Source organism: Carcharodon carcharias, chromosome 14 (assembly GCF_017639515.1).
Source record: "Carcharodon carcharias isolate sCarCar2 chromosome 14, sCarCar2.pri, whole genome shotgun sequence".
Lineage (NCBI taxonomy): Eukaryota > Metazoa > Chordata > Chondrichthyes > Lamniformes > Lamnidae > Carcharodon > Carcharodon carcharias.
This window is the reverse complement of record NC_054480.1, coordinates 53,272,737-53,416,915: the sequence shown is the minus strand read 5'-3', so window position 1 is coordinate 53,416,915 and position 144,179 is coordinate 53,272,737. Positions and strand designations below refer to the sequence as shown.

Sequence of the window (144,179 nt, the reverse complement as noted above, 5' to 3'; positions counted from 1 at the left end):
CGGTTTATCATTGTTGTTGCCTGTAAGACATGTAATGTGCTAGTTGTTAAAATGTTTATGATGTTAAAAATTTACTGTATTTCAAACACTGTTGCAAAGAAATATTTACTACTGTAAAGCTTTCTATTTTCCAAGAGGGGTTGAGGGTGGTGGGGGAAGTATGCTGACCTTTGACCTAGAAGCAGTACAGTAAGTAAAATTTGTAATCTCTTTAAAATGTTTGTTGAATTTGAAATTGTTTTTAAGAATGTTTGAAAAGTGTTTGCCTCAATGGTAAAGGGCTCAATTGCAAATTTCTTGGATAACAAGAAATATTCGTCCAGGTTATATTCTAACCCTTAAGCTGGAAGCAGTACCAACAGGAAGGACGTTAACAGGTAGAAGTCATGTGGCCAGCCACAAAGGAGAGCTACAAGCAGGAGAGCTGGAGACTGAAGGCAATCAGCACACAGATACAGGCACAAAGAGAAAGCAGACATAGACAGAAAGAAGAACATGGAGTTTGTCTGAGGAAAAGCCAGCAAAATTTGAAAAAAAGGTCAGTTTTCTGTTTGGCAGGAAGAAAAATAGAGTTCCAGAAGCTCTTGGGAAAGTGATGTATTAGTGACCTAAAAGGAACTGTATCCTAAAACATGGTGCAAATAGCTCAGGCATGCAAAAGAGTTTTTATCAGAGGGCCAGATCATTAACTGAACTCTGGAAAGCCATCAAGACTCACGTGACCTGTGTGTGAGAGAGCTGGCATGTCAGTGCTAACTGTATCTGAAGATTGAAGATAGAAGATTCATTCCCACAAATGACCAGATTTATCTAATTTTATAATTCATTATGATGGGGTTTAAAGTCACAACTTCTAGATTGTTATTTCAATAGCAGAACCACTAGACTTCTGTAACACTTGTTCAAATAATGACATAGGATATTTTATATCCAGCTAACCAGACAGGTGAGTTTTCAATTTAACATCACCTCCAAAATACACCACCTTCAACAATGCTACACTCCTTTGGTTTTGCACTGAAGTGACAGTTTAGATTATGTACTCAAACTAAAGCAGATGCGTAAGCAGAAGGTCCTGAAGTAGGTCTTGACTTGTTACTGAGATGCAACAGTTCTACTGCTGATCAAAACTAACACATGTACATCAATCACAGGGACTTAACGTGACATATCTTTATGATCACACTTTAACATTGTCTGACATGCATTTGAAAGGTATCTATTTTCAACATAATTGTCAAAATAATATTTATGAATATTTACATTCCATACATGAGAACTACCAATAGAATTTTACAAACTCATGCCTGTCTTTAAGAATTCATCACTGTAATAAACTCTTCCCTATCTGCTACCTAAGTTTAAGGTGCGCCTACGAAGAAAAATCACCGATAAGCTGCAATACTGTGATATAATTTTATATGTTTATTTGCAGGATATTCATAATGTAAGAGTGATGAGCATGTCATGGAGTTTGAGCCCTTAGATAAACCAAACTGGTTTCAGTTTATTCTGTTAATTCTATAGTTCAACAAGGACAAGGTCATTCAAGGAACTTAAATGCCCATTATTGTCTTACGTTATAACCATGGGAACATTGAACTTTTACCATTGTTTGAACCCCATGACATTTATTTGGGTTTCCCAATAACTTTTTTTTTGCAAAGATTGAAGTTCTACTGTAGTAGTGTCTAGGAAAACATACAACTGCAATCATATAATGGCATTTTTTAAAACATAGAAATATTATTTTGCCACATTTCTAAAGTATAATACTCTCATCACCTTTGTTGAAGTCTTCTTTCCTTATTCATCATTTCAGGTGGAAAGCAGATTGCTGTTCTCAGCTTTTGATATGGCTCCTCTTAATCCAGTCAATAGCCGGTGAGTGAGAGTAACCTAACAATTTCACTGTCCTAAGGCCTCTCTTTGTTGGCAAGTGCCAAGTCCTCACTTCATTTTTCCAGGATAACGTACCTGGGAATGGGAATTTTCTCAGTAGGAACTTCAAACTATCGACCAACGGGCTACCCGGTCTGATGTACTGATTCAGAAGACTAAACCACTGTCTGTGTGCCAGTTTGGGGGATAAATGTAATTAACACCTAAATTGCTAGCACATACGTTTCTACTAAAGTAAAATTAATGTAGGCTGAGAGGCACAAACATCTTGCCAGAAGATTGCAATCTGTACCAACATCCTAATGTAGTGGGAATTTTCCTGTGTTCGCTATTTTGAGCAAGTGACATAAGTGTTGAAAAAGATTCAAAGGAAATCTTCCACCATACTCTTAGTTGTTCCTCCCCCCTAACTGAACATACCAAGTCTTGTTGGGTTTTGTTCTATAGTTGCTAAACACCCTCCAGTACTTTGTACAAATTATGAGGGGCCTGGACAGAATAGATAAAGAGAAACTATTTCCATTGGTGGATGGATCAAGAACCAGAGGACACAGTTTTAAAGTGATTGGCAAAAGAATCAGTGACAATATGAGGAAAAAAGTTGTTATGCAGTGAGTAGTTGGGATCTGGAATGTGCTGCCTGAGAGTGTGGTAAAGGCAGATTCAATAAAGACTTTTAAGAGAGAATTGGATCATTAGCTGAAGAGGAAAAAGTTAAAGGACTATGTGGAAAAGGCAGGAGAATAGCAGTAAAGTAAAGCCTGCCCAGTGTCATGGAATTGTTTTGTAATAACATTTTGCATGTTTGTAGTGCCATGTGTACATAGCAACAACCTGCTGAATCCTTTAACAACCTAATGGTCCCAAAATTCCTTTGGTCATGATCCCAATGGATATGGAGAAATTGTGTCCAACTATATCCTGCAATGCTGACCCTGTCAGTGAGTAGAGTCAGTGAATGACATCTCATTCATATGGGTTAGGCAGGAACATGCACCTCTTCGGGCACATGTTCAGTGCATATCTGCCTATGCCTGCCAGAAACTTTAATGTCTACCTATGTGAATGCAAACACCACCTCCAACCCATATGCCCCCCATCCAAGGCCCCTGCCCAAACCAAGCCTAGTAATGATCCTATCAGCTGCTTAAGCATAGGGGTCAATTGTGGTTTTCTTACTTTAAAACTCATTAGGAGTCCATGTCACCTGCCTGGCGTGGGCACTTAATATTTCCTTGTGGAGCTCAGTGTACCTCTACTGTCTTGGAGTACTAGCCACCACTGTTACATTGGATTCCATTGGACCACTAAAGGAGGGAACAGAGAAAAAGTACTGAGCAAACTATTGGTATTAAAGGGTGACAAGTCCCCAGGACCTGGTGACCTACATCCCAGGGTCTTAAAGGAAGCGGCAGTGGAGATAGTAGATGCATTGGCTTTAATATTCCAAAATTCCCTGGATTCTGGAAAGGTTCCAGTGGATTGGAAAAATGCTAATATAATGCCCTAATTCAAAAAGGGGAGGAGGCAGAAAGTAGGAATCTATAGACCAGTTAGTTTAACGTCTGTCGTTGGGAAATTGTTGGAATCCATTATTAAGGAAGTAGTAATGGGGCATTTGGAAAGTCAAAATGCAGTCCATCAGAGTCAGCATGGTTTTATGAAGAGTAAATCATATTTGACTAATTTCTTTGAAGATGTGACAAGCAAAGTGGATAATGGGGATCCTGTAGATGTAGTGTATCTGGACGTCCAGAAAGCCTTTGATAAGGTGCCGCACAAAAGATTAATAAGCAAGATAAGATCACACGGAGTTAGGGGTGATATATTAGCTTGGATAGAGGATTGGCTAACCAACAGAAAGCAGAGAGTCAGGATAAATGGGTCTTTTTCTGGATGGCAAGCTGTAATTAGTGGGGTGCCACAGGGGTCAGTCCTTGGGCCCCAACTATTTCCAATCTATATTAATGACTTGGATTCAGGGATAGAAGGTACTATAGCTAACTTTGCGGATGACACCAAAATAGGTGGGAAAGTAAGTTGCAATGAAGAAATAAAAAATTTACAAATGGATATGGTGAATGGGCCAAAATTTGGCAGATATAGTTTAACATGGATAAGTGTGAGGTTATCCATTTTGATCGGAAGAATAAAAAGGCGACTTATTATTTAAATGGAGAAAAACTTCAGAATGCTTTAGTGCAGACGGATCTGGGTGTCCTCGTGCATAAATCGCTGAAAGCTAGTATGCAGGTACAGCAGGTAATAAGGAAGGCAAATGGAATTTTGGCATTTATTGCTAAAGGAATAGAGTATAAAAATAGGGAAGTGTTGTTGCAACTGTACAAGACATTGCTGAGACCACATCTGGAGTACTGTGCACAGTTTCGGTCCCCTTACTTGAGGAAGGCTGTAGTTGCATTGGAGGCGGTTCAGAGGAGTTTCACTGGATTGATTCCAGAGATGCGGGGCTTGACTTATGAGGAGACATTAGGCCTATACTCGCTAGAGTTTAGAAGGATAACAGGAGGTCTAATTGAGGTATATAAGGTGCTAAGGAGGGTAGACAAAGTAGACGTGGAGCGGATGTTTTCCCTTGTGGGGCCTTCTAGAACAAGAGGCCATAGTTTTAGGCTAAGGGGTGGTAGATTTAAATCAGAGATGAGGAGGAATTACTTTTCTCAAAGAGTCATGAATCTGTGGAATTCACTACCTCAGAGTGCAGTGGATGCCAGGACGCTGAATAAATATAAGGGAGAGATAGACAGATTTTTAATTAGTAACGGGTTGAAAGGTTATGGGGAGAGGGCGGGAAACTGGAGTTGAGGCCGAAATGAGATCAGCCATGATCGCATTGAATGGCGGGGCAGGCTCGAGGGGCTGAATTGCCTACTCCTGCTCTTAGTTCTTTTGTTCTTATGAACAGATGTCAGGTTGTTAGTACAAGTGAGAACCAGGCTGAATATAGAAAGTTCAGAGGGGAAGTAAAAAAGTAAATAACGGAGGCAAAGAAAGAATATAAGAGACTAGCAGCTTACATGAAAAGGAATCCAAAAGTCTTCCATATGAATAGTAAATTAGTAGTAACAGGATGGGGGTGGGGTCAACTAGGGACCAAAAAGGGGGTCTACACCTGGAAGCAGGAAGCATGTCTGAGGTACTAAATGAGTAATTTGCATTAGTCTTTCCCAAGGAAGAAGATACTGCCAAAATAATAATGAAAGGGGAACTAATTGAGACGCTGGATAGGCTAAAAATTGAGAAAAAGGAGGTTTCGGAAAGGCTGGTTGTACTTGCAGTTGATAAGTCACCAGGACCAGATGGGATACTGAGGAAAGAAAGGGTGGTAAGTAAAGGAGGTGGTGGGGTAGTGGTAATGTCACTGGATGAGTAATCCAGAGGTCTGGTCTAATGGTCTGGGGACATAGGTTCAAATCCACCATGTTAGAATTTAAATTCAATAATTAAAATCTGAAATTGAAAGCTAATTGCAGCAATTATGACCATGAAGCTGTTATTGATTGTCATTAAAAACCCATCTGGTTCACAAATGTCCTTTAGACAAGGATATCCACCATCCTAACCTGGTCTGGCCTCCATGTGGTACTAGGTCCACAGCAATGTGGTTGATTCTTAACTGCCCTCTGAAATCACCCATTATGCCAATCAGTTCAAGGGTAATTAGGGATGGGCAACAAATCCTGGCCTTGCCAGTGACACCCATGTCCCATGAAAGAATAAGAAAATTACAATGGAGGTACTACCAATAACTTTCCAATTTTTCTTATACACAGGCATGGTGCAAGAGGACTGGGAAATTGCAAATGTCTCACCCTTGTTCAAAAAATGATGTTGGATAAGCCCAGCAACTACAAGCCAGTTAGTTTAACCTTGGTGGTGGGAAAGCTTTCAGCAATGATAATCCAGAACAAAATTACCAGTCATTTGGACAAGTGTAGATTAATTAGGGGGAGCCAGCATGGGTTTATTAAAGGCAAATTGTGTTTAACCGACTTGACTGATTTCTTTTGTGAGGTAACAGAAAGGTTTGATGAGGGTAATGTGGTGTACATGGCCTTTCAAAAGCTGTTTGATGCAATGCCAGATAATAAGCTTGTCAGCAAAGTTGAAGCCCACGGAATACAGGGACAGTGTAGCAAGGATATGAATTTAGCTGAGTGACAGGAAACAGGGAATTACGGTGAATAGTTGGGTTTCAGACTTAGGAAGGTATTCAGTGGGGTTCCTCAGAGGTTGGTACTAGGGCCATTCCTTTTTTTGATATAATTAATCACTTGGACTTGAATGTACAGGGCACCATTTCAAAATTGTGTGGAAGATAGTGACGGACTTGAAGTGTACTTAGTCAGGTTGGTGGAATGGATGAACAAGTGACAAATAAATATTAATACAGAGAATTGTGAAGGGATGCCAATCATTTTAAGAATGGAAAAAGGCACTAGGTCAATTGCTCTTGCAGAGAGCTGGTACAAACATGATGGGCCAAATGGCCTCCTTCTGGGCTGTAATTATTCTATGAATTTATGATTCATGTGTGATCCTACCTGGTGAGTGTCAGTGGACTATTTAATGGTGGTGGACCTCATTGCCAAGCTACATCCAATTGCCAAATCTCATAGAGACATATTGTTCAACAAGGGTCACTGCTTTTCCCTCCCTTGTCTAATTATAGTGCCTGCTGCCCTGGAATATGCCCTTTAATACAGGTGGCAGACCAAACAGGGAACATTCTGGCCTGTGTGGTTTAATTCATGACTGGACAATACATTTACCTGCTGAACAGTCAGGGCAGTACAGATAACTTTGGATGATGTGGAAATTATTCAGCATACTTAAGGTAGCTTGGCTTGGCAAAAACTAACTTCAGATTTTTTTTGCAATACCATCCTTTAGATTAATGCAATATTTCCATAATATAATGCAACTCACTCCTTGTAATTCTGTCATCCTTTTCTCCCCCAAAGTTCAATTTCTTTTAGTAAGTCTCCAATCATTGGTAACCTTACATTAGTTTGTTGTTTTTTTTCTAATTTTTGGATTTGAAAAGAGAATTTTGCTTTATATTATTTGTTCAGCCTCTTTACTGTATTTAGGAGTCTCCATTTTGAGACTTTAAAGGCTTTCACATCGCACATGAAATACAATGGTACAGAAATTGCACAGTTCATGTAATGGCCAGAGTTTTACCACCCCACCCGCCCAGCGGGATATTACAGTCCCGCCAAACTGAATGGAGATTTAAATTGCTCGCTGCATCCACTAGAGGGAGACACGCTGTGGCGGGGCAGTTAAATCCTGGCCAATGTGTTGCTCAAATATTTATCCATGGAAAATCCCATCATGTTGAAGTCTTTGGTAAGCTTGAATTTAAATTTGGTGAGCTTAAATTGGGGGGGGAATTTGTAACTGCAAATTGTCTGTGATCATCATAAAGGAACAAGGTTCAGCCATTCTGCCCTCTAAGGCTGTTCCACCATTCAGTTAACAGCATGAGGAAAGATTCTTTTTACACAGATTTGCGAATGCACAGCTTGAGAGGGGATGGAGGCAGATTCAATTGTGGCTTTCAAAATAGAATTGGATGAGCACATGAAGTGGATAAAATTGCAGGGCTACAGGGAAAGTGTGTGGGAGTGAGACTAGTTAAATTTCTCTTGCACAGAGCTGGCATGGGCTCAATAGGTTGAATGGCCTTCTTCTGTGCTGTAACCAGTCTACGATTCTATGAACTCCTGGCCTGAGGAATTGCACCTTTCATTTTATTCATTCATGGAATATGGGCTTTGCTGGCTGGGCCAGCGTCTATTGCCCATCCTTAATTGCCCTTGAAAAGATGGTGGTGAGCTGCCTTCTTGAACCACTGCATGTGGTGTAGGTACACCCACAGTGCTGTTAGGAAGGGAGTTCCAGGACTTTGACCCAGTGACAGTGAAGGAACGGCGATATATTTCCAAGTCAGGATGGTGAGTGACTTGGAGGGGAATTTCCAGCTGGTGATGTTCTCTGACTCCACCCCCTAGCCGTCATTGATCTAGTAGAAGGCAGATGGCAGATCCGTATGAAGTCAAAAAGGAAAATCCTGAATCTGCACTGTTTTCCCGCCAACTTATGGTAGGAAAAGTACAGAACCTTTGAGGAAAATCAGGAACATATCTTTTGCAAGTGAATTGTTACAGTTTTAGCATTAGAATTATTTTGAACAGTTGTTAAAAGCAGATTAATAAAAAAAGAAAATATATTCATTTAATGCATCTTGGTATTGTTTAATAGCAAATTGAAAGGCTTTTACAAATCAAAAAATAAAAATCTCTTCAGCTATATAGAGTTGACCAATACATTGCAAAGACCCTGAGTTTTTAACTGTTAGGTTTTCTGTAAGTAAAACAAACTCCATTGAAGAGTGCATTGTTACTTTTGACTCATATTGACTTCAATAACTGTCGGTTTTTGATACTAGAAAGGTTGAAGCATAGGCCTTGACTTGTTGCATGAATGTGTGGAGTAATTCAGAGAAATAATATTCTAAATTGTACCATTTTCTTTGGTAAGATTTTTTGCTTTAAATATCTTGCTTCTTTTGGTGCATCAGAGAAAATGGGGTCAAGATTCATCCTGGGAAAGATTGCATGGAGTGTCCATTCCACACCCATCTCACATTCCATTCTATAGAGTTTAATTTAAAGGTCCCAGGAGGCAGGCAAAAGCAAAGGAAAGCCGTGTAAAGTGGCAGGAAGATGCGATGGTGGAGACTGTCGCCTTCCTAACTCTCCTTGATTAAGTTCAGAGTGGGAAGTGTCAAGGATGGCCTTCCCAGCCGGAAGCCAATTGAACCCTTTATGTGGCCACCGAAGGCCCAGTTAAGGGCCTCATCCCACTGCACCAGGCAGGATTCATGCCATGTGGAAAAATCGCCAGGGAAACCCTGGTGGTTATGCCTGTGGTCTAATGGGGGAATCCCTCTTTCTTGGGCATCCTGACCCCACCAGGGGGACCTGCCATTGGATGGAGGGACTCTTGGGAAGCCAACCCCTCGCCCTTGATAACGACCCCCCCCATACCTCCTTGCCAGGGTATCCTAACTGCCCTGGCAATCTCACCCCACTCACCTTGGTCCAGAGCCTCCAGCAACAATCCTTCTAGTAGGCCCCACTGCAGTACCAGTAGTGACCACTGCTTCCGATGGCACTGCCAGTAATGGAGGGTGGCACTCTTGGGAGCAGGACATCCACCCCACACAAGGAAGCCTGACAGGAAATTGTCCCTGGTGGAGCCGCGAACCCCAATGGCATCCAACGGAGAATTTACTCCAAATGGGGCTCCCAAAATAGCTGCTGCGGGGTTGCTACCAGCCCTCCAGCCATTGCATGGACCCACTGCCATGACCATTAAATTCCGCCTATTGATTGCAATGCAACTGAATATTGGGCAGAGTGGATAACAGGCAGCCAATGTGAAACGTTCAATTTTTCACCACCAAGGCGAGTTTCTACATTTTACTGTGAATCTCTCCCTATTAATCTGGAAAAATTCCCAGGAGCTCTTGTGTGTTCAGAATCCCAACTTCCCCTGACAACTTTCTACATAGTGTGTAGATGTCTGCCTCCAGGTGACAATAGAAAGAAGTCCAAGCAGCGTTAGCAAGTCCTAGCCTATTTCTGGCTCCTGAAGTTCCATATTGGAGAACGCTGGAACAGCCAAGCATTTTCAGAGCATCAGAATTCCTTCTGGTTATTTGTAACATATTTTGGGAAAGTGGCATTAAAACAAATCATATCTTATATCCTAACCTTAAACATATATTAAGCATCAAATGTTACATATTATAGTTTTTATAGTTTTTCATTCACTAGCAAGGGCCATTGCTCAGTGAATAGGTCTGACAGAATAAGTTGCCACATTACTCAATTTCTTATCAGACCAGCCTTAGGGTTGAAAAAGCTGTAATCCTTTGCGGGTCAGTGAATGTGTTGTAATCTTTCCTTTCCCACAACATTCTTTTGGCCTTGCGGTGCCTTTTTGACTGATTGTAAAATGCTGAGGTTAACAAAGGTGTAGGCTGGGCTGTGCTCTCGAAGAATTACAGTGCTCCTGAAAAGAAAAAGTATATGATCTGATGCAACAACTACGCCTGTAACAGATAAATAAATCAACATAATACTAGTTTTCTAAATTGAAATATTTAGTGCCTTGTAGCTATGCTCATTTGTTAGACTGTGACACAATGGCTGGATTTTATGTGCCCTGCCGGCATATTTCCGGCTGGGGGTGGGGGGTGGTGATGGGCAGGCACTGAAATTTGTAACTTGCCTGCCATATTCAAATAGATAATCAAGGGTCAATTAGGCTTGTTACCAAGCCAATTGACCCTGATGATATGCTACCCATGCCATAAAACATTCATCATGGGCAGCTGGGTGGCAGCCCAATCTTTTAAATGTATCCTTCAAAGGGCAGGAAGGGTTTCAATCTTTGAGGGCTGTCTTTCGTCGATTGGGGGGCAGCCCCCTCTAAGATCAAACCTCCCCTGTCTTGCTAAAACCCCCGCAGCCTTAAATCCAACCCTCCCTCAACTCCCAACCCCTGCCTCACCTGCCGAAACCCTCCCTGCCCAATATCCCGGGTTTCCCGGTTCTGTGGATCCCTGGACTTTCTTACACCTCTTCTTGCAGTCCCAGCAGCGACCACTAACGTGCCTTTAGCACTGCCGGGACTGATGCAGCTGCCGGCCAATCAGGTTGACCGGCAGCTCCAGAGTGCGGGACAGCTTCCCCAGTGAAGGGTGGAAGTCCCACAGTGCTCTTGTTAAGCCAGTCCACAGCACATCATGGCTGCGGGGTGGGCCAGTTTGGAGCAGGTCAGCTCCATGCCACCTTTACTTCAGGGACCTGAGGGGGCAGCAGGGGGCAAGCTGTCCGTGCCCCCCTCTGTAAAATCCCCTCCCCACAATGTTGTTTTTACAGTCCATTTACCCTTTGCTCCATTCCTCTTGTCACACAATCCCTAAACCAAAAGGCTGAGTGTGAAATCTGCTCTATCAAATCTGCTCTGTGACAACTGCTTCCAATTTTAGATAATAAACAAGTTTACACAACCTTTGGAATCCACCGCTGCTTTTTCTATAAGTACACAGTATTACTTACAGAAGTTATTCAACAATAGGCTTTTATAGCTTTTAATCAAAAGTATTAAAGTGTTATAGGGAGAGCTGCCAGCACACTGGACATTGTTCCTGGGGATGCCAGCATTTCAGTTTCCCTTTGCCATTCCTCACACTGTGGATGTCAATTTCAATTTTTGCCAGCTGGGCAGTGACCTGGCACAGCAGGTCACCTGCCCTTTGTAGAACACAGAAACGTAGGTCAGGATTTTCCCAGCCACCGGGTGGATGGCTCCCAGATGCAGTTCCCAGTGGCAGGACCTGACATAGATCCACCTAACGGAGGTGGGGAGTCAACTTAAAAAAATGAAAGGCCCTGGCTAGGATTTTCCATGCCCACTGGCGTCAGGCGTGTTCGGTGGCGTGAGCAGACAATATGGCGCGATTGGTTTCATGCCGGCTTGAAACCAGTTTGCGATTCCTGCCAGTGGGCATTGGGAACCTCATTGGAATACATCTGCATATCATTATTAGGCCAGCCTGCCGGAATCATTTCCCCGCGCCCCCACCCCTCCACCACTGGATCATCCACCTACATTGGTGGGAAAACAGGCCAATGTGTTTCAAACAGCATATAAGTGACGTACACCTGGCGAGCTGCACTTGGCTGGGGATTTCAAGGTTTGTTTGCCTACCTTGCTTTAGGCAGCACTCGCAGTCATCAGCACCAGGCTTCACAGACAGCACCACATCACTTTTAGGGGGGCTCACAGCAGGTTTCTATCTACTAGATCAGCCATATGTGGGTGGCTTTTCAATGGCTGCGGGGCTTGGGCTTGCTTAGGGAAGGGGGAGAAGTGGCCTCAGGCAAGGGAAGAGGCTGCAGGATGAGGGCCTTACTGGGGAAGGAGGGTAACCCAGGGTGTGTGTGGGGGCACATATTGGTCTGTGCAAGTGGCCTCAAGATGGTGAGGGCTGGGAAGGCAATCTCCAGAGGAGATGAGGCCAGATAGACATGTGAGGGTGTGTGTGTAGGAATGGGTGGCGATGTCCCTTGAATTGGCAGTGAGTGAGATGCCAGAAAATGTGTGATGGGCTTGAGTGTGTGAGTTTAGAGTGATGAGATGGTTGCCTTACCCTGGCGGCGCAGATGAGATCATTCACCTTCTACCTGCATTTGATGGCCAACCTTTTCTGTGCAGCATTGGCACTGATCACCACTGCCATCGCCTACCAAGCCGGAATGGTAATGCTGCTGCCCTCCTGCAACCAGAGCGGGGATACAGGACATCACAACAGGCCTCCACGGTGTCCAAAAGGCGCTCAAGGGCTGCAATTCTGCCTTTTGGGGCTATGTCTTCTTTGCTGCAGTCCTGGGCTGGAAGCACTGAGCACAGCCGTACTTTAAATGTGTTACCTGGCGTGATGAAGTGGCAAGGTGACAGCATGGCAGGTGAATCGGAGCCCACCCGCCATGAAAACGGTGTGTCTCTCAGGAATGCATAATTAATGCAGCAGGTTTGGGACGATACAGCATGAAAAGCCGCCATTGTGGCCGTTGTTTTTCTCACCCACTACCATACTTAGTGCAAATCTGGGATGATTCCTCCCCTATAAGAGAGATTTTCCCGGTCCGCCAGCATTTTACCAGCAGTGGAGTGGCAACCCCCTCCGGGTTGTGGTGCCTTCAGCTTCGTGGATATGGCCTTCCTGCAGCCATCTGGGGAAGGCCATTGGAACTGGAGGCTCCATCCTACAAACTGGGGGCTGCAGGCAGGGAAGGCTGCACACACAATCCCAATGGGCCACCCAGAGGAGCCAGTCTGGCTGAGCTCTCTGATGTTAAATTTTTCACTTACCTCTCTGAGGGCATCTCCATGTTGAGGCGTTCTTTTGATCCAGCCCCGCCTTGGCTGTGCCCACCTGTCTCAGAAGAGCTGCCAAGGCTCCAGAGCTGCCACCCCTCTGACTGGGCCAGCAGCATCTACATCCCACCCACTGTCCTTACATAGATGACAAGCTCAAAGGCAGCCAATGAGGAGGTCGCTTACTGGTGAGCCAGTGTCACTGCCTGCAAATGTGGGCTTGGGACACCCAATTAGTCCGGAGATTGGGGTCCCAAAGCCCATGGTAAACTTCTGCTCATAGGAATGGGAGTAAACCATTCAACAACACAGACCTGTTCCTCTATTCAATGGGATCATGGGTGATTACAAATGAGACAAGGATCTGGCAGGTTCAACAACAACTTGTATTCACATAGCAACTCGGATGAAGAAAAAGTCTCCTGAGGTGCTTCACAGGAGCATTGTTACATAAAATTTGACTCCAAGTCACATAAGAGGATATTATGACAGGTGACAAAAAGCTTGATCAAAGGGGTAGGTATTAAGGGGAAACTTAAAGGCAGGAAGGACGATAAGTTAGCAGTTTGCTTTGCCACAGATGATGAAATTAAAAATTAGCTCCAGTGATCTTGTGTTATCATTTGACAGGACAAGGCAGAGAAGGAAAGAAAAATATTAAGAATAAACTAATCAGGACCATTTTTATATAATCCGGCTTCCAGTTTAGATGCAGTGTCAGGCATTGGTACACACTACACAAGGATAGGAAGAGGGGGAAACAAAAGGAACAAGGTAACTTATACATTAGACAACAATTTTAACAAATGATTTAAAAACGATTGTGATTGTACCTTAACGTATTTGGAATGCAACTGGGATTTCACGATTAGGCACCAATGTTCCAGAATGCAATGTTTCCACAGGATCTTCGTCGGTAGCTACTATTTTGTACCTTGGAACCAACTGCAGTAAAATAGAAGCTCCCAAGTTAAAAATAGCTGTGACTCTGATTAATTGTTGCAATTGTACATAGTAGGCACAGCAATGATGATACCCAGCACACATGACTCACCCAGCAGAGGGCCAACTGCAACTGTAGCTCAGCCAGCCGCCGGCCTATACACATCCTTTTCCCAACACCAAATGGCACATGTGCAAAGGGATTGATTGTATGCTTATCCTGTAGCCACCGCTCAGGTTTGAACTGCATTCCCTCATTAAAATATTCTTCATTACACCCCAATGCATGACTGTTTATCATTAAAATAGTCTGGAGAAAAGAAACAAACAGTTTCTCCTTATGTTTGGCATAAAAGTGTAAACATCCTGAAAATACATTTTTTAAACTCTGACTCAGATTCACACTTCCATGACATAAACAATGAAATGATCTTACATTTTTATACACAGCTAGCTGCTCTCCAGTAGTATTGTTCATGGACAAATAAAATGAAAGCTTATGGTCTTATTCCCGACACGTGATTGTCCCTCTGTTTATCTTACACTATCTAATTCTTTCAGCTTATGTCTATCTGCTTTAAATATGATTTCAATCTTAAAATACAATAAATAAAGACATGGCTTCAGTTTGATGAGTTAACAGCAGCTATTACCCAGCCACATAAATCATGATTGGCATAGGTAATCTCTCAAAAAGGCACTTAAACCAAATTGTTGTCAAGTGGTAACGTGATTCACTTGGCACCACTAGACTCAAATAGTTGTGGCAAATTTACTTGAAAATATAATCTAGGGTGATATTTCAGTGTATCAATGAAGTAAGGGCTATTCAGCCTGAGATGCCTATTGGTTGGATGAGATAATAAAACCAAGATTCCTTTAGATTGTTCTGGTTCAGGTGATTGTTAAAGATCCCATATTGCCGTTCATAGAAGAGCAAGGAAATCTTCTGGTGTCCTGGCCAATATAGGCACCTTAACCAGCACACCAAAAACAGATTAATTGGTAATTAATTGTACTGTTGCTTGTGAAACACTAGTATGTCCAAAATAGCTGCTATGTTATGCCTAGAAAACAGGCATTGGACTTCTGTTGTGGTCACTTTGACAAATGGACCACAGGAGTCTCAGGTACAGGTCACGATTATTTATTCGAGCAATTGTAAGGGGTGAACCATCTCAATGCAGCTTGAGATAGCACTCTGCTAAATTACAAGTGTTCCACATATTTATACATTATTGGTCACATACAAGAACAGTTTCCAGATTCCGATCTTGTCAACATATAGGTTTACATTAAACAGACATCTCTGGTAACAGGTACATGCATCGTTTGTCCCTATTTTTCACCCAAGCAGACACCTTCCTTCCTATCTAAGCTGGGACCATCTGTCCTTCCCCTATCAGTTGAAGAGCGCACTTAATCTATGTTATTGTCATCCTCTGACTCCAGTCTAACTCCCAGGACCTTGCTGGTGATTGCAAACCTTGAGAGTGTACAAAGTTTGAGAGTGTATAAAGTTCATCTGGTTTAACTGTTTAATTGTTGATTTACTGATTTGCGCTGGCCTGCCTATAGATTCTAATTTAAGTAATTCATTCCCTTATAATGAATTCTCCCTTACCATAAATTCTCATTTACTTTCTTCCCCCAAACATAATTCATTGCCTGTGTGTTTTTGAGATGTGATTTACTATAATATGAAAACTCCTTAAAGCTATGGGATGATCAACAATTTAAGATGTCAGTGAGGTAACCACAAAATGAAGCTATTTCATACTTTTGGTTTGTATCTGGAATATTGCTTGATACTTACTCCTTTAGGTAGCAAATAGTCACCAAGAACAGTTTCTTCATCCAGGGTGCGACTTGTGAAGGGCACGGAAGGAGTAATCCTAAAAATGTATTTGACATTAGTCATAATTTTATTGAGGCATTTAGTTACAGTTGTATATTTAACAAGATTACAATATTCTCTATAAAAACCCTTGTTATTTGTAAACGCATGCATTAGATTAATTGGAATCAAGAATAAGGTTGCATCGAATAGAAAGACATATGCAGTAGCTCAGTATGAAATGGATGTTACATACTTTTTTGTTCTATGGAAAAATAAATCTAAATGATTACAGTAGAAAAAGCAATAATATAGGAAAAGAGTATTTCAGTTCTGGCTTGGTAGAACAATGCTCTACAGAACAAAATCTTTTTAAAATTCATTTACAGGATGTGGGCTTCACTGGGTAGGCCAGTTTTTATTGCCCATCCCTAATTGCCCTTGGGAAGGTGGTTCTTGAACCACTGCTGTCTCTGTGGTATAGGTACACCCACAATGCAGTTAGGGAGGAAGTTCCAGGACTTTGACCCAGCGATAGTGAAGGAGCGGCGATATATTTCCAAGTCAAGATGGTGAATGACTTAGAGGGGAACTTCCAGGTGGTGGTGTTCCTATGTAACTGCTGCCCTTGTCCTTCTAGATGGTAACAGTCATGGTTTGGGAGGTGCTGTCTAAGGAGCCTTCGTGAGTTCCTGCAGTGCATCTTGTTGATGGTACACACTGCTGCAACTGTGCTTCGGTGGTGGGTGGACGGGGTGCCAATCAAGTGGACTGCTTTGTCCTGGATGGTGTCAAGCTTCTTGACTGTTGTGGGAGCTGCACTCACCCAGACAAGCAGGGAGTATTCCATCACACTCCTGACTTGCACCTTGTAGATGGTGGACAGGCTTTGGGGAGTCAGGAGGTGAGTTACTTGCTGCAGGATTCCTAGCCTTTGACCTGCTTTTGTAGCCACAGTATTTATATGGCTAGTCCAGTTCAGTTTTTGATTAGTGGTAACCCCAGGATGTTGATATAAGAAAAGTGCTGAGTGCTTGCTCAGTCAAGGAAAACCACTGTGGTGCATATATCCTTCTAGTTGTGAACAGCTGTCTACTTTTGACTGGGATTAGGTTTATGATACAAATAAAACAAAAAAAATGTGTTTGGAAATTTCAGCATGAAATACAGAACTATTAAATACAAAAATGTAGAAAAGGAATAGTAATGTGGTCAAACAAGCCTCATAGATTCCTTCAGGCAAGCCTTCAGGTAGGGCATTTTCTTAATATCTCCTGCAGTTGGGGCCTGGTTTTTAGGCAGCACATGCTGTATTTCTTGATTAAGCTTGTCTTGTGCCTTGGGATTGCGTGACAGATTAAAGATGACCCAAAGCAAACTGTTGGCAGTCTGTAATATAAAATAGCATAAAGTGTTAATGGAGGTTTTGCAGAACTTTCATTTGATGGCCTTCACTTAATTAGCAGTTACTATTAACTGCATTTATAAAAAGTTGCTTCTCTATCTAAAATGCATAACTCAATTAATGTAATATATGTATGACGATATGTGTAAGGCACTTTGTAATTTACTCCTTCACAAAATGTAATGGTTAAAAAATGGATTGATGAAAAGTTTTGGGAAAATTCTGAAAATCTATACAATGTGAAGGAGACTTGTTCAAAACTTATCACTAAAGCTTTAACAATTTGATTGTGAGATCAAATCAAAAAGGATCAGATAATAGCTCTACTATCAGTTCTGTCACATCAAGTCATGAATAGTGGTAGACAATCAAATAACTAATAGGAGAAAAAGTCCCACAAACATCCAATCCCATAGGAGAACCCAGCATGTGAGTGCAAAAACATAGCTGAAGCATCTCAATTTTCAGGGTGAATACAGTACAAGAGGAGATTTTAAACAGAACACCACTCACTTCTGTCAAAGGCCTACCCAATGCAATTTTTGAGTGGGCCTCAACTTAGGTGGCCAGCAGTCCTAGCCATAACAGGCTGGAACCTCATTAAAATCAGAGACCTAAAATGTTTTTATACTGGTCTTTCTGTGGAGTGTACTCTGTACCTCAGCCCAGTGGAAGTGAGCTATCAGAGACCTAACAAGTCACTGTAAAAGGGACTGTTAGAAGTTGCTCTGAAAACGTGCAAATTAGGTTTTTGAAGGGCTTCCTATGGGAAATTAATGCTCCTCCTCAGAAATCAAGCTGTCCACTGCTGGTCCCTCCATGAACCCTGCCCCTCCCCAGAGATTGCCCAATGCTCATTTAGCATTGCCAGCTCAGTGATTTTATTTTAATGAGACCTTAATGAAAATAGAACTGTCCTGCTAGTGACATTGGGCAGGTGATGTAATGGACCCACCCACTGTCAGCCCAATCTCCACTTAACACAATTATCCCATCACCTTTGTCAATACAGTCTTGTCTTAGCATCAAACAACCATACTAGGTCATGTGTTCAAATCTCGGAGAAGAACATGAAATCATAACATTCTGACTCCAGTGTGAGAATGCTATCACTGAATCAAGTTGATGTTTAGTAACTAAGTTTTTAACCAAGTGCCTTCTCTAAATTTAGCTCCAAGCTGCATCTTTCAGACATTCTGAACAACAGCAAATAGACTTCAGTCAGAATATTACCGTTTCTACTCCTCCAATCTGAAGCTCAGTGATAGCAGCATACAGCTCTTTTCTCGATAGTTCACTGCCATTGTAGATTTCTGAGAGGAAGTCATTGGCCGGACAGGCTGAGTGTCTATGCAATCTTCCATCAATGTGGCATTTTGCTGAAACAATGTACACAAGGAAAACTTAGATTATAAATATATAATCAAGAAACCAGAAATTAAATCACAAATTCAGATCACTGTACCAATCTTCAGACATTAAAGTTGTCTCCAGTTATTTTCAGTTACTAGGAATAAATATTTATTGAGAATCACTTTCTCTCTCTTCAGGTACCATACCCTAAGAGGGTGTTGATAATCATGGACTTTGATGCCAATCTTGTTCTAGAGGCGCAGCTCAACTTTGTCGGTGGTACATTCATCCAGTTTGTAAGGCTCTTTAAAAAGGTTGTTCTTTGTGTACCTCAATCTCTTTTACCATTGATCATTCACATCAGCACCAGGCTTTCTAAATCATAGGCTCTTATTACATGCCCAAGCATTTACAACTGTCTCTTCCTGATCTTGGTCAACAGAGTTCTTTTGGTCTCAGGTTTTGCCAGCACCTTGAGGTTATCGAATTCTTTATAGAATTATCCTCAGGAGAACCTAAACTCTTCTTTTTGTTTCAGATAGTTCCTTGGTAAGGTCAACTTTTAAAATGGGCATATTCAAAGACATTTATCGTTTGACTATTACTCCATGGAGATAAAAGAAATTGGATGATGCTGTAGTTTAATTATTTTTGAGATATAACAAAGTCTCGCGGGGGTTACATTCAAAGGAAACCTCGCAAATGGCAAAATCGCGAACGACAAACATACTTTGTAATGGGAGTCAATTAGGTTCCAGCCATCTTAAATTTCTTACATGTGTAAAGGATCAAAGGCAATAAAAGCTATATTTTTTTTGTAAATTTAAAGAGCAGTTTGTTGGAGAAGTTGCTTAATAAAATAAGAAAAATGTAAAACTTGTCACACCTACAGTACTTGAGAGTGGAAGTGGACTGCGGATCAGAAATTAAATCAGAGCAACAAGAAACACCCATGTGCAAACAACGGCACACGTGCAGTTTTTCACTTTCTGCTGCGGGAAATACATCATGCACACCTTCCGGTTTTTAACTTTATTTTGGCCGTTTCCTATTTTTTAATTTTAAAACTGTAGCTAAGTGAACATTTGGGCCTGCAATGGGTGAACTGGTGTACAAAGACTTTTACGTGGGTAAGCGAATTCATGAAAGAGGTTATCACCAGCAGGCAGGATTTTACTGTATATTAAATGAATAACTAATGTAATTACATATGTTGTCATTGGTTAATGGTCTTGGAAAAGCAAACTGATGATTTTATTAAATGTGTTATTATTTATAAGCTGGGTTACAAGAATTTAAACTTTTCAGTAATCTTGGATTCAGACACTTTGTGTGAGTGACGTAATATTCCGGCCTGTATTAATTCTGGCCTTGTTTATTGCTTTTTTACCTTCCTGACCTTGGTAACTTTTTAAAATCTACTAGAGCTGAAAAACAAGACCTACTTTGAACCCTTACACTCAAATAATTTTGTTTGATTAACAATTATCTTAACAAGTTATAAATGCCTTGAAAAAATCAGTTGTCCGATCTCGCTGTGGTATAGTCCAAAACTAAGGGCCATAAATATAAGATAGTTACCAATAAATCCAATAAGGAATTCAGAAGAAACGTTTTTAGAAGTGTGGTTAGAAGGATGAACCTGATAAATTGTTTAATAGTTGTGGCAAATAGAATAGATGCATTTAAGGGGAAGCTAGGTAGCTAAAGGAGGGGATAAAGGAACCAAAGGATATATTGATAGGGTTGGATGAAGTAAGTTACAAGAAGGCTCATGTGGAACATAAGCATCACAGACTTGTTGGGTCAAATGGCCTGATTCTGTGCTGTACCTTCTACGTAATTATGTGTTGCTATGGTGACTGGATCCTGTCTCCATATGTTGACTTCTTGATTTCAGTTGCCCCATAAGGACAAAGGTTCCCTGTGAACAAAGGTTAACACCATCCCACAGATGGATGATGCTGTGGTTTAATTATTTTCAACATTCCACTGTTGTGCTATTCAATGCCTATTGACTGTGCTATAATTAGGAGGCACCAAACAGAATGTGCTTTCTCCATCTAAATTGTTCCTTTTAGAGCTGACTTGGGCAGATCAACCTTCACATTGTAAGTGGAAACTTGCAAATACAGAAGTTGCCACCTGCATTATAAAGTGGCCGGAATTGTTGCCATTAGCGGCGGAAGTAGCAGTGAACTGTTTGGTCCATTCATAGCTAGATAGAATAGGATCAAGAAAAATAAATGGTAATAAGGAAGAATAGGATCAAGAAAAACAAATGGTAATAAGGAAAAAAGAATGGTGTAAAGAAGCTGAGACAGGAATAGAAGGCAATGAAAGGTAGGGGTAATGAGTAAAAGCTTGGGTGACCTTTTGGGGAGACGAGGAGGGAGAATACCAGTGTTAACTATGGAGACTGGGGGAAGCAATTGTTAGCATTAATGGGGAAGAGTGCTAGATTGAACTGTGGGGTTTTCAAAGAGAACAGCCGTACCTGTTTGAATTAGGAGAGGGGAAGAAGAGTGTGGTGTTAAATTTGAGAGGGAAAGAGGGAGGTGGGGTCCAATGTAACCTTGCAAGTTTGGAAGAGGAGTGAGTACCTATGTGAAAGAATTTTTAAAATTCAGGGATCATGGGCTTGGACCCTCTCCCCAAAAAATGCATCATCAATACTGTGCCTTCAACATTTTGATTTCCCCATCAGGCTTTCATATGTTAATGGCCCAGATCCTCTGTTCCCAGAGGGTTGTACCCCATAGGTACCCCGGAAAATGCACTGGGGGACTCTCCGGAAGTTCCCATGCAAGGGTTGCACATAAATTGCCCAGGAAGTTTCAAGTTCTCTTGGGCAATTACCCTGCATCTCGAACCATCCAAAACTCTGACTTAAAGTCGGAAATTTTGGCTGGTTCCGACTTACTTGCCAGAATATTTACCCAGGAAAAGTTAGAAGGATTAAAACCAGTTCTAACTCCTGGGAAACTTTAATACTGATCACCAGGCCCCCTACTGTACCCCCTGGCTACACCCCCCAGCCTGCCAACTACTACCCGACTACACACCCCCACCCCCCCACTTACCCCCCGACTACCCAACTACCCCCCACTCTCCTGACCACCCCCCAGACACATGCTGGCCGCCCAACTACCTCCCCCCATCTTTTGATCCTCTGCCACTCGACCCCCCAAATTCCCTCCCCAAACTTCAACTACCCTCCACTCCCCTGAATACACACCTCGACCCCCGACTACCCTCCCAACTATACTCCCCCATCCCCCAACTACTCCCTACCCCATGACCCCCCCCAACTAGCCCCCCACCCCTCAACCATACCCCAAACCCCTGACTATATCCTGATCTCCCAACTAACCCCCCCCCCAACCACTTTACTCTCCCACCCCTCCTGATTACTGGAGCCCCCCATCCCCTGACCACCTGATACACCCCAACTGACCACCACCTAGAAGTTCCCTTCCAAGTCACTTACCATCCTGACTTGGAAATATAATGCTTTTCCTTCACTGTTGCTGGGTCAAAATCCTGGAACTGCCTCTTTAACAGCACTGTGGGTGTACCTACAGCACATGGATTGCAGTGGTTCAAGAAGGCAGCTCCAGGGCAACCAGGGATGGGCAATAAATGCTGGCCTAGCCTACGATGCCCACATGCCATAGATAAATATTTTAAAAGGGGTTATGGCTTCATTGTCCCTGATGCTTCTGCACTATACTGAAGGACTTCAGGGGAGGTGATGCCTCCATTTCTCAGCAGGCCTGGGTCAGACGCCAGGGCAAGAAATATGGAACTTCAGTCCATGGTAATAAGAACAGAGTGGCACAGTGATTGCCACTCCACGGAAGATTCAGCCCAATGTTTTATTCCTCCAATATAAGTAAAGGAATATTGCATATTCTAGTGCTTTGGGTTCAAAGACCATGCAACTACTAGTTTTTGCATGCAATAGACATATAATTAGAGCCCTTCTTTAGGGATTAGCTTTTTGAAACTGCTGTTTAGATTTTGTTAGTTTTCTGGTTTGACTTGAATGTTATTGGCCCTTAGAGGATTGGCTGTTTCAGAAATTGAACTTAAAAATAAAATGAGTTTGTCATATCATTTTTACAGAATTTAAGTTAAAAAAATATAGGCAAGTAACATGATCACTATTGGTTATTCACTTAGAAAGCTAAACAAATGCTCTCTGACAGGTTAACAACTGTTACTTTGCCCAAAAGTCATGCTAAAAGAGCTTTATCTTTGCTAATCTACTTCAGCTATTTTCACTACTGAAATGGGAAAGTGGGTGTGTCAGTCAATAGTGCCTTGAATGAATAAACTATGTGTGCAACAGAAGCTGAATATCCCTGTCAGTTCAGTGACCTCAGCCAATGTCTCATGTTAACCTTAGACAGTTATAAACACTTGGCTCTAGTACTGACTCCAGGTCATTCAGTTTACTAGTGTAAATCTGATGACCGATCCTAATGCATGCCATTCCAGTGAAATGGCATCAGGTTCAGCATTCAATCACATAATCAAAAAAGTGACTTTAAATCTCCCTTTTTTTAGAATGAATATAATTAATACCTATTTCTCAAAATACAGCGAGATAAAATAGTTCTTAAATTAGACATTAATTGCTACCTTGATTGTTTAACAACATACCAATTCAAATGATATTGATTTTCAAAAGGCCTTTGTAACAGAGATAATGGAATAGAAAATTAAAAGGAATACAGTCACGCAGACAGAGAAATGGTGAGGAGGGACAGAAATTAAATTGTGAATATAAAATAAAGTTTCTTGTACTGGAAAATATGACAAGCGGTGTTCCACAGACCTGTATTGGGACCACGCTTGTTTAGTACATATACGTAAATATTCCAAACTTCAGAAATGGGGAAACAAAATTGAAATTTACTGGATACATCAAATTTAGGATATAGTAAATTGTGACAATGACTATGAAAGACTGTTGTTGGAGACAGGAAGGTCATCAAGAATGCAGAGGGGTGATAGGTGAATTTCAATGTAGAACAATTAAGTAGAACATTTCAAAAGTAAAAATAGGGAAAATTTAAAATAGTTAAAATTTAAATGACGTAGAGGAGTAGGGTGGTCTTGCTTTGCAGATGCATAGGTTATTAAAATGAGCAGCAGAGATGGATAAGGTTATTGAAGAAAAAGCAATTGGAATCCTTGGTTTTATGTCCAGAGGCACAGGGCATAGGGCACATGTGGACAAAAATGCTAGTACAGACTCAATTGACAACATGGCCCAGTTCTGTGTTATAACAGTCGCTGGTTTTCTAGTTTAAGTTCTATGTTCTTTAGGAACTAGTACAGTAAATTACAGACTATTGTTCAAATTTTGAAAACTGGGTTATATCCAACCCTGTTTGATTAAATAGAGGTCTTTTCCTAGTTGGTGATAAAATTGTACATATGAAATTACTTTGGATAATCTAAATGCAAAATCAAATAGTTCTCAGCAACTCCATTTTTCTGAGTATTTCCATTTCTGGCATTAACCACCTTAACGGACTTTCAGAGTAAGATTGTTAAATAATGTCACTTGTACAGAATTTGGGGTAGTTTTGGGCTGCCAATTATATTCACCAAGAACTGGACTGAAAAGCTATAAATGTCCTTTTCATTTAGGACCTTACAATTGGCAAAGGCATTTACATAGAACTGGTGAACAACTGCTACAAAATAGTAATTGTATAGGGTAATGCACCTCCAAAACAATGGAATTTGTTAATTGCATAACCTATTGGACCATGGCATGCAGGTTTGTAGCTTATGTTAGGTGGAGTTTCAAACAGTCCAATGAGAATGGAACAATGGATAAATAAAAAGTGAGCATAGAACTGTTGTTCTCAAATAACAATTACTTTGACAACGTCTTCAGCTATTAACTCTGCAACAGATTTAAAATATCAGTCCTTCATATTATACCAAATGCTAAACCACCAGTTCACAGAAAAGTACTGCTTGGTAATTGGTTTGTTAAATGAGAATCAGTGAGGAAACAAGGACTACTTTCTGTTTGAAATATTTTTTGAAAGTATACGAAATATGAACCCTTTCCTCCCATGCTTAGCGAAATCACCAACAATATATAAGGGTTGACAGTGCTTCAAACTTCCCAAAGTTGTCTGCAAGATGATGCCAATGAGAGAGCAGAGTCATTTTCATCCAATCAATCTGTATTCACAGAAATTCCAGAGTCGTCTTCAGATTACTAACATTTCAAATTCAAAGAACCTGAAGAGTCAAGAGCTCCCCTGAGATTATACTGAAGTTGAAATTTCAGGCATTCATAGCTGTTCAAGTATTTCACAAATGAATAATTACATGTACTCCATAATCTGTAGGACTAAAACAATAATTTTCTAGAACCTGCCTGTGAATATTATTTCTGTAATAGTTGGAATTACGCATACACCCTTTAATTAGGCATGTACCTGTTTTGAAAATATTGTCCCAAGCTTCTGTGTGGTCTTTCCATGTCTTTGTATTAAAGCTTTTATGGAGCGCAACTGGAGTCACCATCATCTTACCAAATGTACTCATCATCTGAGATATACAGGAGGTAAAAAGAATGTCTGGTCATTTGCAAATTATGTACAGGGAAATAAATGCATTCTGAAAAAATGAAATTAGCTTCTTTTCGTTGTGTTGTATTCAATCCTTTCTGTTTTAAGCAATTATCCCTGCTTATTTGGGTCAGAAATCTGCAAAATATGTTTCTTCCAGTAAGAAAGATGCAAGTAAACAGTTTTGTTGCATTTTTTTTCTGTCAGATGTAACAGGCTAACAGAGATTTGATCTATTAGTCTACAATCATTTTAGATCCCATTTATTTTAGGGCTGTACATTAATTCCTTCATTACGTCTTATAATTCAGAGTAACACAGAGAACACTAGAGATACACAAATTTGCATCTAAAAAGAGAAAAAAAAAGTAATTATTTTGCATGTCGGCCTTTTGCTAAAACTTTGAGCCTGTGTTTCATTTAGATTTTCATCATTTTTATCATTGTAATTGATAGCCAGCTTTTACCCAAAAATAATAATTATACAGGGTCCTGCAGAAAATTCCACCTGTTATTTTGCTGAGATATTAATCCAGTAATGTGTATACGTATTTTATTGCACTGTTTAATTTGTGATATTTTTACAGAAACAAACATTTTTGGTACCCTTTAGGACTAATTGATGATCTATACTAAACTCATTCATTGCTGTGTACTTACAATTTTAACTGCCTGTATGAAGTTCAAAGATTCTTCAACTACATCTTGTTCCAGCAGGCCAAATCTTTTGTCATATAACACCAAGCAAATTGCTATAATTAGAAAGTTACTGATAAGTGCATAATGCAATTGCCAAACACATTGCCTATATATAACATATTAAATTGTATCTAAATGTTTTAATAAAGAGCTAGAATAATTATTTGCAAAGGAATATTTAATTCAAATATATATTGTTTATAACCTATGACAGAACAATTTAGGATGCGGTATCTGAAAAATGGAGGAAAATTTTTTTATGCTATATGGGTACTTGGTTTTTTTAAAATGGCTTTTCTCAGATCTTTGGGGTGGAGCAGAGGTCAAAATGTTCCCCAGAGAACTTGGCAACCAGAGGGAGGGAAATTTGGAAAGCTAGTCAACAGTGATCTTCCTCTTGCACTTCCTCTTGCATCTTCTGTATTTTGTTAGCTTGTTACAGAGTGCTATAGGCAAAGCTTGGGAGATCCTCTCTTCTGGGGAATGGAGAAGGAAATGGACAACTTAAAGCTTGGGGGAAGGAATTATTAACAAATGGAGGGAGGACAACTATTTCAAATACTTCTTAGTACCACATTGTTATAAATATTTTCAAGCTTTCACAAATGTATTTTGTGTCCTTAGGAAACTCTTCCTTACCATTTGGCTCTTATTGGATGATGTTATTCGTTATTTGATCTTATTGGATGATGGGTCAGAATTGAAAAGTGGAGCTCATCCAACTCACCCTAACTCCTAGTAAAAACTTAGCCTTTAACTAAGCAAACTTTCTCACCCATATTTGAGAAAGCATTCTGTGTCAACAATAGTCACATCAACATTAATGATAAAGTCACGTGGCGTGTGCACTTCAATGGAAACCTTACTGGTGTTTTAATTTGCTGTAACAGGAATGCAATTTATTTGAAGACATCTTTCCAGAAGAAAAGAATTGGAATACTTAAATAATCTTGACCAAATTAGCTTACTCCAATTTTTAAACTGGATTTTATTCTAAACCTGGTGAGCAAATGGGAATTTGTAACTCTATTCACTTATCTTCAATAACCGAGGAGTGTTTGGCGTAACATTTTCACAAGAGCTTACTTTCAAAGGACCATTTGTTCAGTTCCTGGTAGAAATCATTAATCTTTCCTGCCTCGTCACGGACCATCTCCATTCTGCCGATGAAATCTGCTAAAACCTGAGAAATGTTGAGAAAAACGAAGTAAACTCGTGTCCAAAGCGGGGGTTCCTGGATTGTACCGTCTCCAATGGGGAGTCCCAGGAGCTCCTGTCTGGCAATCTGGTCATTGCATTTCTGGATTTTCCGCTGCTTGTCCAACCACGGCTAACATATCTTTCGCTAGGCACGAATAGATCATAATAATAACCGCTCTGTTTACCTGTGGGGAGCCAATACCGCCTTGTGCAAGCTCGGAAAAGGAGAACCCCTGCACCCTATCCCCGCCCCCCAAATGTATAAATGTAAGGAGTCTCCCAGCGAACAATTTTTGAAACCCACTGTCTAAGAAGCTACTTTGCTAAAACTCAGCAGGTCTGGCAGCATCGGCGAAGAGGACAGTTGACGTTTCGAGTCCTCATGACCCTCAACAGAACTGTTTTGTTGAAGGGTCATGAGGACTCGAAACGTCAACTGTACTCTTCTCCGCCGATGCTGCAAGACCTGCTGAGTTTTCCCAGATATATTTTTTGTTTTGGATTTCCAGCATCCGCAGTTTATTTTGTTTTTAAGCTACTTTGCTAAGCGGATTCACTTCACCCGTCGCGCACATCTGTTTCTGTTATTTTTCTGGTGTTGGTTGAAAGCTGATTTCTTCGCAATATTTAATCATCCTTCCTCCGATCATCAAACTGCAGTACCGGTATTCGTTGGCAAAGTCCAGGGGCATTTCTTTAGACGTGTTTGCGAAGGTTACCATGGTGCTTGCCAACGTAGGGCGAGTACAGATCAGGTATTGATTCAACTATACAGAAGCAACCACTCTTCAGCAAACAGCGAACTCAGGAATGTCACTGATTACAGCGATTACACCGATACCTCTTTACATTGGCTGCAAGGCTGGGCTTTGACATGCGCTTCATGGCATGTTAAGTTCTCCCGTGCCAATATTTTAAACGGTGCTGTAAAAAATATCAACAATAAAATTGTGATTTATTTTCAAAATCACTGCGTTTCTGCACAGTCTTGCAGAGCCCTGTGAGATGGACAGTTCTCTGATTCCTATTTCACACGGATTTGCATCGAAGCTCGGAGGCTTGCTCGCTCACTAATCTAAGCGCCGCAACAGGGAAGATTATGTGTTTCCGATGTCCCTATTATACGTAAAGGCTTATGTAAAACCGTATGAGGCGCGGTGGAGTAGAATGTCTTTACCCCGTTGATTTTTCCATCCAGTTTTACCACTTCTGTTGGCTTCATCAGCTTTTTTTGAAATATGCTCCTCACCCTTTGCCAGTCTTTTCCTTCCCTAAAATCAAGAAACACACACAACTTTATGTAGTTGATCGCTCCGCCCGCCACTGGGAGTAAAGGATTTATATGCACGCTGTCTTAAACCTAGCAGATATTTCCCTCGTTTTTTTTTTCTGAAAACCTTAACTTTGATCGAACTTCCTAATAGCAGCGAACTATTTTTTAAGCATTCGTTCATGGAATGTGGTCATAGCTGGCTAGGCCAGCATTTATCGTCCATTCCTAATTAAGAGTCCACCACATTGCTGTCGGTCTGGAGTCACATGTGGGTCAGACCAGGTAATGCATGTTTGCAAAAGTACAGCTTCTTGTGATCACCGTCTGATGTTCAACGTTTGCGAATGCAGCAATAATATTTAAAACAATTCCAAAGTTCTGCCATTTGTAATTCTCAATGAAATACACTCTTATGAAATAAATTGGATCATCATTTGTATTTATATATTTTGACGGATAATTGTTAATGGCGTGGTTGATGCGGGTTTTGCCTCTTGTACTCACAGTATGAGCAGTCCATACGCTTCGTCTCTATAGTCTCGGTAAGCCTTCCACGGTTTGATCTCCAGACGCTGCGGGTAATTGCTTTCTTTGCGGTAAAGCGCTTCGAGGAGACACGGAGCACCGATGTGTATGGATTCAAATGGCCCCAATTTCATCTTAAAAATCTTCCCAAATTTCTTGTGAAATTCGACCTATGAAAAAAAAACGCACGCTTAATGACACTAATGGGAGGAAAACCACCTGCTGTGCGGATTGCAATGTGACCCTGTCATTCCTATAGGTATATTTTTACAAGGAAAAAATAGCTTAGATCAGGTGAACTCGGACTTCTCTATTATTATCTGAAACCGCTAACAACAAATTCTTATTACAAATCCATGGGTGAACCTATAATTGATTGGTCCATCCCTCAATTTACCAGTGTTTTGTGTTGTTTTTGGAGCCCTCCTCTCCTGATAACCTCCAGCAGGCTCCCCAGCACTGGCCAGTTGGTGGGGCCGGGGATGGAGCTATGCTCACACGGTGCTAAGGCGCTGCCAGTAGTAGAAATCCGAATGCTGTGTTGCAGCTTGCTCCCTTGTCTCAAAACCTGCAGAAGCAAACGGACGTTTTTGCTTTGAAATCGCATTTTTTTTTGAACCTCAAATGTAAAGAGCAGCAACAAATTAGCTCGGTTCTATTTGGAAAGCGACTTTCTTCCCGAATATATATAGATCCAGCGGCTTGTGTGGCTGCCAGCCTCTGACCAATCAGAAACGGCACCTGGTTGGTGTGGCTGACAAGCCCACGATTCATTTTATTTTTATTCTTCGCAAACAGGTGGAGAGCCCGGGCAGATTCTGGGAATCGACTGAAGCACGTCACAAGCCACTGCAAGCACCCGAACAGCAGCACTGTAAACTGCAGCCTCAGTAGATTCTGGGCAGGGCATTGCGAATCGCTTCGTTTGAACAAGGATGAGTTGATGTAGTCATCTCATTTAGGAATAACATACTTATAAACAAAAACTAGGCTGAAAGAATAGACTATGCAAATGACTGCATTTCCTTTTTTTAAAAAAAAGTAATCAAACCAATTTGAACGCTGTTGGGAGTAACAGAATCTCACATCCGATCACTGATTTTTTTTAGCAATGTTAAAATGCGCATGGTTTTTTTTCCCAATACTTCGCTCCTGTATTCCGTAACATATGCATTCTTATAGGGAATCTGGAAAATTCCCCTCCATTTCTTTCTATACCCCATTCGTTATCGGGCTGTCCCTTCCCAATTTCTCTCGCCGTGTCTTCACAAATCATTTGTACAAATGTCAGCAAAATGGAAATATTAAAGACCGATCTACGATCAGAAAACTGCGAGAGCTGTTCTAGTTAATCTAGTTAAACACAGAACCATGTGTTTATTTTTCAATCTGAGTTCCAGCTATGTTTTTTTTTAATATATCAAAATAAGATAATGTCACTTTAGCATAGTTCAATACTCTCAGATTTGAGGCAGACAAACTCCACAGCAGGAATTGACCACATATACTAGACTGGCATTTCAGTAGAGGGCTGACGAACTGCTGCTCTGTTGAAGGTGCCGCCTTTTGGAAGACAAACAAAAGCCCCAGCTGGATACACGAGATCCCACGGCACAGTTCCAAGAAGAATGGCGATTAGAGTAGTGAAGTCACGCCGGAGTTGAAGTTACCTTTCCTTCAAGCAGCACCTCCAGAACAGATGAACTGGTCACTGATCTCCCTGTTGTTTGTGGGATGCTTACTGCGATTACGAGTAGTTGAGTTCTGGATGTGAGAGGTGCTTTGTAATTTGATTACCTTGTTTCTCTCTTTTCCTCTCCCTTGCTATTGTTTCCTTTGCTGTTTCTCACAACTCATCTTTTTCTCTCCATATTTGCTTCTAATGCTACGATCACTTTATCATAGCAACGAAATCGTGAGCTTCCTTCTCCAATCTCCCCAAAAGCCATATTGTAGACCTGTCCAGTCAGCTGGGGCTGTGAATCTATTTTTTAATATGTCCGTGTTTGGGGGGATGGGGGTTGCGGGGTGAAGACAGTAAAGGTAACCTAAGGTCTACTTCTACCCATTAGAATCAGATAACTGAGGACCTCATTTTAATCTCACCGGACCTTTATTACTTGAGGTACTCTAAGCGTGAGCGCCATTTATCACATTGACACGTCTTTCATCTTCTGATCATACTCTAGGGACTTCTCATACCTGTCTCATACTTTATTCTGTTTCGCAAAATAGTTTTTTATGCCTTGGTTTGGCAGGATTGCCCTTAGCATGGAACTATAAGAATAATTATGTTTGAATAGATAGAAATAAAATGCAGCACATTTATAAATGGGTGTAAATAAATCCATTTATTGAGAAGCCTTGTCTATAGCATGTAGCACACATTGATTTTTTATGTGACAGATTAAATGTAGTCTCCCCTCCGAGTCAGAAGGTTGCAGGTTCAAATTCCAGTTTTGGAATTGAGCACAAAAATCAAGACTGGTATTCCAGTGCAGGACTGAAGAAGTGCTGCACTGTTGAAGGTGCCATCTTTCAGATGAGACATTAAACTGAGGCCTCCCTCTGCCCTTTTAGGTGGACATAAAAAATCTCATAGCGCAACTTTAAAGAAGAATAGGAGTCATCCGTGGTATCTTGGCCGATACTTATTCCTCAATGAACACTTCCTTGCAAGGTCATTGGATTGTGATCAGAATCAGGAAACTGCTGATTTTTTTCCTCTCTAGTTCTGGTATATTGAGACCATCTATAGTCTTCCTACAACTCAGTTAACTGAACAGAAACTGGGACAAATCTGGGACCTGCCTTAGAATGTATAGGTCTGTATCGCAGTGGATGATATATATGGTCATGTAGCATCCAGAGAACTCTTTTGAGATAAAAGTAATGAGGAAATAAGATTTCAGGATAAATATAACCATATTGAGGGCTAAATTGGGGTGTGTAAGTGCTCATTTTTAAGTACTATGTGGCCATCTGGTGCTTGTTAACAAAGTCCAAGGTGCATTGTGCATACTTCCAAAGGAACTTCACAGGATGCCATTTTGGTAAAGCGTTTGCAAAAATGCACCTAATGACCACCAGCAGCGTGTAAAACAGGCAGATTATGACACAAATCAATGTGCAAGGCTGATTTCACACCAGTGCTGCCATGTGCAAACTGTACACATCAGTCAATGCCCTGTCTTAACATTGCACAACTGGGCAGAATATTTAATGGAATGAAAGACACCCCCACCAACTTTATTTAAAAAGAGTATGAACTACTTACAGGTTAGTGGCTGCTGTATTTCTTCTTGCTGCTGACCCAATTGCAAGTGTTTATGGGAAGCTTTGCTATGCTTGTCAGCGGTGCTATTTTCAGATGAGATGGGTAGTTAAAAGATCCAATGGCACTATTTTGATGAAGAGCAGGGGAGTTATCCCCATATCCTGGCCAATATTTGTCCCTTAATTAACATCACTAAAAACAGATTACCTGGTCATTACCACATTACTGTTTGTGGGAACTTGCAGTGTGCAATTTGGCTGCCATGTTTCCTGTATTACAACAGTGACTACACTTCAAAAATACTTTATTGACTGTAAGTGCTTTCTGATGTTTGATGGTCATGAAAACCACTATATAAATGCAGATCTTTCTTTCTTTCTTCACTTGGCTAAAGTTTGAATACCCTGCAGGGAGCAATCAGACTGGTGCTGAAACACTTTTTTGGTCATTTAAAACCTTGCGCTGAAACAAGTTGTTTCCAGACAAGGGTGGCCTGATAGGGCATTCCCTGGGAATTGATCATGACTGGGAAAATGAAGAGAGGTCACACAGAGCAGGACAAACTGCTAGGAGATGCAGGAAGAGGAGGAGGGTAGATCTCTCAACAGGAGCTCAGAACCACTGAGTCTTTCAGGAACAATTTCTTTATTTCAATGTTAGCAAATGGATTCAATTTATTTGCCTCACAAAAGAGGTTGTGATTGAAATCTGTCAAGCCACAACAGCAACTTCAAAGCAGGGAAAGAACAACATTGCCTGTGATTGTCAAGATGACCATGGCTCTTTTGTGCACCTGGCTCCTTCCAGGCTGTTGCTACAGAAATAAGCAACATTTCGCAGTAGTACACATAAGGGAGCTCACTAAAACTCTCTGTACACAGAGAAACAATTTCATTGCATTCACTCTTGCCAGAGACAAGCAGGCGGAATGAACACAAGGGTTTACATGGATTGTAGATTTCCCTAGAATGCAGGATGTCATCAACTACACGCACATTATTTTGCAAGCACCTCAAGTAAGCTTGGTCTTTTTCATGAACTAAAAGGGATTTCACTCCTTTGATGTATAGCTGTTTATGATCATAGGCAGCTCCTTTTGCAGATGCATGCCTGTTATCCTGGCTGCAGCTGTGATTCCTTCATTCTGTGGAAATCATCTATGCTGGCTGTATTTGACTCAGAATATCAAGTCAAATGTTGGCCTCTGGTGACAAGAGTTATCCACTCATGACATGGCTCATGACTCTGTTCTCCTTGTTCTGGAACCCATGAACATGCATGCATCAGGCTTACAATGAGAATCATGTTGTCACATGGAATATCATAGAATATAACGTCAGTGTCTCAAGCAATGCCTTTGTTCCCTGGACCACTCTGGAAGATCCCTGCAGGACACAGTTTAATGGGTATCAATATTTGAAATAGTATGCTGTACAACCTCATCATTATGAGAGAAAAATCCTTGCTACCAACTATCTGTTGAGGAGCAGGAGCACAAGGAAGAGGAGGAGTAGGAAGGGGAAGAAGTGGAAGTACCATAGGAAGTAAAGGAACAGGAAGAGGAGAAGAGACTATAGTGAATGCAGTTCCTTTCTGTCCATGTTCTACATGATAAGGTCATTCATGAGCAATGCTGTTAACTCAACCACACATCCCCATTTACCAACAGTTCCACATTTCTTACTATTCCTCTATCAATGAACATCACATCATCCTTCTTGCAGCAATACAAAAATAAACACCATCAGAAACTGCACTTTGCAATCCAATTTTGTAAATTCAGTCATTACATAATGCATATAAAATTAAACTTACCACCCTTGTGCATTCCTTTAGTGCCTCTCTATTGTGGGCCTCTACCTATCTTAGTTCTCCTACAAGATGCTTACCCAATGAGTGCACCATGGCTGGTGGAAGGCTGCTGACCTTTAATGAGGGCACTGCAAACGGCTTTAAAGGATGAGCTCGAACAGCTCTCTGACTAGAAGGCTGGACTCAGATGACATTATCTTAGTCTGGGCTACAGCAATCTGGCTGGCTAACTGACAGGCAACAACAAGGGCATTGACAGAGTGGAAAGGATGGGAGCAGAAATGCTGTCATCCTAAGAGAGGACAGCAGGTTTGTGTTCCATGGAGCCATAACCAGTCTCCTGAGATGGTGGCTAAGCAATCCTACTGACCAATTGGAGAAGAGATTGATTGACCACTGTGACATCCTGGATTCCCCTTTGAACAATCCTGAGCCAGAATTGCAAAGATCTGAGCTTCTAGTGCAGCATTCAGACCCTCGATGGAAACTTTTTGTGCTGCAATGGAGGCTGTGACATTGACCATCAGATGGACATCATAATGGGTCCCACAGCCGTGCTGATGAAGATGACCACCAATTTTATTTGGAAAGAATGGGCACCAAGCTGTGCACCAAACTAATTAAGAATTTGATGGACTCCTCCATGCTCCTTGACATTGTAGTCAGTCTTTCCAGCAGGCTTTCCAGTGCATCAAGTATTTGTTTAAATACACCCATCAGTCTCTTTCTATAAACTGGCCAATCAAAGCTATCATTTGAGTCCTCTGAAGCAGAACAAGTGTATGACCTTGCCCTCTGGTGAGCTGGCCCCTGTGCTATCATTTCCCCCAGGTGTGGCACCAATACACTTGTGCTGGTGTCTCACCACATGCAGATTCCTCTTCTCTCTTAGCCTGTAAAATAAATGCAGTGCCAGTCTCTGAGCTGGTGGCTGTGAAGGTAAAATCAAGTGACAGTGTCCCTTCATCTTCACTATCTTCTCCCTCTTTCTCCTCTGACTGGTAAGGTTCCAATTCATCAGTACCTGAAATGAAAAGGAAAAAGGCTAGGGTTGTGGTAAGAGGAAAGTAGAAAGTAAGAATGTGTGCTTACACAATTTGTAGCTTGTGAATCTCAAGGTATTGAGGGATCAGAGAAAAGTGGAAGAAAGGAGGATGATTTGTTATGTGGATAGCCTCAATGTTGGTCCCTCAAGCTCTGCCAATAGCCACAGACTTATTAATGTCTTTTCCCATGATGGCCAGCACTGTCTCCTCCATGGGAGTTAAAACATGTCCTCCTTCAGTTCTTTCCTGCTGTCTCCTGTTACATATCACTGTCTTCTGGATTTCAGTGAATGTCCTGAAATATGGTTGAATGATGTAGCTGTCATGGTTGAACAACTGCCAGTGTGTGTGAGTTGTGTGTTGTGGGTGAGATGTTTGTAATAGTGCTAAGCGTGTGAGGTGAGGTATTGAATGGTGTGGAATTAAAGGATTGAATATTGATCATTAGAGATTGTGGGTAGATGGCTGAATGGAGTATGGTGAATTGGATTAAGGTAGTAGCTCCAATGGTAGGATATGTCATTTGAAGATTGAACTCCATCAACTTGACAACTCATGTCAGATTGCTAAGCTTCATCCTGCACCGTTTCCATGTTCTTGAAGCTACACTCTTGATATTAAATTCTACCATTACTTTTCCACACTGCCATCTGACCTTATGTCTGGAGCTCCTATTTACCTGCAGAAACAGCATTTCTCTCTTCTCCATGTCTTGCAGCAAGACCTCCAGTGCATTGTCAGAACCCCTGAGTGGCACAGTCTTTCACATTTTCCAGCATTCTTCAAAGTATCATAGTACCAATTCAAAACAAAAACAAAAATACCTGGAAAAACTCAGCAGGTCTGGCAGCATCTGCAGAGAGGAACACAGTTAATGTTTCGAGTCCATATGACTCTCCAACAGAACTAAGTAAAAATAGAAGAGAGGTGAAATATAAGCTGGTTTAAGGGGTGGGGGGGCGGTGGGGGGACACTGGATCAGGTAGAGTTGGATAGAGGGCCAGTGATAGGTGGAGATAACCAAAAGATGTCCCACCTGTCCCACCCCCCCCCACCTTAAACCAGCTTATATTTCACCTCTCTTCTATTTTTACTTAGTTCTGTTGAAGAGTCATATGGACTTGAAACGTTAACTGTGTTCCTCTCCGCAGATGCTGCCAGACCTGCTGAGTTTTTCCAGGTATTTTTGTTTTTGTTTTGGATTTCCAGCATCCGCAGTTTTTTGCTTTTATCATAGTACCGATTCACTTGTCTAAAAACTCTCACCCCTTCTTGCAGCCACACTGCGCCTCCCATTTAAGAGGTGCAGGCTGTGTTTAAGTAGCACTAACCACTCACAAAACCAGGCCATCTGCTGATGCATGCAGCCAATGAACAGTGTACATGGTACTGGCTGCACAAAGCAATCAATTTAGACAGCAGGTAATATGAATTTAACATGCAGCACACTGAATGAGCTTGGGTTAATTATGTTTTGTGATTCTCGTAATCATTTTTGGAGATTATCCAATTTAAATCCCATTACATTTTAGTTGCACTTACTCATAAAAATGTCTAGAAAACATGTTGATTTGTAAAGTCATTAATTCAATGGTATGTTGGTTACTAAATGACAACAAAAATCCATATGACACTTGTGTGCTTTGACCCTTTACCTGTGGCAAGACAAAATGGATTAACAGGTTTAGGAGACGTTCAGTCAGGTCAAAACAGAGTCACTGAGTTCTTTCCAGTAAATTCTATTATCAGGAAATGTCTTTGCCAAGAGAGGTTTGTGAAACTAGTGCCAGCGTCATTACCAAAGACATAATGAACCAGATTGCCCTCCGCAGCCTAGACTTGTTCTATTTACTCACCAAATGCAATCAAAAGAATCTGATCTTTAGATTTCATCTACTACCTGCCAGTGAGTTATAAATTCCTGACCCTAGTGTATTCACACACATTAAAAAGTGCTCCTGGTGAACTGAATTTCTACTTTCTTTCCCTCTTTAGTGCTGTGTCAGAAATATGATAAATAATTCAAAGACTTTGGGCTGAACTTTCAATGGCCTGTTGAGTGAGTTTGGATGCAGGTGGGACTGGAAAATCAAACACATGGATGTTGTGACTAGTTCTTGACCCATCACTAATGCAGTTAAATTTCAAAGAGAGAGCAGGAGGGGGGATCCGGCAATCTCCGGCAATCCGCACACCTCCAAATAATTGCTCATTGAGCTTGTTGTGGAACTCTTTCAGTATGGGGAGACAGTGGCGTAGTGATAAATGTCAATGGGCTAATAATTCAGAGGCCCAGGCTTTGGGGACATGGATTCAAATCCCACCATAGCAGCTGGCAGAATTTGAATTCAATTAATAAGTCTAGTACAGTAATGTCTTTTAGGGAAGGAAATCTGCCATCTGCCTTACCTGGTATGACCGACATGCCACTCCAGATGGCCAGCAAAGGAGGGTCTGACTCTGAGACATGCTTGGGCTTATCTGTCGGGAACACAGCAGAGAGTCATTAGTGCCATGACTGCAGTGTGAAAAATTGTGTAAAAGGGGAGAGTAAAACGCAATTGCTCAGTGTTACAGAGCTACAATCGCTGGAGCTGAAAGGCTTGATTTTGTGAGGAGAGATTGTTTGGACTCTTGAAAGGAATGTGACTCTGCTGGCACCCAAAACCACTTATTGCCATGTGTGCTTGGTTTGACTTGCTGGAGCTCTTCTCCCAAGTGGAGAGAAGAGTACTGCTCTCTCCTCTGCCACAGCCTCAATTAAGACCTCAAGTGAGGGAATCAGAAAAATGCGGGTCTGCCAAGGGACTGCTACTCAAACCACTGCTGGCCCTCGGCCTTCTGCCCTCTCTGCTCATTCATTCCTAAATGCAATGGCTGTTGTTTACCATTTAAATCATCCATCCATTCGTAGTTCCCGCCTCCTGGCCGTGCCTGACACCCATAATTGGACAGTGAATTGGGTCAAGACCAATTAGTGCATGACACTCTGAAAATTGTGAAGCTGACGTTGAAGTAGTGCTGGGTTGGAACCCGGAAATGTTCTGGGCATTGAGTTCCTGACCACAAATTGAAAATATGGCCCTTGGGATTTGACAATGCTTAAGATATATTCATTAAAAAAGATGATTCAACGACCTCATTCAGTTTATACTGATAATCACATAACAGAATGCCTGCAAATTACACAAGAGCTACTAGGAAACTACAAGGCACATAACAAACACATAATTACCCACAAAATTTACCCTACAGCAACTTACATTTATATAAAACAAAAACAAAAACAGAATTACCTGGAAAAACTCAGCAGGTCTGGCAGCATCGGCGGAGAAGAAAAGAGTTGACGTTTCGAGTCCTCATGACTATTCGACAGAACTTGAGTTTGAGTCCAAGAAAGAGTTGAAATATAAGCTGGTTTAAGGTGTGTGTGGGGGGGGCAGAGAGAGAGAGAGAGAGAGAGAAGTAGAGTGGGGGTGTGGTTGTAGGGACAAACAAGCAGTGATAGAAGCAGATCATCAAAAGATGTCAACAACAATAGAACAAAAGAACACATAGGTGTTAAAGTTAAAGTTGGTGATATTATCTAAACGAATGTGCTAATTAACACGAATGTGCTCCTCTACCTCGCGGAGGCTGAGCGTCAACTCGCAGACACTTCCTCCTACCTCTCCCTGGACCATGACCCCACCACTGAACATCAAGCCATTGTTTCCAGGACTGTCACTGACCTCATCTCCTCTGGGGATCTCCCTCCCACAGCTTCCAACCTGATAGTCGCCCAACCTCGGACGGCCCGCTTCTATCTCCTACCCAAAATCCACAAACAGAACTGCCCCGGTAGACCGATCGTCTCAGCTTGCTCCTGCCCCACAGAACTCATTTCTCGTTATCTTGACTCCCTTCTCTCTCCCCTTGTCCAGTCCCTTCCCACCTACATCCGTGATTCCTCTGACACTTTACGTCACATCAACAATTTCCAGGTCCCTGGCCCCAACCGCTTCCTCTTCACCATGGACGTCCAATCCCTCTACACCTCCATCTCCCACCAGGATGGTCTGAGGGCCCTCAGCTTCTTCCTCGAACAGAGGCCCGAACAATCCCCATCCACCACTACTCTCCTCCGTCTGACTGAACTTGTTCTCACGCTGAACAATTTCTCCTTCAACTCCTCTCACTTCCTCCAAATAAAAGGTGTGGCTATGGGTACCGGCATGGGCCCCAGCTATGCCTGTCTCTTTATGGGGTATGTGGAACATTCCTTGTTCCGGTCCTACTCCGGCCCCCTTCCACAACTCTTTCTCCGGTACATCGATGATTACTGCAGTGCCGCTTCATGCTCTCGTCGGGACTTGGAAAAATTTATTAATTTTGCTTCCAATCTCCACCCCTCCATCATTTTCACGTGGTCCATCTCTGACACTTCCCTTCCCTTCCTTGACCTCTCTGTCTCAATTTCTGGTGATAGACTGTCCACCAATATCCATTACAAACCCACCGACTCCCACAGCTATCTCGACTACAGCTCCTCACACCCTGCTTCCTGTAAGGACTCCATCCCATTCTCTCAGTTCCTTCGCCTCCGTTGCATCTGTTCCGATGATGCTACCTTCAAAAACAGTTCCTCTGACATGTCCTCCTTCTTTCTTAACCGAGATTTTCCACCCACGGTCGTTGACAGGGCCCTCAACCGTGTCTGGCCCATCTCCCGCGCATCCGCCCTCACGCCTTCTCCTCCCTCCCAGAAACATGATAGGGTCCCCCTTGTCCTCACTTATCACCCCACCAGCCTCCGCATTCAAAGGATCATCCTCCGCCATTTCCGCCAACTCCAGCATAATGCCACCACCAAACACATCTTCCCTTCACCCCCCCTATCGGCATTCCGTAGGGATCGCTTCCTCCGGGACACCCTGGTCCACTCTTCCATCACCCCCTACTCCTCAACCCCCTCCTATGGCACCACCCCATGCCCACGCAAAAGATGCAACACCTGCCCCTTCACTTCCTCTCTCCTCACCGTCCAAGGACCCAAACACTCCTTTCAAGTGAAGCAGCATTTCACTTGCATTTCCCCCAACTTAGTCTACTACATTCGTTGCTCCCAATGTGGTCTCCTCTACATTGGAGAGACCAAATGTAAACTGGGCGACCGCTTTGCAGAACACCTGCGGTCTGTCCGCAAGAATGACCCAAACCTCCCTGTCGCTTGCCATTTTAACACTCCACCCTGCTCTCTTGCCCACATGTCTGTCCTTGGCTTGCTGCATTGTTCCAGTGAAGCCCAATGCAAACTGGAGGAACAACACCTCATCTTCCGACTAGGCACTTTACAGCCTTCCGGACTGAATATTGAATTCAACAACTTTAGGTCTTGAGCTCCCTCCCCCATCCCCACCCCCTTTCTGTTTCCCCCTTCCTTTTTTTTCCCAATAAATTATATAGATTTTCCTTTTCCCACCTATTTCCATTACTTTTAAAAAAACTTTTAAATCTTTTAAGCTCTCCCCGCCCCCACTAGAGCTATACCTTGAGTGCCCTACCATCCATTCTTAATTAGCACATTCGTTTAGATAATATCACCAACTTTAACTTTAACACCTATGTGTTCTTATGTTCTATTGTTGTTGACATCTTTTGATGATCTGCTTCTATCACTGCTTGTTTGTCCCTACAACCACACCCCCACTCTACTTCTCTCTCTCTCTCTCTCTCTCTGCCCCCCACACACACACCTTCAACCAGCTTATATTTCAACTCTTTCTTGGACTCGAACTCAAGTTCTGTCGAAGGGTCATGAGGACTCGAAACGTCAACTCTTTTCTTCTCCGCCGATGCTGCCAGACCTGCTGAGTTTTTCCAGGTAATTCTGTTTTTGTTTTTGTTTTGGATTTCCAGCATCCGCAGTTTTTTTTTTTACATTTATATAATACATTTTTATAATGGAATATTCCAAGGCGCTTTATAGGAGGGGGTGTTGACATCGAATAGCAAGTATTTTGGAAGCTAGGGGAGCTGCCTGCGAGGATGTAAATATGTAAAAAGGGAGCGGTTTGTGGAGGGGTTTGAAAGTTAAGACAGAAGTTGCAATGGATAAGGAACATTTGAGAGTGCTGGCGCCCTTCACTGATGGTGGAATGAAGGAAGAGGGAGTATGTGAGCCAGATTTGAAAGAGTACAGGAAGTATTGTGGGATGTAGGGCTGGAGAATATTGCAGTATTAGACAAGAATGAGACCAAGAAGTGGTTTGAAAACCAGGAGAAAGATTTTGTAATTGATATAATACAGTACAAGCATTCAGTATAGCCAGTGGGAATGGTGTGGTGCAGGGATTTGTGGTGGATAGGATGAAATTTAGAGATACTCAACAGGTGATAAAGCTGGTTAAACAGGGAATTATCGATGAAGTGAGACCACCCTTAATAACTCCATTCTATTATTACCACACTATCAAACATCCCATTCTTCCCCAAGTTCCTTGAATACGTTGTTACTATCCAGTTCTTTTTTCTTCATTCATTCATGGAATGTGGGGATCGCTGGCAAGGTCAGTATTTATTGCCTGTCCCTAACTTTCCGTCGGCAGGTGGTGGGGACCTACCTTCTTGTACCACTGCACGCCATGTGCTTTAGAAAGGCCAGTGTCATTGGCTAGGGAGTTCCAGAATTTTGATCCAAAGATGATGAGGATGGTGTGTGATTTGGAGGGGAACTTGCTGGTTGTGGTGTTCCCATGTAGACTTGGGATATACTGTCGAAGAACCCTAATCGAGTTGCTGTAGTCTACCTTGTATATGGTACACACTACAGCCATGGTGCACCGGTGGTGAAAGCAGTAAATGGTTAAAGTTTGGCAATGCGTGAGATACAACCATTAAGAAACATGATTCAATAGCCTTATTTAGTTTATACAAATAATTGCATAAAGGAATACTTACAAATTACACAAAATACTAGGAAGTTACGAAACACATATAATGAATGCATAACTACCCATAAAACTTACCCTGCAGCAACTTACATTTATAAATCTTTTATAATGGAATATTCCAAAGCACTTTACAAGAGGGGGAGTGGATACCAAATAGCAAGTGTTTTAGAAGTTAGAGGAACCTCCTGAAATGATGTAAATATGTAAAAAGGTAAATTTTGTAACGGGGTTTGAAAGTTAAGACAGAGGTTGCAGGGCTTAAGAAGAAAATTTGAGAGCATTGGTGCCCTTCACTGATGGTGAAATGAAGGAAGAGGCGGGGTGTGAGCCAGATTTGAAAGAGTAGAGGAAGTATGGTGGGATGTAGGGCTGGAGAATATTGCAGTATTAGACTAGAATAAGACCACAAAGGGATTCGAAAACCAGGAGCAATATCTTGAAGTTGATACAATACAGTACAAGAATTCAGTGGAGGCTAGTGGGAATGATGGTGTGGTGCAGGATTTTGTGGTGGATAAGATAAAATCTTGAGATATTCAACAGGTGACCATATTAGTTAAATAGGAAACTGTAGGTGAAGTGAGACCACCCTTGATCACTCCATTCTTATACTATCATCCTATCGAACATCCTTTTCCTCTCCAAGTTCTTTGAATACATTATTACTACCCAGCTCTTTTTTTTGCATTCATTCATGGGATGTGAGTGTGGCTGGCAAGACCAGCATTTATTACCCATCCTTAATTACCCCTGAGCAAGTGTTGATTAGGCCCTTGCTTGAACTGCTGCAATCCATATGGCAAAAGTTGTTATGATCAGATAAAGAGCATCGAACAGCTCCCCTCTTTGCCCTTTCCTTGTCTGACCGTGGCATTTTTTTTGATTGAAAAGGATATACTTGCTAATTCTTTGGGTACTTAACTGTTTACATGCTGTGATCATAAAAGAACCAATAGGACAGGTTATTTTGAGTTTAACAAAGAAAGAGGTTAGCTTTCTTATACTTAAACGATCTAAGTAAAATCATAAAATACATTTCAACTTTCATACACATGCGCGCGCGCACACACACACACACACACACACACACTTGAAGTTTACACACATAAACATGGATTACAGCATGGGGAAAGATAGGTTGGCTAAATTAGAATGCATAAAAGAAGTAAAAGAGTATTCATAGAGTCATAGAGGTCTACAGGGCAGAAAAAGACCCTTCGGCCCATCGAGTCTACGCCGGTCAAGCGAGTACCTAACTATTCTAATCCCATTTTCCAGCACCAGGCCCATAACCTTGTATGCCATGGCATCGCAAGTGCACATCCAAATACTTCTTAAATGTTATGAGGGTTTCTGCCTCTACCACCCTTTCAGGCAGTGAGTTCTAGATTCCCACCACCCTCTGGGTGAAAAAATTCTTCCCCACATCCCCTCTAAACCTCCTGCCCCTTACCTTAAATCTATGCCCACTCGTTATTGATCCCTCCGCCAAGCGGAAAAGTTCCTTCCTGTCTACCTTATCTATGCCCCACTTAATTTTATACACCTCAATCATGCCTCCCCTCAATCTTCTCTGCTCCAGGGAAAATAACCGGTCTTTCCAATCTCTCCTCATAACTAAAACTCTCTAGCCCAGTGTTAAGGGGAAATTAAAAATGCTAAAAGAAAGTACAGTAAGAATTTACTGAAAACCCCTAAAATCTCCATGCAGACATGGCAACTAAATATATTAATATTTGAAGATTACCAGATGAACATTGCATAGCCTTGAGAGCCTGATTGGGGATACAAGCAGGACATAAATCAGATTAAGTGTAGCCCCCTCTCACATAGGGAAGGGGCAGATGGTTTTAGCTTAGATATGGGAGGACATACAATAGACAAAGAGGGGGCTTTGATGAAACACAGAAAGTCTTGAACTGTGAGAACCAAGGTCTTTGCGTGCGTGTTTTAATTTTGATTGGATAATATAATTATGTATACCTCCTTTAGAATAATTGGTAAGCAAAATCACATGTTTATGTATTCAATAGGATAGAGTTAGCATGAGACCGGTGTGTCGGTTACCGATTGGATGTATTCAAATACACTCAAATGTATTATGATAAGAAAAAGTACAAAAGTAATGAAATATAATCATTCTGGGAGCTGGGTCTTCATTCTTAGGAATGATTGTGGCTCCCTTTCATATGCTTGAATAAAACCGATTAAAGGAAGCCTGAGTCTCTGTGGTCGCGGTGTGATCGGAGAGTATAACTTCTCCTATTCAGCTGGCCTATGTGGTAGCTGCAGGATCGGAGGGTGTACCCTTCTTCACCAGACAACATCCTGGTAAATCTCCTCTGCACGCTCTCTATGCAAGCACGTCCTTCCTATAATACGGATTCCAGAACTGCACAAATACTCTAGCTGTGGCCTAACCAACATTTTATACAGTTCCAGCATGACCTCTCTGCTCTTATATTCTATGCCTCGACTAAAAAAGGCAAGTATCCCATATAAAACAGAATTACCTGGAAAAACTCAGCAGGTCTGGCAGCATCAGCGGAGAAGAAAAGAGTTGACGTTTCGAGTCCTCATGACCCTTCGACAGAACTAGGTGAATCCCAGGAAGGGGAGAAATATAAGCTGGTTTAAGGTGGGGGTGGGGGGGGGGGGGGGTGGTGGCGGCGGTGGGGTGGGGGGGGGGGGGGGGGGTGGTGGCGGCGGTGGGGTGGGGGGGGGGGATTGGTGTGGGGGGGCAGAAGTGGAGGGGGGTGGTGTGGTTGTAGGGACAAGTAAGCAGTGATAGAAGCAGATCATCAAAAGATGTCACAGACAACAGAACAAAAGAACACATAGGTGTCGAAGTTGGTGATATTATCTAAACGAATGTGCTAATTAAGAATGGATGGTAGGGCACTCAAGGTATAGCTCTAGTGGGGGTGGGGGGAGCATAAAAGATTTAAAAATATTTAAAAATAATGGAAATAGGTGAGAAAAAGAAAAATCTATATCATTTATTGGAAAAAAACAAAAGGAAGGGGGAAGAAACAGAAAGGGGGTGGGGATGGAGGAGGGAAATCAAGACCTAAAGTTGTTGAATTCAATATTCAGTCCGGAAGGCTGTAAAGTGCCTAGTCGGAAGATGAGGTGTTGTTCCTCCAGTTTGCGTTGGGCAAGAGAGCAGGGTGGAGTGTTAAAATGGCAAGCGACAGGGAGGTTTGGGTCATTCTTGCGGACAGACCGTAGGTGTTCTGCAAAGCGGTCACCCAGTTTACGTTTGGTCTCTCCAATGTAGAGTAGAGGAGACCGCATTGGGAGCTATCCCATATGCCTTCTTAACCACCTTATCTACCTGTCCCGCTAGCTTAAGGGACCGGTGGACATGCACACCATGGTCCCTCTGATCTTCGGTACTTCCCAGGGTCCTACCATTCATCGTTTATTCCCGTGCCTTGTTTGTCCTGCCCAAGTGCATCACCTCACACTTATCTGGATTAAATTCCATTTGCCACTGATCAGCCCATCTGACCAGCCCGCTTATATCCTCCTGTAATCTAAGGCTATCCTCCTCACTATTTACCACCAATGTTCGTGTCATCTGCAAATTTACCAATCAACACTCTTACATTCAAGTCTAAATCATTTATCTATACCACAAACAGCAAGGGATCCAACAATGATCCTTGTGGAACCCCACTGGAGACAGGCATCCAGTCACAAAAACACCCCTCAACCAATTCTGGATCCAATTTGCCAAATTGCCTTGAATCCTATGGGCTTTTACCTTTGTTATTAGTCTCCCATGCGGGACCTTATCAAAAGCCTTGCTGAAGTCCAAGTAGACTACATCAAATGCATTGCCCTCATCTACACACTTGGTCACCTCTTTGAAAAATTCAATCAAATTGGTCAGACATGACCTCCCCTTAACAAAACCATGCTGACTGTCCTTGATTAATCCCTGCCTCTCCAAGTGTGGATTAATTCTGTCCCTCAGAATTGCTTTCAATAGTTTCCCCACCACTGAGGTTAGACTGAATGGCCGGTAGTTCCCTGGTTTATCTCTTCCTCCCTTCTTGAATAACAGTACCACATTGTCTGTCCTCCAGTCCTCTGGCACCTCTCCTGTGGCCAGAGAGGTATTGAAAATTATTGCCAGCACCCCTGCTATCTCCTCCCTTGCCTCACTCAATAACCTGGGATACATTTCATCTGGGCCTGGAGATCTATCTACTTTTAAGCCTGCCAGACCACTTAGAACCTCCTCCCTTTCTATGCTAATTTCTTTAATTATATCACAGTCCTTCTGCCTGATTTCCATACCCACGTCGTCCCTCTCACTTGTGAACACCGACACAAAGTATTCATTTAGAACCCTACCTATGTCTTCTGGCTCCACACACAAATTACCACTATGGTCCTTAATGGGCCCTACTCTTTCCCTAGTTATCCTCTTACTCTTAATGTACTTGTAAAATAACTTTGGATTGTCCTTTATTTTACCTATCAATTATTTTTCATGTCCCCTTTTTGCTCTCCTAATTTTCTTTTTAAGTTCCCTCCTACACATTCTATTCTCCTCTAAGCTTCTGTTGTTTTGAGCCCTCAGTATCTGCTATAAGCCTCCCTTCTTCTTTTTATCCAATCCTGTATATCCCTCAACATCCAGGGTTCCCTGGATTTGTCTTTACAGGAATATGTTGACCCTGTACTCTCCCTATTTCCTTCTTGAATGAGCCCCACTGCTCTGATGTAGATTTACCTAAAAGTAACTGCTCCCAAACCACTCTGGTCAAATCATATCTGATCTTATTAAAATCTGCCTTCCCCCAATTTAGAACTCTGATTTCTGGCCCATCCTTGTCCTTTTCCATAACAACCTTGAATCTAATGGAGTTATGATCACTATCTGCAAAATGCTCTCCCACTGATACCTCTACCACTTGCCTGGCTTCAATCCCTGAAATTAAGTCCAGGACCGCCCCATCTCTTGTAGGACCTTCTACGTACTGGCTTAAAAATCTCTCCTGGATGCATTTTAAGAATTCCACTCCCTCTAAACCTATCACACTATGACTAACCCAGTTAATGTTGGAGAAGTTGAAATCCCCCACTATTACTACCCTATTATGTTCAGTCTTTAGTTTGGTGACTTGGCTGGCTTCAGGCTGAATTCGATGCTCTTGATGCTTTGATTTAAAGATGTATATGACTGAGTTGGTTGTTCTTTGGAGACGATAGTGTTGGGTTGGGTTCTTTTAATTCTGCAGCAGGGTTCACAGTCAGCATATAAGGCTTGGAGTTTACCAGGTAGGTTGGTGGGACCCCACTTAGATCTTCTCTCTAAGCTGCTTGTCCTCAGTTCTGCTGAGAAAACATGTGCTTAAAATATACAAAGAGTTGGCTTGTTATGTGACTTTCTTTCTCCAACTGCCAGGGGGATTTAAAAAAAGACATTACTTATGTATTCCAAAGCTCATGGTAAAAGCAAAATACTACAGATGCTGGAAATCTGAAGCAGAAACAGAAAATGCTGGAAAAACTCAGTAGGTCTAACAGCATCTGTGGAGAGAAAAACAGTTAACAGGCGGGATTTTCCATTCCCACCTACCGCCGGGATCTTCCAGTCCTGCTACAAGTCAATGGACTTCTGGCCCGCGGCGAGTCCCATAGAACAATTCAGCCCTTCTAGTCTGTGCCAAAATATTATTCTGCTAATCCCATTGACCTGCACCCAGTCCATAACCCTCCAGGCCTCTCCCATCCATGTATCTATCCAATTTATTCTTAAAACTTAAGAGTGAGCCTGCATTTACCACATCAGATGGCCGCTCGTTCCACATTCTCACCACTGTCTGAGTGAAGAGGTTTCCCCTAATGTTCCTCCTAAACCTTTCCCCTTTCACCCTAAAGCCATGTCCTCTTGTGTTTATCTCTCCCAATCTAAGTGGAAAGAGCCTACTCGCATGTGATGGGGCCGGAAAAATCCTGGCCAATGTTTTGAGTCCGAATGACTCTTCAGATGCTGTTAGACCTGCTGAGCTTTTCCAGCATTTTCTGTTTTTGTTTCATTAGCTCATGTTTGGAAGCTGACTCAGCCAGTGTCCCATTGTCCAAGCGCTTAGTCTTAATGGTCCAACTCCAACAGTTGAATACCTCAGGTGATTGCCATAGATGCTTTGAGAAGTGGGCAGGAGAAGTGAGTCCTTCGTACACCCTGAAGTCATTGTCTTTGATGAGTTTTGCAGACAAGACTGACTCCACACCAATGAATTGGAACATGAAACATATAGTCATGCAAGTTGGGGTTAGCCACCTTGGGGTGTGAGTACAAGTCTCTTTCGTTTTTAAAAATTCTGTTTTTAAAAGTTCACTTCATGTTTCCAGCCAGTGGATTAAAAATCATCGGTCAGGATTTTCCTGTTGCACCTGCGTCGGGAATCATTGTGGGTGGGACAGAAGGTTTGATGGACCAGCCAAAGGTCCATTGGGACTGGAAGATCCCAGCCATTATTTGATGTAAAACACATCTTCATGACAAGGTACTCCCAAAATACAATTATTTAGGGAGGTTCAGGAGTTTGGCTTAGCTATGATGAAGGAATTAAGATATATTTCTAAGTCAGGATGGTTTGTGACTTGGATGGGAACTTGCAAGTGGTGCTGATCCCACGCATCTGTTGGTGGTAAAGATTATGGCTTTGGAAGGTGCTGTCAAAGAAACCTTGGTGAGTTCTTGCAGTGCATCTGGCAGAGAGTACAGACTACAGCCACGGCGTGCTGGTGGTGGAGGAAATGATTGTCTAAGGTGATGGATTGCGTGCTAATCAAATAGGGCAATTTGTCCTGGATGGTGTTAAGTTTTTTGAGGGTTGTTGGAACTGCATTTATTCAGGCAAGTGAAAAGTATTCCATCACTCTCCTAACTTGTACATTGTGGGTGTTGAAATGTCTTTGGGGGGTCAGGAGATGAGTTACTTGCCACAGAATATTCAGCCTCTGACTTGCTGTTGTAGCCATGGTATTTATATGCCGGTCCAGTTAAGGTTCCGGTCAATGATTACCCCACTGTTGGGGAATTCAGTGATGGTAATGCTGTTGAATGTCAATGGTGGTAAGTATATTCTCTGTTGTTGGAAACGGTCATCTGGAGTACACAAAACTCCCACCTTGGTCCTCATCTTTTCTTCTTCTACATTTCCTCTTAACAATATTATTTGTAGACACGAGTCAGTTTTTCATCCAACTTTACCTCTTCACCGTCATCATTCTTATTCATAAGTCCATGACATCCATGGCCTTTCCCTACCACTACCCGCACCCCCGCCTCCCCACACCACCCTCAAAACCCACATTACTCTGTAACCAATTCCAGGACAGAGCAAATAGCCACCTTGGTTCCATTTTTTTTGCAACTCTTCCCTCCCTTAATTCCCTTTGCTTTGCTACTTCTCCTTTTGCCTTTAACATCCTCTTCAATACCTACCTGTTCAACCATTAATTCTGAATAAATGCTCAGCATTTATTCCCTGTGAAATGCAATGAAGCATTTTTCAATACTAAACTTATTTTGTAATTGCAGTTTATTGTTAAGAGATTGAAAGGAGTTTCATTATTGTTTAAGGTGCAAAAAATATGGCACTTTGGCATTAGGGCCACTATCCCCCCAGCTTAAAAAATGGAAGTAGAAACCTCTTTTTATTTTTAACAACAACGTTCTCACATCCTGGTCAAAATCTGGAACTTAAACCAAAACCTGATAAGGAACCTCAATATTAGGAACAGTCTAGGTTTCTGAAAGTTTGAGAAATAACATTTTCTTTTAAAATTGCATTTGTTTGTTCAACAATTTGCAGATAATTGTTTAAAGAATTGCAACTGGAGTACGTATACAAAGAAATGTATGAAATTGTACAATAGACATGTTTAATATTTTTAAAAATTGGAATAAATTTAACGTAGAAAATCCACCAACAAAAAAGAGTTGTGGTGACAGGGAAATTAGATTAAAAAAAACACATTAGGTCCATATAATTTCTGCAGGTTAAAGGATATGCTATAACTATAACCCTTTGGCTTCCTTTGCCTATACTGGGATTCTCCAAACCCAGGGCCAGGCGGAAGTGTTGTACAGCCGCTTCCGCCGCGCTGAAGCGCCAGCCCGGGCTTACTATCAACCCCTCATCTTGTTTGTTTGTAAATAATATTTATTTTGGGGGCGGGGTTGGGTTTGGGAGAGAGGTCGGGCCCGGCTCTGTTTCCTTCTCCCTAGCCGGCCGTGCCATGAACGCGGGTGGACAGAGCGACGCTTTCACCCCGGTGCCGTGTGAGTATGCAGCAATCTTGTTATGCAGGGGTTGGGGCGGTGGAGGGGCCCGGGCCCAGAGCGGCGCTGCTGCATGAGCCGCCAGGGCAGCCCCGGAACCTGGGTAGTGAACACCCGGGAGCCTGGCTATGGCGGGGTGGGGTAGACACAATACTCAGGTTCCAGGGCTTTCAGTGTATGTAATATACAAAGTCAGGGGCTCTCCAAATTCATTCACCATCTGAATTTAGAGGGAAATTAGGGCATGCCAGGTTGGTGCATTTAAAAATGAAGCCCTAGAATTAATGGTAACCATTTAGCAACTTGCACTTGAAGCACTTAAAAAGTGAGGCATTAAAAGGTGCACAATGGTGTTAGAATGATTTCAGCCACTCTTCAGACCCATCCTGTCTTGAAAGAAAAGTTAAGACCATAAAATTCAATTGCATAGCTCTGCAGGAGCTGTTTTAGGTTCAGAATGATGTCCCCACCATGTGGATGCACTTTTGGTGCAGCTGCCATTTTGAGTAGGTCATTAGTGCAGGCACTGGAAGCATGTGCCAGCAGTATGCAGATTGTGACCTGTCATCATGTAACACTAATTTGACTCTAGCCTGAATTTATGCCCTGCATGCTTCAGCTAATGCCCTCTTAACCTAGCGCAGCTGAACATACCTTCAGCAGCACGAAGGACACCTCCACCAGTGCTATTTTTAGGGATCATCGTCAACAACTTTTGGTTAGTTGTTGATGAATTTCTGCTAGCTCTTGTTGTAAGTTTATACTGCTACTTAAAGTTGGTGAAGTTGACAGGATGTGGACTGTCACATGGTGAAGGCATTCAAGGATTCCGCTTAGCTTACTTTTCCCCAGTCATTGGGTGCTGTAGTTTCTGTTCTCCTCAGTCTGCAGCATGGTGAAGAATGAGTGGAGGTGACCCAGAAGAGGACAAGCTGCATAAAGAGGGAGAAGGTCACTCAGTGGGGGCCATATCCATCCAGGATCTTCAGGGAGCACTTCTCATATCACAACTTCAGCGAGGAATGACATGTGTGACCTCTGTTGCTAATTACTAAATTATACCGCCTCTTGCAGGCAGATCCACAATCACAGAGCAGGGTGAGGACATTACTAGTGGCTGTAGAGGCAGCAAAGTCCTTGAAGCTCTTTGTGTCATGCTCCTTACATGCTGGAGCAGGCAACATTTTGATATTTACTGTGCACTGCTGTACAGGAGAAGTCCCTGACTGTGCAAGGAGAATGCAATTAATTGCATTCTCCCTTCCTCAGAAGCGCACAGCTTCACCAGGATCGTGGTCTTCGTCATGCTGCAGGATGCTATTGATGCATGCTGCTTTGCAGACTCGTCATGCAAATTAAGAGATGTATCACAACCGCAAAAAGTTCCACTCTTTTGATATCCAGCTGGTGTGCTCAGTGAATCATGCAGCTCAATGCTCCGAGCAGCAGTTATGACACCTTTATTCTGCACCAATCAGTTGTACCATCAGCATTTCAGCCACCATGAGAAACCAGAGGGTAGCTACTATGCAATAAGGGCTATCTACTGAGAGAGTGGCTCATGACTCTGGTGTACAACCCATGCATACATGGGCAGCATGTGTATAATGAGAGCCATGCTGCCACACAAAATGTAATTGAGCAGACAATTGGGGTGCTTAAGCAATGCCTTCCGTTTCCTGGGCCATTCTGTAGGAATCCTACAGAACTTTCCAGGGTATGTGTTACAATTTGTCATGATCATCAGTATCCTGCACAACTTGGCCACCATCAGGGCATAGCCCTTACCACTAGATATACTGCAAGCAGTTGAGGAGAAGGAAACAGAAGAGGCAACCAATACGGCCCCTTTCCAGCTGAGCTGTCAGTGATCAGCTCATCCAACTTTCGTACCAGTGAATGCAATCCGACTTCCCTGTTCAGCACCAATCACAGACCTTCCCTCCGATACTGACCATCAGAGTGTCCTCTTGGCCATAATGCCGAAATAAAAGCCACTACAAAACAAACATTCCAAACTGTCTTTATTGTACAAACCATTTGATACTCATTTCAAAACTCCGGTAATCACCCTTGTGCGTTCCCTTGGTTACTGTCTTTTTTGTGCCTTTGCCTGTCCTGGTGCTTCTACACAGCTATCCTAGTGACAGCAGCATGGCTGGTGGAAGGCTGCTGACTTTTACTGGAGGAGATTGGAGATAGTGTTGCAGAATGACCTCACAGATTTAGGCCCCCCAGCTTTGGACTGCACTATCATAGGATGGGCGGCTGCTGGCTGACGAGTGGCTGTGGTGGGAGGATAAACACTGTCATCGTGAGAGAGGACAGTTGGTCTGTGCTCCTTGGAGTCACTGCCACTCCCCCAGGGTGGCACCTCAGCAATCCTAGCCGTGTGTTGGAGGGGAAATTGCTGGACTGCTGAGAGAGCTTGCCAAGGCCTTTTCAGCACTGATCTATGATGGCAGCTGTCTGAACATTCGTAACAGTAACTGAACTTGTAGGACTTCGGTTTGAGCATCGGCCGTTGTACTTGTATGTTGGATGGTTTCTGCTTGTGCAATGGAATTTAGACATCAGCCATTAGCGATTGCAACATTGCTGGGGTCTGCAAGTGCTCTATTGAGATGGCTACCACTTTGACACTGGAAAGGATGGGCTTCAAGCTCTGTTCAAAGCCCATGCACAAGGTTGGTGCCAGAACCTTCCACGCTTGACAGTGACCACAGGTTCTCTGGAAGGCTGCCATTTCAACAAGCATTTGTGTATGCGTACCCATCAGTCTTTTGCTGTATGCTGTCACTTCAAAGTCTTCCTCCGAGTGCTGTGCAGTGGAACTCCTGTGTGGTTTCCCCCTCTGGCAAGCTGGCACCTGTGCTACCCTTGTCCCTTGCACTGGCTGCAGGCTGCTCCTGCCCAGTGTCTCACCACACGCAGAGCTCCCTAAGGCACCCTCTACTGTAGACAAAGTCAGAATCTGAGCTGGTGGCTGCGAATTTGAGAGTGAGCAATGGTGTTTCTTTTTCATCATATCTTTCAGCTCTTTCCCTTTCACCACTGCTGCACTGGGGTGGCAGTTCTTGGGTAGGTGGCAGTTCTTGGGTAGGTGGAAAGAAAAAGGCACAAGAGTGAAGGAGGTGGGGAGAGGAAACTAAGAGATGCATGCATAGACCATCTGCAGCTTGCAAATCAGAGGAGACTGTAGGGTGTGGAGGAATTAGGATATCAGGAGGAGGATTAGGTAAGAGCATACCATGCTTCAATACTTTCATCCTCCATATGTCATGGACTCAGTCATGGCTGCTCCGATGGTGATGACCACCATCTCCCTCATTGGGGTGAGGATATGCAGCCATCTGTCCTCCACTGGTTAAGTGCTTCTGTGTCGGCGGTTGTGCGCCATCTTGTCATGCAAGTAGAAGGGAACTGTTCACTGAGGATGATGTGCCAGTCATGGTTGAATAACTAACAGTGTGAAAACTGAGAGATGTAGGTGTGAAGCTTGTAGCAGGGCTATGTATGAGAGGATGTGGTGAAGCTATCAGTCATGTTTGTTCGAGATTATTGGTAGGTGAATAATGCATTGAGCAAAGTGTGAGGTCAGTGGTACTGTTAGTGAAATATGGCATTTGAAGATGCATCCTCTGACCTTGAGCATTCATCTGAGTTCATTAAACTTCTTGCAGCACTGCATTCAGGTACAGTGGGTTATACTCCTGGCACTGACTGATACCTAACTGCTGCCACCACCTTCACAGTGACTGTCCTATGGACCTCCTGATCCCCCCCATATAAGGCTTATATTTCACCCCTTTCCTTGGATTCACCTAGTTCTGTTGAAGGGTCATGAGGACGAAACGTCAACTCTTTTCTTCTCTGCCGATGCTGCCAGACCTGCTGAGTTTTTCCAGGTAATTCTGTTTTTGTTCAAGCCTGGATATTGTCCAGGTCTTGCTGCATTTGGACATAGGCTGCTTAAGTATCTGAAGAGTCGCGAATACTGCTGAACATTGTGCAATCATCAGCGAACATCACCGTTTCTGACCTTATGATGGAAGGAATGTCATTGATGAAGCAGCTGAAGGTGGCTGGGCTGAGGACACTATCCTGAGGAACTCCTGCAGTGATGTCCTGGAACTGAGATGATTGACCTCCAACAAAGACAACTGTCTTCCTTTGTGCTAGGTATGACTCCAACTTAGGGACTTTTCCCCCTGATTCCCATGACTCCAGTTTTGCTAGGGCTCCTTGATGCCACACTTTGGTCAAATGCTGCCTGGATGTCAATGGCAATCACTCTCATCTCACCTCTAGAACTTAGCTCTTTTGTCCATATTTGAAACAAGGCTGTAATGAGATCAGGAGCTGAATGGCCCTGGTGGGACCCAAACTGAGCATCAGTGAGCAGGTTATTGCTAAGCAAATGTCGCTTGAAAGCACTTCAATCACTTTACTGATGATGGACAGTAGACTAATGGGGCAGTAATTGGCTGGGTTGGATTCGTACTGCTTTTTGTGTGCAGGACATTGCTGGGCAGATGCCAGTGTTGTTGCTGTACTGGAACAGCTTGGCTAGAGGCATGGCAAATTCTGGCGCACAGGCCTTCAGTACTATTGCCGGAATATTGTCAGGGCCCATAGCCTTTGCATTACCCACTGCCTTCAGCTGTTTCTTGATATCATGTGGAGCGAATTGAATTGGCTGAAGACTGGCATCTGTGATGCTGGGGACTTCCAGAGGAGGCCGAGATGGATCATCCATTCGGCGCTTGTGCTAGCCTCTCGTGATTTTGCCCCTCCTGCTCAGGTGTGCAAGCAGTCAACAGCGCCCTTCGAGCTGACTGTTGTTGAATGGGCAACAAAGAAGCTTGCATACCACTTGTTTTGGAAGCAACACACACACGTTAGTCACACATCATGATCCCTGCACCCGTTTTCGGGCCTTGACCAATTTCACAACCTAAGAATTTAAGTTTTAAACAATCAGATGTCCATTTACTTTTGGCATTGACATGTCAACATTTCAGAAAGTTTTAGAAAAGTTTCTTGGAGGTTACATGAATTGTCAGATGACAATGTACTCATTCAGTGAAACAACAGGACTGCCTAGTGGACAGACAGGTGAGTAATTATCATGAGCTTACAAGTGAACAAACTAATCTCCTGCTTGCTCAGCGAGAAGCTGTACTGTTAATTGTGCTATTGCACCAACCGGGAGGTTCCAGGTTCTAATCTTATGGCCTATTTTGAGTTAGCTGATAATTTGGGTATTAGAATTGGCCTCAATGTCTTCAAACTTTAGATGGGGAACTTTAGCCTCATTTTTCCTCTTGCAAGAAAAAAAACAAGAAAGCCTTGCATTTATATAGTGCCTTTCATAACTTCAGGATAACCCATGCACTTTAAAATGATTTAAGTAATTTTGACGTGCAGTCGCTCGTTGTCATGTAGGAAATGTAGCAGGCAATTTGCACAAAACAAACTACCAAAAACAGTAATTAAATAAATGATCTGCTTTAATTGTTGGTTGAGGGGTAAATATTAGCTGGGACACTGCGCTTGGAATAGTGCTGTGGAAGCTTGTGCATCCACCTAAGGGGGCAGAAGGGGCCTTGGTTTCATCCAAAAATGATACTCCTGACAGTACAGCACTCCCTCTATGCCAAAACGAAATGTCAGTCTGGATTATGTGATCAAGTCTCTGGAACTTGAACCCATAACCTCTTGATCCAGCAGTGAGAGTGCTATCAGTGAGCCAAGGCTGATCACTATCCAATATCCTGTTGTAACATCTTTATGGTGTTTTGGAAAACTACAGTAGGATCACCACCCAAAGGTTTGTTCATTTGTTGCTGAATTTTGTGTTAGAGCCACGTGAATCAGTTTATGGAAAGCCTTGGCACACCATGTACTTTAAACTGAGACAATGAGAATCAGTTGTCTTATCGCAAGCCCATTAAGCCAGGGTAGCCTCTAATATTTTGAGAATAGCAGATGTGCAATTCAGGGGTGCATTCCTGAACATAAGATGCTTGGACTACTTATTGGATTGAACAGCACTGCTGTACCTAAGAGAATGTATGAAAAGCTTATAACACTTGCCCCCACCCCGAGAAAAATCGATCATTCTTCAAGTAATATCACCATATTATAAGTTTAGCCCTGACTGCAATACAAAAGTTGAGTTTAGTTTTAATTTCAACTGTTCAACCAGGGGCAGAATTTTCACCTCAGCGGGTGGGCACACGCCTGACCTGCTTGAGTGTGAAATGACGCGCGTTGACGTGGGGCGTGCGCCCCGACGTCAATGCGCAGTTGTGCGATAGTTTGGCCGGTGGCTGCGCACGGGAATCGGCAGCGTGCCTGCCGACAACTTAAAAGGCCTGTTAAGGCCATTAATGTATCAATTAAGTTAAATTTTTCGCTGCCCGTCCAACCTTATGGTTGGAAGGCAGGTGAAAAGACCAAGCGGCTTTTGTATTTTTTTTGGAATCCTCATCCACGGATGGGATGAGGTTTCCAACATCAAGTAAAAATAAAACTTTTAAAATTTCATTTATAACATGTGACAGTCACATGAGGGGACATGTTTTTTAACATTTTTCAAATCTTTATTTTTTATTTGAAAACACTTCATCTCCCTGAGGCAGCTCTGTGCCTCAGGGAGATTCTCAAGTGCGCGCATGCGCAAAGTTCGCACTCGCCCCACTTGCCCTCCTCCCCCTCCCCCAACATGGGATGTGAGCGTCGCTGGCCAGGCCAGCATTTCTTGCCCATCCCTAATTGCCCTTGAGAAGGTGGTAGTGGTGAGCTGCCTTCTTGAACTGCTGCAGTCCATGTGGTGTAGGTGTACCTACAGTGCTGTTAGGGAGGGAGTTCCAGGATTTTGATCCAGCGACAGTGAAGGAATAGTGACATACTTTCAAGTCAGGATGATGAGTGGCTTGGAGGGGAACTTACAGGTGGTGGTATTTCCATGTTTCTGCTGCCCTTGTCCTTCTAGATGGTAGCGGTTGTAGGTTTGGGAGGTGCTGTCTAAGGAGCCTTGGTGAGTATCTGCAGTGCATCTTGTAGATGCTACACACTGTAGCCACTGTGTCGGTGGTGGAGGGAATGAATGTTTGTGGATGGGGTGCCCATCAGGTGGGGTGCTTCGTCCTGAATGGTGTCAAGCTGCTTTAGTGTTGTTGGAGTTGCACTCATCCAGGCTGTTACGACTGGTCCAGGGCGAGGTCCCCCAAATTGTTAACTTCCCCAATGGGACCCCAATTTTGTTATGCTCCCAGGTGAGGAGGAATGAGCTGACTCCCTTTCTTTATTCAACGCCCTTGGTTGGTCACAACAAGCTTAATTTAAAAGGGATCCCTTCCCTCATGGATACCTTTTCCCGGTCCAAATGTATTTATGTTTTAGAGGGAGCCAACTTAACCAGGCTTTCTTGAGTCAAAGAAAGAGTAAGTTTATTAGTTATTGAAAACCTGAGAAAAAAATAATAAAAACGCACACACATACACACAGTTCAGAAGTGAGAAGTTGAGTCCAAAAATAAGTTAAAAAAGATATATGAATCATTCTTTGGCTTATCCGTCAGGAGTCGATGGTGAAACGTTGCAGCCATTAAGTTGGGTTATTCCTGTAGAGCTGACTTTGGCATTTGAGCAATTGGTTTGGAGACATTTGGTTCTGCAGGCTAGCTGACAGAACTGTCTTATTTCCTTTTTGACTTTGGCTTTGCCAACTTGCCTCTAGCAACAGAAAGAGAGACTTTTACCTGCAAGCTTCTGGGATGCCTAGTTGATGTTCTTCTGCTGTGACCCTCATAGCACACCAGAGCTAGAACACACAGATCAGGTTTGCAGCTGGATTTTAACCCCTTTTCTTGTGTATCCCTGGAAGGGAAAAACAATTTATTTTGCCCAGAACCTGCTTTCTTTCAAGTCAGATGATTTCCACATTCAGATATAACTCAACAGGCGATGGTTTCTGCTGAGGTGTGGCAATCAGTCTCCATTGTCTCCGCAACCACAGGAGATTAAAGTTCAGTATATTGCATTGCATCTCTTCCTTTCAAGTGTCTCTGTCTGAAGTAGGCCTTGACACCTTTTTGGTGCGATATTCCATCTTCTCTCTGGGTTAGTCGGTCAAGTATAATTCACATAGGAATTTTCCAGAAAGTGAATACATTCTCAGCCAGCTTTTGCTTGTATGTCTTTTTAAAAAAAACTTGTGTCTTTCTTGACAAGTTCAATATGCCCCTAAGTAAGTTTGGGGCTGTGATCCTCTCTTGGCAAGGCAAGTGGAGAGTATTCCATCACACTCCTGACTTGTGCTTTGCAGGTGGTGGACAGGCTTTGGGGAGTCAGGGGGTGAGTTACTCCCCACAGGATTCCTAGCTTCTGACCTGACTGTGTGTAGGAGAGGATAATTAAAGTTGTAATTCTCTTAATTAATGCTCTCTTTTTTGATGAGCAGTGGCATTAATTCCATGTTATTTAAGAAGGACCAATTTAAATGTGCTAGGATTCAAGTTATGCAATTAAATTGTAATGATTAGGTAGAGTTAAGCAAAATATTTATGTTAGCTACTTTTGCCCACATATCAACTTGGGACTAGAGATCTCAGTGGTTGCCTTCTGCTGATATACTCCTTTATTTTTGACATAAATCTGCCACCAAAACAATGATTTATGTATGTAAAGAAAGAGACTTATCACGAGTAATGGAAAGTAGCCTCAACTGCTAATGTAATTATTTTCTGCATGCATTAATGTCTTCCTGTCCAATGGAAAATATTTTTAGCAGTTCCCATATTGTATTTTTATCAACTAGCTGCCTGTTGTTTTAAATCTATAGCTCAATATGCTCCATAAATGCAAGTAGGTATAACTGGCAGATTAAATTCATTTCAGCTTAGTACAAAGTGTTGAACATTGGCAGAGATAGGGGGAGACATACTTACCCAGTAAATGATGTCAGAGTAATTGGTCAAAGTTGCCCCACAAATGGAGGGTTCAAGTGGGTTGTAGGAGGTAACAGAGGGAGAGAGGAAGGGTGAGGGCATGAAAGGATTTAATCATGAGAAGTTTAAGAAAACCAGTAGAGCTTGCTTTTAAAGATTAAATAACAACAAAAAATGCTGGAAATGGCCAGCAGCATCTCTGTGCAGAGAGAAACAGAATTAAAAGGCAGAATTTTGCCCTCATTGGGTGGGCATAGCGGGCAGAACCCCAGGAGTGGTCGCGAAGCTGACTGCTGCCTGCGACCAGGCCTTGACATCGATTTCACGCTGGCTGACCAATTAACAGCCAGCCAGCCTGAAATGCGTGCTACAGCTCTTAGTGCTGCCAGGGTGGGGGGTGGGAGGGGCGCAAACATGGAAGTGTGCACATGTGCGGGTGTGCATGCAGTAAAAGCTCCCTGCAGCACAGAGCTGTCTCGGGGAGCTGAATGTTTTAACAATAAAAACAAACATATTAAAAATAATGAAAACATGTCCCCGCTCATGTTTAATCAATGGTCGAAACCTCATCTCACCTGTGGATGAGGTTTTGCCAAAAATGCAAAAGCCGCTTGGCCTTTTCACCGAACGGTTGGATGGACAGCGAAAAATTCAAGTAAGTTGGGTCTTAAGGGCCTTAATAGGCTGCTTAATTAATGGCGGCCGTGGCTCCGACTCCCGTGTGCACCTGCCGACTGAAATATTGCGCGTGTGTGCAATGACATCAGGATGCGTCATTTTACTTGTTCATGAGAGCTCGTTGGGCGGGTGTGTGCCCGATGAGTGAAAAATTCTGGCCAAAGTTTCAGTCTGATGATCTTTAATCGTCGACCTGAAAACTTAACTGTTTTTATTTGTAGATGATGCCTGATCTGCTGAGCATTTTCTGTTTTATTGCTGATTTCTAGCATCCGCAATGTTTTGTATTTTAAGGCTGCCACGCTGAAGCTGTGTACTGCTCTGATCAGGCAATAATTTGAGTACTGTGTTCAAGCCTGGTCATCTAAACACAAGTGAAAAACCCATGGTCTGGAAGTGGTGCAGAGATGGGCCATTAGGCTGATTTGATTCTTCATATCCAAGTACTGAATGGTGAGGAAAAATTAGAAAATTACAAACTCAAAGGGCCAAATTTTCATGCTTCTGTCTGTGGAGCTTGTGACATCTAAAAACACCGAGGGAGACACAATACCAGGATTCCTGCCCCCATTTCCATCTTGTGGGAATTTTATGGTCCCAGGATAAACAAGTCCACACATAGTGATCCCGGCCTTGCCTACTCCATTGCAAGATGGGCATTTTAGACCACCCACTACATCCATGGAGTCAGACCTGTTTCTTTAGGATACATAGTTCATGGCATTTCAGAATCATGAACCATGGGGGAAGTCTGTTGTGGAGTTGGGAACCTTTTGACAGTTAAGTTTAAAAGGTTTTGCCAACTTAATTATTTGCTGTGTGTTAAATTAATTATGTTTTTAATGCAATGTTTGATCATAAGCCTCTACCCTTAAAAGGTAAATGACCATTAAATTGATCAACATTGTGTAAGTGTTCACATGCATTAGAGTACTTAATCTAATGGATAAAGTCCTCTTCCGCATTCAGCATTATGGAGAATCTGACTTTAGTGTCATCTGGATGCTATGCTTTCATCTTCAGATTGATTTACAATCCAGAGAACCTTTGAAGCAGTCTTCCAGTACCCAACATGGGCAGAACTCATGAGCCCTATAATAACACTAGGTAGTCTTTGAAATGCTCATGAAACTGTCAAAATAAACATCCATTCAAACTACCCTTAGAAAAAATGGCATAATCCTATTAAATACTCATAAAACTATCAAAATAAACAGGTATTAAAAAAAAACACTTCAGAAAAGCAACAGCATCGGGATATTGCCTGAGTTGCAATTCTGCCTCACGTATGAAAAAGGGGCAAGTGAGAGGGAATGTTTTAGAAGTAAATAAGATACTAAGTGAGATTGAAAAGGTGAACCTGAAAATTGTTTTAAGTTGCAGAAAAAGGGGACATGGGTACAAACTGACAAAAAGCAAGTTTATTGTTCAAGTGAAGAAGTCACTCCTTCACAAAACTAAGCTATTAATACCTTGAGTGGTTAATTGGATTGGATTGTGGAGTTAAAAACACTGGAATAATTTGAGAGACATTTTGGTACAATGGGACAACAGGAGGCTTAGATGGAAAGTTGAATGAGCTGTGTCAAATAACCACTCAATTGCACAGAGGGTGTTGTATGCAAGCACTTGCGTCATCATGCCTTTGTCTTCCAAAAGACTTTGTACAGATTGGACCAATATGGCCCGTTCTCAGTATATTATCTTGTGAAGCAGCTAAATCTATCTGTATGTGCCACCCAGCCAATAGCTTCATCTTCAACAGAACAATTAAAATTAAAAATGTATTAAATCACTGTTAAAAGAAACAGCAAATTCATCAAGACTATACGAGTCCCTGGGGTAAAATTTCAATTTGCTGCCTGTGCATAAAATTGGCATTGCAGATTAGCCACTCGTTCTGTCTCCTGCCTGATTTTCATTTAAATCTCTGTGCTCAGGCAGCAAATTGAAAACCTACCCCAGAGATTCCTATTGTCTTGATGTATCCACAGTTCGCACTGCCAATTATTTTATAGATGTGTAATTTTATGTTCTTTTGAAGATTAATTTATTTGTCAGATCAAGATTTTCTTATGTTTATAGGGTGATTTTTCTGGGACTTGTGTTATAAATGCTGATTAAGCTACTATGCATTCTTTGAAAAAGATGGGTTAAAGTCCTATTATAAAATATAACTCATGCTTTCAGCACTCGTCATCCTTCAGTCACATATGCGCACTTCTGGTCTTGCATCTTGAGATAAAAGCAATTACATGCTTGGAACTAAATTCATGCCAGTCCCTTGTCCTGCTGCATGAGTTTTCATGTCTCATAAGGTCTATATTCAGTGCAATATCTGAGCTGTTAATTGTTTTAAAAGTGCTTGTCTACTTTTGTTGGTTGTCTGATTTGGGATATATAAAGATGAAATATTAGGCTGAGGTCCCATATGCTGTGCTGGGGTTGGTTTAGGTGTATATTAAGGACCTTGTAAAGCAAAACAATATATACTCTTGATGATCTTTCCCTAAATTCCTCCCTTAACCAATATCACCAAAAAATAGGTTACTTATAACTGTTCGTGGAACTTTTGGCATAGGGTTATTTAAAGTGAGTTTAAGAGAAGTAATTTTTGTGTGAAATGTTTTATGATGCAGCACTTTGATATGAAAACTATTGTATAGCTTCAGAACCTTTTCCTTTTTCCCTTTGCACATCCACACAACTGAACTTTAAATCCAGAAAAAAGATGCCAGCCCACTAACTCTTGAAAAGCACACTAACAACCATCCCATGTTACATGGAGATGCCCCTAAGGAAGATTAATGGCTCCCTCTGCAGTTAGAATAGGTACTTGCATAATAATAATAGTGTGGAACCAGTGAAAAACTCAAGAGAAGTTAGTTAAGATACAAGGTGCCACAGCTTGGCCTAAATAGCCAAGTGGTTATGGTACTGGGTTTGTAACCCCCAAGATCAAGAGTTCAAATCTCACAATGGCAAACTATGAAACAATAATCAAGAGTTCAAATCTCACAATGGCAAACTATGAAACAATGTAACTTCATCTGAAACAGATGGAAACGTGTTTGTACTCAAAAGAGTTACAAGGTGCCACATGTGGTGTAGAGTGGAGTCCATTTCACATTTACTGTGATAGCTAAGTGACAGTTATTTTCATTTATTTTTATTATTTTATACCTCCACTTGTAGCATGGCCATAATTAAAAGTGCTTATAGAAGGAAAAAAGTATGGGCAGTATCAAAATTTTTTTTAAAGAAAGTTCTTCCCTCCATTCCTGAAAGCAGTGACTTTATTGGATATGGCTCCACTGTGGCTGCCAGCCTTTCAGTACCTTGTCCAAATTATCATGTCTGTACCAAACAGTGAACATCAGAGTATTTGACTGGGCAGCTGAACATTATTTTGTTTTTTCTCAAAGCCCGGAAACCCAGAAGGATTCGCTAGCTAGTGATAGTGACTGGGAACCTGGTTAATTTCTCCCATCCTAAGATAAGTAGTCCAGATTGACAGAGCCCACATAGTTGAGTCAGGAAGGGCTTAGAATCAAACATAAGACCTCTGGTTTGTTTGGTTTAGTGCACAAGAAGTTTTGTGTGCATATTTATTGTGGAACATTAGAATTATCTTCCTTCTGTATTATTGTTACATAAACTGCACAACAGATGGCACACATTGTGAAGAACAACAATGAAGATTGATCATTCCCATATTTTCTGAGAATATGTTTGAGAATTATGATGAGAATATTACAACTTTTTATTTTCAAACATAATTTTACAATTAACTCTTACATGGGTATCTAAACTGTGGCATACGGATTAAAAGCCTCCCTGAACCAAGACAATCTAAGCCCAGATATTACATCCTTTTTTCTTTCATGGGATGTAAGTGTTGCTGGCATGGCCAGCATTTGTTGCCATCCACAATTGGCGTTTTACTGAGTGTAGGCCATTTCAGAGGGCAGTTAAGTGTCAATCACATTACTGCGGTTCTGGAGTCACATGTAGGCCAGATCAGGTAAGGATGGCAGATTTCCTTCCCTAAAGGACATTAGTGAATCAGGTGGGTTTTTATGACAATCAATAATGGTTTCATGGTCATCGTTACTGAGAATGCTTTTTAATTCTAGATTTCTTAATTGAATTTAAATTCCACCAGTTGCCGTCGTGGGATTTGAACCCATGCCCCCAGAGGATTAGCCTGGGACTCTGGATTACTAGTCCAGTAACATTATTACTACTACACCATCTTCCCCAAATCCTATTGTGATATATGCATCATATTTAAGTATGCAGTACTTGAATTTTGGGGAGGAGGAGGTTTGGAAAGGCTTTTATCTAGAGCTAATGTCTCACTGATGGATAAGTCATAACTTGGAGCACTAAGGTCTGACAATTTATTAGGAGACCTATTAGAGAGACCATCTAACAAACTTACTTGGATCCATTCAGGGAGATAGAGTAGTGTTAACAGTTGAAATTCTGTGTGTACAATGTATTTGGAACTCAGCAAAACTCCTGATATTGAAACACCTGAGCAATTAGCTGACAGTAGAAAGGCATGAACAGAAGGCATGCTTCTGAGGTAGATTGATAATTGGCCGAACAGGAGAAAATTAAATGATGACATATGTGAAGCTGCATTGATATTGTAAGGTTACACAAGCAGGGTGCCATGGGGTTCAGTAGATTGTTGCTTACAGTTGACATTAATGTTTCCGAGATGATAACAATGGCTGCACTCCAAGAAAATACTTCATTGGCTGTAAAGCACTTCGGAATATTTTGTGAAAGGTGCTATGAAAATGCAAGTTTTTAAGTAAAAGGTGTAGCTATGGGTACCCGCATGGGCTCCAGCTATGCCTGTCTCTTTATGGGGTATGTGGAACATTCCTTGTTCCAGTCTTACTCCAGCCCCCTCCCACAACTCTTTCTCCGGTACATTGATGATTACTTCAGTGCTGCTTCATGCTCTCGTCCGGACCTGGAAAAATTTATTAATTTTGCTTCCAATTTCCACCCCTCCATCATTTTCACGTGGTCCATCTCTGACACTTCCCTTACCTTCCTTGACCTCTCTGTCTCAATTTCTGGTGATAGACTGTCCACCAATATCCATTACAAGACTACCGACTCCCACAGCTACCTCGACTACAGCTCCTCACATCCCGCTTCCTGTAAGGACTCCATCCCATTCTCTCAGTTCCTTCGCCTCCGTTGCATCTGTTCTGATGATGCCACTTTCAAAAACAGTTCCTCTGACATGTCCTCCTTTTTCCTTAACCGAGGTTTTCCACCCACGGTAGTTGACAGGGCCCTCAACCGTGTCCAGCCCATCTCCCGCGCATCTGCCCTCACGCCTTCTTCTCCCTCCAGAAACATGATAGGGTCCCCACTTGTCCTCACTTATCACCCCACCAGCCTTCGCATTCAAAGGATTATCCCCTGCCATTTCCGCCAATTCCAGCATGATGCCACCACCAAACCCATCTTCCCTTCACCCCCCCCGGCCGCATTCTGTAGGGATCGTTCCCTCCGTGACACCCTGGTCCACTCCTCTATCACCCCCTACACCTCAACCCCCTCCCACGGCACCTTCCCACGCAACCGCAGAAGATGCAACACCTGCCCCTTCACTTCCCCTCTCCTCACCGTCCAAGGGCCCAAACACTCATTTCAAGTGAAGCAGCATTTCACTTGCACTTCTCTCAACTTAGTCTCCTGCACTCGTCGCTCCCAATGTGGTTTCCTCTACATTGGAGTGACCAAACGCAGACTGGGTAACCGCTTTGTAGAACACCTTCGGTCTGTCCGCAAGCATTACCCAGACCTCCCTGTCGCTTGCCATTTCAACACTCCACCCTGCTCTCATGCCCACAAGTCTGACCTTGGCTTGCGCATTGTTCCAGTAAAGCTCAACGCAAACTGGAGGAACAGCACCTCATCTTCCGACTAGGCATTTTACAGCCTGCCGGATTGAATATTGAGTTCAACAATTTTAGATCATGAACACTCTCCTCCATCCCCACCCCTTTCTGATTTTCCCCCTCCTTTTTGTTTTTTCCAATAATTTATATAAATTTTTCTTTTCCCACCTATTTCCATTATTTTTAAATGTGTTTCCATCCATTGTTTTATCTCTACCATTTAGCCTTTTTCGATTCCTTCACCCCACTCCATCCCCACTAAGGCTATCTGTACCTTGCTCGTCCTGCTTTCTACCCTTAATTAGCACATTCCTTTAGATAATGTCACCACCTTCAACACCTCTTTGTCCTTTTGTCTGTGACATCTTTTGGTTATCTCCACCTATCACTGGCCCTCTATCCAGCTCTTCTTGTCCCAACACCCCGGCCCCCCCCTTAAACCAGCTTATATTTCACCCCTTTTCTATTTTTCCTTAGTTCTGTTGAAGAGTCATGCGGACTCGAAACGTTAACTGTGCTCCTCTCCACAGATGCTGCCTGACCTGCTGAGTTTTTCCAGGTATTTTTGTTTTTATTTTTAAATTTTAAGTTGTGGACAGAAAGTAAATTCCTGAGTTTCTGCTTTGAGTTGAGGGGGAAAGAGTGTTTTTAAAAATGTTACATTGGGTAGAAATTCGTTCTGTTCGATAACATACAAAGGACTGTATTGCTTGGGCCACCTGCCAAACTGAAGTCAATGGGAAATATAACAGGCAGCCTATGCGATGCCATCAGTTTTGCATTGCTACCCAGTACAATTTGCCACATCATGTTCTCTGTCCTTCTCATTTCTCACCTTTTGAAGCAATTTTTTTTACCTTATCCACTGTCACAATTGGAGATGTAGAACGAAAAAATATTGATTAATTGCCACTTTGCTACCATGGCAAATGTAATCCACTCTGTAGCAAATCTTATATTTGAACTCACTGCTCCATCTATGGGTTTTTCACTGATGCCACATTAATACAGTACTCCAAGTTACGTGCATAAGTACCTGTTCTAACATCCAGAAATAGTCTTTAGTGTTCCCCAGATATCTCCATCATGTCACCTACAGAGTTTTATATCTGCCATTAAATTGGGGGTGTTTCAACAATGAGGACAAAATAAGGCATATAGAAATGGACCTGGAAGGTGGACAGATATCTGGGAAATAGCATTTTATGTGGACAAATGAAAGATAATGAGACTAAAAAAGAGAAATAAACATTGGGAATATAAATTAAATAGCTTTAATCTACAGGTTGTAGGTGGAGGAGAGGGATATGAAGGTTTGGTTGGATGCTCAAAGAAACCAAAAGCTCAGTTTAAAAAAAAAAGCAGACTACAACTTGGGAGGAATTGAGTGCAAATCCCAGAAAGTAATAACAAATTCATACAAGACAATGCCCTGGCCACACCTTGAGTACTGCACGCACTTCTGATTGCCTTAACAAAATCTAGACGTTGGAGGTGGTGCAGAATATGTATACTATTTACATATTGTTAACTGAATGCTAGATGGTCTCCAGATGTTGCAAGAATATGCCATGGTCTGTCTTGTATTGCTTTTGTTTTTTTAATGGAATATTCTGGAGGGTTTGGAAATATAATCAGCTAGCTGTCACCACAACAGTTTGAGCATTTATTCTGATGTCACGCAGAAAAAGCAACCAAACTGTTGCCTAGCGTAGGGTGGTCTGAGCTATGAGGAGAGATTGAATACTCAGGATTTGTTTACTGTGAAGATGAGTAGGCACAGGGAGATGTTATTTTATTGTATTCAAATGTTCACTACCCTTATGGGAATATATAAATTGAATCCCAATATGATGCTTCTTGAGGTATAGAGACACAGACTTAGGCTGGAAAGCAAGTTGTACAGAAAACTGAGATTGAATTACTTTATACCAAATCTGAGTAAACACTTAAATTGGTGAATATATGAAATGGACTGGGTATGGAGCGAGTTAGTGTGGAAGCGTTACAGGGAGAACTGGATAAATATTTGAAGAAGCTGGCGCTAAAGAAATATTTGTTCTTGACACAAGCCAGATGGATTGCAGTTTATTCTGGTCCTGTGCTTTCAATATTCCTGTGTAAATTGAGATATTTGCAAATTAATGGGATTATTGATTTAATTTTTTTTGTGGACTCAAATTTCTGTGGTGCCTTTTTTTGTGACTCAATGAGAAAAAAAACTTGGGCACTATGTTCTCAGCTTTCAGAGGCTTATTTGATTGGATGAAGATCCAGGAGTTAAAGCTTGAGTATTCCCAAGGCAGAGGGAAGTAGGAAATGATGAATACTCTTATATCTTTATGTGAAAGTGAAAGCTGAGTGAAATATGCATACACTTGAGGGCTTGCTTATTAACAGATGGAATTAAAACTGGTGCTTTTTTATGTGCAATGTAACTCCTTGATGCAAGAATTTCACCAGTATCTCTCAGAATGTTGGTCACACTGAGTTAGAGGATATGCTGTTTCATAACACTGGGGTTGTTGTAAAAAAAATTTAGCGAAAAGTGTTACAAGAAGCTAGCCTGATTATCAAAGGAAGCACATGTCATACATAAGATTTTTTAATACAGTCACAGTTTTAATCCTAAGAATTTAATTTAATTGTCACAAATAGATTTTCAATGTTTTCCTGGTTCAAGGTTGAGTAAATTTGTTGGGTTAAAGTGTTGAACCAGCTACAGCTCTAATTTTAATTTCCACATGTGCCATACAAAAGTTTAATACATAAGATAGGTTCATGAGGTTGGGGGGAATATATCAGCATGGATAGAGAATTGGTTAACAGACAGGAAGCAAACAGTATGCATAATGGGGCATTTTCAAGTTGGCAGGTGAGAACTAGTGGAGTGCTGCAAGGATTATTGCTGGGGTCTCGGATACTTACAATCTATATTAATGACTTAGCTGAAAAGACAGAGAATAATGTATCTATGTTTACTGATGATACAAAGTTAACTGAGAATGCAATCTGTGAGGACGTAAGGATGCTGCAAAGAGATATAGATAGGTTAAGGAGTGGGTAACAAAGTGACAGAAGATCATATTGGAACAGGCTCTACGGGCCATATGGTGTACTCATGTTCCTTTTTCTTATGTTCTTATAATTTTCAAGGATAATGCCAGAGCTCGGAGAACATACTCATCAAGAAAGGTTCAGCCGGATGGGACTCTTTTCTTTGGAAAAGCCAAGGCAGAGGGGTGACCTGATAGATGTCTTTGGGATTATGAAAGGGTTTGACAATAAATCTAATAGGGAATTCAGGAAAAGCTGCTTTACCCAGAGTAGTTAAAGTGTGGAACTCACTACAGGGAAAAGTTAAAGCGAATAGTGTGGATGCATTTAATGGGAAGCTAGGTAAGCAGATGAGAGGAAAAAGGAATAAAAGGATATGTTAATAGGGTCAGATGAAGAGTGGTGGGAGTAGGATTCTGTGGATCACGAATGACCTGTTTCTGTGCTATAAGCTATATGTGGTCAATTTTAACCCCCAAAGAATGGGTGGGTGGTGTCAGATGAAATGCTAAATTTATAAGATCTCAACCCCCTGCCCACCTCCGCTTCTATTAAATCTGGAAAAGGGGCAGGTAGCCAACCTGGGGTATAATTTAACTATTTTAATAAGGCTGACAGCCTCAGGTTTAATCTGTTTTACAGATTAAATCTGTTTTACAAATTTTACAGATTTAATCTGGCTGACCAGGTTTTTCGGCTTCTGGAAACTCAGGAGCTCATGGGAAGTGAAGACAGCTTTGGGGAGAAGGTTAACGGCCCTTTACAACACTGCCTGTGGGCCAGGAGGACAGAAGAGCTCCCCCTTGCTTAGGGGATCTGACCTCCCTGCCTCCTCCAAATTCACACTAGCAGCTGCAAGTTCCTTACCTGCGGCGGTGGCCTACTCTGGAGTGTGTTCCCTGCTTGACTCGAAGCCAAACCTGTCAATTAGGCTGATTCTGGCTGGAGATCCTGTTTGTATGCTGTGGAGTTAAAACTTCATAGCATGTGGGGAAATGCAGCCTGACCAATATTCCATCCCTCAGCTCACCAAACCCATCCCTGTCAATATTGGGACCCAAATAGTTCTATGGAGTGAAATGTAACCTAGCTCTCTAATATGTGCAAGTTGCAGTTCTAAATAATACAGCGGACTTATTGGGTAGTGTATTCCCTTGGAACATCCTGTGATATGTTTGCATCGGTAAGCCAGAGGTTATATCTATTTGACATTAATAAGTTAGCATAATCTTTGTAAATTGCTAGAAACATCATTTTATCAAGTGTAAGTGGACATATACAACACCATGCTTGCTGATGCATCAAAATAATCATGGAAGTAACTAAAAAAGTATATTTTGAAAATTTCTTTCAAAAGTTGATGACTAAACTTACCCAATTTACAAAGTAAATGTACTGTTTGATTGCACACAGCTATACAGAGAATGAAGATTCTAGGGTTAATTCTTGGTGTGTACTGATGGAGCTGGAAAGTCCAAAGTCAGTGTCTGGAATTCCCTTTCTAAACTTTTCTGCCTTCTGCTCTTCCTTTTAAGACCTTCATTTAACTCCAGTTTTTTGACCAAGCTTTTGGCTAGCCGTCTTGATAGCTCCTTCTTTGGCTGAATGTCCATTTTTTTTTCCTTGAGACATCTCTTATATTAAAGCACTATATAAATGCAAGTTATTGTTAATCTCAAACAGTTTGGCAATATGAGGACCATAGTTAATCTCAGCAACCTTATGCTAAAGATGGTAAAAGTCACTGAGTTGCAGTGTCTCTTAATCCCATTAGGAAGCATGTGTGTCTAGATGTTGATTGAGAACAGGATTAATCTTGGCTGTGTTGCACTGAGTGATTAAATAGTCTGTGAGCCGTCACTGTGGAGGGATATCACAAGAAGTGTTGACGCCTCAGAGAGAAAAGGGTTGTCAAGCCTGTTCATTTCATAAATTCTATATTATACATTGTATTGTGTACTGAATTAAAGAATTCTCTGAGGAAACGTTCTGCACAAACACTTCCAGTCTTCAAGATTGCTGCTTCCCAGATTTCTACCAGGCATAGAGGAAAGCAGCTTTATAAAAGAGGAGAGAAAAATTGTCCTTTGTAATGCTGTGCTCTAAATTCTTTTTGTGTAGTTTCTCCAGGGGCCACCGTGTTGGTAGAAGTAAGTGCAGATATCCACATCTGCGGTATCTGCAAACAACAGTACAACACTCTAGATACTTTTGTAGCTCACAAGCAAAATGGCTGCCACCTTGGGACAACTGCAGGCACCAGTTCCGTTCAGTTTGTGGCAGAGGCAACAACACCGGCGACCCAGACGCAGACTGCTACAAGTATGATCACTGCACAGACACAGACTATCTCAGGTATGGGGGGAGACTGGCGGACCTTTTTAGTGCATTTATTTGACTTATTAGAAGAAAAGTGATAGCCTGGTGATTGTTACTAAAACAATATTATCAGTGTGTTTGAAGTACAATCACTGCTGTAGGCTGAACTGTTATTACATAACTGTGTGAATCTAAGAAGGAAATTAGTTAAACTAATAAAGGTCAGTTTTCCATGTAAATTAAAATAAAGGGGCAAGGTTAATACAGTATCTAGATTTTCTTAATTGCATAATCAACCTGAAAAATTACTTTGTTACTTGATCTGCCACATTTGGGGGATGAAATTAACTTCTGAAAGGGAGGTTATTGGAAAGGAAAAATAGATTTTGAAACCCAAGATTTTCCACATAATATCTAGAATCACATCTTAAAATATCTCAGCCTTGGAATAAGAATTCTGGTTTTATGGTTTATATTGGTGTTTTCATTTTATGATTATACATAAAGTATAAAACAGTTAATATTTGTTGCCTTAAATTACTGCTTAAAGTGACAAGGAGGTGCAGCTCCAGTGGCAGGCAAGAAGGCTAGCACAGCTTCATGCTTTTGCAGCAGTGATAGATTGAGTGCAATCTGCAAGTATTTTGATGTGGCTCTGGTTACCTGGAATGAGCTGACAGGAAGAAGCTACGTGTTATATACTCTAAATCAAGTTCCTGTTACACAACAGATGTAGAACAATGGAGCTCTGGCTGTGAGTTTCAAAACAGTAACTAATTTAAATACTTTGAGGTCCTAAACTGCAATATCAAGGAACGCCCTGAGACTACATTACGACAGTAAACTCACTGGAAGTAATTTGTTATTCTCTGTATTTTACTTTTGTTATCCTAATTGAGAGAATCACACAGAATCACAGTGCAGAAGAGGCCCTTCAGCCCATCGAGTCTGCACCGACAAGTGAGAAACAATTGACCTACCTACCAAATCCCATTTACCAGCACTTGGCCCATAGCCTTGAATGTTATGACATGCCAAGTGCTCATCCAGGTACTTTTTAAAGGATGTGAGGCAACCCGCCTCCACCACCCTCCCAGGCAATGCATTCCAGACCGTCACCACCCTCTGGGTAAAAAAGTTTTTCCTCACAACCCCCCAAACCTCCTGCCCCTCACCTTGAACTTATGTGAACTTGTGACTGCCCTTCAACTAAGGGGAACAGCTGCTCCCTATCCACCCTGTCCATGCCCCTCAGTACACCTCAATCAGGTCACCCCTCAGTCTTCTCTGCTCCAAAGCAAACAACCCAAGTCTATCCAACTTCTCTTCATAACTTAAATGTTTCATCCCAGGCAACATCCTAGTGAATCTCCTCTGCACCCCCTCCAGTGCAATCACATCCTTCCTATAATGTGGTGACCAGAACTGCACACGGTACTCCAGCTGTGGCCTCACCAAGGTTCTATACAACTCCAACATGACCTCCCTACTTTTGTAATCTATGCCTCGATTGATAAAGGCAAATATCTCATATGCCTTTTTCACCACCCTACTAAAATGCCCTTTTGCCTTTAGAGATCTATGGAGACACATGCCAAGATCCCTTTGTTCCTCAGAACTTCCTAGTGTCATGCCATTCATTGAATACTTCCTTGTCAAATTACTCCTTCCAAAGTGTATCACCTCACACTTTTCAGGGTTAAAATCCATCTGCCACTTATCTGCCCACTTGACTATCCCATCTATATCTTCCTGTAGCCCAAGACACTCAACCTCACTGTTAACCACCCGGCCAATCTTTGTATCATCTGCAAACTTGCTAATCCTACCCCCCACATAGCCACCTATGTCATTTATATAAATGACAAATAATAGGGGACCCAGCACAGATCCCTGTGGTACGTCACTGGACACTGGTTTCCAGTCACTAAAGCATCCTTCTGTCATCACCCTCTGTCTCTTACAACTAAGCCAATTTTGAATCCTCCTTATCAAATTACCCTGTATCCCATGTGCATTTGCCTTCTTTATAAGTTTTCCATGTGGGACCTTGTCAAAGGCTTTGCTGAAATCGATATAAACTACACCAACTGCACTACCCTTGTCTACATACCTGGTCACTTCCTCAAAAAATTCAATCAAATTTGTTAGGCATGACCTCCCTCTGACAAACCCATGCTGACTATCCCTGATCAAACCTTGCCTCTCCAAGTGGAAATAGATTCTCTCCTTCAGAATTTTCTCCAATAGTTTCCCTACCACTGATGTGAGACTCACTGGCCTGCAGTTCCCTGGTTTATCTCTACAACCCTTCTTAAAGAGCAGAACCACATTAACTGTTCTCCAGCTCCCCGTGGCCTGAGAGGAATTAAAAATTTAGGTCAGAGCCCCTTCCATCTCCTCCCTTGCCTACCTCAGCAGTCTGGGACACAAATCATCTGGACCTGGAGATTTGTCCACTTTTAAGCCTGCCAACACCTCCAATACCTTGTCACTCCCTATATCAATTTGCTTAAGAACCTCGCAGTCTCCCCGAGTTCGATAGCTTCATCCTCATTCTCTTGGATGAAGATGGATGTGAAGTATTCATTCAACACTGTAGCGATGTCCTCTGGCTCCACCCACGAGGAATGATGATCATCAAAATAGTGGTGATGTAGGTGAAAAAAAGGTTGTCTGATAACTCAGTGATTATATGTACTACATTATGCAAAGCATATAGCCAAGAAGGTTTAATTTCTAGTCACAGCTGAGTTAGCTGATCTTGGCTAACACAGCAGTTGGGGTACTATCATTGGCCTCAACACTTCTGGGTTGGTGAGATTGGTAATTCAGCCAGGATTCCCTTTCCTGATTGGTTGCTCTGGTGGAATGTATATAGGTAAATATCATGAAGTCTATCACTATCCTCTCCACAGTTTAAAATACTTCAAAGTTTGTGTCATTCGCAAATTTTTGAAATGATGCCCTGTATATCCAAGTCTAAATCATTAATATATATCAAGAAAAGCAGTGATCCCAGTATTGAACCCTAGGGAACCCAACTGCATAATTTCCTCTATCCTGGGAAACAACTGTTCACCACTACCCTCTGTTTCCTGTCACTCAGTCAACTTTGTATCCAGGCTGTCACTGCCAATTCAATTCCATGAGCTTCAACTTTGTTGACAAACCTATATGTGGCACCTTTATCAAACACCTTTTGGAAGTCCATGTATGCCATGGCAACCATATTACCTACATCAGCCCTCTCTATTGCTGAAAGTAAGCTGTACTACAGTTCTGGGTGACATATAATTTGAATAGTCACATTATTGGGTGTTTGCCAAAATATTTTAAAAAAATCAGACAATGTAACTTGCATTGTATTTGCATTCTTGACATTAATATATTATCTGCTAGTATGACTAATGCACACAGTATGTATTTAGAAAATGATGACTCTGTTGCATGATTACTGAGCAGTAGCCTCATTGAGAGGCAGGGGTTATACTCGATGGAGTCTAGAAGGATGAGGGGGGATCTGATTGAAACTTACAGAATACTGAAAGGCCTGGATAGAGTGGACATGGGGAAGATGTTTCCATTAGTAAGAGAGACTAGGACCCAAGGGCACAGCTTCAGAGTAAAGGGAAGCCCTTTTAGAACAGAGATGAGGAGAAACTTCTTTAGCCAGAAAGTGGTGAATTTATGAAATTCATTGCCACAGAAGGCTGTGGAGGCCAGGTCATTGAGTGTATTTAAGACCGAGATAGATAGGTTCTTGATTGGTAAGGGGATCAAAGGTTACGGGGAGAAGGCAGGAGAATGGGGTTGAGAAACTTATCAGCCACGACTGAATAGCAGAGCAGACTCAATGGGCCGAATGGCCTAATTTCTGCTCCTATGTCTTATGGTCTTACCTCATCTAGGTGAAAACAAAACTCCTGCACTGTCATTAGATTTTGGAAATCCAAGAACTACCTTTTAATTGCTCATTTTTTTATATAGAAACACACTGGGAATTGGAATATTGTCCCATTTTCTGCCATCTCTTTGCTATAAAGAAGGTGTCATGTTTGGCATCAGTGGCCAAAACAACTTGTGCAATTGATTAATACAGATCCAAAATCAAAGATAATGATTGTGACATAGTTATTGCAGAAGGTTAAGCATGCAGAAATTTCTGTTATGCGTTAAAACAATGTATTTCTAACCATTTGATGTTATTACACAGTATATGTTGATGTGAAATATCACAAATATTTTGCCTGAATAATAGACATTTGAGACTATTTCTAAAACAAATCTAATCCAGTGAGTGAGTTGGTGTCATGAAGCAGGTGCCAGTTGAGTAGTTAACTGCTATTTTGCTGGTTTGATTACAGCCTTGAAATCCCTGCTTGGTATCTGTTAACATCTATAAGTTACTGTTTTAATTTTATGTTGTGGATTATTATGTGTTTGCCATTTTTTTGTGACATTTAACACTGAGCAAGTGGGTCTTGGTAAAATTTGTTAATAGTGCTCTTTCTGTTGTTGAAAATTCATTCTACAGACCAAAAGACCGTAAGATGTAGGAGCAGAAGTAGGCCGTTCGGCCCTTCGAGTCTGCTCTGCCATTCAGTGAGATCATGGCTGATCTGATAATCCTCAACTCCATTTTCTTGCCTTTTCCCCATAACCCTTGATTCCCTTACTGATTAAAAATCTGTCTGTCTCAGCCTTGAATATACTTAACGAGCCAGCCTCAACAGCCCTCTGCGGTAAAGAATTCCACAGATTCACTACCATCTGAGAGAAGAAATTCCTCCTCATCTTTGTCTTAAATGGGTGACCCCTTACTCTGAGATTATGTCCCCTGGTCCTAGACTCTCCCACACAGGAAAACAACGTCACCACAACAACCCTATCAAGTCCCCTAAGAATCTTGTATGTTTCAATAAGGTCGCCTCTCATTCTTCTAAACTCCAACGAGTATAGGCCCAACCTACTCAACCTCTCCTCAAAAGAAAACCCCTCCATATCCAGGATCAACTTCGTGAACCTTCTCTCAACTGCCTCCAATGCCAGTATATCTTTCATTAGATAATGCCCCATTCCCTTATAAATAAAAGCCAACATTCCATTTGCCTTCCCAATTACCTGCTGAACTTGTATGGTACCTATTTGTGATTCATGCATGAGGACCCTCAAATCCCTCTGTGCTGCAGCTTTCTGCAGTCTTTCTCCATTTAAATAATATTATCCTCTATTCTTCCTGCCAAAGTGCATAACCTCACATTTTTCCACAGGTTTGACTGTTGCCCTTACCTGTGATTTAAAATCTAGCAAAATAAAAGCCTCATTCATATTTTCATCTTCCTCAGTTAAGACTTCTCCCGTGCTAATTGACTCAAAATATAATTGCAGCACAAATAAAATGCTGCTCGTGTACGTAAACATTTATTTTAATATTATGCTTTGCAGGCTTGACATTGCATAACGAAGTATTCCTTTGAGAGGCAGTATTGTACCACTTTGTGCAATTTGCCGATATAATGATCCTGCATGTAATAAGCCAATTTATTTAATTTGAAAGTGATTCATTTATTTTATGTGCTGGCAAATTGGCACTCTATATAAATATGCACTTAAACAGAAAAAGTAGTTTTTGATCAAATTAACATTGTTAATGGTACAGATGACGTTAATTCCACAATGCTAACACTGAGTAGCGTTAAAATCATTTGCTGCGCATCCCGTCCCCATCTCCCATAGATTAATGAGTTGCCAGAGCTACAACCAAAGTGAAGGCCCTTTTTTATGCTGTGGTAGTAGCACCAGGTTCCCTAATTGTAGGTTTTGTACAGCCAAATGTAAAACCCCTGAAACTAACTAAGACCAACATCTCAGTGGACCCACTAAAAATAGATCTTTCCAGCAGGCTGTATTAGTGAGTCTGAGCTGTTGAACATTAGGGTTATGTATTTGCAGCTCCCAACGTATTGCTTTCCACAGTGAGAATTCCTCTGTTACAACTATTCATGTTAACTAGAGTAAAAAGGAGACGCTCAGGAGGGGTAGCGGGGTACAAAGATATGATGCAGGAGGAAGGGTCTCCACAAGCCACTTTTATTGGCTCCAGCAGAATTGTTTCACTGTGTTAGGACAACACCAACTCAAATTCATGTGCTGCTATTGCAGAGCTTCCTAAAGTCACAAACAAAACCAGAGCCCAGATTGGGAGAGAGATTGAGCCTGCCAAAAGTGGCATTTACTGGGGACCCTGACCATAACTTGTGGGTGCTGGAAGATTCTCGCTGTGGTCACAGAGTGAATAGCAATGCTTTGTAAGATCATTAGTAGTTCCAGGAAGGATATGGTGGCCTTCTACCTATTGCTATCAGTTATATATTGACCATCGGTGAATTACTGTTGACCCTTACAGTCATGTTTAACCAATTTATTAGAGTTCTTTGAAGGAATAACATGTGCTGTGGATAAAGAGGACCCTGTAGGTGTACTGTATTTGGATTTCCAGAAGACATTTAATAAGGTGGCACATCAGAAGTTATTGGGGAAAATAAAATCTCATGGTGTAGCAGGTAACATATTAGTCTTGATAGAAGATTGGCTGATTAGCAGAAAAAATGAGTACTCATAAATGGGCCTTTGTCTGATTGGCAGGATGTGTCCAATGGGGTCCCACAGGGGTCTCAACATTTTACAATTTACATCAATGACTTAGATGAGGAGAGCAAAGGCATGGTAGCTAAATTTGCAGGTGACATAAAGGTAGGTAGGAAAGTAATTTGTGAAGAAGACATAAGTAGTTTGCAGACATAGAGTCATAGAGGTCTGCAGCACAGAAAAAGGCCCTTCGGCCCATCAAGTCCACACTGGTCAAACAAGTACCTAACTATTCTAGTTATTGATCCCTCCACCAAGGGGAAAAGTTCCTTCCTGTCTACCCTATCTATGCCCCTCATAATTTTATACACCTCAATCACATTCCACCTCAATCTCCTCTGCTCCAGGAAAAATAATCCCAGTCTATTCAATCTCTCCTCATAACTAAAACTCTCCAGCCTAGGCAACGTCCTGGTTAATCTCCTCTGCACTCTCTCTAGACCAATCACATCCTCCCTAAAGTGCAGATTCCTGAACTGCATGCAATACTCTAGCTGTGGCCTAACCAGCTTTTTATACAGTTCCAACATACCCTCCCTGCTATTACATTCTATGCCTCGGCTAATAAAGGCAAGTATCCCATATGCCTGCTTAACCACCTTATCTACCTGTCCCGCTACCTTAAGGGACTGGTGGACATGTACACCAAGGTCCCTCTGATCCTCGGTACTTCCCAGGGTCCTACTATTCATCGTGTATTCCCGGATAGAGATAAGTTGAGTGAGTGGGCCAACATTTTTGCCTAAAGCGTAGAGCCTTTCTGTTATTATGAAAATTCTGACTTGGGGGCAGAATTTTCCATTCCAGGGCTAAGTGAGCAGAGCAGGGCTGTAAAGAGCAAGACTTCAGTGAGCAGAGCGGAGCTTAAATTTAGGGAAATAGTCTTTTAATTAAAAGCAAACAAAAAGTATGGCAAGGGAGCTCAGTCCTGTGTGTTGTATGGCCTGCTGCACCTGGGAATTCTTAGACACCACTTGCAGTCTGGATGACCACATGTGCAGGAAGTGCCATCGGCTTGACCAGCTTGAGCAACAGGTTTCAGAGCTTGAGCATCAGCTGGAGACACAACGGTGCCTCTACGAGGCTGAGAGTTACGTGGATAGCACGTTTTTAGATGTGGTCACTCCGTAGCTTAAGGAAGTGCAGTCAGAGAGGGAATGGGTGACCACCAGTCAGAAGAAGGGAGGCAGGCAGGTAGTCAGGAAAGCCCCAAAGTGCATCTCACCTCAAGAACAGTTTTTCTGTGTTGGAAAACAATGAGGCTGAAGGTTCCTCTGGAGAGTGCAGCCAGAGCCAAGTTCACGGCACTGTGGCTCAGTTGCATGAGGGGGGAGGAGTAAGAGTGCAAGAACAATGGTGGTATGAGACTCAATAGTGAGGGGTGCAGACATGATCTTCTGCAGCCTTATATGTGACTCCAGTGATGGTGTGTTGCCTCTTGGTGCCAGGGTCAAGGATGTCACAGAATGGCTGCAGGGCATTCTGAAGGGGGAGGGCAAACAGTCAGAGGTTGTGGTTCAAATTTGTACCAACGACATAGGTAGAAAGGGATGAGGCCCTGCAACCCCTGCAACAAGAATTTAGGGAGCTGGTTGCAGATTAAAAAGCAGGACCTCAAAGTTTGTAACCTTTATGCCATGTGCTAGTGAGCATAGGAATAGGAGGATAGTGAGGATGAATGCATGGCTGAGGAGATGGTGCAAGAGGGAGGGCTTTAGTTTCCTGGATCACTGCGTCTGCGAAGATGGGGCCTGTACAAGTCGGACATGTTGCACCTGAACGGGAATGGGGCCAAAGCCTTGTGGGGAGGTTTGCTAGTGCTGTTGGGGGTGAGGTTTAAACTAATTTGACAGGAGGATGGGATACAGAGTGGAGGTACAGTAGGGTGTGATACACAACCAAATATAGAAGAGAAACTAAGTCAAACTGGAAGGCAGAACAAATATAGACCTGTTAAGGCACAAGGGAATAATGCAAGGCTGGATTACATCTATTTTAATGCAAGGAGTCTTACAAGTAAAGCAGATGATTGAGGGCATTGATTTAACACATAAGAATATGATATCGTTACTATCACAGAGACTTGGTTGAGGGAAGGGCAGGACTGGCAGCTCAATATTCCAGGGTATAGAATTTTCAGGCATGACGGGGGGGGGGTGTAACCTTGAGGTGTAATCAGAGGAACCTTATTGTGCATGTCCATAGATCCCTGAAGGCAGCAGCACAGGTAGATAAGGTGGTTAAGAAGGCATATGGGATACTTGCCTTTATTAGCTGAAGCATAGAATATAAGAGCAGGGAGGTTATGTTGGAGCTGGAAATAACGCTAGTTAGGCCGCAGCTGGAGTACTGTGTGCAGTTCTGGTCGCCACACTCTAGAAAGGATGCGATTGCACTAGAGAGGGTGCAGAGGAAATTCACCAGGATGTTGCCTGGGCTGGAGTGTTTCAGCTATGAAGAGAGACAGGATAGGCTAAGGTTGTTTTCATTAGAGCAGAGAAGTTGAAGGGGGGTCCTGATAGAGGTATACAAAATTATGAGGGGCATAGATAGGAAGAAACTTTTCCCCTTAGCGGAGGAGTCAATAACCAGGGAACATAGATTTAAGGTAAGGGGCAGGTGGTTTAGAGGGGATTTGAGGAAAACGCAGAGGGTGGCTGGAATCTGAACACACTGCCTGAGGGGGTGGTAGAGACATGAACCCTCACGACATTTAAGAATAATTTAGATGAATACTTGAAACATCATTGTGTACAGGGCTATGGGCCTAGTGTTGGAAAGTGGGATTAGAACAGATAGGTGCTTGATGGCCGGCATGGACACGATGGGCCGAAGGTCTTATTTCTGTGCTGTATAACTCTTTGACTCTATGACTGTATCTGACAGAGTACAATGTGGGAAAATGGGAAGTTGTTCACTTTGGCAGGATGAATAAAAAAGCAGAGTATCACTTAAACAGAGAACAACTGCAGAATTCCGAGGTGCAGAGGGATCTAGGTGTTCTCGTGCAGTTTACTTTTATTCACTCACAGGATGTAGGCGTCGCTGGCTGGCCCAGCATTTATTGGCCATCCCTCGTTGCCCTTGAGAAGGTGGTGGTGAGCTGCCTTCTTGAACCGCTACAGTCCATGTGGTGTAGGTATACCCACAATGCTGTTAGGAAGGGAGTTCCTGGATTTTGACCCAGTGACTGAAAGAATGGCGATATATTTACAAGTCAGGATGGTGAGTGACCTGGACGGGGATTTCCAGATGGTGGTGTTCCCATCTATTTGTTGCCCTTGTCCTTCTAGATGGGAGTGGTCGTGGGTTTTGAAGGTGCTGTTGAAGGAGCCTCGGTGAATCCCCGCAGTGTACTTTGTAGATGGTACACGCTGCTGCTGTGCATTGGTGTTGGAGGGAGTGAATGTTTGTGGATGTGGTACCAATCGAGCAGGCTCTTTGTCCTGGATGTTGTCAAGTTTTTTGAGTGTTGTTGGAGCTGCACTCATCCAGGCAAGTGGAGAGTATTCCATCACGTTCCTGACTTGTGCCTTGTAGATGGTGGACAGGGTTTGGGGAGTCAGGAGGTGAGTTACTCGTCACAGGGTTTCTAGCCCCTGATCTGCTCTTGTAGCCACAGTATTTATATGGCTAGTCCAGTTCAGTTTCTAGTCAATGGTAACCCCCAGGATGTTGATAGTGGAGGATTCAGTGATGATAATGCCATTGAACATCAAGGGGTGATGGTTAGATTCTCTCTTGTTAGAGATGGTCATTTCCTGGCACTTGTGTGGTGTGAATGTTACTTGCCACTTGTCAGACCAAGCCTGGATATTGTCCAGGTTTTGCTGCATTTGGATATGGACTGTTTCAGTATCTGAGGAGTCGCAAATTGTGCAATCATCAGGGAATATCCCCACTTCTGACCTTTTGATGGAAGGAGGGTCATTGATGAAGCAGCTGAAGATGGTTGGGCCGAGGATACCATCCTGAGGAGCTCCTGCAATGATGTCCTGGAGATGAGACGACTGACCTCCAACAACCATAACCACCTTACTTTGTGCTAGGTATGACTCCAACCCAGCGGAGAGTTTTCCCCCTGATTCCCATTGACTCCAGTTTTGCTAGGGCTCCTTGATGTTACACTCTGTCAAATGCTGCCTTGATGTCAAAGGCAGTCACTTTCACTTCACCTCACCTCTGGAGTTCAGCTCTTTTGTCCATGTTTGAACCAAAGCTGTAATGAGGTCAGAAACTGAGTGACTCTGATGGAACTCAAACTGGGCGTCAGTGAGCAGTTTATTGCTAAGCAAGTGCCGCTTGATAGCACTGTTGATGACCCCCTTCCATTACCTTACTGATGATTGAGAGTAGACTGATGCAGGGGTAATTGGCCAGTATGGATTTGTCCTGCTTGTTGTGTACAGGACATAGCTGGGCAATTTTCCACATAGCCAGGTAGATGCCAGTGTTGTAGCTGTATGGGAACAGCTTGGCTAGGTGCAGGGCAAATTCTGGAGCACAAGTCTTCAGTACTATTGCTGGAATATTGTCAGGGCCCATTGCCTTTGCAGTATCCAGTGCCTTCAGCCATTTCTTGATATCATGTGGAGTGAATTGAATTGGCTGAAGACTGGCATCTGTGATGCTGAGGACCTCCGGAGGAGGCCAAGATGGATCATTCACTTGGCACTTCTGGCTGAAGATTGTAGCAAATGCTTTAGCCTTATCTCTTCACTGATGTGCTGGGCTCCTCCACCATTGAGGATGGGGATATTTGTGGAGCCGCCTCCTCCAGTAAGTTGTTTAATTGTCCACCACCATTCACGACTGGATGTGGCAGGACTGCAGAGCTTAGATTTGATCCGTTGGCTGTGAGATTGCTTAGCCCTGTCTATCACTTGGTGCTTGTGCTGTTTGGCATGCAGGTAATCCCGTGTTATAGCTTCTGCAGGTTGACAACTCATTTTTAGGTATTCCTAGTGCTGCTCCTGGCATGCCTTCCTGCACTCTTCATTGAACCAGGATTGATCCCCTGGCTTGGTAGTGGTAGAGTGGGGGATCTGCCAGGCCATGAAGTTACAGATTGCGTTTGAGTACAATTCTGCTGCTGCTGATGTCCACAGCGCCTCATGGGTGCCCAGTCTTGTGTTGCTAGATCTGTTTGAAATCTATCCCATTTAGCACGGTGGTCGTGCCACACAACACGCTGGAGGGTATCCTCAATGAGAAGGCAGGACTTCTCTACAACAACTGTGTGCGGTGGTCACTCCTACTGATACTGTCATGGACAGATGCATCTGTGGCAGGCAGGGTGGTGAGGATGAGGTCAAGTATGTTTTTCTCTCCTATGTTGTTCCTTCACCACCTGCCGCAGACCCAGCCTCAGCCAGCTTGGTCAGTAGTGGTGCTATCGAGCCACTCTTGGTGATGGACTTTAAAGTGCCGCACCCAGAATACATTCTGTGCCCTTGCCACTCTCAGTGCTTCCTCCAAGTGGTGTTCAACATGGAGGAGCACAGATTCATCAGCTGAGGGAGGGTGGTACGTGGTAATCAGCAGGAGGTTTCCTTGCCCATGTTTGACCTGATGCCACGAGACTTCATGGGATCCGGAGTCGATGTTGAGGACTCCCAGGGCAACTCTCTCTTGACTATATACCACTGTGCGGCACCTCTGCTGGGCCTGTCCTGCCGGTCGGTCGTACCCAGGATGGTGACGGTGGTGTCTGGGACATTATCTGTAGGGTATGAGTCTGTGAGGATGACTATGTCAGGCTGTTGCTTAACAAGTCTGTGAGACAGCTCTCCCAATTTTGGCCCTAGTCCCCTGATGTTAGTGAGGAGGACTTTACAGGGCTGACAGGGCCTATGCCTACGTCAATGCCAGGTGGTCTGTCTGGCTTAATTTCGTTTTTGTGACTTTGTAGCGGTTTGTTACAACTGAGTGGCTTGCTAGGCCATTTCAGAGGGCATATAAGAGTCAGCCACATTGCTGTGGGCCTGGAATCACGTGTAGGCCAGACCAGGTAAGGACGACAGATTTCCTTCCCTAAAGGATATCAGTGAACCAAGTGAGTGGCAATACCAACCCGCCATTGCCTCCACAATAGTCACAAAAAGTTTGTATGGAGCTACAGCAGGTAATCAAGAAGGTTAATGGAATGTTTTCCTTTATTTCGAAAGGAGTTGAACGTAAATTAAGGATGTTATGTTTCAGTTATACCGGCACTGGTGAGAATGCATCTTGAGTGGTGTGCAGTTTTGGCCTCCTTGTTTAAGGAAGGAAGTAAGTACGTTGGAGGCAGTTCAGAGGAGTTTTGCTAGATTGCTACTTGGAATGCATGGGTTGTCTTATGAGGAAAGTTGGTCAGGTTGGGCTTGTTTCCACTGCAGTTTAAAAGAGTGAGGGGTGACTTGATTGAAGTACATAAGACCCTGAATAGTCTTGACAAAGTGAACGTGGAAAGGATGTTTCTTCTTGTGGGTGATTCCAGGACTAGGGGGCACTGTTTTAAAAAGGGGTTGCCCTTTTAGGACATAGATGAGGAGAAATTTTTTTCTGAGGACTATGCGACTTTGGAACTCTGCCCCAGAAGGCAGTGGAAGTGAGGTCACTGAATATTTTTAAGGCAGAGGTGAATTGAGTCTTGTTAGGCAAGGAAACCAAAGGTTATCTGGGATAGATGGGAATTTAATGAGGGTTTCATCAGCTTAGATGGGTGAAGTTGGGTGATGTTATGGAGGTGGAAATAGGCACGAGTATGAGAAACACTGCTGGCACAAACCACACTGCGAATTATTGTAAACACAATGAGAAGTTAAAGACTGATGATATAATGGCCCAGTTTTTACAGTCAGCGACAAAAGTGAAGGTGCTCACTTCTGACTTCAAAGAAAGCTGCCCACAAAGATATGGCAAGCCCCATGGATTTCACCTTTCCTGGCATTGATTTCAATCTGGTGCCAGATATAGGGGATTCCTAGTGTTTAACACCAGTGATTTGATCAAGCAGGCTACACAGCCAATCATGTTGAATAATTCTCACAAGTGGGAAACCAGAATTTTATGATTAATTTTTTAATATGATTTTACAGAAAGCAAAATAATGATTGAGTCATACTCAAGGTAGAGGTTGAACAACAAATTGTGCTAAGAATTACACTGATGACCAGTTTAAGATTATCAGTCTGACTCAGTGTGGCTCATTTGCACATGCTCGAAGCTGCTTATATTTACACACAGGGCCCTGTCCTTTGCAGACAGAAGTAATAAGTCCACACATTGCGCTTTTTTTGAACTAAACAGAAGCTTGGAGGACAGCCATTTCATGGGTCATTCTCCATTGCAATGTCTTGACCAATCAGAGTTGACTTGCCTGGTTTGAATTTAACCAAAAGATGGCAGTTAATTATTCCTTGATGCATTCTCCATGGTAACATCTCTACCAATCAGAGTCCACTTGCCAACCAATCAGCACTCTCTTCTCATGCCGTGTAATTTGTTGTTCCCTTTACAATTGGTATACTTGTGAATCTCTCCTGATGGGCGCAAGACGAAAAGCTTCAACAGCATGTCTCTTTTTTTCAGCAATACTCAAGTTCTGTACTAACATACAAAAACAGAAAATGCTGAAAATACTCCGGGTCAGACAGCATTTGTGGAGAGAGAAACAGAGTTGATGTTTCAGGTCTGTGATCTTTCATCAGAACATATACTTGAAATGTTAACTCTGCAGATGCAGCAGCTGAATGTTTCCAGCATTTTCTGTTTTTATTTCAGACTTGCAGCATCTGCAGTATTTTGCTTTTGTATTTTTTTTTTATTTGCATGGCCAAGCAAAGTAAGCCTTTTTAAATTTGAGTTGCTGCCTATAATGGTAGTTGTAAACTTCTTATGTTTGTTTCCTAGCTGGTTTCATTTACAGTTCTCATTGTGTTGTAATTTCTGCTGCTTTGCATCACTTTTTATTCAGATTTTAAGACTATTACCACACTTCTGCAACAATCTTGTTTGCAGTTGCAATGGCAGTGATGCACAATCCTTGACAACCCATCCAGGGAATTTGTGCATTCTCACTTTATGAAGGGCTTTTGTTCATCCACTGACACCTAATGGCAGACAGGCTTTGTATTGTACCTCCTGGCTATGGTCAGCTACATCCTGTTCTATCATTGACGCCTCCGTTTGCTCTTCCTCTCTTGAACTGTGTTTTATACTTTGCGTATGTTTTCATTAAATTCTCTAAGTGCTTTGTCTCTGTTGTTGTCTGTGTCAAGCATTGTGTGTGATAAGTATACTGTGCAGTGTTAAGTTAGTTGGGCCTGTCGAAGCTGCCATTTCACCTTTGGGAACACTTATAAAAGGAGAAAGGTGAAAATACACTTCTGTCTTACTGAATGTTGTTAAGTTAGGATTATTAACTGATACCTTCCCAGGTTCAATGGCATCAATCACTCCTTTAAGTGGCTTTCATCTTTTGTGGTGGTTGTCTTGCACTGCTCTTTATCTACTTTATGGTTGTGTAACCAAGGGATGTAATGAGGATCTGGACTTGTGTCTTTTGCGCATATATTTCTTCAGTTTGTCCAAAGGTGAACTGTGCGAGCACTTGGTGAGATGAGAGTTGATATAAATTGTTAAGCTGCTTTATTTCCATTAGAAAACAACACTTGTATTTGGATTGACATGTTTCCATTAATACAAATACTGGTAGCTTTTGCATGATATAAAAATAGTGAAGATACTGTCCTACTCTATTTCAGTGGGTCATCTTGCTTAACTTAAAAGATCATTTCTAACTTTCTTTCCACTGTATTCCATCCTCCTTGCAACATTTTGTTGCCTGCTCAGCACTATTTCCACTAAAACCATCCTTCGGATTTGATGGTGTTTTTGTGTTTCTATGGGGGGATTCTGGTCACCTTCATTTTTGCATGGACGATGGGGTCATTTCTGGGTCAGAAATCTGAATGCACAGGTAAGCAGGCCTTCCAGTTCAATCTTCCAGAAGGCGTCCAATTAGGAAACTCACTGTGATTGCCCTCTTCCAGCTCAAACAGCCTCAGAAAATCCCTCACCTATATTTCCATCTGGACAGAGCCAGTAAGAAATCAAGAACTTTCCAATACAATGAACCTGAGGTGTTTATTGATTACTAGTTGAAGGTAACAAATTGCCTATTATTTGGCAGCCTTAGGAAATACATCAGAGCGCTCTCATAGCACTTTTCTATTTACTGTCTTAACCACAACCCTACCTTTCTTTTATTTACACGGGTATATCAAGTCTTACAACACGTTACATCTAGTGTCTCTTTTTCCTAAATTCTTTAGGTGGATAAATGGTCAAAAAGCTCCAACTGTGACATTAAATGAATGAGTAAGGGAAACAAGGGCCCCAACGTTCATGGGGAAGGAGTGGGTCAGCCTGTACTTGTAGGGTGTAGCTTGAAAGTGGAGTGGAGAAGAGGGAGGGAGAGATAATGAAGGTGGGGAGGTGATAGCGGAGGCTGGGGGTGGTGGGAGATTGGATCAAGGAGTGAGGGACGGAGACCAGTCATGGGGAGAGAAACAGGTTTGCTTGGGAGCAGGGGGAAGCACTGCTGCTCCTCTTGTACTAGTAATGGTGGAACAGAACTAGCCTGCTGGTGTAGTCATTCTTCTTTTAGGTATGGACAGCAGCCAGTTTTGCACATAACAGCAGCCCTTGAACAACAATGATCAGCTAATCTATTTTGGGTGGTTGTGGTTTAACAGTTGAATGTTGGCGAAGAGATCTGGAGAAATTTCCTGCCTTTTTCATTCCTTTATATCCAGCGGAAAAAGCTGATGTGACTTTGTATGGGAAATCATTGGCATGGACTTGTGTTGTACAAGTCCATGGCACAGCATATTGAAGCATCAATACAAGTACTGCCATAGCATTTTGTTTAATGTTTGTTAGCATATTTGGTGGCTGTAGTGTATCAAAAAAAGTAAAAACTTTTCCCTGATGGTACAGTGGGTAAAGGCACTGCTAATAAGAACACAAGGAAAAACAAGTAGGAGTGGGCCATACGGCACATCGAGCTGCTCTGCCATTCCGTAAGATCATGGCTAAAATTCAACATCAACTCCACTTTGCTAACCTATTCCCTCATCCCCTTAGTGTCCAAAAATCTATCACTTTCAATCTTGAATTTGCCAATTCTCTGGGCATCTGGAGCCCTTTGGGGATAGAGAGTTCCAAAGATTTGTAATGCTCTGAGAAAGGGCTTGGGAGATGAGTGACATGAGGCAGGTAGAAACCTATGGTATGAAAGAATTTTGAGTTGCAGGTTCGTGGAGGTAAGCCACAAACTGGAGAGGCAATGACCGGGAGAGTTGGGAAGCAGGAGAGATGGTACCAAAATGGCGCCACACAGCTCACATTACCCGGTGCAAAACAGCATTAAAACAGAACTCCTGATATTAAACTTGAATACCAGCCCATTAACTGACCGACAAATGGAAGCGGCTTAAAACAAGGGTGACTTAAAGCAAAGACTCACTGTATTAGGTAGTCATCCATTCTCACACTTGAAGAATGGCTGCTTGCATGAGTTTGCTGGAACTGTAGCCTAGCCAAAATTGCTGTCTTCAGGAGACACCAGGAGAAAAAGGTGAGGGAAAGTTTATTACTATTGTGATAACACCACATGAGTTTAAAGTAAATTACTCTAAACATTGACATTCTGTAGCAGTCCTTGTTCAGCGAGAGAGCTCCGAGCAAAACTCAGCAGGCCTGACAGCATCTGTGGAGAGGAATACAGTTGACGTTTCGAGTCCGAATGACTCTTCATCAGAACTAAGGAAAAATAGAAAAGTGGTAAAATATAAGCTGGTTTAAGGGGGGGTGGGTGGGACAGGTAGAGTCGGATATAGGGCCAGTGATAGTTGGAGATAGACAAAAGGACGAAGAAGTGTTGACGGTGGTAATATTGGCTAAGGTATGTGCTAATGGTGATGTTAAATGTAGAAAGCAGGATGAGCAAGGTACAGATAGCCCTAGTGGGGGTAGGGTGGGGGGAAGGGGTCGAAATAAGCTAAAAGGTAGAGATTAACCAATGGATGGAAATACATTTAAAAATAATAGAAATAGGTGGGAAAAGAAAAATATATATAAATTATTGGAGAAAGGGGGTGGGGATGGAGGAGAGAGTTCATGATCTAAAGTTGTTGAACTCAATATTCAGTCCAGAATGTATTTCCATCCCAAAACAAAAACAAAAACAGAATTACCTGGAAAAACTCAGCAGGTCTGGCAGCATCGGCAGAGAAGAAAAGAGTTGACGTTTCGAGTCCTCATGACCCTCCATCCATTGTTTTATTGCTACCTTTTAGCCTATTTCAATCCCTTCCCCCCACCCCGCCCCCACTAGGGCTATCTGTACCTTGCATGTCCTGCTTTCTACCCTTAATGTCACCATTAGCACATATCTTAGCTAATATCACCACCGTCAACCCCTCTTTGTCCTTTTGTCAATGACATCTTTTGGCAATCTCCACCTATCACTGGCCCTCTATCCAGCTCTACCTGTCCCCCCACCCCCCCCAAACCAGCTTATATTTCACGTCTTTTCTATTTTTCCTTAGTTCTGATGAAGAGTCATTCGGACTCGAAACGTTAACATTAAAGCAAGGCTTCTGCTTTTGCTTCTCCTGAAGACTGTAGGTTTATTGCAATATCCTGTATAGAACTCAGCTATTTCACCTTGAAGAACTGTGCTAAGTTATCTGACCTTACAAAGCCATCAGATGGCAAATATCAAATACAGAGCCATTTACAGAGACTCAGGGCAACACTTGAGATACAAGTTTGTGCTTGAACAAGATTGGGGAAGAATCAGTTAAGCTTTCATCTCCTGATTGTGATCCAGTGATTATTGCTGGAAAATGTGTACATTTCTGCACATCAAGTGAGGATAGGATTGTAATTAGGTATGATCACCCATTAAGGTTGAATAGCATATTGATGTTCGATGTCTAAGCTGATGCATGAATAATAAGCATTTGCGAGACATTTTCATTGCCTGTGGAACCATAGCTGAGCATGTCTCATGGCCTTCAGAAAGAAAGAGAGGATTGAAAGGAAAGCAGGAAGAAAGAAAGGGAAGATCACTTGATGACACACATTTTTAGGTAATCTTATCCAGGTCTATTTTGTGAACAATTAATTACACATCTGATGTGTTTCATGTAAGAAATTAATGTTTGGTTAGGAGAAAATGTAGAAAATCCTTGATGAACCTGACATTTGTTCCATATATTGTAAACCACAAAATATGCCCCTTGTCATTCAGTTTGGTTTGGTTTGATTTGGAAGAGTCTCTGTAAATGTCTCTGTATTTGATATTCACCATCTGATGTCTTTGTATCAAATAATGAATTGTGCTCCATTATCATGTTAATCAACGAAAGTAGATTTGAGGTTTGGAAACAGCTCCATTATATAAAACATTCTAATCAGAGTTCAGTAACATTCTGATAAGATTGCTTTTGTTTTGCAGAATATACAGTTGAGCTTGAAAGAACTGATCTCAGCAGAGATATGAGCTTTGTCAGCAGAATCTAGGGGCAGCTTCACCTGGTAGCAACATGACGGCACCAGGAGTCTAGACATAGATACTTGCTAAATTTATACTGAACGATGTTTGGTGTTGCTACAAAGAAGGAATCGATTCTAATCTATGGTGCATACTATGCAAAGAGAATGTGTAGTTTTTATTATTTGTATATAAACAAAATGTAACATTCAATGCAGATAAACGCAAGATGCTGCACAATAGTAGGAGAAATAAATGTTACACTATACGATAGATGGTGAAAAAATAGCTAAGAAAGGATCTGGATATGGTGGTAGATTTGATGAGTAATAGAATGAGTAATGTGGTCCTAGCACCTAGCATCTGGTGCATTGAAAGTGCCAAAGGATTTAGGGGACTTGAATGTTGAGTGTTTGCTGCCCAAAAAGTGCTCTTATTTTTTTGGGTGACCTCCTATCAATATCCTGTGGTTACCATTGACCAGAAACTGAACTGAACCAGCCATAAAAATACTGTGACTACAAGAGCAGCTCAGAGACTGGGAATTCTGCAGAGAGTAACTCACCTCCTGACTCCCCAAAACCTGTCCTCCATCTACAAGCCAAGAGTGTGCTGAAATACTTTCCATTTGGCTGGATGAGTGCAGTTCCAACAACACTCAAGAAGCTTGACACCATTCAAGACAAAGCAGCTTGCTTCATTGGCATACCATGCACCACCTTAAACATGCACACCTTCCACTACTGCATACAGTGGCAGCAGTGTGTACCATCTACAAGATGCATTGCAGCAACTCACCAAATCTACTTTCGTTGATTAACATGATAATGGAGCACAATGCATTATTAAATAGGCTCCTTAGAGAGCATCTTCCTGTAACCTATACCATCTAGAAGGACATGGGCAGCAGATACATGGGAATACCACTACCTGCAAGTTCCCCTCCACACACCATTCTGACTTGGAACTATATCACTGTTCCTTCACTGTTGTTGGGTCCAAATCCTGGAACTCCCTCCCTAACAGTACTGTGGGTGTACCAACACCACATCGATTGAAGTGGTTCAAGAAGGCAGCTCATCACCACCTTCTCAAGGGGAATTATGGATGGACAACACACGCTGGCTTAGCCAGTGACCTCCAATCTTGTGAATGAATAAAAAAATGCTTGGAGACAGACCTCTTTTTAAAAAAGTTTTGGTCACTGAAGACCAAAGGCGTAAAGAGTGGGTGACCCTATTGCAAGGAATGAATCATGCGATACAAAAATGTGCATTTTTCTATTTCGGATTCCCATCATTGAGAATTAGCGTTGAGAAACTGCAGTGTTGCTCAAGTGCTCTTGTTAAATCATAGGATGGACACCCAAATTTAAAGAAACAGTGTCCTTGACAAATCTTGTGCAATGTTGGTGTGCAGGCTGCTAGTATGCTAGACATGTTCTGGCTGGCTTGGCTTAACTGAACAGTATCAGTATCTGGTGCAGACTAGGCTTCAGGTTTCCAACCTTGATAATATGGGGCCCCTGCACATTGTACTTTGAATGTCTGCTATTGCATTATCACCACCACTGTATTAAATGAATGTGGATTAATAATAAAGTGAATATAATGCTTAATTATATTGCAAGATCACTGGAGTGGAAATTTGGAAATGCCAGACTAAGATGTACAATAAGATAAAAGCAAAAAGCAAAATACTGTGGATGTTGGAAATCTGAAAAAAGAACAGAAAATGCTGGAAAAACTCAGGTCTGAAAGCATCTGTGGAGAGAGAAACAGAGTTGATGTTTTGCATCCGTATGCCCCTTCTTCAGAGCTACAGAGAAGTAGAAATGTGATGAAATTTATACTGTTTTCGGGGGGGTGGAGCAGATGAAACTGGATAGAAGGCCAATGATAGGTGAGGGCAAAGGAAGAGATTGACAAAGATGTCAGTGTCAATCAAGGACCAAGGGTCAGTCAAAGATGTTAATCAAGGGCCATCTGTTACTTGTTCATGTTCTTTTAAGAGTGCTTACTCTTGTCCTGCTATTATCACGTTCTGCTTTCTTACCTTAATGCCACTATCTGCACCTTTTTTAACCCTTGCCACTACCATTAACACTCCCTTTGCCCTTCGTTTATGACATCTTTGTCAATCTCTCCTTTGCCCCCACCTATCGTTGCCCTTCTATCCAGCTTCACTTGCTCCATCCCCCCTTAAACAGTATAAATTTCATCACATTTCTACTCTGTAGCTCTGAAGAAGGGTCATACGGACTTGAAATGTCAACTCTGTTTCTCTCTCCACAAATGCTGTCAGACCTGCTAAGACTGTACAATGATCTGTCAGATTTCAGCTTGAGCACTGTTTTCATTTTTAGTCATGACGATATAAAGGAGACTTTCAGGTCATTAAGGTGATGCTGATGGCAGCCACATTACTGATCACTGGGTGGTTTAAAGCAACTAAACTTACAACTTAGCTTGTGGAGTCACAACATTATCATCTCTGCTGGTTGACTCTCTGACTTGCAGTCCCGCTCAAATCACTCAACTTCTAGACTCCCATGCTCAGTCTCCAGAGGCTGCCCTAGAAATCTGGGACAAAAGGTGTTCTTTAAGGGATGCGGGGCACACAGTCAAAATATGGGACATTCCCTTAAATTATGGGGCAGTTGGTTACCTTGACTGGAAAAATGGTTATGCCAGGCGAGCTTAGGGTGGATATTGGCAAAAATTTGCATAAATTATGATCAGTCATTTGGCCTTCATGAGAAGGAATTGAAGACCAAAGCCTTAAACTCATTTGGGAGACAGTTAAAGGAAGAAGAAAAAAACCTGCCTTGATATCGTGCTATTTATGAGCTAGCGATATCCCAAAGTACTTTCAAGCCAAAGAAGTGGGAGCAGTGTGTTATCTACAAGATGCACTGCAGGAACTTACCAAGGTTCCTGGACAGCACTGTCCAAACTCACAACCACCATTATCTAGAAGGACAAGGGCAGCAGACACATTGGAACGCCACCACCTGGAAGTTCCTCTCCAAGCCACTCACCATCTTGGCTTGGAATTATATCACCGTTCCTTCACTGTCACTGGGTCAAAATCTTGGAGCTCCCTTCCTAACAGCACTGTGGGTGTACCTACACCACATGGACTGCAGTGGCTCAAGAAGGCAGCTCACCATCACCTTCTCAAGGGCAATTAGGGAAGGGCAATAATTGGTGGTCTAACCAGCGATGCCCACTGTATGATCACAGAATTACTACAGCTCAGAAGGAGTCCATTCAGCCAGTTGTCTCTGTGCTCGGTCTCTGAAGGAGCAATTACCCTAAGTGCCACTCCCCCGCCATCTCATCATATTCCTGCACATTCTTCCTTTTCAGATAATAATCCACTTCCCTTTTGAATGCCTCAAGAATGCTTCCACCACACTCTCAGACAGTGCATTCCAAACCTTAACCACTTGCTGTGTGAAAACATTTCTCCCTGTCTTGCCATTGCTTCTTTTGCCAAAGACATTAAATCTGTGCCCAGAAGCTCTCCAATCTATCTACATAACTGAATTTCTTCATCCCTGGAACTACTTTCGTGAATGTTTTCTTCACTCAGTGCCTTCACATCCTTCCTTAAGTGTGACACCCAGAACAGGATGCAGTCCTTGAGTTGAGGCCATACCAGTGTTTTACACAAGTTTAACTTAACTTACTTGCCTTTGTACTCTATGCTTCTATTAATAAAGTCTAGAATACTGTATGCTTTATTAGCCACTCTCTCAACCTGTCTTGCTACCTTCAATGACTTAAGTGCATATATATACGCCAGGCCCCTCTGCTCCTGCGCCCCCTTTAGAATTGTACCCTTTATTTTATGTTGTGTCTCCCTGTTCTTCCTATCAAAATGAATCACTTCACACTTCTCTACATTAAATTTCATCTGCTACTTTTCTGCCCATTCCATCAACTATGTCCTTTTGAAGTTCTACACTATCCTCCTCACAGTTCGCAACACTTACAAGTTTTGGATCATCCAAAAATGTTGAAATTGTGTCTCTACACCAAGATCTAGGCAATCAATATATATCAGGAAGAGCAAGGGTCCTAACACTGATCTTGGAGTACTCCAGTACAAACCTTCCTCCAGTCCAAAAAAATCCTTTAACCACTGCTCTGTTTCCTGTCACTCAACCAATTTTGTATCAATGTTGCTACAATCTCTCTTTTGTTCCTTGAGCTGTAACTTTTCTGACTAGTCTGCCGTGTGGCACTATATCAAATGCCTTTTGGAAGTCCATGTAAACCACATCAACATCATTGCCCTCACCAATCCTCCCTGTCATCTTATCAAAAAACTCCAAGTTTGCCCTTAACAAATCCATGCTGGCTTTCCTTAATTAACCTGCATTTGTCCTTGTGACTATTAATTTTTTCTTGAATTATTGTCTCCTGAAGCTTCCTCACCACTGAGATCAAACTGACCTGTAGATGCTAGATTTATCTTTACTCTCTTGAGTCCAAAGAAGACTGGAAGATTATGACCATTAATTTCCACACTCTGTACCCTTGGATGTGTCTCATCTGGTCCTGGTGTCTTCTCAACGTGTATGGACAGTCTATCCAGTACCTCATTATCAATGTTAAACCCTTCAAGTGTTTTAATTACCTCCTCTTTCACCATGAGCTGTGCATCTTCTTCCTTGGTAAAGATAGGTGCAAGTATTCGTTTAATATAAAATAAACAAAAATAAAAATACCTGGAAAAACTCAGCAGGTTGGACAGCATCTGCAGAGAGGAACACAGTTAACGTTTCGAGTCCGTATGACTCTTCAACAGAACTAAGGAAAAATAGAAAAGAGGTGAAAAAAGCTGGTTTAAGAGGGGGTGGGACAGGTAGAGCTGGATAGAGGGCCAGTGATAGGTGGAGATAGCCGAAAGATGTCATAGACAAAAGGACAAAGAAGTGTTGGCGGTGGTGATATTATCTAAGGATTGTGCTAATAGGTGACATTAAGGGTAGAAAGCAGGACAAGCAAGGTGCACATAGCCCTATTCATTTAATACTTCAGCTATGCTCCATGCATAATCTCATTTTTGGTCCCTCATCAGCCCCACTCCTCTTACCACCCTGTTACTATTTATGTGACTGTAGAAGACTTGGGATTACCTTTTGTAGGAAAATGTGGCAGCAAATTTGGCACAACAAGTTCCCACAATCAGCAATTAAATAAACAACCATACAATAAAAAGTGACTTTGTTGTCCTTGACATTTCTTGACTTTGACAATTTTTAATCCATGATGTCACCCCTCACTATCTTTGTAATCTCTCCAGCTCTGCATTTCAATTTTCTCACCCTTGGCAGCCAAACCTTCAACTGTCCAGGTGCCACTAAGGAATTCCTCCTTAAACTCCTCCATTGTCTAAGTCAGTCTTTTTAAAAAACTGTAAAAATTCCACATCTGTCATCAAACTGCTGGGCATCCCCCCCTACCGTCTCCTTCAACTAGAGGTACATTTTTTTTGTGGCCCTGAGTCATATTGGGATATTTTTCTTCATTAAAGACATTAGAAAAAGCAAGTTGCTGTTATCATTTCTCCTGAGTAGGTGACTCACAGACCTGTAAAAATCTAGCTTATTGGTTTGTGCTGATTTAGTTAATCTCAGCCAGGAGATTACAAATGGCATTATGTAACCCTTGGTTTTGCAGTGAAAAGCTACCCAAGGTTCTAGGTACATATCACTGTTGAATAGTCCTGCTGGAACAGGTTTACAGTGGGTGTCAAAACATGCTAGTTTGTGATGCTCTTATGACACAATATTGTTGAGACTCACATGTGAATGAATAATGGGTGAGGCGTTTAGCCAGTGTCTGTGAAACTGTATCCTAGCAAGTATTCAAGCAAGGTGAAGAGGTAGAGAGGGGAAAGGAATTGGTGAGCAAACCAGAAAGGAAAGATGTTTCGACTTCACCGTTCGTTTACATGCTTCAGCAAATATAGCTCTCGACAAGTAGTCCCTTAGCAACCAAACTACTAACAATAAAGAGGTAATTTGAAATTAAAGCAGTCCCACAAAATCAATTTGAGCGCCAAATTGGCTGCCACGTTTACAACCATGACAACTGACACAAAAGGATTTTTTTTGCTGCTTTGAGGTCGTCATGCTTCTTAATATGTAATTGAATCAGGTCATTTTAATCCAGAGTAGGATTGTCTCATTTTTTGAATGTTTTTCTGACTCTTTCTAATTTAGAAAGTGTAAGCTTCTAGCACTCTTGGCTTTGAGAGGAATTGCTGGAGGTGCTGTACTTTCGATCTGATATTAAACCAAGCTTTCGTTTACTGGCTCGGGTGAACGTAAGAGATCGTATAACATTATTCAAAGAAGAACGGAGTTTTTTTATTCAGTTGTAGGAAGAGGGTGTTGCTGGCAAGGTCAGCATTTACTGCCCATCATAATTGCTCTTGAAGGTGGTGGTGTGCTACTGCCTTCTTGAATTCCTGCAGTTGGTGAGGTGAAAGTACTCAGGATTTTGGCCCAGTTGTGATGAAGGAAGGGTTATGTATTTTCAGGTAGGGATGGTGTGTGACTTAGAGGTGGGGATGCTCCCATGCACCTGCTGCCCTTGTCCTAATAAAAATGTAGAAAAAAGAAGCAGGAGTAGGCCATTCACCTCTTTGAGTCTGCTCCGCCATTCAATATGATCATGGCTGATCCTCCCACTCAATGCCATACTCCTCTCTCCTCATACCCCTTGACACAATTAAAGTCTAGATATCTATCTATTTCCTCCTTAAATATATTCAGTGACTTGGCGTCCAAGCCTTCTGTGGTAGAGAATTCCACAGGTTCACTGTCCGCTGTATGAAGTAGTTTCTCATCTCAGTCTTAAATGGCCTACCCTGTATCCTGAGACTGTGGCCCTTGTTTTAGACCCCTCAGCCATCTCTATATCCAGTTTGACCAGCCCTGTCTGGATTTTATACATTTCAGTGAAATCCCTTCTCATTCTTCTAAACTCCATTGAATGCAGGCCTAGTCGACTCAATTTGTCCTCATATGACAACCTTGCCATTAGTCTGGTGAGCCATTAGTCTGATGAACATTCGCTGCATTCTATGGCAAGTAGGTAAGGAGACCAAAACTGTACACACTACTCCAGGTGTGTTCTCGCCAAGGCCCTGTCCAGCTGCAGTAAAGACATCCTTGCTCCTGTACTCAAGTCCTCTCGCAATGAAGGCTAACATACCATTTGCTGCCTTAACTGCTTCCTGCACTTGCATGCTTGCTTTCAGTGATTGGTGTACAAAAACAACCAGGTCCCCCTGCACATCAACATTTCCCAATCTATCACCATTTAAATAATACTCTATCATTTTTTTCCCCTACCGATGTGGGTAACTTCACACTTATCCACGTTATGCTGCATCTGCCATGTGTTTGTGCACTCACTCAACTTGTCTAAATCATCTTAAAGCCCCTTAACATCCTCTTCACCACTCGCATTCCCACCAAGCTCTGTATTGTCAGCAAACTTGGAAATATTACATTTGGTTCCTTCATCCAAATTATTGATATATGTGAATAGCTGGGGCACAAGCACTGATCCCTGCAGTATCCCACTAGTCACCACCTACCACTCTGAAAAATACCCATTTATTCCTACTCTGTTTTCTCTCTGCTGACCAATTCTCAATCCATGCCAATATATTACCACCCTCCCCCCCCAACCCTGCCAATGCCATGTGCTTTCATTTTTCACACCAGCCTCTTTTGTGGGACTTTATAAAAAGCTTTCTAAAAATCCAAATGCACCACACCCACTGGTCCTTCCTTATCTATTCTGCTAGTTAAATCCTCAAAAAAATTCCAGTAGGTGTGTTAAACATGATTTCCCTTTCGTAAATCCGTGTTGACTTTGTCTAATCCTGTTTATGTTTTCTAATTGTCCTGTTATTACATCCTTTATAATAGACCCTAGCATTTTCCCTAAAACTGGTATAATTCCCTGTTTTATCCCTCCCTCTCTTTAAATAGTGGGATTACATTTGCCACCTCTAATCCACCAGGCCTGTTCTAGAATCTACACAATTTTGGAAGATGACAACCAACCCATCCTTTATTTCCAAGGCCACCTCCTTTAGTACCCTGGGATGTAGATTATCAGGCCCTGGGGATTTCAGTTTTCAATCCCATTAATTTCTCCAGCAATTTTTTAGTAATATTAATTTCCTTCAATTCCTCCTTGTCACTAGACCTTTGTTTCTTAGCATTTCTAGGGAGTTATTTGTGTTTTCTTCCATGAAGACAGAACTGAAGTAGCTATTTAATGGCTCTGCCAATTCCTTGTTTTCTATTATAAATTCTCATGTTTCAGACAGTAAGGGACCTACATTTGCCTTCACTAATTTTTTACTTTTTACACACTTATAGAAGTGTTACAGTCTGCTTTTATGTTCCTTGCAAGATTACTCTCACTCTATTTTTCCCCTCTTAATCAATCTCTTGGTCCTCCTTTGCTGAATTCTAAACTGCTCCCAATCCTCAGGCTTGCTACTTTTTCTAGCAGCTTTATATGACTCCTCTTTGCATCAGGGTTACCACCCTTAATTTCTTTTGTGAACCATTTTTGGGCCACTTTTCCTGTTGTGTTTTTGTGCCAGAAAGGAATGTATAACTGTTGCAATGCATACATTTGTTCCTTAACTATTAGCCATTACCTATCCACTGTCATGCCTTTTAATGAAATCCCCCAATCTATCTTAGCCAACTCGCATCTCATATCTTTGTAGTTTCCCTTGTTTAGACGTAGGACCATTATGGTCCCCAGCTGAGGTTCCCCTGAAATCCAGCTTGAATGATCATAACTTTTATTTGTTTGCTTAGATACGTGGAGAGTAGCTACTGAACAGAGTTACAGGAGTCAGCTGATTAACTTTACAAAAGAATAAAACATTTATTCAACAAGAAAAGATGAACAATTTAATAATATCCCTTCAGTCACGCCTATACCTTTACAGATATGTACAGATTTATAAGGATAACATAGGTCATAAAAGCTATCTTATACTTTACACAGTAAGCACCCAGTCCATGTAAACCTATGGCATCTTGTGGTCAGACACACCACACTCTGACCTCAAGTGACAGATGCCATCTCTACCAGATGCTATGGATCTCTCCTCAACTCCCCCCAGACACTTGTCACACCGTAAGCCATACAGTCTCATTGAATTCTGTCCTTTACATGAGGGTTTCCAATCTCCACTCTCCAAGACCTCACCCTGGAATCTTCACCCAAACTGAGGTTTTGTCTCGGATGCCTTCTGCAAGGGTTTGCCTGCATGGTTTTGAACTCCCTTTCTGATGTTCCTCTTCCCTGGGTCACAACATGCATTCAAGCTGTTTTCCATGTACTCTGTCTCAGCTGTCAACAGTACACCACTGCTTCACATGCCCATAGCAAAGATTACAGACCTTTAGCTGTCTCTTTGGACCTTCTTGCAAGCTGTTCTTGCTTTAAATCTGCTTTCTGTAGCTTTTGTCTCTAAATATGAAGCTTGGAGCCTCTCTGCCCTTCACTCTTAACTTCACTTATCAGGACCTTTTCCCAGGTTCCTGTCCTTCCTTTAACTACAACGTCTTTGGACTTTCCCCTCTTCCACTCCCTTGGATTTTTGGGTTTTTTCTTTAGCTTGGGACTTCTACCTGTCCCCCATGCTCCAGTCTCTCCTGGCAGCAACTCCAAAACCAGCTGAATTCCAACAGCTTCTAAATCAAACTGCTGTCAGTCTCCTTTGTGTATGTCTGTGGGAGGAACCTGCCTATCTGACCCCCTGTTGCTAGGCAACAGCACTGTTTTTCTACTGTGTGTTTACTTTTACTTTATAGCAGTCGTAAACTCCTCATTAGAAATGCAAGCCGCCTTTTAAAGTGAAACTAAAGCTCCGTTTGACCCCTCTTAACACACAGATACAGATATACAAATGAAACTTAAACTTTAAAGCTAAAACTCATCCCTAACGCCCACAAATGCCAATATAACTTAGTTAAACTACCTCTGTTTCCTAACAAGGACCCTTGTTTCAGATCGGACTGCTTCAATTTCCATCCTAATGCAGAATTCTATCACGTTATGGTCACTGTTCCCTAAAGGACCCTGCACAACAAAATTATTAATTAACCCCTTCTCATTGCACAATACCAAATCTAGGATAGCCTGTTCCCTATTTGGTTCCTCGACATACTGGTCTAAAAAAATCATCTCGTACATGCTGCAGAAATTCATTCACCACAGTATTGTTGCTAATTAGATTTGCCCAGTCTATGTGTATATTAGTCATCCATAATTACTGTAGCACACTTGTTACATGCATCTCTAATTTCCTGTTTAATGCCATCCCCTACTTTACCACTACTGTTTGGAGGACTATAGACAACTCTACATTTTCTGCCCCATGTTGCTTAGAAGCTCCATCCAGGCTGATTCTACATTTAGATTTTCTAAGCGAATATTCTCTCTCACTATTGCACTGATTTCATCCTTAACTAACAGTATCACTGCCTCATTTTCCTTTTTGTCTGTCCATCCTAAATATTGAGTACCTTTAGATATTCACTTCCCAGCCTTGGTCACGCTGCAGCCATGTCTCCATAATCACAATTATTATCATACCTGTTTACATCTATTTGCGTTGTTAGTCCATCTACCTTATTACAAATGGTCCATGCGTACAGATACAATGCCTTTAGACTTTTTAGTATTTTACACTTCCTTTGTACTATGGCCCTATTGCTGCTAGTCTTTGTTTCGTCTGTCTTCCACTTTTACTTTATACATTTGTCTTTGGTTCCTATCTTAGTTTCCATCTTTTGTGTCTCCCCACTCAGGTTCCCATCCCAATGCATCAGGAATCTAAATCCATCCCTACTACACCATCTCTCTAGCCATTCATTCATCTGGTCTATTCTCCTATTCCTGATCTCGATAGCATGTGGCACTGGGAGTAATCATGAGATTACTACTTTTGAGATCCTGCTTTTTAATTAATTTCCCTACTCTCTATATTCTGCTTTCAGGACCTCATCCCTCTTTTTACCTGTGTTGTTGGTACTGATATGGATCACGACCCCTGGCTGTTCACCCTCTCACTTAAGAATGTCCTACAACTGCTCAGTGACACTCTTGACCCTGGCACCAGGGAGGCAACATACCACCCTGGTGTCATGCCTGAGGCCACAGAAACATCTCCCTGTTCTCCTTATGATAGAACCCCCTATCACTATTGTTGTCCCACTTTTTTTTTCTCTCCCATATCCTGTGTAGCTGAGCCAGCGTCATGTCATGGACTTGGCTTTTGCTGCATTCCCTTGAGTAACCATCTCCCCCCAGCAGTACCCAAAACAAAAAATCTGTTAGAGAGCGAGATGGACCTAGTGGGCTCCTACACTACCTACCTAGTGTTTTTACTCTGTCTGGCGGTCACCCGTTCCCTTTCTGCCTGCGCACTCTTTACCTGCGGTGTGACCACTTCACTGTAAGTGCTATCTACAAAAAAATTAAAGGAATGCAGAACAGTTATTTGTGCAACAAATTAATATTACTTCTGTTTGTACAGTTCCCAGCCGATTGTCAGAATTTGGTTTTGAACAAGGATATCAGACTTATCTACCCAGTACCAGCAGTGCAGGTCAAGTTTCTGATCTATCCCTGGGACCCACCAGATCAACTCCAAAAAAATCAAAATCAAATTCAACATCACAAAAGAAACTAACATGCTGCTATCCAGGTATGTGTAAAACTCCTTAAATGGTTAGTCATCTTCAAGAGCTCTTGTAGTACGCAGGACTTGTATAATTCCAGTTCTGCGGATAAAATAATGGGAGCTAACTGAAAACTTCATTTTGATGCTGGCTGTGTGGCTAAAATCTTCACCCCTGTGAAATTAAGAAGTCTCTACACATCACAATGCAACTTTTGCAGCTTGTTCAACACAAGATTGAGAAATAGAAGCTGTACAATGATAGTTGATGGAAAGTAATTCTGCCCAAATCTGTACACTTTGATGAATGAGGTGGGATGTGTCTTTTTAAATTTAGTTTTTGTGTATACAGTTCTAGATTTATGGCTGGGACCAGTGTCCTGGCGAATCGAATAACTAGGGCTGTAGAGAGGGCTTTAAACTAAATAGAGAGGGGGAGGGTTCTGGATAGGGAAGAGGGGGAAAAAATGGTAAAAAGGCAAAATTAATGGTTCTTTACATAAATGCATGTAGTATTCAGAACAAAATAAATGAATTAATGGCACAAATGGGTAAGATCTTATAGTCATTACGGAGACATGGTTACAATGAGATCAGAGCTGGGAACTAAATATTCATGGGTATGTGACTTTTCGAAAGGACAGGCAAGAAGGAAGGAGTAGTGGAGTAGCTTTGTGAATATGAGATGGCATAAGTATGATAGCAAGAAATGATCTTGAATTGGAAGATGTGGAATCCATATGGGTGGAGGTAAGAAATAACAAGGGGAAGAAGACACTGGTGGGAATAGTCTGTTGGCCCCCTGACAGTAGTTATGCTGTAAGACAGAGAAAAAATCAGGAGATAATGAGGGCATGTAAAAAAGGCAGCATATTAATCATGGGTGACTTTAATCTTCATGTAGATTGGGCAAATCAAATTGGCAGAGGTAGCCATGAGCAAGAATTCATAAACTGTATTCGGGACTGTTTCCTAGAACAATATGTTGTGGATCCAACCAGGGATCAGGCTATTTTGGATCTGGTAATGTGTAATGAGGCAGGTTTAATAAGTGATCTCGGAGTAAAAGATCCCCTAGGAAGCAGTGACCATAACATGGTGGAAGTTAGCACTCAGCTTGAGGATGAGAAACTTAGTTTGGAAACAACTGTGCTAAACTTAAATAAGTGTAATTACAAAGGAATGAGGGCAGAGTTGGCTGGAGTGGACTGGGAAAAGAGTTTAGCAGAGAAGACAGTTGATGAACAATGGCAGACGTTTAAGAAAATGGTTCATGACTCGCAGTAAAGATATATCCCAGTAAGAAAGAAGGATTGTAGGAAAGAGATTAACCAACCATGGTTAACCAAGGAAGTTAAGGATAGTATCAAAGTGAAAGAGAAAACATACAATGTGGCAAAGATTAGTGGTAAGCCAGAGGATTGGGAAAGTTTTAAAAAACAACAGAAGATGACTAAAAAAATAAGGAGGGAGAATATAAACTTTGAGGATAAACTAGCAAGTAATATAAAAATGGACAGTAAGACCTTCTTTAAATATATAAAAAGGAAGAGAGAGGCCATAGTCAATATAGGCCCCTTAGAGAATGAGGCTGGGTAAATAATACTGAGGAAGCAGGAAAATGCAGAGGAGTTGAATAAATACTTTGCATCAGTCTTCATGGTGGAAGACACTAATAGCAAACCAAAAATACTAAATAATCATGGGGCAAAAGGGGGGGGAGGAAGTAAATACAATAACTATCACTGGAGAAAAATTATTAGGGAAATTAATGGGGCAAAGGCCAATAAGTCACCTGGACCTGATGGGTTGCATCCTAGGATATTAAAGGAAGTAGCTGCAGAGATAGTGGATGCACTGGTAGTAATCTTCCAAGAATCCTTAGATTCTGGAAAAGTCCCAGAGGATTGGAAAACACCCTTATTCAAAAAGGGAGATAAAATACAGGTATCTATAGGTCAGTAGGCTTAACATCTGTCAGTGGGAAAATGTTAGAGTCTATTATAAAGGATGTAATAGCAGAGCATTTAGAAATGCATACTATAACCAAGCAGAATCAGCATGACTTCATGAAGGGGAAATCATGCCTGAAAAACTTATTAGAATTCCTTGAGGAGGTAGCAACCAGGAAAGATAATGGGGAACTAGTAGATGTAATATATTTGAATTTCCAAAAGGCTTGCGATAAGGTTCCACACATAAGGCTACTTAATAAGATAATAGCCCATGGTGTTGGGGGTAGTGTATTAGCATGGATAGAGGACTGGCTAACTAATAGAAGACAGAGAGTTGGGATACGGGGGGCATTTTCAGGATGGCAACCTGTAACTAGTGGAGTGCCACAGGGGTCAGTGCTGGGGCCACAATTAATTACAATATATATTAATGACTTGGATGAGGGAAATGAATGTACTATCGCCAAGTTTGCAGATAACACAAAAGTAGGTGGGAAGACAAGTGGTGAGGATGACACAAGGAGTCTACAGAGGGATATAGACAGGTAAGTGAATGGGCAAAAATGTGGCAGATGGAATATAATGTGGGAAAATATGAGGTTATGAACTTTGGCAGGAAGAATAGAGGAGCTTAAATGGAGAAAGACTGAAGAAAGCTGCAGTGCAGAGGGATTTGGGGGTCTTCGTGCATGAATCACAAAAAGCTAGCATACAAGTTCAGCAGGTAATAGGTAAGGCAAATGGAATGTTGGCTTTTATTTCAAAGGGAGTGGAGTATAAATATAGGGAAGTTTTGCTAAAACTATGCAAGGCACTAGTTAGACCACACCTAGAATACTGCGAACAGTTTTGGTCTCCTTATCTAAGGAAAGATATACTGGCATTGGAGGCAGTCCAGAGAAGGTTCATAAGGCTAATCCTGGGGATGGAGGGATTTTCTTATGAGGAGAGGTTGAGTAGGTTGGGCCTGTACTCATTGGAGTTTAGAAGAATGAGAGGTGACCTTATCGAAACATATAAGATTCTTAGGGGGCTTGACAGGATAGATGCTGAGAGATTGTTTCCCCTTGTGGGAGAGCCTAGGACCAGAGGGCATAATCTCAGAGTAAGGGGTCACCCATTTAAAACAGATGAGCAGCAATTTCTTCTCTCAGAGGGTAGTCAATCTGTGAAATTCTTTACCGCAGAGGGCTGTAGAACCTGTGTCTTTTAGCATATTGAAGGCTGAGCTAGACAGATTTTTAATCAGTAAAGGAATCATGGAATATGGGGAAAGACAGGAAAGTGGAGTTGAGGATTATCAGATCAGCCATCATCTGAATGGCGGAGCAGACTCGATGGGCTGAATGGCTTACTTCTGCGCCTAAGTTTTATGGTCTAGTCTATCTACCTCTGCCTCAAAGATATTCAAGGATTCTGCCTCAACCATCTTTTGAGGAAGAGAATTCCAAAGCCACACAATTCTGAGAGAAAAAAATGTCCTTATTTCTGTCCTAAATGGGCGACCCCTTATTTTTAAACAGTCCTGTCTAGTTCTAGATTCTCCCGCAAGAGGAAACATCCTCTCCACATCCATCCTGTCAAGTCTCTTCAGTGTCTTATATGTTTCAATCAAGTCGCCTCTTACTCTTCTAAACTCCAGCGGATACAAACCTAACCTGTCCAGCAACCTGCCCATTTCACGTATTAATCTAGTAAACTTTCTCTGAACTGCTTCAAATGCAATTTCATCTTTCCTTAAATATGGAGACCAATACTGTACACAGCAGTCCAGATGTGGCCTCATCAATGTCCTGTTTAGCTGAAGCTTAGCCTCCCTACTCTTGTAATCAGTTCCCCTTGCAGTAAATGATAATATTCTATTAGCTTCGCTAATTACTTGCTGCACCTGCATACTAAACTTTTGCGATTCATGCACTAGGGTACCCAGATTCCTATGCATTTGCAATCTTGCACTGTTTAGATAATATGCCTCTTTTTTTTATTCGTCCTGCCAAAATGGACAACCTCACATTTTCTCACATTATACTCCATTTGCCAGATCTTTGCCCACTCACTTGACCTATCTATATCCTTTTGTAGCCTCCTTATATCCTCTTCACAACGTACTTTCCTACTTATCTTTTTGCCATCAGCAAATTTAGCAATCATACCATTGGTCCCTTCATCTAAATCATTTATATAAATTGTAAAGAGTTGAGGCCCCAGCCTTGATCCTTTGGCAAACCATTTGGCACATCTTGCCAACCAGAAAATGACCCATTTGTGCTTACTTTCTGTTTCCTGTTAGCTAGCCAATCTCCTATCTTTGCCAATATATTATCCCTCACATCATGAACTTTTAGCTTCCGCAATGGGGTTCGGTTAGCTCAGTTGGCTTGATAGCTGGTTTGTGATGCAGAGTGACGCCAACAGCATGGGTTCAATTCCTGCACTGGCTGAGGTCATCCATGAAGGCCCAGCAGTCTCAACCTCTCCCCTCGCCTGAGGTGTGGTGATCCTCCAGCTAATCTCACCACCAGTTGTCACACTCTAATGAGAGAGCAGCCTATGGTCGCCTGGCAGTATGGCGACTTTGTTAGGGCAGGACTTTGAGTTTGGCATGTGGGCACGGTTGGCAGGCTCGAGAGCGGCCAGGAAATGGGCGTCCACCCACAATCAGTCCCCAACCATGATTTCAAGCTGTGATGTGTGAAAGGCGTGCAGAAATGCTCAGCGCTGCAAGTGGGAGTGAGAGAAGGGCGAATGCTGAAGTCAGCATGGGGGAGCACCCACAGAAAGCTCCCTGAAGGCAGGGAGCTGCCTTAGGGTGCTGAAGAATCAAAAGCCATAAATAAAGATTTTCAAATGCTGGAAAAAAAAATGTCCATGCATCAGGATCAGTCACCTGAACATATGGCTGATGTAAATTCTGTCAAAGTTTTTATTTTTAAAAAATTAATATCAGAAACCTCACCCCGCCCTTGAATGAAGTTTCCTCAAAAAGGCAAAGGCTACCTGGCCGATTCGTCTGCCCGCCAACCGTAACGTTGGACAGGCAACAAAAAATCACAGTCGATTACTACGTTAGTGGCCTTAATAGGCCAGCAGTGCGCCCACCGACTGAAATATCGTGTGAGTGCGCGATGACGCCGAGATGCTCACCCGATGTCATCACGTGCTATTTCTTGCACGAGCGGGTCGGGCGTGAGCCCGCATGCCGAGCAAAAAATTCTGCCCTTAGTTCCTGCGATAAACTTTGATGAGGTACCTTATCAACTGCCCTCTGAAAATCTAAGTACAGTACATCTACCGGTTCCCCTTTATTCACAGCACCTGTTGCTCCTTCAAAAAACTCTAATAAATTGGTTAACATGATTTCACTTTCACAAAGCCATGTTGACTCTGCCTGATTATCTTAAATTTATCTAAGTGCTCTTTATAACATCTTTAATAATAGCTTCTAATATTTTCCCTATGATAGGTGTTAAAGCTAACTGGCCTATAGTTTCCTGTTTTCTGTCTCCCTTCCTTTTTGAAGGATTTGCTATTTTCCAATTTAATGAAACATTCCCTGAATCTAGTGAATTTTCAAAAATTAAAATCAACATATCAACTATCTCACTAGCCACTTCTTTTAAGACCCTAGGATGAAAACCATCAGGATCCGGGGACTTGTCAACCCGCAGTTCCAACAATTTGCTAAGCACCACTTGCTTGGTGATTGTAATTTTCATGAGTTCCTCCCTCCCTTCCAATTCCTGATTTACAGCTATTTCTGGGATGTTACTTGCATCCTCTATAGTGAAGACCAATTCAAAATACCTGTTCAATTCATCTACCATCTCCTTATTTTCCATTATTAAATCCCAGACTCACTTTCTATAGGACCAATGCTCACTTTGTTAACTCTATTTTCTTTTTTAAATATCTATAGAAACTCTTACTATCTGTCTTTATATTTTAGCTAGTTTTCTCTTGTACTCTAATTTCCCCCCATATGAATCTTTTGGCCATTCTTGCTGTTTTTTATATTTTGTCCAGTAGAACTATAGAAAAGTTACGGTGCAGAGAGAGGCCATTCAGCCCACCATGTCTGCGTCGACCATAAAAAGAGGAAAAAGAAACTAGCCACTCATTTTTAATCCCACTTTCCAGCACCTGGTCCATAACCTTGCAGATTACAGCACTTCAGGTGCATATCCTGGTACCTTTTAAATGAGTTGAGTATTTCAACCTCAGTCACCAATTTAGGTAGTGAATTCCAGACACCCACCACCCTCTGGGTAAAATGCTTTTCGTCATACCTCCTCTAATCCTTCTACCAATCACCTTAAATCTATGCCCCCTGATAATTGACCCCTCAGCTAAGGGAAACAGTTCTTTCCTGCCTACCTTAATTTTGTACACCTTGACTAGGTCACCCTCAGCCTCCTCTGTTCTAAGGCAAAGAATCCTAGCCTATCCAATCTTTCTTTATAGCTGTAGTTTTCAACATTCTTGTAAATCTCCTCTGTATTCTCCCCAGAGCAATTATCTCCTTCACAAATTATGTCCTGTACACAAAATTCCAGCTGTGGCCTGACCAGCGTTTTGTACAGTTTCAGCATTGCATCCCTGCTTTTGTATTCAATATCCCAACCAATAAATGAAAGCATTCCATATACCATCTTTTACCACCTTATCCACCTGTCCTGCCACCTTCAGGGACCTGTGGACATGCACTTCAAGATCTCTCACTTCCTCAACCCCTCTCAATATCCTCCCATTTATTCAGTATTCCTTTGCTTTGTTTGCCCTCCCCAAATGCATTACCTCACACTTCTCTGGATTGAATTCCATTTTGCCACTTCTTCGTCCACTCAACCAAGCCATTGATACCATTCTGTAGTTGACAGTTATCCTCTTCACTATCAACTCTGTGGCCAATTTTTGTGTCATCCACAAATTTCCCAATCATGCTTCCCACATTTAAGTCCAACTCATTAATGTATATGATAAACAACAATGCCCCAATGCTGAGCCTTGTGAAAGGCCACTTTCCACTCCAAGAACATCCATTGATCATTACCGTTTGGTTCAGGTCACCGAGCCAATTTTGGATCCAACTCACCACCTTTCCCTGTAAACCCTGAGATCTCACTTTTCTGACCAGTCTGCCATGTAGGACCTTATCAAATTCCTTACTAAAGTGCATGCAGACAACATCCATTGCACTACCCTTATCAATCTCCCTAGTTACTTACTCAAAAAATTCTATTAATTTAGTACGCGCTTTACGCTCTGCCCCCTCCTCCAAGTCATAAGAAATAGGAGCAGGAGTAGGCCATTTGTCCCCACAAGCCTGCCCCACCATTCAATAAGATCATGGCTGATCTGCCCCGGGCCTCAATTCCTCTTTCATACCAGCTCCTCATAGTCTTCAACCCCTGATATATTAAAAATCTATCTACCTCTTTAAATACTTCCAGTGATCTAGCCTCTCAAAACTCTCTGGGATAGAGAATTCCAGACATCCACTACCCTCTGAGAGAAGAAATTCCTTCGCATCTCAGTTTTAAATGAGTATCCCCTTATTCTGTAACTATGTCCCCTAGTTCAAGATTCCCCCACTAGTGGAAACATCTCAACATCTACCCCTCAACAAGCCCCCTCAGAATTTTGTACATTTCAATAAGATCACCTCTCATTCAATAAATAAATGCCTAACCTGTTTCACCGTTCTTGATAAGTCAACCCCTTCATCCCAGGAATCAGCCTAGTGAATCTCTTTTGAACTGCCTCCAATGCCAGTATATCCTTTCTTAAATACGTGGGCCAAAACTGTACACAGCACTCCAGGTGCAGTCTTACCAAAACCCTGCACAGTTGTAACAAGACTTCTCTATTTTTAAACTCCAACCCCTTAGCAATACAGACCAAAATTCTATTCACCTTCTTAATTACTTGCTTCACTTGTATGCTAACCTTTTGTGTTTCATGCACAAGAACACCCAGATCTCTCTCTGCTGCACTTTTTTGGAGTGTCTCTCCATTTAAATAATAGTCTGCCTTTTGATTTTTCCTACCAAGGTGCATGACTTCACACTTCCCTACATTAAACTCCATCTGCTGAGTTTTTGCCCACTCACTCAACCTGTCTCCCTCCCCTTGCATGTTCCTTATGTCCTCATCACAACATGCCTTCCCACCTATTTTTGTATCATCAGAAAATTTGGATACATTACGCTCTGCCCCCTCCTCTAAGTCATTATTATAGATAGCAAATAATTGAGGCCCAAGGAATGAGCCTTGTGGCACTCCACTAGTTATGTCTTTCCAACCTGAAAAGGACCCATTAATCCCAGCTGTCTGTTTTCTGTGAGTTAACTAATTCTCAATCCATGCTAATACATTATCCCAATATGTGAGCTCTTATCTTGTGCAATAACCTTTTATGTAGCACCTTATTGAATGCCTTCTGGAAACCCAAATACACTACATCTACCAGTTCCCCTTTATCAACTCTGCTTGCTGTTTCCTCAAAGAGCTCTAGCAAATTTGTCAAACATGATTTCCCTTTCACAAAACCACGTTGACTCTGTTTGATTGCGTTAAGCTTTTCTAAATGCCCTGCTATTTCTTGCTTAATGATGGACTCTAGCATTTTCCCAACGACAGATGTTAGGCTGACTGGCCTATAATTTCCTGCTTTTTGTCTCCCTCCATTCTTGAACAGGGGCGTTACATTAGTGATTTTCCAATCAGCTCACCCTCCCGGAATCAGTGAGTTCTGGAATATTTCGACCAATGCCTCCACCATATCTGTGGCCACTTCCTTTAAAACCCTTGGATGCAGGCCATCAGATTGGATACTCTCCACGACCACCTTTGTTAACCACGGCTGGTTCATCCTTCTCATCAAGTCCTTCTTTTTGACTGGGATAAATTTTTGCTGAGTATTATGAAATATCTGCTTAAATGTCTGCCACTGCTCACCACTGACCTTCCCCTTAGTCTATTTTCCCAACTCATTTTAGACAATTCTTTCTTCATACCTCTGTAATTGCCCTTATTTAAGTTGAGGACACTGGTTTGAGATCTGAGTTGTTCGCCCTCAAGCTGAGTTTGAAATTCTACCATGTTGTGATCGCTACCTCCTAAAGGATCCTTAACTACGAGATCTCTTAGTAATCCTACATTCCAAAATCCAAAATAGCCGCTTCCGGGCAGGTTCTGCAACATATTGCTCTAAGAAACAATTCCTGATGCACTCTACAAATCGTCTTCCATGTTACCCCTGCCAATCTGATTTGTCCAGTCAATATGCAGATTAAAATCACCCATGACAATTGTAGTGCCCTTCTCACATGCCTCCATTATCTCCTTATTTATACTTTGTTCTACAGAGAGGCAATTCTTCGGGGGGCCTGTAGACGACTCCCACCTGTGACTTCTTCCTTATTTTCAACCAAACTGATTCCATATCATGATCTATTGTACCTATATCACTACTCACCACTGCACTGATACCTTGTTTTATTAACAAAGCTACCCCACCTCCTTTTCATTTTTGCCTATTTCTAAGAAACGTCAACTACCCTTGAATATTGAGTTCCAGGTCTTGATCACCCTGCAACCACGTCTCTGTAACAGCTATCAAGTCATATCCATTTATTTTTATTTGTGCCATCAACTTACCTCTCTTGTTACAAATGCTGTGTATATTCAGATAAAGAGCCTTAAGCTTTGACTTTTTACCATTATTACTCATTCTGGTTCTAATTTCTGCTGCAGTCTTCTGCTGTACTCTTCTGCTTATATTTTCTGCCCCTTCCTGTCACACTTTGATTATTGTTCGCCTCTTCACGACCCTGAATCTTTGCTTTCTCGTTTATTTTTGATTTTCTAAATTTCCCTTCAATTGAACCCTCCCCCTCCAAATAATTAACCTTACGCCCTATCTACAACCCAAGTTACATGATTCGACAGTAAGACACAATCTTCCCCTAACAAAACCATGCTCTATTCAATCCGTCCCTTTCTATGTGCCAAACTTATGACCAAAAACATTCCAGAGTATTTAGACACTCTGCAAAAGAAAAAGCTCCAAAGAAATTATTTTACCTGCAATCAGGATACCTCACCCTTTAAATGATGCTACTACAAGGCCCATCTTGCAGCTTCATATTAGGTTTTTTGTTGGGTTAATAATGCAGACACTGCCTAGACATTTACCTGTCTAAATTTGGGATCCTGGTATCAAATGCAACAGATCTTGCTGTGTGCTATCAGGATCAGGCCAAATCAGTGTCGTGATGCACTTGGAACTCTGCTCCTGGGTGACGGAGGTAGGCGTCTGTAGTGCTGCTCAAAATAGTGCTACGACAACCAATTTCTAACACTAGTTTCTTTTATGCTGAAGTTCTGTAACAACAGATTCTTGTCACTGGAATTTGATGTATTGAGGTTGAGTGTGCATCAATGTTTATAGAAAGAAGATCTGTTTGTGTATATTGGGACCACTGGTGTAATTTGAGGAGCACCACTGCCCCTCTAGGAAATTGAGGAAATCGTATTTTCAAATTTCTTTTCACCATAAGAGTTTACAGACGATGATGGCTTCCGCCACTGAATGAATTCCTGCACGGCTTCTGCAACACTTTAGCTGTCTGACGTGACCATCAATATTTGAGGCATAATTCACCAAAGAGTTGCTTTTTGCTTTTTTGCCGTTTCTGAAGGCACAGCTTCTTATTGGGGTACACTTTCACAGGGATCAGCAGCCACTAGCCTCCCCACATGGTTATTCATTTTATGTGAGCAGGAGATTTTACTGTAAGATGCATCACAACCAATTCAGATCCTATCCTCAATTGTTGTCTACATGTGTTCTTTCTGGGTAGGTGGGTGGTTGGCTGGGGCCTGACTCAAGGCAACAATCAAAAATGAGAACATCAGCTAACTTTTTTATCCCACTCTCAACTGCCTTGGGGCACTGAGGCCCGTTGTCTTCTCCCTGTTGCTGCCTGGATTGAGATTGGCTAACTCCGCCTGATCACAAATGAAACACAAGGTTTTTTGGTATATAGAGCTTAGAACCACACCAAACAACACTTAGCTGCTGAATTGTCAGGAAAGCCTGAGAGGATTGTTTCATGTGGTGTAGAAAAGATGTACACCCTACAAAATACTATGTTTCTTTTCTTTGCCATTAGGTTGTGTATTTAAAACATCCCATGGAAATAAAGATTTAGATCGACATTTAAGAACTCACACGGGTAAGACCAATGTGTAGTAGTACTACTACCTAAATGCTCACAAATTTAAATATGTTTTGTGATTTTCTTTTCAGGCCAAATCCAGCTGGTAAGTAATAAAAATCTGCAGTTTTATTATCAGTCTTTAATTTGAGGCAGTATATAGGAAAAGGGGGAATAAGTTTCAAAGTTCACTGTTGATTCTGCCAATACTTGACTTTCCAAATAAAAATTAGAAACCCTTCTCTGTCAGCTACAATATCTGCATTTCTATACACTAGAGCAGTGTTTATGGCCCCTCTCTGTCCTCCCCTGCGGAGGTAAACTCAGGTTGAAAAACCATCTCATAAGCTCTGCCAACCCTTGCTGACCATTGTTAATGCTTGACCTTAGACAATGATTGTTGGTAGGTTGTTCAGCTACTGGGGTCTATCATGACTGATCTTGCTCTGTTCTCATTTAGCATTCACCAATTTTCATTTTGCAGAAGATGTCACTGAACCACAGTCATGATTGAGAACCCATGCTGACTGTCATATCCCTGGATCAAGAGCACTGAGGTCAATTGTAGGACTCTTACCTACATATCAGATAGAATCAGCTACCTAAACACTAGCTAGAAATCAAACTGGGGATCCTCAGGTTGAAATGACCCAGAAACTTGTCACCTTTACTATCTGTGAATCAGTGGAGCCAAAATTCATGGTTTTAATTAGAAGGTGGGGATATTCTTCCTAATGACATTATATCCCTTACTCCATTTTGTCATTTTTGTTGGTCATCTGAGAGTGGGAATAGGTTACCAAAAGTGAGTGGTTTTGCAGTGATGTGCATTCCTAATTTTTCCACATGAAATTTTGATGCCGTTACCCCCACACTATCCAGGAAAGTTCTCTCCCTTCAAGCATCTGTACACTGCCCCCAGGGGAGCAGGTCAATGTGTGAATTTGCAGTAATAAGGGGGGAATTTGAACATGTTCGGTTTGTACTTGCTGCAGCTTTACCCGGCCCTGATGGAATGGCCATTTAACTATTCCATGCATGGGAGGAGGGAGTGGATGATTCATGCATGAGATCATTTTTCTTTTGCATTTGCTTATTTCTTATTTTCAAAAAGTTGCTGGATCGTCCTTTCGAACTTATTGCAGACTATACTCTTAATACTCAAAGTGACTGCTATTGCATTCTTACTGGCATATTTTCCAAATCAGAAATCAGTTGCTACAGCCAAGATGAAAATAGCCTTGAATGCAATAAAGGAACATCTGTAATTATGGGTGACTTTAATATGCATATAGATTGGGCAAATCAAATTAGTAACAATACCATAGAGGAGGAATTCCTGGCGTGTATACAGGATGTTTTTCTGAACCAATACGTTAAGGAACCAACTAGAGAACAGGCCATCATAGACTGAGTATTGTGTAATGAGAAAGGAATAATTGGCAATCAAATTGTGCGAGGCCCCTTGGAGGTGAGCGACCATAATATGATAGAACTCTTCATCAAGATGGAGAGTGACATAGTTGATTTTGAGACTAGGGTCCTGAATCTTAATAAGGGAAACTACGATGGTATGAGGCGCAAGTTGGCTATGATGGATTGGGACAGGTTACTTAAATGAATGATGGTGGATAGGCAATAGCAAACATTCAAAGAGCACATGGGTGAACTGCAACAATTGTTTATTCCTGTTTGGTGCAAAAGTAAAACGGGAAAGGAGGCCAAACCATGGCTTCCAAAGGAAATTAGAGATAGTATTAGATGGAAGGAAGAGGCATACAATTGGCCAGAAAAAGCAACAGGCCTGAGGATTGGGAGCAGTTTAGAATTCAGCAAAGGAGGGCTAAGGAATTGATTAAGAAGGGGAAAATAGCGTATGAGAGTAAACTTGCGGGGAACATAAAAACTGACTGTAAAAGTTTCTATAGGTATGTGAAGAGAAAAAGATAGGTGAAGACAAATGTAGGTCCCTTACAGTCAGAAACAGGGAATTTATAATGGGGAACAAAGAAATGGCTGACCAACTAAATACATACTTTGGTTCTGTCTTCACAAAGGAGGACACAAATAATATACCAGAGATGTTGGGGAACACAGGGTTTAGTGAGGGGGAGGAATTGAAAGAAATCAGTATTAGTAGGGAAATGGTGTTGGAGAAATTGATGGGATTGAAGACCGATAAATCCCCAGGGCCTGATAATCTACATCCCAGAGTACTTAAGGATGTGGCCCTAGAAATAGTGGATGCATTGGTGGTCATCTTCTGAGATTCTATGGACTGTGCAACAGTTTCTACAGATTGGGGGGTAGCTAATGTGACCCCACTATTTAAAAAGGGAGGTAGAGAGAAAACAGGGAATTATAGACCAGTCAGCCTGACATTAGTAGTGGGGAAAATTCTAGAGTCCATTATAAAAGATTTAGTAGCTGAACACATGGAAAACAGTGGCAGAATCGGACAGAGTCAGCATGGATTTATGAAAGGGAAATCATGCTTGACAAATCTACGAGAATTTTTCGAGGATGAAACTAGTAGAGTTGATGAGCGGGAGCCAGTGGATGTGGTTTATTTGGACTTTCAGAAGGCTTTCGACAAAATCCCACATAAGAGATTGGTGTGTAAAATTAAAGCACGTGGGATTAGGGGTAGTGTATTGAGATGGATAGAAAATGGTTGGCAGGCAGGAAACAAAGAGAAGGAATAAACGGGTCTTTTTCTGAATGACAGGCAGTGACTAGTGGAGTACCACAGGAATTGGTGCTGGGACCCCAGTTATTCACAATATAAATGATTTAGATGAGGGAACTAAAAGTAATGTCTCCAAACTTGCAGATGACACAAAGCTGGGTGGGAGGGTGAGCTGTGAGGAGGATGCAGAGATGCTTCATTGTGATTTGGACAAGCTGACTGAGTGGGCAAATGCATGGCAGATGCAGTATAATGTGGCTAAATGTGAGGCAAAAACAGGAAGGCAGATTATTATCTGAATGGCTATAAATTGAGAGAGGGGAATGTGCAATGAGACTGGGTGTTCTCGTACACCAGTCGCTGATGGTAAGCATGCAGGTGCAGCAGGTGGTAAAGAAGGCAAATGGTATGTTGGCATTCATAGCCAGAGGATTCGAGTACAGGAGCAGGGACTTCTTGCTGCAATTGTATGGGGCCTTGGTGAGACCACACCTGGAATATTGTGTGCAGTTTTGGTCTCCTTATCTGAGGAAGGATGTACTTGCTACAGAGGGGAGCGCAGCGAAGATTTACCCAATTGATTCCTGGGATGTGGGACTGACATATGAGGAGAGATTGAGTCGGTTAGAATTATATTCGCTGGCGTTCAGAAGAATGAGGGGGGATCTCATAGAAACCTATAAAATTCTAACAGGACTAGACAGGGTAGATGCAGGAAGGATGTTCCCGATGGTGGGGGAGCCCAGAACTAGGGGTCACAGTCTGAGGATACGGGGTAGACCATTTAGGACTGAGATGAGGAGAAATTTCTTCAACCAGAGAGTGGTGAGCCTGTGGAATTCGATACCACAGAAAGTAGTTGAGGCCACAACATTGTATGTTTTCAAGAAGGATTTAGATATAGCTCTTGGGAACTATATCTATAGCTATAGCGAAAGGGATCAAAAGATATGGTGAGAAAGCGGGAGCAGGCTATTGAGTTGGATGATCAGCCATGATCATAATGAATGGTGGAGCAGGCTCAAAGGGCTGACTGGCCTACCCCTGCTCCTAGTTTCTATGTTTCTATGAATACTCCGCCCCTTTCAACCAATTCCCTCAAGCTCCCATTGTGCATTGATTGTCTCAAACTGTGCCCTAAGCCTGAATAGTTAATTACTGGTCATATATATCATCACTTCTGACTTGATTCTAATAGTTACTTGAATGTTTACCTCATCCCCAAGAGAAATAACTTTGCTGCAATTTAAGTAGCACACATTTATATAGGAAAATGCTAGGTTAGAAAAGACCAGCAGTGCAGTCCATCTGCACAGGCTTATATTTGTTTTCGGGGTGTTTTTACTGTGTTTGAACTGTGCTGTTTTGTAGGTGAAAAACCCTTCAAATGTGACATTTGCAACAAGAGGTTCAGTCGTTTGGATAAGCTGAAGATGCACAATCGTTCGCACACCGGAGAGAAACCACATAAATGCCAGCACTGTAACTATGCAGCAGCAGACAGCAGCAGCTTGAAGAAGCACCTCAGGATCCATTCTGATGAGCGTCCATTTAAATGTCAGATATGCCCTTATGCTAGCCACAGCTCTAGCCAGCTCATTATTCACCTCCGTTCTCATACTGGTAAGACATCTTACTCAGGGTGCAAATCAGATTGAAATGGCATGCATAAAGAGGTTGTTATGAATTGAATGAAGGTATAGTAAAGCAGCTTGTTACAGAAACTTAGATGCCCAGTGATTCAAACCTGCACTTTGAAGCTTGTCACATCCTAACACTCCAGAACATTCATCAAATACATGCAATGAGTTTTATTATTTCCTGTCTAGTTTTTAGGAAAGGCACCCCACCTGAGAGAAAATAATGCACTAACAACCTAGCTGAGTTATTTTGCATGGTTTCACTTGGATGCAGATGGGACTAAAAGATTAGACCAGAAGTAACACACTCAATCTGATTCATCAAAAAAATTAGGTGCATCTGCTTCAGATGGTTCAGCGCCATCGTCACCAACTCATTTTACATGGTGGGCCTGATGCAATATCCTGATACTTGGCATGGGCCACGTTCAGCAAAAGTTATTAAAATAGATAAAGATAAACCATATTGTTATTAATTTACATTTAGGTTTTATTTGCTTCTACTGCTGACACCTCTTAACTTGAACCATTGCATTAACATTTTTCCACATCTTAGCCTTATAAACATCTGTAGATCATGAGCTCTGAAAAGTCTCCTTTCCATGCTGAAATGCCCAAGCTTCTTCAATCTTATCTCAGACACCTGATAGTGGAGATCAACCTCTTTCCAAGGCAGCCAGAACTGGATGCAGTTTTCAAAGTGCATTCTAACTAGAGCACTATAAGGGTTCATCTTTAACTCCTCTGACTTATATTTTACCATTTTGGCTACATAGTTTCATCATCTTGTTAACTTTATTGACTGCTGCTCTGCATTGGTTGATCATGTTTACTGTTAGGTATTCAGGTTCACCGTTAACTATTTCAACACTATTCACATTAAATTGTGTGCCACTTTTTTTCCCTTAACGTGCGGTACTTTGATTTCTCTGCATTAAATTTTGTGTGTCATTCTTGTGTTCACTTACATATCTTTGTCCAGCTCATTTTGGAATTTCTGAGCTGCTTCTTCTGACAGTACTGTTTCTCCTAGTTTGGTATCTTCTGTAAATCTAACCGTTTTCTACTGACTTTGATACGAGGTAGTTTATATAAATTACAAACCATAGTGGTTACAGTACTGAGTCTTGAGACAAACTGCTCTGCTTCCCCCACTCTGACATAATTCCTTCAACACGTACTTATCATTTCCTCAGCTTTAACCAGGGTTTACTCTGAATCAAGTGGCCCTCAATTTAAGCGGCCAGCATTCCTGTTAGAAACAAGTAGGATCATCATAATTTAGTGCAAGTGGGGTTTAAAGATGTCATTTAGATTCCTATATCATTTTGGTGCAATCAATCAAGGAGCTCACTGATTTCTCAAACCACCCCACTACTCAGCAGGATACAGCCTGACCAGTATTCTGGAACCAATAGAAAATCATTCATTTGGCATCTATTTAGGCAGCAAGATGAGTATAATTACTTTCCCTGCACTTCACTGCTAATATTTCTCTTTTCGATGATGCTCTTTTACTTCCTTTCTCGAATCATTTCTTTTTCTCCTTTTCATAATGCTGCTTTCCTGTTTTCTACATTTGAACCACCTCTTGCAATGCCTCATTTAAAATTCTCATATTTGTGTTCAAATCCCTTTGAGGCCTCACCCCTCTCTCCCTCTGTAACCTCCTCAAGTCCTACAACAAACCTCTGCATTCTTAGGATTCTGGCCCGTTGAGTATCCTTGATTTCCATTGTCCCACCATTGGTGCCTTTGCCTTCAGCTGCCGAGGCCCCAGGTTCTGGAATTCCCTCCCTAAACCTCTCCACCTCTCTACATCCCACTCCCTTCTCCTTTAAGACCCTCCTTGAAACCTGCACCTTTTACTTAAGATTTTGGTCACTAACTAATGTCATGCCCAGTAAAGGCATGTCCTATTCATAACTTTAAATATGGACTGCATTCAGCATATAATTTTCTGGAACTGCTTTTCTTTTAAAAATGGACAGTAAACAGACTACTAAGTTGGCTGCCAAGGATCAGGTGACTTTCTGCACAGACAAACGATTAACTCATTTCTGAAAATGTCTCTGGAAAGTTCTCAAATGCAAATCAGTTCAGTGGAAGAGAGCTGTGAGGATGGACTATCAAATAAGGTCCTCCAGTGAGCTAATCGTAGCTAGTATGTTGATGGGTTTTTAATATTCCCGCATTGTGTATCAATCATCCTGGCTCCAACCCATTATGCAGACAATGGAAGGCACTAAAACTTGCCATTATGTGACCAAAACTGGCTGCAGATAACAAATCTATCATCCCAAGAAGCAGAGCGAACCTGGGCAGCCTGCAAAAAAAAACCCACAGCAAAACATCAGCTGCAGAGCAAGGCAGTAGCACCTATGCCTTTTTAAAAAAGCTAAAGACTGTTGCATCTTTAAGGTACCCCTAGCCATTCCTTTTCAGAGTCCACCAGAACAGAAACTTGACCTCCTGCTTAAAAAAACCCACGAGTAATCAATTTTGTGATATGCTGAAAAAAACCCATCTCTTCGAGGAAATCCTGCAACAACATTGATATACGACTCCAGCTATTAAAACCAAACGCACTAACTTTTCAGAGTGAACCATCTTCTGCAGCTGACCCGCAACAACCGTTTTTCCTGTGACGAGCCAAGCACGTTAACTATGACCTATTCTTTTGTTTACAACTCGTAAAAGTGTACCATCCCCTTAAACTGCATCTTTCTCATCTGTGCATGCTTGCATAAGTGACATAGGGCTGGATTTTCATCCTCGAGCAGGCAGTGAGAGTCAGGAAAATCCCCAGCTCGGCCTGAGCACTTCAGGAGAAAGTGCCAGGAAAGATCAGATTTCCATTGTTGAGGGGTTGGGTGCAGGCTGCGGTTAGGCCAGCCGACTGGGAAAGAGTTTGGAGGCAGCACAGGGGCTGCTGGGTACCGGTGGGCTGTTCAAAGAGCTCACCTTGTGGACTTCATCCCAGTTGTAATGTGAAGCCTAAGGCCCTCTAGCCCTTACCCTTTACACCCATTCACCCCCCATACACTCCATGCCCATCCATGCCACCTCATGCCCATGCCAAGTTGTGCCCCCCCACCCGCCTTTGTGGCCCCTCATTCACCCATGCCCAGCCATGGCACGTCCATGCTCATTCACCCAATATATACTGTATAGAACCAATGACCCCTAGTGACAATAGGATGTGTAAAAAATGTTTTCCACTATATTTTCTGCAGGCCAATAAAATTGTCAATTATCCAGACCTTTTTAACATATCAGTAGCTGATAATGCAAACGCAAGAAGAAATCAGAGAGCCAGAGCTGTCAATCAAGTAATATTTCCCCTGGGATTCAAGTGTTTCACTACTCTAATAGATTTCTGGGCATTCAGCCAAGCCTCATTATGCATTCTTTTGAACTTATCTCTTAAATGGTTCCCTCATGCAGACACCTCTGAGGTGCTGTGAACCACAACTCTTAAGGCCCAACTCTATGAAAATTGCAGAGGACTAGGATATGCTTATCCACACGATGGAGCAGGCCAGCTTGACAGTGCCGGGTGCCGGTTCACAATCCAAACTGGCCTGTACCCTTAAAATGTAGTCCTGACAATTGGAAAAGCTGTGAGTGGGGTCGGGAAATCTTGAATCGGGTCCTGGCCCCATTTTCACCCCTTCACAGAATCTCCTCAACTCCATGAAAAATTAGCACCTAGTGTTTTGAGGTGAATGCATGAATAAATAATCCCCTTTATTTAAACCTATGAAAGCTTGCTGCTGATTGTTTAAAAATTGGCCACACACTCGGGTTGAGAAACATACATACTTTCATTTCCAAAATTATACGGATTATGGACAGTGAGGGAAAGGGTATATGGATTTCAGTTTTTCTCCCGACCCTGTCCATAACACTTAAATTTTTGTGTCAGCCATGGTTCAGTTGGTAGCATACTTGCCTCTGAATCACTTGGTTCCAGGTTCATGTTCTGCTCTGGGTTTGAGCACAAAAATCAAGGTTGTCACACCAGTGCAGCACTGAGGGAGCATTGCACTGTTGGAGGTGCCGTCTTTTGGATGAGAAGTTAAACCAAGCCTGCTTGGGTGGATGGAAAAGATTCAATGGTACTATTTCGAAGAAGAGCAAGGGAGTTATCTCCAGGGAGTTATCCTGGCCAATATTTATCCCTCAGTCAACATCATAACAAACAGATTATCTGGCCATTATCACATTACTATTTGTGGGAGTTTGCCACACTTCCTTCATTACAACAGTGACTACATTTCAAAAAGTACTTTATTGGCGATAAAGCGCATTGAGACATCTGGTGGTCTCAAAAAAGTGCTCTATAAATGCAAGTCTTTCTTTCATCAATCCTAATATCTGCCTTAAAATCTATTCGTGGATCAATGTCAAATTTTGTTCGATAATGCTATGTGAAGCGCCATGGAATGTTTTGCTTCGTTAAAGGTGCTATATAAGTGCAGTTGGGGTAGTTGTTTACTTTTATAAATGTTAATGATTCATCTACACCATTTCTCACTTTAAATCAAATTATAAACTGAATGTAATGATTGGAGCATGATACTGCGTAATGCACAATACATTGGACCAGATTTGACTGTTGAAATAATATTGAGGCTAAGGATTCTCTGTGTTATTTGTGCATAAATGATTCAGCAGGTTCAGGTACAGATGTAGTTAAGTGCTAAAATGCAAGTATTGCTGTCCAAGTTGTATCCCTTTGCCATTAACTTTGCCAAAATGGTATGTCATTGTCTGCCTCATCATTGAAATGCATTGAATGTCATGAAGTTGTTGTCTTGTGCAATGCTACAGAAGTTAAGTTCGGTCATTTCAGAGATGAGTACCCTTTTTACAACTTGATAATTGTTCAGCACTACCAATCAGCCTCTCTGAAAATTAACTATTACAAGTGAGAAGTCTCATCCTTTCATGATTAATTGTTGAAGAATTTAAAGATGTTGAATTTAGAAGGTAAATGTAGTTTCCCTTTCTGTCACGTTCTTTCTGCCTCTTAATCCAATCTTTCTTTCCATCTCTATTTTTTGTTCTGTACTTGATCTAACATAGAATTTTACCCACTCTACATACACTTCCTTCTCAGTCCTTGTGCTGTTAATTTCACAATCCTTTGATCTAACTGGTTAAGAAGGTACACCGTTGGTTGCCCTGTTCACTTGGGTTTTGGGTGCCCTTTGTACTTCACTGCCCTACTATCAGCTTGCACTTTCAGCGACTTAGTGGAAAAGATGGACTGAGGTGAACGGTGCAGGAGAAAGTCTGAAGTGGGAGATACTGTTAGATGCTTTTCTGCTGCGAAATCTTCCTCATTATTCTCTTGCTGAAATGTAGATCTATCCCTTTAAGGCTGTAAAGTTTAAATTTAAGTAAGCACAGCTTAAGGTCAATCAGAGTTCGTTGGTTTGATGAAGGAAGTTTATAGGTTGGAAGGTGTTTAGCAATTTCTGGCTTCAGATGTTTAAAATGTGGAATTTACCACTTTTTAAATATAGTTTTAACACTTTGAAGTGTGATGTATGAAAGACAGTCTCAAATTTGTTGTACAGATGTGAATAATGGCAGTTCCATAAAGAGGTGAGTTACAAATCATGTGTCATATAAAAACTGGAATGAAACCAGTATAATGTGATACCTAGTAGCTTAGCAAACCTGTCCTTGGAACTTAGGACAGGCTTCAGACACCCCAGATTTAACCTGGGGCCTATACCAAGTAAGCTAATTGCAGCTGAAGCTGTGAAAAGGGGTACAATTAGCTTCAGGATTCCTGGGAGGGTTCCATACAGGGTTCCAGTTCCTGATTTCTATCAAGTGGCAACTGCAGGAAGTGTACATTTTTGTGAGATGAGGGTGGGAAACGGGCTTGGCTGAGAGGCCTCACAGTCACCTGGTCTGCCAACATTTGTTAAAGCTCATGCGTGAATAAATAGCTGTTTTGTTGAAGGATATTCTGTGTATAACGCTGTGTTACAGCAAAGTATCAGTACCTCCAGGAGGTGAAGGCAAAGAAAGAATTAAAAAGCATAAGAACCTCTTGGGGGTTAAATTTTCCCTGTACATTAGTACACACACCTGAGTATCTAGGGGATTGAAATGTTGTGATTTGCCATTAATTGAGCGTATGTTAACTTTTGCCCATGGGCTAAGTTGAGTAATGACTTCTATAATGCACTTGGAACACAAACCTTTTTTGCTTGTTAGAATTATTAATGAGAAACTTGCAAATTCATGAGGATTCACTTTGTTCCCATATCATTTACAGTTTTCAATGTGAGAAGTTAAAGTTTGATTTGAGGTGCTAGTAGAATGCCAGTGGTGAGCATAGAGGGGTGGTTTTGCTCAAAGGAGAAGCTCTTTAGTGAACTTTGCATGTAAAATCTGTCAATGCTCAAACCGTAAGAGGAGCCAGAGGGGCAATAACAGGATGAGATAATGATCTGAGATGCTCAAGGACCTAGACTTGTAACCCTTCCTATTAGCACAAGTACTTGATTGTTGCCCCTCCTTGGACCTGACCAAGGGACAATGTATAAAGAAGCTGGGCTTTGTCAGACACGTATCAGCACCTTGAAGTAATCTGACAGCCTAGGATAATGTTAGTGCATGTGAAAATAGCTGTGATGCTGCACTTCTGATTATGCATAGCATAAATTGGACAATTTGCAGGTTGCCAGTGCATCACAAAAGGAACAGAATTCCTTCCCTACACATCAAATTCAATAATAACATGCCACACTACTTAGAGACCAAATTTGATCAGTTGTGTTGCATTCTCCACATGTAAGGTGCCATGTCTGGAGATGCAGGCAGTATCTTGCCTTTTATCAACAGGAGTCATTTCTTCCTATTGTATGGATGGTTTCTGGAAGACGTGGGCTATCTACTCCATAATGTGGCTGATCATATTTTTGCTGAACCTCCATAAGAATGGGCCTAAAACAAAGCACATTTGGAAGGAAACAATATAACAGCAGATCTTTGCCCTGTTAAAACATTCCCAATGGTTTGACCTTATGGTGGTGCCTTGTAGAATGAGCTGGAGGGAGCTAGTTGCAAATGTTACACAGTGATGTCATTGAAAGGCAGACACACATTTGATGCAAACAAGCTGCAGCAAGGTTCCCCACTGCTTGTGCCTACATGAAACCCCTGCATCAAGCCAGCCAATGATCTTATCAACTGATCAGACATTTTTCTTTTCTTGAGACCTACATATGGCCTTTTCCCTGCGTTGTTTTGCAACACAACTAAGTATTGTTTACCAATTATTATTCAGTGAATAATTTGGTTTTTACTTTAAAGTTTACAGCAATATTTGTTCATGTTCAATATATGCTTGTATCACTATGAAAATCCATTTGTGAACTATATTTATTGCAATTACTCCTTGTGTTTTGTGAGCTAATAATTAGTGTTACTTTTAATGCATTTTTCCATGTCATGACCTATTGAAAGTAGTATATACGAAGCATTCCTTTGAGATGTCTTGATAGGGTTGCCAACTTGGGCTGGACATATTCCGGGAAACATTGGTGGAAGTGACGGCACAGAAAGCAAGGGTGAATTTCTCATCCATCCCCCCATCTCACTCCACTGCCTTCGGCTGCTCTCCCAGATTCAGGTTTTTTTATATTTATTTCTCTTTTTGATTTCCCTTATCCCCCGCAGCAACCATGTCAGGGTCTTTTATATGTTTAATTCTGGCTTCCAACATGAGTTGTGTTCAATATTCCAAGATTAGAAGGAAACAAATGAAACAGCACTGATCTGACTGAGTTAATCATGTATTAAATTTTGCAACAACTGCACCTGATGCGATGCTAAACTTTATAAAAGTCCTCGGACTGCCCTCCCAATTCAATGATTTGAATAATTTAACCAGCGCCTGCTTTCAGTATGGTTACAGAGAGCTCTGTCTGTTTATCTCACCTTCGACAAATGTAGTCGAACTGAGATGGATTTGAACTGTTGATGGTTAACTATTTAAATTTCATACCCATTTTATGGCACAAACTGCCAGAGCCACACTCCACCCGAACATTATTTTCAGAACCCGGACGTGTTCAGCCCATGAACCAAGTCTGCAGAGCAACAATGGCTCAGAACTGGTTCTGTCCTGTCAGCCTGCCCTGGGTCTGTCTCTATAAGCGAGCTTGCTCATTCTTGCTGTACAACCTTGAATCTTGGTCACATTTACAGATCTGAGATTTCCTAAGCACCGAGTGAGGTGAGTTATATTGTTTTAGAGATGTGTGTCTTTCCCAAGGTAATGTAGGAAACAATCCTATCAACACTGATTTAAGTTTATGTGATCAATTTGTTCATTCTTCTCCTGGCGATTGGTGCAAGGAGGGATAAAAGTGAACCCTTTACCTTTTAAAATCTCCCGGATTGCTTTTAAAAGCCACAGGGAGGTTGATGGCAAATCCGTTAGTGTCCTGGCCATTTTGGGAATGTTGGCAACCCTATATTTTGGGGACCTGTTTGGAATATCAGTGTATGCCCCCATTACTGTCTACATGTTATAAGTGTGCTAGGAATAGCCTAAACAGTTCCTGCTATCTGGGGCTTGCATTGCCTGAAATATCTTTCTTGTAAATTGCAAAAGCTGGCAAAAGACTGAGACTGTGACTTGAGCTACACATCACTGTGTTTCTTACTCCTGCTGCTATTGGAGGCCTAGATCAAACTTGAGCCCTTAATCTTTCTATGCAGAGTCTATTGCTGCAAGATCTCTGAACTCATCCTTTGTGAGTCTGTGGCATGTTTCCATGCTGGCCTATTTCATTTCCTGGGCTGTGGATCTCAATTTCCTAATGTAAGCTTGAGAAATTTTGCAGCTGTGTTTATTGCCTATATAGCTGTTCTGTAGTTGTCATGCAATGCACATTGTTACTGCAGGTGAATTTTTGGCATTCTGCAGTTTGGGCAACCTTTGCTAACCAATATTGCTTGATTGGATGGTAGATCTAAGTTCAATACAGACGATGAGGTGTCAATGAGGCAGGTTCCTTCATTTCACCGATAAACTTCTAAGACCTTACTCATGAAGCAACTTAACAGGGCCCACAAAACGTGCTGCATGGCCACACAACAAAGGCCCATCTGTTCTTCATCCATCACCTGTTCCCTTTTTCTATCATTGGCGATTCATACCTTGAGTCATCCAACGCTCTAATACTTCCCAAATTGTCTGTGTGTCTGAACTGCCTCGACTTTGACAGATATTGGTGGTAGAATGATGAAGTGAGAGTGACAGCCCGGGTTCCTCCTCCTGTGATTATTATCTTCCTTTAAAAAGAAATGACATGGGGTGAGTAAATGGACATTGTTATCCATTTGTTGCAATAACAGCATTGATGGTTTAGAACTTTGAAAATACTGCAGTTAGATTGAAGGGGAAAAGAGACTGAACAGCACATTGGAACTTTTGATAATCGGCATTTTGCAATTCTGGTCAAAGCTACTTTGCAATTCAGCTATCCCCCTGACTGGAACTTTGCTCAGAACTTGTCCTCCATTTTTAAATGTGCCATAGGTGAGCTACTTGGAATGAGCACAATTAGCTGCAGTCATGTTATTCCCCCTTCGCCACCCTGCCCACTACTGATACCAACCCCCCCACCCCCCCACACCCCCAATCCCCACCCCCACAGTTTTCTCCCCTTTTTGCTGATCTTTGCAAGGGTACCTTGCCCAAGCAACTATCCTTTGTGTCAGGCCATGGGCAAGTTATTTGACTATAGTGGGCATCCCAACCAAGCACTATCCTATCTTCAGCATCCATATATGTATACTTTCCAGCAGAAGTGATTGCCATAGCTGATTTTACCTCTCCACAGGCTGGAGAATGGAAGCCAGCTACAGAACTCTTACTGTTGCTCAGCTGAGATCTACTATCTTGATACTGACCACGTTTTCAATCTGAACCCCCAGATCTTCTGACTCAGTATCATACTGGGTAGGGCACTTAACAGTAAGGCATTGGAGCACTTTAATTGTAAATTACTCTGCACTGATAAACGTAGAACTCAGTTAAGATGTCAATTGTATTGCGAGCGCTTGCTGGCAATTCTGTAAAGCCACACAAGAAGCAAATAATTATACTGCAGATATGAGATTATGTTGTTCAAAGCAGCAGACTATGTTTGCACAGGAGCAACACATGCTGAAGGCAGTTTGAGTGAAATGCCAGGGCATATGCCTCCACTTGTTACTTATACAATGTAAAATATTTTAGACTAGGTCCCAAGCTGTTTATGTGCAAAGCCACAGCTGGAGTTTGTCAGCTCAGGCGGAATGTGATGCTGCCACTGTATCATAATGAGGACCCATGTGTCCAATCTTCAAGCACACTTGCAAATTATATTGCAGCTATCTAATAATGAGGCAATTAGTTTAGTTGCACATCAGAATCATAATAGAATCCATTAATTGATTAAATAAATGTGAATATTATCAGTTTCTATTGTGTGCATTGTGTTCTCTCAGGATTAGCAGGAATTCATCTGACAAAATTAAAGATGAATAGGATTTACGTAACAACAATAAAAAAAGAAAGGAAAATATATCCTGAAAAACACTGATGATGTACTTAGTATAAAACAATGATGAGCAAAAGCTACTTAAAACATCCAGCACTCCTGTAACTAAGTATTGTATTTCATTTTTAACAGATATGAATGCACTCAATATTTTATAATTTTATATTTTATAAGTGCAACAGACATTTGCTCAGATGTAAATTCACCTTTTAAAAGCAGGAAAACAGCTTTTTGTGGCTATTGTTCTATGTTATCTATTGATTCTAAAAGTATAAAATCTGTTCATTTGCTTTAAAATTGTGTTCATAGCTAACCTCTCCTGTTCTTGCTACTATGTACTCTCATATTTCTCATCTTTGCTTTTTATTTTTTTGTGTGGTTTCTTTGCATATGTGCTGAGATATCCCACCTTGTTGTTCCCTTAACCAGAAAGTGTACATAAATTACCACCCCTGTCTGTTCCATTATAATGTGAATCCAACCATTTTTTCAAGGCTTAAGATATAATGTTCATCATTCACCAACTCTTACAGGGACCTGTGCTGATTTCCTGCTGTGGGCATTTGGACTCAGCTTGTACAGCATACAATTTGATTTCATTAGGACTCTTAACATTTGCGATACAAAATGCATGAAACAAAAAGAGAAGAAATAACATTCCTTGGTTTTGAAATATATTATTGGTCCAGAATAATAATTCTATTGGTCACATCCAATCTTAAAGCTAATGAAAATTGATTGAAAGAAATAAACCTTTTCTTCGTCAATGAGCTCTGAGTAGAATCTAAAATTGGGAAAATGGGGAAAATAATTCAAAGCAAAACATCTCTCACAGAAAGACTGCCACAATCCCTGTATAACAAAATAACTTAGCTTGCCAATGCTGAGTAATGCACTTGAAAGCAATGAACTTGAACGACTTTAGAATGATTATTCAGTCTGTAAAGTAACCGTAATAAAAATAAATTGCATTTATATATCACCTTTAACATAAACTGTTCCAAGACGCTCCAAAGGGCATTAAAAATAACATTTGACACCAAACCACATAAGATGACCAAAAGTTTGGTCAAAGGCCTAAGTTCTAAGGAGTAACTTCAAGGAGGAAGGCAAGGTAGAGAGGTGGAGAAGTTTCCAGAGAGAATCCCAGAGCTTAAAGCCTTGCCAGCTAAAGGTGGAGTTACCAGTGTGTAGCGATTAAAATTGGAGATGCTCAAGAGGCCAGAATTAGAGGAGGGCAGAAATTTCTGGAGGATTTTGGGGCTGGAGGAGGTTAGAAAGATTGGGAGGGGTGAGGCCATGGTGGAATTTGAATGCAAGGATGAGAATTTCAATTGTAAAATGTATCAATTTTAATCTGTATTTACAATTTTTTTCTCCTCAGGTGATGCTCCTTTCCAATGTCAGTTGTGTGATGCCAAATTTAAAATCAACTCAGACCTAAAGAGACACATGCGTATCCATTCTGGTGAAAAACCCTACCAGTGTGGCTTCTGTGATTACCGCTGTGCTATGAAGGGCAATCTTCGATCTCACATCCGTGTAAAGCACAGCATGGAGAACACTTTCAAGTGTCCACAGTGCGACTTCCAATGTGGGAACAAATCAACGCTGCGACAGCACACGAGGACCCATCAACCAGATAAGCCGATAAAATGCTTGCAGTGCAGCTACTCCTGTGCTAGTAAAGGATCTTTGAAGGTACATGAAAGAATTCATTCTGAGGATCGACCTTTCAGGTGCAAATTTTGCTCCTTTGATTCAAAACAACGTAGCAACCTTCTTATGCACCTAAAGAAACATCATATAAGTAAGGAAAAGTTGAATGCAGGGAAGAAAGATGTTGATGGGCAAAAGCAAGGCAGTTCACGTTTAGTGGTCAAACTGGATGCCAAAAAGCCTTTCAGATGTGATATGTGTGAAGCAAGTTTTGTTAGAGAAGATTCACTCCGCAGCCATAAGAATCAACACCGTGATTTGTCCCACAGCAGTGATAACAGTGCACTAGCAGTTTTACAGCTGCAGATGCATCATGAGAACCAAACCAGTGTTCCTTCTGTGTCTAATCATCTTCAACCAAGATCAGTCACATCATTTAGCAAAGGAGAGGTGAAGATTATAGTTAGTCACCAATTGAATCCAGCCAACAGCATTGTTCAAGCAGCAACAAATGAAGATCATACAATAAGAGATACTGTGGTATCTGATTCAAGCCATCAGAACAGGGATGATGTAACCTCTAGTAACCAGTTGCAACTGTTACAGCAGGTCAGTTTGATTGCTCCAACCCAACAAACAATATCACAGAATGAAGCTGAAACTAACTCATCTTTAGAGCAGGAAGCCACTTTACTTAGCTCTATCGATTCGAGTGCTACTGACAGTCTCCATCAGGCGCTAATGCAAACCACAGCTGTTGCTAACCAAGCATCTTCAAACAGCCAGTCATTCATCACTGCTTCTACAATCAACTGCTCGGACCTGGATGGCTTAAATGCCCTTATTCAAGAGGAAAGCAGGGAAGTCACTGTAGTTAGTGATGCTAGCCAGACTGTTGCAACCTCCTCCTCCTCCTCATCCTCAGCATCGCCCATCTTCTCTTCCCCATCTCCTCAGTTGCAGGCACCTAAACAAACTTATCCTATTGTTCCAGCAGGGGCTCCATCTGTTACCTGCTCAGTATTACAAATTCCATCTCATAATTCTTCAGCTACAGGATTTCCCTCACAGTCCGAGGAAACAAACAGTCTTTTGGTATCCAGCATTGGCATTAGCACTTCAGGAGTGATTATACAGAGTCTTCCAATGGTTGTTTCAACAGCACAGCAACAGCAAACTGATGATCCGCTCTCTGAGCGGGCTTTCTACTCTGATTCCAGTGCTCCCACAACCTTAGTGCTACAGGATACTTCACAGCTTTCTGACAGACAAACAATGCACCTTACCTCTGGTGGAGACAGCACACAATCTTCCTGTTCTGTAACTGAAACCCAAGAGTGGACAATGTGAACTTATTATCTTGTCGATCTGGATTCTGAATGTGATTCTGATTGACTGAAATGCAGTGATGAAGCAGAATCTAATGTTTGTGAGTTCTGTAGACAGCTATTGTACTCTTATTTGGGCATGATTTTCTTACATAGTAGATCATTAAGATGAAATTATTGCAAGAAAACTTATTTCATTCATAGCCATCTGTGGTTTTGAACTAGCTTCATAGCTTTGGTGATAGTTAACAAAGATCAGATTTCAGCCTGAATCTTAATTAATGTTTGAAAATGTTAACCACTGTGTGCTTGGGTGCTTCAACATCCTAAGTACCTTATGGTAAAGGTACATTACAAACAATTATTAGTGAACCACATCCTGAGCTATGAAGAATCTCTCTTGGTTTTCCGATAATTGAATAAGACATTGTTGAAACAAACCATTCTGATTGGGGGAAGGAGGAAGATGGAGTGAGGGACAACAGATTTGTGATTTTAGTTTGCATGGAGTCATCTGGGCTTGATTGAATCAGCAACTTTGGACTCTAGAAGAGTTCTGATCCAGATTGCTATCTTCAGGTAAGGTTATGTGTGTGGCTATCACTGATGTAATTACTTTATGCATACGAGGAACACAAAAAGTTAGCCTGCAGGTTCAGCAGACAAATAAGAAGGAAAGTGGCATGTTGGCCTTTATTGCAAGGGGATTGGAGTACAAGAATAAGGGAATCTTGCTACAATTGTGCCGGGCTTTGATGAGACCACATCTGGAGTACAGTGCGCAGTTTTGGTCTCCATATCTAAGGAAGGATATACTTGGCTTGGAGGTGGCACAGTGAAGGTTTACTAGCTTGGCCCCTGGGATGAGAGGGTTGCCCTATGATGAGAGGCTGAGTAAATTGGGCCTGTACCCTCTGGAGTTTAGAAGAATGAGAGATTATCTCATTGAAACATACAAGATTCTAGAGGGCTGAAGAATCTAGAAGATGAGGTCACAGCCTCAGGATGAAGGGTTGATCATTTAGGACTGAGAAGAAGAGAAATTTCTTCACTCAGAGGGTTGTGAACTTTTGGAATTATTCACCCTAGAGGTTTCTGGATGCTCTGCTGTCGAGTATGTAAGACTGGGATGGACAGATTTTTGATCTCTCAGAGAATCAGGGGATATGGGGAGCTGTCAGGGAAGTGAAGTTGAAGTGGAAGATCATATTGAGTGGTGAAGCAGGCTTGAGGGACCAAATGGTCTACTGCTCCTATTTCTTATGTTCTAATGAACTTACAGCCATATGCTGATGATGTTTACTGTCTAGGCTCACAGATGCAGAATGGTCATGTAGGCAAAGAACTGTAGATTGGTCTTCATCTGGCATGAGTTAGTTGCATTAGAAGGGGAAAGAGATTAACAAAGGAACAACAGTAGTCTTTGTTGGACCTTATTAGATTGGCTTATCTGACATTCGACGGGCTGCACCAAAGTAAGCAGGACAAACTATGTCACCTGGAGGGAAGCCCGCATTGAAGTATGAAGGGGAAAAGGATGTAAAGTTTCCCCTAAATGATGTATTTCAATCTTTAACTGATTTGAAGAATTCAGTTGCCCACAATCATTCTCTAGTTATCTAATCCAGTACATTAAAGCAACCAAATATTTGACTGTTCTCGAGACAAGAGATCAAGTATTGAATTGATTAATAAGCTGGTCTCAAAATCAGTAAGCCTAACCAATTAACAATGTAATTTAATTGAGGAGCATCTTGTATATTTTTAAGCTGGCATTTTGTATAATTTCTATGAGCAAATCAGCAGAACAGCACAGACAATAAAAGTTAACTAATAAAAGAAATATAATCTTGTGGGTCTCACCTTATCACTTAAGCATTCTTCCAAAATTAAGAGGTTCACCATAGTCATCATGAAGCGTTTTATCAAATACCAGTGAAGAGGGAAAAGAAACAAACCCCAATGACCAGCTAGGATTGATCACTAAAGGTATGTCATATTCATAACTTTAGACATGGATTGCATTCTGTATAGAATTTTCTGGAACTGCCCTTTTGTAAAAAAAAACATTAAAAGGCTGCTAAAATGGCAGCCAAGGGTCAGGTGACATTTGAGTTTATGCATAGTCTTAGAAACATCTCAAGTCTCCGGAAAGTTCTGAATTGAATGACCATGGTCTCCCTTGAATGGTCATACCATGGCAAAAACCGTTGGGGGAATTCACACCTCTTATTGTTTATGGACTTACCCGAAACTCCAAATCAATGGCCCCCAGACCTACTGCTTCTGAGCTCCAAAGAGAGCTCCAGAAACTGGTTAAATCAGAAGTAGGTGCAAATTGCCACCATCCATTTCCCCACTGTGGCACAATGGCTTCAAACTTCAAATTGTTCTGGTTGGATAATAGAATTATTAATCATGTGCTCACCAATCCTTCTTACTCTAAGCATCAAGGACAAACCAGTCAGCCTGCAAACAACACAGCAAGAAACAGCAGCAGCAAAGGCAGCAACACCCATGCCTTTAAACTAGAGACTGCAACATCATAAGGTATGCCAGGAGAGGGGACTTCATAGTCTTCTCCTTTTCCTGAGAGAAGCAGGAGGAGTGGGAGCTGGGTTTCCAGGCATGTAGTATTCCCAGTGTTGCATGGTGCCATCAGCTGCTCACATTTGGCTTTGCAGTTCCCACATATTAACATGGACATGTACTGCAACGACAAGCGCTATCACTCCATGAAAGTGCAGCTGATGTGCAACAACGTACGGATAAATCTAGTGAATGTCCATTATCTTGGCAGAAACAATGCTTTTGTCCTGCTCTCGTCAGCCCTAGTCTTTCAACCACCATGACAAACCAGGTGCTGGTTGCTTGGGGGCAAGGGCTCACTCTACACCTGGCTTTTGACTCCCTGCTGCCACGCAGCCTTGTTTGGTCAACACACCTACAATGAGAGTCATGCTGCCACCAGGGACATCATGGAGGAAATCATTGGTGTTCTGAAACAACAGTTCCTCTGTCTGGATCATTCGGGGGAGCCCAGAGGATTCCCTGGGGCATATTTCCAAATTTGGGGTGGTGCGCTGTGTCCTTCGCAACCTTGCTCTAATGGAGGCAAAACCTTTGCCACCAGACCTTTGGAGGGAACTTCGGGAAGAGGTGAAGGAAGGGAGAAGGCGTCTGGGACCTCTTTGCTCTGTGTGGGGTTAGCTGTGACTAGATGTTCAGATTCTGAAATCTCATCATAAAGCAATTAAATCATGCGTCTAATGAATCTTTTAAAGATTGTTACAGAGTACAGCAAACAAAATATAAGTTGATGACATCAGCATTAACAACATCACTAGTATTATGAAAATTTGCCAGGCCAGCAGCTTGCCACCTACCACATAAATATATTAGGAAGCAGGTCTCATCAGAGGGCCGCACGAAGTTTGCTGTTCTCAGCTGGCCAACTGTGCAAACATTGCAGGCTGTATTTTCCTATCACCATAGAGACGAGTTTGGAAGCAGGGATTGCCCCAATGTTCTCCTGCCTCTGGCGACTTTCCTAGGGGCAGGCTGCCACAGGAATTAGCCGTCTGCTGCACGGCAGTGGGTAGGCAATAAAACCCAATGAAGGACCATTTGCCCACAGCGCTGCAATTTTCCCAGAGTTGCATAGGCCCCCCCTGCTGTGTTGGGAGCTCAGCTACACTTTGGTAGTGGCCTCTCACCAGGAGGCTGGTGGGCTGAATTAAGTGGCAGTATCGGAAGGCCACAATGCACTCAGGAGCAAATGCAGGCACTCCTATGGAGGGACAACCCTCCACCCTGAGGATCCTCACAGTACTTTGTCATATTTTTTCATCACTGAAGAGGGAGGCCTTTGTATTTGTCTCCATTTTGAGAACCCCTCCTCCTGATGCACCACCTCTTCTGGTACGACTTCCACCTGGTCATTGCTAAAGGCCCTCCTACTGGGCCTCCCGTATTGGGAATCAACTTCCTGTCCTTAATTGGATGGCAAATGCAGAGGCGGCCAATTAGGGGCCCACATAAAGTTGCGCAGATGGACACCTTGATGACAAGTGTGGGCTTGGACTCGCATATGGTCCCGATGTCTGCTTCCTGACTCCCATGGGAAAGTTCATCCCTACAACAATGTTCAGTTTCCCCTAGGGTACGAGGTGACTAATAAGATGAACCATGAGACCTACTAATGAGCACCATCAAATGAATTTTATTGGAAAATTGACACATCAGCATTGGATGAAACTGGGATTGGAGTCAGCTGCTATAAGCAAGCTTCTATCATTCACTTACTGGCCTCACAAGTGAGGACAGGATCACAATATTTGTAGAGTTATACCCTAGCATCAGTTACTGTCTTAAGAGGAGGAAGGCAAAAAAAAAACAAAATCAAGACAAAGATGAACCTTACTGCAATGCCCTGTTATACAGCTTGAACCATAGGTTAGTAGGGCACAAACTGAGGTCGTTCAGCCCCACTGCCCTTTCAAAGAGCAATCCAGTTTGCCTGACTTCCCCATACACCTGCAATTTTTTGTTCCTTCAAGTATTTAAACAATTCTCTTGAAGGCCTATAGCCACTCGTTGCATAAAGAAATTTTCATCTTGTTGCTTCTGCAAATCAATTGTCCCATTTTGAAGTATGGTCTTTTCCAAAAAGAACAATTCTAACCTCCTTTACTTTCATTTCAGAACTGATAACAGGAATCATTTTGCTGCTCAGCTCTGTGCCCTTTGAAGGGCAAGAATATCAGGATGGGTGTCACTTCACTGCATTTTATAGCAGTAATATAACCTGATTTAATTTGTACTCTATCAGTCTGCTAGTTTTCACTGCATCGAAGCATTGGGCTGATGATTTTATAGATTTATCTGCAGCAGCTTTGTCTTGATCAGTACACTTTAAGTAAATTCATTTAGTGCACACCGTCTTTTGGTCCTTGCTCCAAGATAATTAATTTTCACTTGTCTTATATTATACTACATTTGGCTAAAAGGATCTAATTGTCCCTGAACCTGGTTAAATTGTTCTTCATCAGTTGTCCTTCCTTGTGCTACAATGGGTAGCGTCCATACTTCTGACTCAGAAGCTCCAGGTTCAAGTCCCACTCCAGGACTTGATGGCCAGGGAAGGTGTGTTCATAACATGGCCAAAGAGGTTGAGTATCAACTTGTTATTCCTTGCAATATATGCCAGCGGCAGACAGTAACAGTGGGAGTGGATCCTGGTCAGTCAAGTGATGGAAAGAAATTGGAATCTCTAACATCACTATTCATAGCTCCAGACTACAACATGCATGTAAAAGTTCCACAGCAACTTGAACTCCTTGGGTGCAGGTTGCCTCAGTTGGTTGGACGGCCAACGTGAATCAGATTGGTACCAACAGCATGGGATTCGATCCCTGTGCTGGCTGAGGTGGACTCAGGACCTGTCTCCTTGCCCTACCCATGGTGGAGATCGTGGTGCTGTGGGTCGGACCTGCATCTGGGCAGAAAACTCAAGAAAAAGATGTTGTCCTTCCTTCCATTTTGGTATCCTTTGCACACCTAAAAATGGTGCTAATGTTAGCTTTGTATGAATCATTCCTGAATATTAGGATTGATAGGTTCCAAATCAGACTCCTATGCAGAACCAACTTCCTGTACATTCTGAGTCCCACAAATGTTCACACTGCTATACTTTGGTGTCATGCTACTGTGTCATGTGGGGTTTTCCAGGTGAAATAGTAACATGCATGTTCTATACCCCTGTGGTAACATGCAATAAGTTCTTCCAGTGTTCTCTAGCTGTAACCTGATGACTGACACCAGCACTCCTATTCTAATATTTCATCTTTGGTTTCGAAGGATAACCTGGTGGACCACAAACCTTAGCTGCTTTTAGAAATTGTTCAATATGTGCACTGATGAAAACTGCCTTACATTAGAAATTGTTGCTCTTTTACCTGGATCCTGGCGCACTGGAGCAGTCTCACTTGCGAATGGGCCTATGATCTCTGGAGTTTAAAAAATGAGAGGTGGTCTCATTGAAACAGAGAATTCTTAGAGAACTTGACAAAATAGATGCTGAGAGGCTGCTTCCCCAGCTGCAGAGTCTAGAACTGTGGGTCACAGTTTCAGGATAAGGATCCTGCCATTTCCAACTGAAATGAGAAATTTATTTGCTCAGAGGGTTGTGAATCTTTGGAATTCTCCACCTCAGAGACTTGTGAATCTTCAGAATTCTCCACCTCAAAGGCTTGTGAATCTTCAGAATTCTCCACCTCAGAGGCTTGTGAAACTTCATAATTCTCCACGTCAGAGGGTTGTAGGAGCTCAGTCACTGAGTGTCTTCAGAATTGAGATTGATAAATTTTTGGATGTAAAGAAAATCAAGGGGTATAGAAACAGGGTGGGAATGTAAAAGATCAGTCACAGTTTTATCGAATGGCAGAGCAGGTTCGGAGGGCTGAGATACAATTTATACATTTTGTACATGTGGGGCAGGCTTGGTAGACCAATTATTTTTTTTCTTGTCTGTCGTTTTCAGATATTTCATATTATTAGGCTTTGCTTGTGAATGATGTAAAATGATAGTAAAAGACAAAGCAGAAGTATTTACATTATTCCCTGAAATTACCAAAGAGTACATTGTCATCAAAGGATTGACAACATGTTACATACAGCATGCATTTAATAGTAGACTTTGTCAGTTTTACGGTGATATGCACTTATGATTGCAAAGGGTATGCCAATTATGATATAACTCAGATAAAGGACCTGTTTGCTGCCTTTGTAGACCGCACCAAGGTGTTCAATACAGTCAACCAGGATGGATTTTGGAAGACACTATCTAGATTGGGGTGCCCTCCAAGGTTCCGCACCATTCTCCATTGACTGCACAAAGACAGGAAAGGTTGGGTCAAGCAGAATGCAACCCTTTCAGACGGTTTCCCTATCTCCAATGGTGTTAAATATGTATGTGATCTGACACCGACCCTTTTCTCCACTTTCTTCTGTATGATGCTTCAAGAAGCAAAGACAGAGGGCATATACATCAACTGAACAGATAGCAGTTTCCTCAACCTGCGACAACTACAGGCAAATATCAAAACCACAGAAGAATTTATCAAGGAACTTCTGTTTGCTGACAATTTTACCCTTCTGGGGCACACAGAGCAGGTGATGCTGCTCTTGTAAACAGCAAGTGCCTTTGGCATTAATATTAATCTAAATAAAACAGAAGTGCCACACCAGCCATGGCCACAAGGAAACTACAATCCACTGCAGATCAGCACTGATAGCAGCTATCTCAATACAATAGAACAGTTTACCTATCTCGGTTGTACTATCTTAAATGATGCCATTATTAATAAAGACATTGACAATTTACTATCCAAGGTAAATAGCTTCTTGGTTACTTGCCAAAGTGTGTCTGGTGAAACTATTCACCAGACATCTCTACCAAAACTCAGGAATAGAGCAGTTGGCATCATCACCCTCCGGTATGGGTCAGAATGGGCCCTGTATAGAAAACAAATGCAACTGCTGGACCTCTTCCATCAATGCTTTTTTCTCGATCCATCATGAACGTCAGATGGCAGCATTACATCACAAACAATGAAGCCCTCAAAAGAGCCAAAATACCCAACATAGAATGCATTTTCCTAGAATGCCAATTGTGCTGGACAGAGCGTGTGTCGTGCCTGTAGGATTCCAGAATGTCAAAAATGGTGCTTTATGATGATCTCTGCACTGGTAAATGAGATCGGGGTGCACCTTGCAAATGCTTCAAATACAGCTCTCTCTAATTGACATTAACCAATGAACATGGGAGCGGGAGACTGCCGAACTTGACAGCTGGCAGACAACAACTAGGAAAGCTACCTACAAGTTTGAAACAATCAGATGCAGGGCTGCTAAAGAATGGCACAGAAGTCTGCTTATAGCAGAGCCCCGCTAAACCAGGAGTTCCTAATGTTCCAACTGCTCAAGAGCCTGCAGATCAAGAATTGCCCTCCTCAGTCACCAACAATAATGCCAACTACCACAGAGATAAGCCTTTCCATGATCTTAACCTGTGAAGAATCTGTTATCACAATCAGACAAAAGAGACAGCATCATATCCCACGATATTCTTCAGAAGCTGGTAGCAAACGCTAACAAAATGGCTTTGGAGTTGCAGATATTTTCATGCATTCTGAATAAGTTCTCTACAGCACTGCTATCTAATTGCAGCTTTGTTATTCCCAAGCTTTGTCAAACATTTGTTAGGGAACCTTTGCTTAACTAGTATTATTTCCAGACTCCAGTGTAATCCAGTTTGCAGAAGTATTTTCTTTTAAACTTGTTTGGGTAGAAGTAAGTAGGACACTTGCAATACAGTCTTACATTTTACTCATTCTGAATGAATAAGGCTTTAATTTGAATTCTGGTTATTTTAAAATATGAGGCATGAAATTAAGTTGCTAAGATACTGCACCTTAAATTCTTCCCAGACTTTCCCAGAATAAAACTTTACCAGCATGGGCAGGCAGCCATGTACAGTTCCAGTAAGACAGTTTTATGGGTCATTTAACTGACTCATACATTTTGAGATTTATGCAACTCTAACTGATAGACATAACTGGAGGTTAAAAGCTTTACAGTCAGTTTGGCCTAACCTGCATAATATTAACTATTTAGAGATAACAGTAACATTTTTCTACCAGTATTAATAAATAATGTGATTGTTACTCTGATATATTAAAGGCTGATATCAACAGCAAAGAAAATGTTAACCCTTTTACAATAGAATGTGCAAATCCCTTGTGGTAATATTGAATTATCAAAGCTTACAACACCGAAGGGCACCATGCAGCCCATTATCTCTGTGCTTGCTCACTGCTAGAGCAATCCAAAACTAATCCCATGACTTCCATGTTCTCTCTGGAGAGCTCTGTATCTTTCTCTGCTTCAAATAGCATGGAACCGTACAATCTTACAGGACAGAAAGAAGCCAGTCAGCCCATTGGGCTAGCTAATTGAAAGTGAAATATGAACCCACATTTCCTTTAAAAGGAACAGTGCTTTCTGTCCCTCTTTACAGAGAGAATTGTTGCTCTCTGGAAGAGGTTGCCTGTACATGTTAGGGAGTGTGAACTCCCTGCAGATCTCAAAGAGAGCTGGTTGAGTGGAAAGACATTTCAAATCATGGCAGGCAGGTGGGTGAACTGGGACTAGTGACATCAGTGACCAAGATCTCCTGAAGGTTGATTGATTGCTGTCAGGGATCAAACAGGGATGTCTCAAAAGTTTGATCCTAATAAACTAGCCTATATTTTGTTCTTTTTTGTTTCTTCCAGGAGAATGTGTGACTGGGGGAAAGGGATGGAGGGAGGATGTTGTGGGGTGCTGATGAGGTTAGGGTGATGGACCAGTTTGTCTTCTCTTTGTCTTTTTGCATGTTTCTATTTCAGCGACTCCCTGTGGCAAAGCATACATACTCCAAAAATCCTCTTGCCTCTCTCTTTGTTCTTAGTCATAATTTTAGGCTGATGACCTCTCTTCACTGACTCGCAGTATAACTGCTGAATTTGTTTCTTCTGGGAAGTTTCAGGCAATTATGTGCTCTCTATGACCTTAATGTCCTTTCTATAATGTGGCACTCAACTCAAAATTGCACACTGCATTCTAATTTTGGCCTAACCATTGTTTTGCATAAATTGATCATAACATTTTTTTTGTTGTCATGCTTTTGTGCATAATATTACATAAATCATTGCATTGTAAAAATGCTGTCTTGCTGCTTACTAAAAATAAAGCATCCGATGTTGAAAGCAGGAAGATTCCATGTCCAATGCCTGTCCAGAGATAGTGATACAGGTGCTGATCTTGGCTGAAGTCACGATATGGGTGCAACAGTTGGATCCAGCAGCTCTGGGTTAGGAAGCAGCTAACTGGCCAGCTTACTGTGTAGTAGCTCCAGTTGGAAGTTGGGAGGATGGATGTTGAGTATGGACTCTATTGGATTTGGCTGTAATGTCTTTCACTGTTGATAAGCTTGTTGACACTGTGAGACCTCATATTTGGATAGCAGCAACTTGGGCTTGTTACCATATACACATATAGAACTATCCCCATAAGGGAGTCAATGCCTTCAGAACTGAAAAGTAGAGCAAAGTGGGAAGGAGAACATTTCCTGTGCCTTTTCTAGGTGCTCTCCCTCTTCAGAAAGACTATGATTCCCTTTTATCTTGTGTGGTTTGTTGAAATTAATGAAAAGGAATGTCAAGCAGTTTCTTTGGCAGATGTCCACTCTGCAATGATCAATTTTATTCTCTGTGCTATCTTGAAAATTATGACCAATATGTATATTTTAAAAGACTTAACAGCGCTATCAGCTGTTTATAAAATTAGCTCAAGCAACAGATGTCAGATGAGACTCAAAGAATTCTACGAAGCCCAGATCTTAAGATTGCAGAGGTAGCTTTTTTTTACTGCTGGTGTCAGTCCCTGCCAATTTACCTTGTCCAGTTGCCTCAATAGTGCTGACCCTACAAAATAAATAATTGGATTATTTGAGGAAAAGGCAATGATTTTATGGCCTGCGAGAAAATTCACAGACATGAAAATAGTGCTGTTCATCAATCTGTCACAGCCAGTGAAATGTGCAGCAACCCCTTTTTTTTGTCTTGAGCCTGAGTTCACTAGTAAACTCGAATTGCACGCATTCATATACACTTGTTAGTTGATGCTCACAGTCAATAGTGGAGAGAGACCAAGATAAGAACAAACTAGGATTGTTTATTGCAACAGAAGGCAGAGCACTAAATCCTTGCATGCTCCCACAACCACCTCCAGCTCTAGGCTTCCAATTAACCAGTAGCCCGCGCTGAACAGTGGTTGGTTAGTACTGTCACATGGTTAGTCCACTTGCATTCTCTTAAAGGTCAATGGTACTCCACTTTACCATCTCTCTCCTCTTTTAGTTAAAAAATACAGTTGACAAACTTAATAACGTGAACTATTTACACTAATAACTATTTACAAATCAAGTCTCTCGGGAGGCTCCCTCAGACGTGTTGGTCATCTCAGTTCAACAACCTCAGCTGGTTTTTCCGAGACCTCCTTCCCACTAGGTTCCTTAATGGAAATGAACAGGTTTGCCTCCCCAACCCCCTCGGGTCCCACAGGCCTCCATGGTGCTTCCAAATCACATGGCCTGTCCCCTACATGCAACACCGACTTCAAGATGAAGAGTGAATTTCTTCTTGTGGGACTGATGTTCTTTTGCGGAGATGATCCATGTGTCATCTAATTATTTGACTGTTTACCGGAGTGGGATGGGGGTTCCTGTTACTGTACTCACCTCGCCTAACAGCCAATTGGGCCCATCTCCAAAGCTCTTCGCGATCTCCCACCATGAAAGTGCTTTCGCGACCATCACTATTGTGCTTGGTTTTCTGCGCCTCTTGGCTTTTCTTCACCCTCCTCTCTAAAGTCGGCTGGATAAGGGTCAGGTGGGTGTGGAGATGTCTCTTCATTAGTAGCTCTGCAGGGGTAATGCCACTTGTGTGTGGTGTGTTCCGGTATGTGAACGAGAACTGGGACAATTTCATGCTGATGGAATCCCCTTCCATCTTTTTCATCCCGGATATAAAGGTTTGTACTGCCCTCTCAGCCATGCCGTTCGAAGCTGGGTGGTAAGGTAAGGTTTTGATATGGGTAATGCCATTAAGGGTCGTGAACCTGTGGAACTCCCCGCTGGTAAAAGCGGTCCTGTTGTCGGACACGAGGATCTCCGGCAACCCATACGCTGCAAAACTCTGCTGCAAACGGTCTATGGTGGCAGCCGAAATTGGCGACTGGACTTCATAGACATCCATCCATTTGGAGTGGGAGTCAATCAGTAAAACGAACATTGTGCCCAAGAAGGGTCCCGCGTAATCGATGTGGTGGCGCGCCCATGGCCACCCTGGCTATTCCCATGGGCACAATGGAGCCAAGCAGGAGGAGCTTTTGTACCTGCTGGCATTGAGGACAGCTTTTGACCAAGGCTTTGCTATTCATGTCCATGCCTGGCCACCACAAATAGCTGCATGTGAGCATCTTCACTCTGCTAATGCCCAGGTGAGCGCTATGTAGCTCGGCTAATAATAGCCTTCGCCCCCTCTGGCACGATAGCCCTTGCTCCCCAGAGTAATATGATGCTGTCCTGAGAATTCACATTTGGGATCAGAATAGGGCTTCAACTCCTCTGATTTAGATCCACCTGACTAACCATTCAAGACCTGCTCCCAGACTTTAGACAATAATGGGTCCCAGCTTGCTCACTCATAGATTTGGCTAATCTGACCACTAAAACCAGTTCCTGGGGAATCGGAGCCTCCCTGTTATTAGCTGGCAGGGGAAGGTGGCTTAGTGCATCGTCATGTACGATTTGAGTTCCCGAACAGTGAGCAAAAGTGTATTCGTAGGCAGCTAATATTAGTGCCCATCTCTGGATGCAATAGAGCATATCGCTTTACCTTCTCCAAATAATCCCAGTAGGGGATTGTGGTTGGTTATAATATGGAAATGGCGACTGTGGAGATATTGATTAAACTTCCGGATGCCGAACACAATCGATAAGCCTTCCTTTTCAATCTGGGAATATTGTCGCTCTACGACACCGAGGGTGTGAGATGTATAACCAATTGGTAGTTTGGAACCATCCGCCATCCGATGTGAAAGGACAGCCCCTATTCCAAAAAGGCATCAAATGTTAAAGTTAAATCATTCTTGGGGTCAAAGTGGACCAACAAGGCCGATGATCTTAACAATCGCTTCACTTTCAGGAAGGCATCCTGGTGCAGGGCTTGTCAACTCTATTTCTGGTTGTCCTTAGGCAGGCCATACAATGGGGCCAGCACAGACAAGAGGTTTGGAAGGAATCGACTGTATTAGTTTACCATGCCTAAGAATGCCTTAAGCACTGTAGTATTTCTCAGGACAGGTTCCTTGAGAATGGCCTGGACTTTTTCTTCCACAGAATGCAGGCCCCTGTGCATCAACCTTGTAGCCCAAGTGAACTACCTCCTTAGCTTGGAACAGACTTCTCTAGTTTACAAGTACCCCCACTTGTGCGAAGTATTTGAGCAC

General features: G+C 42.0%; 2 protein-coding genes across 3 annotated transcripts; one reads left to right on the top strand and one right to left on the bottom strand.

Annotated features, from left to right (window-relative positions):
* Positions 1 to 8,170: 8,170 nt before the first annotated feature.
* LOC121287194 (1,25-dihydroxyvitamin D(3) 24-hydroxylase, mitochondrial) lies at positions 8,171 to 38,169 on the bottom strand. The gene is made up of 14 exons (XM_041204834.1): positions 38,156 to 38,169; positions 37,269 to 37,340; positions 29,122 to 29,292; positions 28,704 to 28,894; positions 28,104 to 28,197; positions 26,813 to 26,909; positions 25,688 to 25,779; positions 24,896 to 25,007; positions 18,303 to 18,448; positions 16,887 to 17,053; positions 15,644 to 15,722; positions 13,940 to 14,137; positions 13,719 to 13,830; positions 8,171 to 10,011 (listed from the first exon to the last, which is right to left on the bottom strand). The coding sequence occupies exons 2-13, from the start codon at positions 37,326 to 37,328 to the stop codon at positions 13,720 to 13,722; spliced, it is 1,518 nt and encodes a 505-aa protein (XP_041060768.1). The 5' UTR covers positions 37,329 to 37,340; positions 38,156 to 38,169; the 3' UTR covers positions 8,171 to 10,011; position 13,719.
* Positions 38,170 to 50,010: 11,841 nt separating this feature from the next.
* Positions 50,011 to 132,909, top strand: zfp64 (zinc finger protein 64 homolog (mouse)). 2 transcript variants are annotated; one of them, XM_041203663.1, is made up of 6 exons: positions 50,011 to 50,102; positions 70,848 to 71,081; positions 101,848 to 102,018; positions 113,123 to 113,185; positions 117,228 to 117,479; positions 129,464 to 132,909. In XM_041203663.1, the coding sequence occupies exons 1-6, from the start codon at positions 50,060 to 50,062 to the stop codon at positions 131,086 to 131,088; spliced, it is 2,388 nt and encodes a 795-aa protein (XP_041059597.1). In that variant the 5' UTR covers positions 50,011 to 50,059; the 3' UTR covers positions 131,089 to 132,909. The 2 variants fall into 2 exon arrangements, with proteins under 2 accessions (XP_041059597.1, XP_041059598.1); XM_041203664.1 differs by lacking the exon at positions 70,848 to 71,081 and having other exon boundaries at positions 50,015 to 50,102.
* The last annotated feature ends 11,270 nt before the right edge of the window (positions 132,910 to 144,179 follow it).

What these genes read in the sequence shown, in the direction of transcription:
- LOC121287194 (XM_041204834.1), bottom strand. Translation starts at nt 37,328, where the DNA reads ATGTCTCAGAGTCAGACCCTCCTTTGCTGGCCATCTGGAGTGGCATGT. An exon ending in TGGCATGTCGGTCATACCAG is followed by an intron (nt 29,293 to 37,268) that starts GTAAGGCAGATG and finishes TTGCTTCTGCAG; the next exon opens with GTTTTGAGACAAGGGAGCAA. An exon ending in AAAAACAACACAAAACACTG is followed by an intron (nt 28,895 to 29,121) that starts GTAAATTGAGGG and finishes TTTTTTTCATAG; the next exon opens with GTCGAATTTCACAAGAAATT.
- zfp64 (XM_041203663.1), top strand. Translation starts at nt 50,060, where the DNA reads ATGAACGCGGGTGGACAGAGCGACGCTTTCACCCCGGTGCCGT. An exon ending in ACAGACACAGACTATCTCAG is followed by an intron (nt 71,082 to 101,847) that starts GTATGGGGGGAG and finishes CTGTTTGTACAG; the next exon opens with TTCCCAGCCGATTGTCAGAA. An exon ending in ACTAACATGCTGCTATCCAG is followed by an intron (nt 102,019 to 113,122) that starts GTATGTGTAAAA and finishes CTTTGCCATTAG; the next exon opens with GTTGTGTATTTAAAACATCC.